The following is a 144,179-nucleotide window of genomic DNA, read 5'->3' as shown; positions in this document are numbered from 1 at the left end:
AGGTACACACATGGCAATATGATTCGCTGCCTCCATTCCCCTGTCACCTATATCTGGCATTTCTCCCCATGTTATCCCTCCCCAACCTCCCTACCCCACACTGTCCCTCCCCTAGTTCCCCGCAACAGACCCCAGTGTGTGATACTCCTCTCCCTGTGTCCATGTATTCTCATTGTTCAACGCCCATCTATGAGTGAGAACATACAGTGCTTGATTTTCTGTTCTTGTGTCAGTTTGCTGAGAATGATGGTTTCCAGATTCATACATGTCCCTACAAAGGACACAAACTCATTGTTTTTAATGGCTGCATAGTATTCCATGGTGTATATGTGCCACATTTTCCTTGTCCAGTCTATCATCTATAGGCATTTGGGTTGGTTCCAGGTCTTTGCTATTGTAAATAGTACCACAGTGAACATACATGTGCATGTGTCTTTATAACAGAATGATTTATAATCCTTTGGATATATACCTAGGAATGGGATTGCTGGGTCAAATGGAATTTCTATTTCTAGATCCTTGAGGAATTGCCACACTGTCTTCCATAGTGGTTGAACTAATTTACACTCCCACCAACAGTGTAAAAGTGTTCCTATTTCTTCACATCCTCTCCAGCATCTGTTGTTCCAGATTTCTTAATGATCACCATTCTAACAGGAATGAGATGGTATCTCAATGTGGTTTTGATTTCCATTTCTCTAATGACCAGTGATGATGAGCATTTTTTCATATGTTTGTTTACGTCATATATGTCTTCTTTTGAAAAGTGTCTGTTCATATCCTTTGCCCACTTTTGAATGGGTTTGTTTGTTTGTTTCTTGTAAATCTGTTTTAGTTCTTTGTAGATTGTAGATATTAGCCCAATTACCTCAGATGGGTAGATTGGAAAAATTTTTGCCCATTCTGTTGGTTTCTGGTTCACTCTAATGATTGTTTCTTTTGCTTTACAGAAGCTCTGGAGTTTAATTAGATCCCATTTGTCTATTTTGGCTTTTGTTGCCAATGCTTTTGGTGTTTTAGTCATGAAGTCCTTGCCTGTGCCTATGTCCTGAATGGTTTTGCCTTGGTTTTCTTCTAGAGTTTTTATGGTGTTAGGTCTTACATTTAAGTCTTTAATCCATCTGGAGTTAATTTTAGTGTAAGGTGTCAGGAAGTGGTCCAGTCTCTGCTTTCTGCACATGGCTAGCCAGTTTTCCCAACATCATTTATTAAACAGGGAATCCTTTCCCCATTGCTTGCTCTTGTCAGGTTTGTCAAAGATTAGATGGTTTTAGATGTGTGGCATTTCCTCTGAGGCCTCTGTTCTGTTTCACTGGTCTATATCTCTGTTTTGGTACCAGTACCATGCTGTTTTGAATACTGTAGGCTTGTAGGATAGTTTGAAGTCAGGTAGCGTGATACCTCCAGCTTTGTTCTTTTTGCTTAGGATTGTCTTGGCTATGCAGGCTCTCTTTTGGTTGCATATGAAATTTAAGGTGGTTTTTTTCCAGTTCTGCGAAGAGGGTCATAGGTAGCTTGATGGGGATAGCGTTGAATCTATAAACTACTTTGGGCAGTATGGCCATTTTCACAATATTGATTCTTCCCAACCATGAGCATGGAATGTTTTTGTATCTGTTTGTATCTCTTTTATTTAATATTTCTTGTTTAAAAATGAGTATTGGTAGTTTTTGTTCTTTAATTAAAAACAGTTTCTCTCCAACCCCTAATTTTAATGAATGTGCAATATTCTTATTTCGGGATGGAGTGTAGGTTTAGTGATCTTGACATACTGGCCAGCTTTCAAACTAATTAAAAGCCTCATGAATATTAAATATTGAAAATTCATCAGTTTCCAAATATTCAACATTGTACACTAAACTCTGTAATAAAGTTAATATTGTTGCAACTTCAGCCATCTATTTGGATTACACGTTAGTTGACAGAATTGGATGGCTTTTTGTGAGCTCAGAATTAAGGAACTGTAATTTATTCAGAGAAAGTTGAAATCTGATGAAAAATGTGTTTTCTATTTTCTTCTCCATATCTGTAGTTTAAAGCTTACTCATTATTCAGTTTGCCTTTTTTTCTACCAGTTCCCTGCTACAGTGTCACTTGGGTTTTTATCCAATGGTATCTTAATGCATCTTCCATTCTTTCATTCATTATGTTTTTAGTATGCATTTGTGTTGCCCTTATCTTATTCCAGAGTTGTGCCATGCCTTGGATACATCCAGGGAGTAAAAGAAAGCAGAAAATAGAGCCTCAGTCTTCAAGGATTTTATAATCCAGTGGAGGTGATAACCACATTCAAAACAAAGAACAAAATTTCACAAGTATTGTATACTCTTAAATCCCTAACACTGTAACTAGCAGATATTAATATATTAATCATTCAGTAAGGTGAATGAATGTTGGATAATCCTACTTATTACCCTATGATATTACCCTATGGTCTGACTCTGTGTCCCCACTCAAATCTCATCTTGAATTATAATATAAATTGTAATCCTCATGTGTTGGAGGACGAACCTCATGGGAGGTGATTAGATTATGCTGGGGGGTGATCCCCCCATGATGTTTTCATGATACTGAGATCTCAAGAGGTCTAATTTTTTTTTTTTTTTTTTTGAGATGGAGTCTTGCTCTGTTGCCCAGGCTGGAGTGCAGTGATCTTGGCTCAGTGCAACCTCCACCTCCTGCACCAGGCTCCCAAGTGGCTGGGACTACAGGTGTCTGCCACCATGCCCAGCTACTTTGTTTTTTTTGTTTTTTGGGTTTTTTTTGTTTTGTTTTGTATTTTAAGTAGAGATGGGTTTCACTGTCAGTTAACCAGAATGGTCTTGATCTCTTGACCTCGTGCTCTGCCCGCCTTGGCCTCCCAAAGTACTGGAATTACAGGCATGAGCCACTGCACCAGGCCAAGATCTGATGGTTTCCTAGAGGGCTTCTCCCCCTTTGCTCTGCACTCATTTGCTCTCCTGCCACCCTGTGAAGAGGTACCTTTCTCAATGATTGTAAGTTCCCTTAGACCTCCCCACCCATACAGAACTGTGAGTCAGTTAAACCTCTTTTCCTTTTAAATTACTCAGTCTTGGGCCATTCTTTATAGCAATGCAAGAATGGACTAATAACACCCTAGAAAATCTTGCTTTTTAAATGAATAAAACATGTCGGAAGAAAAACACATCCTAGGCATTTTGATGATAGAAATATAAGTTTTACAGGCTGTTATGAGAGAGTTGAGCTAAAATTTTGTAAAAATGGTGACATAATGGTCTCTGTTACTATGTCAACCTGCTGTGTAGGACCTTTATCAGTCTTAAAACAAAATGGTTTCCCTAAGAGCAATTTATTCAGATGAGAGTTTGGGATTTTCGGTTTCTTCTTTGGTATGCATGAGTGTGCTCATTTATTGTTTTGCTCAGAGACCACACTGTGTTCCAAGTGTTCTTTGTATTAATAAACACCAAGCTGATGATTCTTCTATTATTTTTGTAACCTGATTAGACAACACTTAATATTAACTATTCTCGACTCACATTAATACATAGAATTTGCAAATTAGTCAACTATGATTTGCAAATTGAAGTTAATTAGAAAGTCCTAATACAGCACCTCCTAAAAAGGCCAAAACACTTTGCATAGAAATAGCCAATTTAGAAGTCACAATTTTCCAATTGCCTTTTGGCAAACAATTATTTCTTTGAGCTATCCTCAGGATTGAGGTGAAGGGATACAAATTCACAAAATTAGTGAGGACTTAGAAACTGAATGTAAGTCCTTCTTTTTCTAAGCATTTGGGACTGAGCTACCATTCTATTAAGAAGCTCATATTTGTCCAGTGGAAAAATTTAATAATTTAAGAAACTACAATAGCTTATCATTGAAAAGAAAGATGATTTAGGGAAGAGTTTAAGAAATTATAAGTTCATAATAATCTGTTGAGATCTTAATGTTATTAGTGGTCTTTATTCTTCCTTTTCATGGAATTTTAGAGTACTAAATAAAGCAAAAAGTAATTTATGACAATAATATGCTTATAACTGACTCAAATTTATTTAAAATATAGGATAGCATAATTATAAAAAGATGACTAAAATAATTAAGTGGAATTAATTAGAAATCAGAAAATACTATAATACAATTTACCACATTAATTTATGATACAACCCTTTTGGTATGTGCCAAAAAGAATGATACAATTCACACACTGAGCCTCAGAAATTAAAAGAGAGCTCTCCAGAAATTAAAAATAAAAGACAAATGTCTCAAAAATTCTCAGAAATTCTCAAAACTTAAAAAAAAAAACGCCTGCTTAATATTATATAGACCACCAGATTATCCTACATCAAAGAGCATATGTGATATAGAAATTTTATACTCTATTTCCATGAAGTTTGCAATAACAAGTCATGTATATTTCTAAGAGTAAAGAAGAGAATAGTCGATGTGGAGCCATAAGTTCTAGGGAAGAGCAATAAGGCACACAAATGTTTTTAAAAGCAGAAAAATTAGAATATAGGGACACATTTCATAATTTGCACAGCATATAATTATCTGGTTTGGAAATTTCATATAATTAGCAAAGTATTAACAGATAAGCTATTACAAAACTAAGATAAATTTGGCAAAGTTTACAGATATGTGATTAATTTACAAATAGACCTAGCACTAACATCCTAAAAAACGCATTAGAAAGTAGATAACCAAAAGCCACTAAAATAGCTAGAAGTTGACTTGATGGATCATGCATTAGAAATTTATGGGGAAAATTAAACTTCTCTTAAAAATATGATAAATAAGGGCAATTGTATTCATAATTAATTTCTTTTCCAAGAAAATTTCTGCAGTGTTTTTCTAGGGAAGTTGAAAAATGATCTTCATATTCATATCCTACAATTTATGTTTTTCTGCAATCTGCATCTTAAAATACTTAAGAATATCTGAAAAATAAGGCCAAAAGAGGTAAAATGCCTCTACCAAATATTGATACATAAAATGCTGTGGGGGAAACACAGTGTATAGTAAATTACAGAAGCAGACAAATAAGGTAATGGGATGGAATGGAAATTCTAAAAAAAGAGACCATGCATGGATGAGGACTTGGTCTGTGAACTGAACGGCAGCCCAAGACAGTGAGGAAATGACAAGTCCCAAGGTAGATCCTAGAGGGAAACTAGCTCAGCAAAGCAAACTTTAATCTTGAATCTCTGCATCATACCTGTTCAAAGTAACTCTCAATAAATTAGTGACTAAAACATTACATATAAAACTGAAACTAAGAGGAGAATGTTTTTAAAAATACAACTTTATAACCGTTGCGTAGAAGTAAATTTCTTAGCCTTAAAAAAAAATCTTAGAACGTAGGTGAACACATCACTGGAGTTAAAAACAGCAAAATTAAGAATTTCTTTTCAACAATAGGCTTTGTGTACAAAGTTAAGATGGGGATAATGGACTGGAAGAAGATATTTATAATAATGGATATCAACCATCAATTAATATCTAGCATCTATTAGGAGCACTGTCAATCAATAAAAGTTGCCAAAAAACCCCATTGAAAGAAGTCGTGATGTCTGGGATGTAAGTGGAGAGATCATCAACTGCAATAGTAATCAGAGAGCAAAACCAAAAATAACGAGACACCCACATGATTAAAAAAGAAAAACCAGAAAGCCAAAAAGTAAGAAGTGGTGGTGTGGATTTTGAGGAAGAGAAGAGTTCCTGCGTTGCTAATTGTTATTAAGATGAAAGGATTAGAGTAAGCCCTGGTCCAGTATGACTGGTGTCTATAAAAAGTTGGAAATTTGGAAACAGACACCATCATGGAAGGAAAATGACCTGAAGACACAGGGAGAAGCTGGACGTGTGACTAGACTGATGCATCTCCAAGCCAAAAAATGCCAAGAATTGCCAGCTAACAGCAGAGGCTGGGATGAGACACGGGAGGATTCTCTCCCGAAGGCCTGGGGACCGTGGCCTGGCTAACACCTTAAACTTGTATGTCTAGCATTCAGGACTGTGAGGCGACAAATTTCTGTTGTTTAAACCACCCAGTTTTTGGTATTTTGTTATGGCAGTCTGAGGAAAATATGTATCTTTTTATTTTTTTAGTTCTTTTTTAAAGATAGAGTTTCACCATGATGGCCAAGCTGGTCTTGAACTCCTGACCTCAGGTGATCACCCACCTCAGCCTCGCAAAGTGCTAGGATTACAGGCGTGAGCCACCACGCCTGGCCTGAAAATATGTATTTTTATTTAAACACGTGAATATTTTGGAGAGTAGTTTACAGTGTCATTATGTGTGTACCTCAATAACATGGAAATCCCACCTATGAGGACAACACCAGAATGTGTCTTTTTTTAAAAAAATTAAGTTCTGGGGGACATGGGCAAGGATGTACAGGTTTGTAACAAAGGTAAACGCATGCTGTGGTGGTTTGCTGCACCTGTCAACGCATCACCTAGATATTAAGCCCAGCATGCATTAGGTATTTTTCCTAATGCTGTCCCTCCCTCACCCCCACCAGGCCCCAGTGTGTGTTGTTCCCATCCCTGTGTCCATGTGTTCTCATTGTCCAACTCCCACTTATAAGTGAGGACATGCAGTGTTTGGTTTTCTGTTCTTGTGGATAATGGCTTCCAGCTTCATCCATATCCCTGCAAAGCGTATGATCTCATTGCTTTCATGGCCGCATAGTATTTTAACAGAAATTTTGTGTAGTTTGCTTTTGTTAAACAATCTACACATAAGTTCCTTCATAATTGGAAAGTTGAGAGGTAGAAGAGCACAGTCGGTCACCATTTTAAATCGCTCATTACACTGAGTGACGTTCCTCTCCTGAAGCCTCAGATGATAGTCAATGACGCCTGATTTAATTAGGCCACCTCCTAATATGGGAAGTATTTCTTTGTCTGAATCAACATTTAAAGAGATTAAATAGCAGTATATCTGGAATGGACCCAAAAGCTTATTCTAGAAGAGAAAAAAGTGTAATCTACTTGACATTCTGTCCTAGGTTTTCCCAGGCGAAACTCATCTCAAAAGGATCTCTGGAATCATTACATATTAAATGTGTAAGCTCCTTTAGAGATTTTAGTTTAATCTGCATTCACCATTTAAGAAAACAGAAAGGTCATTTATTAATGCAAACCAGCTTGTTGGAGAAAAGAGAAAACTGCCTCTTCCTTTGTTAATAACACTTGTGGCCGGGCACGGTGGCTCACGCCTGTAATCCCAACACTTTGGGAGGCCGAAGCAGGCAGATCATGAGGTCAAGAGATCGAGACCATCCTGGCCAACATGGTGAAACCCCGTCTCTACTAATATACAAAAAATTAGCTGGGCGTGGTGGTGCACACCTGTAGTCCCAGATGCTCTGAAGGCTGAGGCAGGAGAATCACTTGAACTGGGACAGTGGAGATTGCAGTGAGCCGAGATCACACCACTGTGCTCCAGCTAGGTGACAGAGCAAGACTGTTTCAAAAACTAAAAAATAAAGAAATAAAGCTTGTGATTTTGCTGTGGTATCATTGTCACCCAAAGTAGTAAGTATCTTAATCTGTTGGGCAGTAACCTTCAAAGTTTGGTAAGTTTAAACACTTTTATTAGGCTTTCACCAAACATATCTCTGACTTTTACCATATATATTAAGTAACCATCTAATTTATCACTCAAACCAGGGCACTGTTGAGAGTAAAAGTAGATGGTTAACTGAACCCAATACCAAACCAACAGAGGAAGAAACTAGAACTTTGTCCAACCAGGACATGTTTGCCTTCCATCTTTAAGTTAACATTGGTTGTACAGATAAAATCAGCAATTCATAATGCTAAAGGCCAGGTATGAGGGCAAGACAAAAAAAGAGGGGTTTTAACTTTCAAAAAGATTTTTCATTTATTTTTTGTAAGTAATTAAATTGTTAGCTCATGTTAGAAATCAGACATTAAGAAGGATTTAGGGAGGCTTACAGTGAGCATTTTGAAGACGTTTCTTTCATAGCTCTGTCAGTGTGAGCGCAGCCTACATGGAATAGATGTTTTGATTGTTGGAAGAAACAGTTCAACGTGGTGCCTCACTCAAGGGCAGAACTGAGTCCTGCCCTTGCTCACCAATAAATTTAAAAAATTCTCTACTAAAACCAAACCCTTCCACTAGGTATCCAGTTACGCATTGAACGTCAAATTAATGCAGCTTTTAAAGTTTTCTTATGACAGACATTATAACTGACTTTCAAAATCACCCCGTGAAACGTGCCTCACTCTGGCCTTGTGGTTAACATCAATATTTTTTTAATGTTTCTACTGTTCCTACCAGTCTGTTTACCTTTTGTGAACCATGATTCCATCCACAAAAGGAAGGAGAAACTCATCTCCCACACCAAATTCATCTTTCTGATTTCTTTGTAAAAACATGATGATTACTATTTGGATCAAAATGGTACCAGATCTGTAAATTTGATTTTTTTCATTGGATTTTGTACTTTGTTACTATAGAGAGTTAGGAAAATATTGATAACTGATGATCGCTATTAACCAGTTAGTTTTGATGAAGTGCCCTTGGTGGTTTCCATGCTGCATGCATGCATAGGTTTTCTTGGGTAGTAAATTGTCTTTAAGTTACCCTGCCTTCCTTCTTTCCTGGAATTAAAAGCTATAAGGTATTTTGTTTAGCAAAATTGTGGGGCCCTGGAGAAAATCGGAATAGATATCCTGAAGTTTGAGTGAGTAACTCTCTCTTAAACACACAAAATAGGATTGGACACTCTGCTTTGAGTCTTCAGTATGAAAAATGAGTCCTTCTCTAAATGTATGGAGAGGAAGGAGCTTTGAGTCTTCAGTATGAAAAATGAGTCCTTCTCTAAATGTATGGAGAGGAAGGAGCGAGTTTCTTTCCTTCCGTCTGTGTGAGTCAGATGTTTGTGTGTCTGCATCATTTCTGGCAGCTCTTGTTACAGTGGTGTGCTATCATTTTGGCATAAATTATTCTAAAAATCTTTTGGTCATTCATACTTTTAAACAGCCAGTGTACCTATCACTAGGACCCAGACTCCCTAAACAGGTCCAGGATGTGGGGAAATGGCTCAGCTAAGGCTGCAAAGGATGTAGACTGGGCGGACAGCAGGATCTCTTTCATTTAGAAGCCATTTAGAGCAGTAGCATTCACCACACATAGTCTCCGCTTGCCTTTACGGATATCTTCATGTTATAATACAAGAGAATAATATCCACAATGAGAACAAAGAGTACATTTTTAAAATAATTTGGACAACAGATAAAAGGCTGGTACTATTGCATGTAGAGAGCTTTCCATCAAAGTTACTAATAAAAAATAATTTGACCTTTAAATTGTGAATCTTCAGTTATGCAACAGACATATTCACCCACAAAATCTAGCCCCAATCTATCTTTCCTAGAGGAAGGAATCTTATATAATTTAAATCTGGGGTACCAAAATGTAATTTTAATATGGTAAAGAAGATCTTTAATTCTAATGAGTCCTTTGAATGATGCAAAAATAGTCATCTTTAAAATTTTTTATATCAGATTTTCTATTTTTAATTTTGAATATAGTTTAATGTGGATTACTAAATAAATACGAGTAAATAAGATACAGGTAAGCAAAACCAAGGAAACCAATTCAATGTTCATTTCAACAACCAATTATGACAACTTAATTCCTATGAGGTGTATCATATCCGACTTACTTCAGAATGCACACACATTTATGTTTTTAAGGAAATTTCTGAAGGGACCTTTTAAGGAAATTACCGAAGGGACTTTACAGGAATTACCATACTTAACTTTTTTGGTAACCATACTTTCTTACTTATCATTTTCATTATATTATTAATTTGTGGAGAGGATTTTAAAAAAATTGTTGTATCTTTACGCTTTAAGAAGATAGTTTTGCAAGTTATACACGTCTTTGCACATAAGTGCCAGTCACATTTGTAGTTTTTATGGAGCTCCAGGAAGTTGTAGGACATTCATGCTTGAAAGCAATTCTTCCAGGTCAACTGTGCTTGTGAAATTATTTCTGGTTGAGGCTCATGAAGCATGGTTGGTGGCCGAAGACCCAAATCCAGCATTGAAAATCATGATCACACTTGTTTCTGACATAAGCTGCTTATTGTAATTTTTGCTTCGATGCTAGAAGATCTTTGTGGCTGGACACTTCCTTTACTGTTTGAAATTGAAGGATGGCCCACCTTTGGGTGGTACTCACATGGCATTCTTTCTCAGCCACTCTCCAGTTGTAACTGAGAAGCTCTGTTCCTGTGCAGTCACTGAAGCTTTGTCAAATCTTAGTCCAAGAGGTGCCTTCACTTGGATTGTCCTTTGCACTTACAGTTAATTTCTGAAAAATGTACATCGCTCTTTGATATTGATACTATCAATATTGATGCATATCACAAAATGTAAAATAATGATCAAGAATTATGCGTCTCAATAGGTTGGTGTAGCTCTTGACTAATGCACGTTGTCAGATTTGATGGACTACACATTACAATTGTAGCTACTTAAAAAGATATCATCGGCCGGGCGCGGTGGCTCAAGCCTGTAATCCCAGCACTTTGGGAGGCCAAGGCGGGTGGATCACAAGGTCAAGAGATCGAGACCATCCTGGTCAACATGGTGAAACCCCGTCTCTACTAAAAATACAAAAAATTAGCTGGGCATGGTGGCGCGTGCCTGTAATCCCAGCTACTCAGGAGGCTGAGGCAGGAGAATTGCCTGAACCCAGGAGGTGGAGGTTGCGGTGAGCCGAGATCGCGCCATTGCACTCCAGCCTGGGTAAAAGAGCGAAACTCCGTCTCAAAAAAAAAAAAAAAAAAAAAAAAAAGTCATCACTTTTAAAATTGTTTCAAATATGTAGCTGAACCAAAGGTATATATCACTCAAATTTAATCATTCCAGAGACTGATATGAAGATAGCTTAATATCTAAAACTTCACGAAAGATGTCTTTTTAAAATGCAGTTAAAGTATATATAGATTGATTAATTCTCATTTTTGTTTCTGTTTTGATTTAATATTTACAGCTAGTCACTTAGCCTTTAAAAGATGTTTAAGTCAGGAAATTCTATTACTGTTCAAATTTAATGATGCATTTTTTGATAATTAGTATATTAAAATAATTTATACATTTTCAAGGGAAATTAGGGTTGTTTGCACATATTTTTAAAAATTATGGTGGAATACAACAGATATATTGTAGTAAATGTCTATTTTAGAATTCTAAGTATTTAATAGAATGTTGGACAAACAGATCCAATTACATTATGAGAAAATCTAAATGTCAGTATTCTTCTAATAAATTGTAGCTTTTTAAGTCAAATATTATTTGAAATAGGTGGAACATTTATAAAAAAAATAGTTTTACTTGGTTTAGGAGTTTTTATTGCTGACGTTTTGTGAGAATCAGATTTGAAGTGTGCAAAACATCACATTTAATGAGCTCCATGAGACATCCAAATTATTGGTTCTCATTGCAGCTTATTGAAATCAATGCATTACTCAAAATTTACATGTCTATATTTACAGAATCTAAAGATTAAATATGACAGAATCATTTTATTCCTATAATGAATAAATTTGCAAGTAAATCGACCTAAGAAGACAGGTGCCACTGACATTCTTCTGAAAATATTGGACATGTTTGTGAACAAGTTAAGCACTAAGGTACATTCATTTTGTTTATTGGTAGGATGGGGTATGTCTTTGTTTGTGGGTGCATGGATGTGTTGGATACATACATGTGCTAGACAAAATTAACATAAGGGCTAAAATAAAAATCAGCTCATTTTCCTTCTGTTAAAAGTGGTGTATTGGGCCATCTGGTGATTCATGCTTGTGATCCCAGCACTTTGGGAGGCTGAGGCAAAAAGATTGCTTGAGGTCAAGAGTTCCAAACCAGCCTAAGACCTCCATCTCTACCAATTTTTTTTTTTAATTAGCCAGATGTGGGGGTGCACACCTATAGTTTTCATTACTTTGGAAGCTGAGGGAGGAGAATTGTCTGAGTCCAGGAGCTCAAGACTGGAGTGAGCTGTGTTCACACCAGTGCACTCCAACCTGGAGACACAGCAAAACCTTATCTCTAAAAAACACAAAAAGTGATACATGGGATGGATAACACTTTTATTATTCTATTAAGAATATTTGAATAGATAGAAAACAGGAAAAATAAGTACATATATAAGCACATGTATTCTTTATTTGCTTCATAAATTTAGCCAATATATATGTTATTGATGCTTACATGTCATATATTAGACAGTGCAGATAAAAAAATAAGTAAAATTCTTTGACTTTGATAAACATATGATTGGTAGGGAAGGTTATTGAGGATATACATAAAATTAATTGTGGCAGGTGCTAAGATAATGTTCTGTGAAAAGTGGGGTGGGACAAAGGTGGGAGCCAGCATTCCTACTAAGCTGTCTTCACAGGGCACCAAGGTCTTTATCCAACTAATGCTCCACATAAATATATTTCAGTCAAGAAATAACAAAAGCTAAGTATCGTGGGCAGGAGACACACATAGGGCAGAAAGCTGTATAAACTTCCTGGTGGTTTGAAGTTATGATTCAGATGTATACATTGGTTAGGTATTTCATTCATACAACCAAAAAAGGGCTTATTTGTTTTGCTTTTGTGGCAATGAGCCTGGGAGCATCAGTTGCTGGAGTTAGTTTGGAAGCGTGAGCTCCTGGGTTTGGGGCTCTTGGAGCTCTCCTGGACTTTGTCCCGTGAGCACAAGATAGCTGGTGAGCATTTCTCTCTCTACAGACTTTGCCTTAACAAAATATTCTTGAAGATAAATTCAATCACACTAGAGGATGAAGGCTGCTAAATATTCTAAGCATTTTTATTTAATTGAGGAGTAATTATTTGTGTGGGTTATCCTAGCGTGGATGCTAGTACACTTCTAGAGCATTATGGAAGCCATGATAAGGAAAATCTAACAGAATGAGCAAAGAGAGAGAGAGGAGAGAGAGAGATTTACTTGCTTGCCTCAGCCCAATACGATTCTCAAGTGTAGAAGAAGGCTTTGAAAAAGTGAGGGCTTACGTTTTACCAGTTAGTCTTGTTTTTCACAGGCAAAAATGTTTGGAATTATTTCTTTAAATAAACTTTTAAATGTTAGAACAGTTGTGGATTTTCAACAATGTTACAGATAATACAGAGAGTTCCCAGGTACTCCCCACCTAGTTTTTCCTAACACTAACATTTTATATTGGTATGGCATATTTGTTCCAATGAATAGTCCAATAATAATACACCGTTTTCGACTGAAGTCCATACTTAGTCATTGCTTCACTCACACCTTCCGTTGTAGAATTTCACCCAAAGCATCACACTGCACTTAGGTGCCCCATCTCCTCAGGGACGTCTCACTGGTGGCATGTTCTCAGACTTTGACCTTTTTGATGACATCACCCATTTGAGAATAATTGATCTGATACGTTGTAGAAATCCATCAAATTGAGATTTGTTTGATGTTTTCCTCATCAGAGACTGCAGTTGCAGTCACTTGGGAAGAAAATCACAGAGGTAAACTGCCACCTTTATCTCCTTAAATCAAAGGTACATATTACGAATTATTACTTACCAATGCTGACGTTGACCTTGGCCACCTAGCCACCACAGCACTATTTGTCAGTTCTTTCTACTGTAAAGTTTCTCTTCCCCCATTTCTATACCATTCTGTTGGGAGAAAATTAGCATGTGCAGCTTAAATGTTCATTAGTGGAGAGACATGCTTCATCTCATCGAGGAAAGAATATCTACAAAAGTTACTTGGAATCTTCATTAGTTTTTCTGGTTTCAAATATTAATTAATTGGGTTATTTATTTATACCTGTATGGACTCCTGGATATATGTTTTACACGTTAAGTTATAGTCCTACTATTTTATATCTTTAGTTGTTCAAACTGTGCTTCCCTGACTACTGGAAGTCCTTGCCACCCATCCCTGTGTCCCTTTGACTTACCACTGGCACTGTGTGTGTGTTTGCTGAGCAATTGCCTCCTTTCTGGCACTGCAAGACACTCAAGACTCATCTTAGGAATTTCCTTCAGTCCCAGAGCCAGACAATTCTGCAAGGAACCCTGGTTCTATTGGAGTCTGATATTAGAAAACAAGACCTGGTCATTAAGTTTACTCTTTATATATGTGTGTGTATATACACACATACACACACACACACTCTCTCTCTCTCTATATATATATATATAAAGTACATATCTATAAAGTGTATACATATATAAAGTATATATCTATATCTATATATACTTTAAGTTCTGGGGTACATGTGCAGAATGTGCAGGTTTGTTACATAAGTATACAGGTGCCATAGTGATTGACTACATCCATCACCCTGTCATCTATGTTAAATAATTCTCCTGATGTTATCCCTCCCCTAGCCCCCACCCCTTGACAGGCCCTGGTGTGTGATATGATGCTTCCCTCTCTGTGTCCCTGTGTTCTCATTGTTCAGCTCCCACTTACGAGTGAGAACACATGGCATTTGGTTTTCTGTTCTTGTGTTACTTTGCTGAGAATAATGGTTTCCAACTTCATCCATGTCCCTGCAAAGGACATGAACTCATCCTTTTTTATGGCTGCATAGTATTCCATGGTGTATATGTGCCACATGTTCTTTATTGAGTCTATCATTGATGGGCATTTGGGTTGGTTCCAAGTCTTTGCTATTGTGAACAGTGCCGCAGTAAACTTACATGTGCATGTGTTTTTATTATTGAATGATTTACAATTATTTGGGTATATACCCAGTAATGGGATTGCTGGTCAAATGGTATTTCTATTTCTAGATCCTTGAGGAATCACCACACTGTCCTCCACAGTGGTTGAACTAATTTATACTCCCACTAACAGTGGAAAAGTGTTCCTATTTCTCCACATCCTCTCCAGCCTCTGTTGTTTCCTGACATTTTAATGATCGCCATTCTAACTGGCTTGAGATAGTATCCCATTGCAGTTTTGATTTACATTTCTCTAATGACTAGTGATGATGAGCATTTTTTCATATGTTTGTTGGCTGCATAAATGTCACCTTTTGAGAACTGTCTGTTTATATCCTTTGCCCACTTTTTGATGGGGTTGTTTTTTTTCCCTGTAAATTTAAGTTCTTTGTAAATTTTGGATATTAGCCCTTTGTCAGATGGGTAGACTGCAAAATTTTTCTCCCATTCTGTAGGTTGCTTGTTCACTCTGATGATAGTTTCTTTTGGTGTGCAGAAGCTCTTGAGTTTAGTTAGATCCCATTTGTCTATTTTGGCTTTTGTTGCCATTGCTTTTGGTGTTTTAGTCATGAAGTCTTTGCCCATGCCTTTGTCCTGAATGGTATTGCCTAGACTTTCTAGGGATTTTATGTTTTTAGGTCGTATGTTGAAATCTTTAATCCATCTTGAGTTAATTTTTGTGTAAGGAAGGGATCCAATTTCAGCTTTCTGCATAAGTATACTCATTTTTAATAGAGGGTTATCGATTGTAGGCTCCCAGCTTCTAGAAAAGGAACAACATATATATACAACTTTTGTTTTTTGAAATGAAGTTGTACTCTCGTTGCCCAGGCTGGAGTGCAATGGCACAATCTCGGCTTGCCTCAGTGTTCCCCTCCCGGGTTCAAGCCATTCTCCTGCCTCAGCCTCCTGAGTATCAGGGATTACAGGCATGTGAAAACATGATATACAACCTTTTTATATATACTTATTTATAAAAATTTCCATGTATAATCATCTGTATCTATACAAGTAAGTTTCTACTGATGAGTTTGTACTGAGGTCTCCAACTCTGATACATGATTACATGGATCATTTTAGCCTCTCCTTTATCTGTGAACTCACACACTGAAAGTGAGGAGGCTGATTCCTATTTTCCACATGCATTTAATTAGTAATTCAGTACCAGTATATATGTATAGAAATATTGGAATTGTAAACTCTAGCCATGTAGGAAATCACTTTGCCAACGATCACAAGGGTGTTTATGTACAGTTCATTTTGCTTTAAGTCTTACCAGACTCCGCACATTTCCAAAGTTAATGTAGGTCGGCACCTTTTCTCTCACTGCCTTCGTCACATCGTTACATACATTTGTAATAGAGACAGATTTTCTTGTTACATTCTGCCTTCCTTTCTAGGATCCTCTTAACTTCTAATATTTTTAAATTTTTCATATGTTAAGATCAACTGTGCGCTAAAAAGAAATACAGGTTTTAACAATTGTATAACGCCATCTGTCCATGATTGCAGTTATCATGTAGAATTTCACTGCCTTAAAGAACCCCCATACGTAAACACATACGTAGCCCTCCTCACCTCTTCCAGTCCCGTGAAAACTGCTGATCTTTTTATCCCTTTAACATTTTGAGCGTGTCACATAGTTGGAATCATATAGTAATGCAGCCTTTTTGGTTTGACTTATTTTAATTGGCAATGTGACTGAAGATGCGATATATGTGTTTTCATGGCTTGATAGCTCGCTTTTTATTACTAGATAGTAGTGTCTTTTCTAAATGTACAGGAGTTTGTAAGTTCATTGACCAATTGAGGGATATATTGATTGTTTATTTTTCTTAATGATTCTGTTTAAAACTGCTAGAAACATCTGCATGCATGCAAGTTTTGTGTGTACATAGGTTTTCAAATCTATTGAATAAGTCCCTAGGAGCTTGAAGGCTGGTGTGAATGGCAAGGCTATGTTTAGCGTTTTAAAAAATCACCAAACTGCCTTCCAATGTGACTGTACCATGCTAGAAATAAATGAGAGTTTCTATTGCTCTACATCCTGGCCAATAAGGGATATTGTCAATATTTTCTATTTTAGACATTTTAATAGGTGTGCAGAGATGTATCCTTATCTCAAATTTGCAATTCCCTGATAAAAGATATTGACCATTGTCTCATGATTATCTGCCAGCTATATATCTTCTTCAATGAAGTGTCTGTTAAGATTTTTCCCATTTTTAAAATGAGTAGTTTTTTTAATTAAATTTTAAGCATTGTATATTTTAGACGTAAGTCCAGTATTATATATTTGCCTTGTAAATCTTTTCTCTCAGTCTATGGCTTGATTTTCATTTTTGAAACGCTGTGATTTACTGATCAGATGTTTTAATTAACCACCAATTATTAATTTTTCCTTTCGTATATCATGCTTCCAAACCCAAGGGCATCTACATTTCCTCTTATTTTTTTATACATATTTTATACTTCTTTGCTTTACATTCAGGCCATCATCCACTTTGAGTTAATTTGTGTAAAAGCTTTATAGTCAATTTGTATTTTTTGGCATATAGAAGTACAATTGTTCCTGCATCATTTGTTGAAAAATATCCTTTTTAAATACTGTATTGCCTTTTGTTCATTATCAAAGAGAAGTGAACCCACCTGATTCTATTCGTATGAGTGTCTTTATGAACTCTTTATTTGATATGCATATATTCTTTCTCCAAGACTGGTGAAAGAGATGGTGCAGAATTGGTGTCATCTTTTTTCCTTAAGTGTATGATAGAATTCACCGGTTAAATCATACGGGTATGTTTCTGTTTTGAAGAATGTAAATAATTATTGTTTCCATTTTTGCATAGATAAAGACTGATTGAATGATCTGATATATCTTGAGTTTTGGCAGTTTGTGTGTTTCAAGGAATTGGTGTTTCACCTATATGATTATGTTTGAGGGTATAGAGTTGTTCACAATATTCCCTTATGACCCTTTTATTATCCATGAGACTAGTAGCAATGTCCCTCTTTCGTTTCTAATATTACTTATTTGTGTCTTTCTCTTTTTTCCTGGTGATCTTGGATACAGATTTATCAATTTTATTGATCTTTGTTAAAAAAAAGAGCTTTTTAATTTTTCTGTATTTTTTTGTTTTCAGTTTTCTTAATTTTTCTCCCAGTATTTACTATTTCTTTTCTTATATTTGCTTCAACTTAAATTTATGTTCTTTTTCTAGTTTTCTAAGATAGTATTTATCGATCGATTATAGATGTTTTTTAATCCACACATTTAATGCTATAAATTTCTCTAAGTGGTGTTTGTGCTGAATCCAACAAATTTTGATATGTCGTATTTTCATTTCAGTTATGCAAAAATATTTTTAAGCCATAATTGAAGCTGTATCAGTTACTTGGTAGGCTGAGATAGGAGGATTGCTTGAGCCCTGGAGTTTAAGTTCAGCCTGGACTTGAGACTTCTTGAATTCATGTGTCAGATAGAAATGTGTTGTTTAATCTCTAAATGTTTTGGATTTTCCTGCTATCTTTCTGTTACTAATTACTAGTCTGATTCTACTGTGTTGTAAGAAAATACTTTGATGATTTTTGTCAATTTAAAATTTTTAGAATATGTTTTATGACTCAGAACATGGAATATATTAGTGAATGCTCCTTAAAAGCTTGAGAACAATATGAATTCTATCTGGTTTTGGATGGAGTATTCTCTAAATGTCAATTAGATCAAGTCAATGAATAGTCCTGCTCAGGTCGATTTTATGCTTACTGAGGTTTTGGCCTCTTCTGTCTATCAGTTACTGGAGGCACAGCATTGATGCCTCCAAGTATAACAGTGGATTTTTCTATTTTCTCTTTCAGTTATTTTAGTTTTGCCTCATGTATTTTGATGCTTTTATGTTAGGTACATTAAATATTTAGAGTTGTTATGTCTTCTTACAGAATTGACCCCTTTATCACTATGTTATGCCTCTCTCTATCCCTGATAATTTAACTTATTCCAAACTTCTCTTGGAGTGAAGATACTTCAGCTACTCCAGTTTTAAATTAGTAATTGTTAGTATGGTCTGTCTTTCTCTCTCTGTTTACTTCTAACCTATCTTTGTTTTTCTATTTAAAACAGATTTCTTTGAGGCAAAATATAACAGAGTCTTGTGTTTTCATCCATTTAGAACATCTTAATCCATTGGTTAATTTAGGAAATTTCTATTGAAAGTGACCATTGATATAGTTGAATTGATATCTACCATGTTTGTAACTATTTTCTATTCATTCCTTTTTTTTGTTTTGTTTTACTTAGTCCCCCCTTTTTCTGTTTTCTTTTATTTTAACTGAACACTACATATCTTTCTATTTTATATTATTGTATGATGTCATATATACTTGTTTATTGTTTTCTCAGCAGTTGCCTTAGAGTTTGTGATATACTTATTTTTACTAATCTATGTCCACTTTCAAATGTCACTAGACCTCTTGGCAGGTAGTGCAGGTGCTGTCTTACAGAGCAGTCCCAGTTTTTTCTTTCTGTACCCTGTGGTATTGTTGTCATTCGTTTCATTATTCATCTGCTACAATCACATAATTGCTATATATATATATATAATATAATATATATCACACAATCTGCTATATATAATCACACAATCTGCTATAATCACACAATTGCTACTATTACTACCTTAAACAAATGCTTATCTTTTGATAAAGTAATAATTTTTTTAAAAAAAAGATTATATTCACTTTTATATTCCTTCGGCAATAATCTTCTTTTATGAAGATATGAATTTCCGAAGGATATCCTTGTCCCTTAAAAACTTCATAAAAGTTTTCTGACAGGGCAGGTCTGCTGGGCATCAATTCTCTCAGTTTTTGTTTGTCAGAGAAACTATTTTTTTCTTCACTTTTGAATGAAACTGTCACTGAATTTAAACTTATAAGTTAACGTTTTTGTTTTTACTTTCAATACATAAAATATTTTACTGCTCTTTTGTTTCAAAATTTCTATCACAAAACCCAACCTAGTGATGAGGACATTAAATACTTTTTTCTTAATTAGTTTATTTCAGTGATTTCCATTTGTTTATTTGTTTCTAAGAGTCTCAATTTCTCTATTTATATTTCTCACCTACTCTTACACATTTCCTTATCATTACAGTCCTTAACATACTAATCACTGTTATTTTAAATTACCTGCTGGATAATAGAAAAATCTGTCATCTCTACATATGGTTCTAAAATTTGCCTTGTCTCTTCAGACTGTGTTTTTCACGCGTTTCTTTTTTAACCGTACTTTGCAATTTTTTTTCTGCAAACTGAATATGATGAACCAGAGAGTAGAAACTGTGGTAAACATGTAATTCAGGTGAGGTTTTGCTTATTTTACTAGGAGCTTGGCTGTTTAATATTTGCTGCAGCTGTAAATACCCACTGCTTCAGCTTTCTCCAGTTTCATTTCTAGTTCCCATGTTGTCTTTGGCCTTTGCTTAGAACTCTTCCTCAGAAAGAGTCTTCATCTTTCAGCCCTTACAGTTGTAAGCCAGATACTATCCTGCAGCCCTAATGGTTTGTCATGAGCAATGTGGGGAAGTGTGGGGAAGGGGAGCATTCTGTGATCCTGTGATTAAATCTTAGGCTGGAGGTGGGCCAGTGTCTCTGGGTTCTGATGTTCAAACATGGTTATTAGCTTCTTTTAGGAAAGTTAAAGAGAAATGAAAGGGAATTAATGAATGCCCTTTTCCCAGTTGGGGTAAGTCCCTGGTGAAGTCTTCTCCCCTGATTGGTGGGCCTTTACCATAGAGAATGTGCTAAGTGTACATCACAAAGGTTATTCTTCTATTTGCTCTATCAGAGGCAAGAGAGGCTCCATCTTGAATCTTCACCATGAGAACTTGATGAGTTTCCCAGGAGTAAGGACCACAAATGTGTGGACACTGCTCAGATGTCTGTCCCCAGGAGATTTTCAGTCTCATGCACCTCTAGCAGTTCAACCAATTTACTATTCAGTGTTCTGACCAGTGTATGGCCCCAGGGTTTCTCCTCCAGGTTACACATGTCAGCTGTGGCTCTCTGGAGCCACCCATCTGTCCATATTTTGGAGTAGTGGTATTCCCTACAAACTGAGTTTTCAAATGGATCCAAGAACGTATCTCCAACTTGGTCTTGCTGTAAGAATAAGAATGATGACTTCTAAGCCTTTTGCATGCCAGAGCTAAACCTGAAAGTCCTTAATTGGATTTATTTTTAAAGGAATTCGAAGAATATTATGTTGTGTACCATGATAACCCACCTAAAATTTGGAATGACAGATAAATACAAACAGTCACAGCTGAGGTGCTTCATGATCCAGATACCATTATTGTTCATGGTAGTGTCTTATTGTCCTATTAGTAATAAAAGAATAAAGAAATATCCGACCATAATTGTTGACTAGATCATTTTTGTTTGTTGATTCTCCCTCATGTATTTTGTGGATCCATTGCTAGGTCAGTATGCACTTATTGTTGTTATGTCTGTCTAATATACTGACTCAAGACTCTCTGCATTAGTCTGTTCTCATGCTACTACTAAAGACATACCTGAGACTAAAGAATTTAAAGAAAAAGAGGTTTAATAGCCTCACAGTTCCACATGGCTGGGAATGCCTCACAATCATGGCAGAGAACAAAAGTCACATCTTACATGGTGGCAGGCAAGAGAGTGTTAAGGCAAACTCCCCTTTAGGAAACCATCAGATAACATGAAACTTACTATCACGAGAACAACATGGAAAAATCCGACTCTTATGATGCGGTTACCTTCCATCGGGTCCCTCCCATGACCCATAGGGATTATTACAATTGAAGCTGAGATTTGGGTAGGGACACAGAGAGAAACTGTCACTCTCTAATATACTAAGTTTGGTGGCATCACCGTTTTATACTCCCTGCCCGTTCTCTGAAGGCACATAAATTCCAGAGGGTTGCTCTTCAGTGTACGTCCCTGGTCCAGGAGCATCCACATAACCTGGGAGTAGAGTTACCAATTTTAGCAAATAAAAACACAGGACACGAGGATAATTTTAAATTTCAGATATACATGGAAGAAGGTTGTGTATTTTTCACTGGATATCTGATATTCAAATTCACCTGGGTGTCCTATATGTTTTCTGTCGGCTCCACTTGGGTGCATTTCAGAGATGCAGAATCAGAGACCCCACCTCAGATCTATTGAATTAGACTCTGCATTTTAATGAGAACTTCTAGTAATTTGTATGCATATAAAGTTCAAGAAGTCTTCTAGTGGTCCATTTTATGTTAGGGCAGAAAGTTCAAGTGAAGTCTTACAATGTGTGCCTGGAGGAAATGGAAGCTCTTAAAGAGAAACTGACCGTGGTCACTGGTCACTACTCATTTCTGCAGTCCTCCAAGTAAACCAGCTACTGGGTTTCCAAATATCACGTTTCATCAAAACAATTTCCAAGTTAATTGTAGCTCTTGGCATTAATAAGTGTTAAGAAATAGCAATAATTTAAAAATGTTATTTGTATCCTATTTAAGTGTTCTTTTTATGCACACAAAAAAACTGTTTTGCCGAAGCCATGAGGGAATTTTTAAGCCTCTAGAAACTGGAAACATATATTGGGTTGTTGCTTCATCACCATCACCCCTCACCCTAAACTTACATCCCATCAGGCTCTTATTTCCCTAATGATCACATTGTTTACTCTAAGTGCAGTTTATTAATTATATCAGCTAACTCACATAATATATCTGCACTAGAAGTTTACCTGTAAATTAATTAAAAGCTTTATTTTTTGGAGTAATAGGGATAATCCAATATATAATTCATGATGTGACTCCATGTAGAGTCATTTCTCAGTCTCTGTGGGGATTGGTTTCAGGATCTCCCACAGATAGCAAGCTTCAAAATGCCCAAGTCCCGAACATAAAAGTGTGGAACATTTGTATATGATCTATATGCATTCTCTAGTATACTATAAATTATCTCTAGATTGCTTATAATACATAATACAATATAAAAGCTATGCAAGTAGTTACTATGCTGTATTAGGGAATAATGACAAGAAAATAGTCTGTGCATATTCAGTGCAGACCCAGTCATTCTTATTTTTCCCAAATATGTTTTATCCATCCTTGTTTGAATCTTTAGAAGCAGAACCCTTGGGCGTGAAGGGCTGAGTGTAGAGGTATGGGTATATTTGTGTGTGTGTGTATAACCTAAAATGTAATTCTAAATATCAGAATCCTTAAGAAAACGTTTTATTTTTGTTTTTGTTTTTAAAACCCTGGGGATGTTTGTGTTTTTAAAACCCTGTGATAATTTTTCCTGCAAGCATCGGCTCAAAATTCTGCAGAGAGTGAGGTAGCTGTGGGGATGGCTCCCAGCCTCACTGCTACCACCCAGGGTGACCGGCTCCTCACTTTCACTCTGCAAGCCTCTGTGTTTTCATCTTTAAAATGGGAATAGCATCTCACTCACTTTTCCAATGTTATCACTTGATTCCGAGGTGAAACCTTGTACATTCAAGCAGTACTCAGTTTTCAGAGCTGTGATGACAGCCTTTAAAGTACCCTGTCATTTTTCATTGATCTTAGCCATTTATTCATAAACATTTGGATGTTTATGAAGACTTAAATTCTTCTGAGAAGAGCAGTTCATATATTATTTGAATGTTTTCATAATAAAATAGAATTTTACTTCCATATGGAGTCAAGGGCAAGAGTTGGTACTTATTATTAAGGAATCAAAAATAAAAGCAATCAGAATGGCAGGACAATGGTAGCTGTGTGGAAAAGACAGATTTAGGAAAGAAATTGTGCAGGGCCCAAGCTAAGCCCTGGAGTTCACCTCTTTCATCTAATACAGGAAGTGGAGCTGACACAAAATAGTCACACCTATTTCCAGTATCAAGAAAGAATTTACATGCATATTTAACACTGTAGATATAGGTAAGCATTAATTGACTAATTCACTCCAGGTTTATTCAGAAAGTGTCTTCGAAGTTATTTAGTCATTGCATGAATGGTTAAACAATTTCAGGCAGGTTTTCTTTATCTTATATAACTTTTCTTAATCTTCCTAAAAAGTTTTGTAATTTTTAAGCTATTATGCTGTTTATTTTTTGAGTTGTATCATTTTAACTTTAAGAAAAACACTGGGATAACCTGGCTAGAGTGAGTATTCATTTCCTTTTCTTTTTTTAATGGACTGGTAAACACAGGAACTGTCAGGTAACTAGTAAATATTTCTCAGGTGATACTGTGTTTTTTCATAAATCACTTTTTAAAAAATTGCTAAAATTTTTAAAAGAGCTTTTAAGTCCACAGAAAAATTAAATGGAAAGTATAGAGGGTTATCATACACACTCCCTTCCTCTTCACATAGCTTCCCCAATAATTAGCACCTTGCATCAGCGTGGTACATTTTTTGCAGCTCATGAATCAATATTGGCATGTTGTTATGAACTGACATCATTTACATTAGCATACATTACTTCTGTTGTACAGTTCTATGAGTTTTGAAAAACGCATAATGTCATGTATCCACTCTTACAGTATAAATAACACAGAGTAGTTTCAATGCAGAGTGATAATTCTAGTTAAACTAGAATTTTTTTTGCAATTGATACCTCAGTGGCAAAAACTGTACCACACTGATGCAAGTTGCTAATCATGGGGAAGCCCTTGTACCCTACCTATGGACCCCTTTTTTCCTCCCTCCCTCCCTGCTAACTCCTAGAAACCACTCATCTGTATACTGTTTCTATCAGTTTGCCTTTTCTAGAATGTCATATAGTTGGAATCATATAGTATATGGCCTTTTCATGCTGGCTTCTTTACCTAGATATATCCATTGGAAATTTCTCCCTATCTTTTTGTGGCTTGATATCTCATTTTATCTCAGTGAATAATATTCCGTTGTATTCATGTACCACAATTTATTCATCCACTGAAAGTAGTGATATGCAGATAGCAAATAAGCATATGAAAGATGCTCAATAATATATATCAATACTGAATTGCAAATTAAAACACAAATGTGATATCACTACATATATACTAGAATGTCTATAATCTAGAGTGTCTAGAATGAAAACACGAAGTCTAGCAAGAATGTAGATCCACAGGCACACTCACTTATTTGCAACATAGTACTCTACTCTAGGAGACCATTTGGCTATTTCTTACAAAACTGAACATTCTCTTTCCATACTTTAATAGTTACTCAAATGAGTTGAAAACATGTCCACACGAAAACCTCTACATGGATGTTTATAGAAGCTTTATTCAAAATTCTCCAAAGTTGGAATCATCCAAAATGTTCTTCTATTTCTTCTTGTGTGGTAGATTGTGTCTTTGAGTAATTGGTTTATCTCTTCCAAGTTATTACGTTAGCGGGCACAGAGTCATCCATAATATTTAGTGTCCATGGGATCAGCAGTGACAAATCTCTTTCATGTATGGATGCTGGGTTTTGAAGGATTTCAGATTCTTGCTTTGGCCAGATTTAAGTCTTCTCCAGAAACTCACCTTGACATCAATATTTACCTGTTTTTTGTTCATATAGCCTCTGATGTACTTTACATGTTATTAATATGTGTGATTATACATATTTTTATTATAAGGGCTTCTTATTCATGAGTAGAAAGCTGCTAGGACAAAACTGATTTCTCTGTCATGAAGTTATCAAGGAGTCAAGCCTTTATAAGCTTGCGCATTAGAAATAGTTTGAACTATTTCCTGATTATTTGGAAGTAATTTTTTCCTTAGTCATGCTACATATCACCATAAAGATCTTTATTTTTGTGTATTACTTAAATAATGGAACCATGCTGTAACCTTGAAACCAATACTCAAGTTGATCGACTGAAAACATCAGAAGAGATAAAAGACCCAAGATGGAGAAACTACATATACCAAGATAATTTACTTTTGCTGGTAGCCAGGCCTATATCTGGCTGTTACATATAGAAGGCAAGAATCATAATTTCCTCTATGTTGCACTGACCCCTGGCATGGTCAGTTGACATTAGCCAGCCTGCCTTATGGGGTCCCCAGGGCTGCTCTGGATGGGTTTATAAATAGAGTCAGGCACACTGATTGAGGCGGCAACCAGCACTTGGGAGACAGTGGACTATATTGATTTCTTCCACCCTTTCAAGGGCAGTGATTTATTTCAACTAAGGAAGCAGAAGCTCTAGGTATTAGGTTCCCTTTCCTGACTGTAGGGCCTCAGTCACCAGGATTAGCCAAGGGCTCACTGTGTTTCATCCACTTGCATGGGTCACATATCACACCAGGTCAGATTAATGGATTGATGTTCGAGTGAAGCCAGTGCTTCTGTGGGCTCAGGACCACGGAATCTACCAGTCTCGCCCATCATGCACCGGCCAGAAGAAGCAACTTGATAAAGTGACAGACTCGTGCATCAATTCACATCAATAATTAAACATGATTCTAAATAAGTAAACAGGGCATCAACAAGCTATAAAGAGTAACCAGATGAAAAGGTGGAAGAGGTCGGACCTACAGAAGAGGAAAGCAGCAGTGACTCACAAGAGAACTTAAGACATGGCCAGTCAAAGTGAAGGAGCCAGCCTTCTGGGAAAATGGTCACCTGTCCTGAGTGTTGCTCAGCAGTGAAATGCAGTGAGCTATAGGAAAAAAAAAAAAAAGTGACCCAGGAATGGGGTTATTCATCTGCAATAATGTTCTTCACAGCACTGCACATAAAAGCAAAATAACATATGTTTCCAACAGTATAGTGTTGATTATATAAGCCATACTATACCTGTATGACATTGATTTTTTTAAAATGACATAACCATATGTGTAATAATAGGAAGCGAAGTTCCCCATAAAATTTTAGGTGAACAGAATGAAATTACCTAACAAAATGTAATCAAGATTGTAACTGATTTTTATTTCTGTCATTTTGCTTATCTGTCTCTTTTAAAGCATCTACAGTGATCATGTCCAACTTATGCAATAGCAAAAATGCAATAAAATTGTTACTGCAGAAAAGGGAACACTGGCCCTAGCTACATAGTGATCCTCCTGACTCTCGGGAAGCCGCCCTGTGGAGTGATCCTGTTCACTGTCTGGTGGCAGTGGGCCAGGAGAGAAGAGATGATGAAAATGAAGGCAGTGAGTACCCAGTGCTACTTTGGGAGTTTGTTCACGAGAGAGAGGAATCAGGAGGCCAGGGGCCAGAGACAGATGCAAAGTTAAGGAAGGATTTTATTGCTTAAATGGAAGTGTGGCAAATGATTTCTAAAACAATAGAAAGTTTGCAAATGAGAGACAAAGATTGAATATACCAGTGAAAATAGATAGGGATGAACAATGTCATATTAGTCAGGGTTCTACAGACAAACAGAACCAAATAGAATCTATTGGTCTATTGATATATCTATTTGTCTGTCTGACTGTCTATCTGAAGACTCATTTATTGAGGGAATTGGCTCATGCAATTATGGAGGCTGGGAGAAGTTCTGCAATGTGCACTCTGCAAGCTCTGGAGGTCCAGGAAAGCCAGCGGTGCAAGTTGGAGGTTTGACTAGGTGCACAGATGTCCCAACTCAAGAATAGGAAGTACATTTCCCAGGCTTTAGTGCAGTGACATGATCTCAGCTCACTGCAACCTACGCCTCTGAGGTTCAAGTGATTTTTCTGCCTCAGCCTCCTGAGTAGCTGTGATTACAGGTGTGCGCCACTACACCCAGCTAATTTTTGTATGTTTGGTAGAGACTCAGTTTCACCGCATTGGCCAGGCTGGTCTTGAACTCCTGACCTCAGGTGATCTGCCTGCCTCGGCCCCCGATGTGCTTAGATTACAGGCATAAGCCTCTGTGCTCGGCCCTTTCTCTACATTTTTGTTCTACTCAGGCCCTCAAGGGACTGGATGATGCTCACTCACACTGGTGAGGGTGGATCATATTCTCTCACTTTACTGATTCAAACGCTAATCTCTTCTGGACACATGCAGAAATCATTTTACCAGCAGTCTGGATATCCCTTAGCCTAGTCAGATTGACATAACATTAACCATTGCACATGTTATTCCTGATGAAGTAAGGGTAGTTGGATTTCAAAGCACTGCTGCAAATCAATGTTACAGGAAGAATTAGCTCCTCTATTGCAATAGGAGAGGACGCGTAGATTCAGGAAGAATTCAGATTATTGGGAAGGTAGGTTATTCTTTCTGATGAGTTCTAAACTATTGTTTAAGTAAAAGGCTGGGTTCATCTTCTGAGGTTGACTGGAGGTCAGGAGGCCAGGGGTATGAGGAGAGAAATCATCATTTGGAGTAGGACTTTTGAGGCACCAGAGAGTATGTTGACCTGAGGAATGGAGAGGATTGTGCTGTTCTGGTGCTGAAAGGCCTAGGGTTAGTGCTTAAGGTTTTATAATGAAAGCGTCTACCGTATGGATTAGTCATCTATGGAAGTGATGGGCTGCTAGGATTCAGGCTTCCCACCCCACAAAAAAAGATAATTGGGTTCCATTTTTACCTTTTAAAATCATCAGTAGGCTTCCCAGGGGGAGTTGCTATTTAAATGGGATCAGTAAGTATACCACCGGGAGTTTCTGTTCAATAGATAGAAATTTTCAGTTACACAGAATGATTTCATTCTAGAAATATGCTATATGACACTGTGCCTATGGTGATAATGCTGTATTATGGAATTAAAAATGTTTAAGAGAGTAGACTTCACATGAAATGTTCTTGTCATAACTTAAAAAAATAAAATGAGATAAAGTTTACTGAATGTTTAGGTAAGTTCCAGGCACACTTCAATAAGACATGCAATAATGCAGTAAAGATTTTTATCCCTGAGCTAGTGTACACACACACACACACACACACACACACACACACACACACCATTACCATAAACATTTAAATATTAATAAAATAATATACCTGTATGCTTATGTTTTATAAAGTATTGATTTCAGTATTTTCAGAATTAGCATCTGACTATGCTATGCTTAGTATTTATTACATTGTTTCAAATCCCTGTTTCCCCAGTTGTAACATTATCTGATTCTTATTTTTGTGTCCTTTCATTTTATCTCATTTCTATTTCTAGAAGTTTATACATTGTTTCAAATAATTTTAATTGTTCATCAATTTAGCTGATAGTTTTCTCTGATTTTCATATTTATTTATTGCTACTTTAATATTTTCTTCATCCCATTTTGTTTTAGATTGTTGGTTTTAACTTAAATTCTTGTAATGAATTCTTTTGGATGAATCCTTATTTTTTAAATTTTTTTTTTAGTTTGAAAATTGAAATTATCTAAGTGTATAATGTTATCTTGTAGTTATTTTTGATAATAAGTCTAAATACCCCATCAATAAACATGTTAATTTGTGTGCACAGTTTTTAAGTGACCGAATATTCATTCATACGAGTGTTATTAGATAAGGTGTTACGCATTTACATTCTGATTAGGATCCATTGTAACTGATGGCAGAAGCAAATTTATACAAGTCCGCAGCAACATCAATTCTTTCCTTCCCAAAAGAAAGAATTTGACCAACGAGCATGAGGCAGCGAGAGAGACAGAGGCAAGTTTTAGAGCAGGAGTGGAAGTTTATTAAAAAGTTTTAGAGCAGGAATGAAAGTCAAATACACTTGGAAGGGGGCCAAATATGTGACTGAGGGATTCACGTGCGTGGTTTGGCCTTTAACTTGGGGGTTTTATACGCCGGCATGCTTCTGGGCGTTGCATCCCTTCTCTCATTCTACCTTTGAGGTGGTTGTCCGTATGTGCAGCGGCCTGCCAGCACTTGGGAACGGCTGCATATGGAGTGTTGACTGAAGCTGTGCACATGCTCACATGAAGCTTTGTTCTCTAACCCATCCAGTGGCCCCAGAGGAAGATCATACACCACTTCAACTCTGCCATTTTGCCTCTTCCTGCACATGCTTGAGCCCACTCACCTAACTCCCAAAATCTCATCGGGAAGCTGCTGATCATCAGCCTCAGGTGTTTTCTATCTGTTGGGAGGCGGCCTTTCCGTAGCGCCAGATGTGACCGAGTATTATTTTAGCGAGACAGTTTAATAACCACCTGATCATCACCTGACTGATGGTTGTCTGACGTTCCTGGTGGTTGCGGGGGCTTGTCTACCGTACTTATATCTGCCTAGCTACCAAGTATAACAGTAGCAAGGAGAGACAAGCCTGCACTAGAACATTATATTTTATAATGGAAATTGCCCAGTGTATTAAATATCAGGAAAATCAACGAATTAATGCTTTGTAGAAGTTTATAATGCCAGTGTTTAATTTAAATGTTAAACATGTACTTAACATTATTATTTTTTCCACTGTGTTCCTGTAGGTGGCTATTTCCATTTTCTAGTTCTAAAGTAAGATTTACTTAAAACCCATTCAGATCTATCGGTTGTACGGGACCTACTCCTTCCCAGTCCTACCCTTGCAACAATTTTGTAATCAAGCTGTTTTGTTCTCTATTATTACCTTGAATTTGATGCATTATGAGACTTAGAATGAGAAGAAATCAATTAGCATCAGCAAATAACATTTCTTTTACATTTTTTTCTAGCGTAATTGCCTTTCGAGGCTATAGTTATAAAAGTTGCTTTTCTCTATGTCTTATGCATCAAATGCTGAACTATAATATAATTTTACAACCTGTTTCTATTGACAGATGTCAATGCTATCCTTCAACACTTCTGTTTTACTTTTTCTAATCGATTATATCATCTATTAGAATTGCATGCAGGGGGCCTGTAAATGGTGAGAATGTCAGCTTTTAAATGTAGCATTCCACTTGTGGGTGTGTGAATGAAACCTCGGCAGTTCAAGTTTGAGAGATAATTATTTCCCTTTTAAAAGTTCAGATTCCATTAAACAATAAGAAAACAAAATGACAGAAATATTTTCTAAAATGTTGATCACTGTTATTTTTCAAACATTTCCTTTATTTCTATCTTTCCAAAAAAAAAAAAAGCCCTGAGCGTGGGTAACGTGGACGGCACGATCATAGTTCAATAAAATAGTTTTACAATAGAATGTTTAATTGTACAGGACATGCTAATTCCTTCATAACAAAACAAAAACATCTCATGGTAATAAATTTAGTGTCCTATTGAAATAAAACCAGAGGTTAAAAAGCAAAACAAAATAGTTTTTACATGTACTGATAAGGTCTGATTAAAACCACTGTAAATAATGTATTTTACTATTAACAAATAATGGGATGCATTTAATTCTGATATCAACTCTGTCAAATCACAATTTTCACCACCTCACAGACTAAGTGATTCTGTTACCTGTTTGTATTTCTGCTGATGTGGCAAATCCAAGTTACTAAGTACTCATTATGATTGGGACAGGTGCAAAGTGACTTATAGAGTTCCTTGTCCTACTTAAAATTAAGTCCTTTACAAATCATACGTTGCCTGAACTGAATGTGATAGTTAAAATTCTCTAAAAAGACCTTGTAGACAGTAAGACCACATTGTTACATGTCACAAGAATAAAATGAGCTGATTCAAGTAAAAGTGCTGGCCACAGCAAGCAGGTGCCAGGATGTGCTGCCCACAGCGGCAGAATCCCCGAAAGGCAAGCTGTAGAACATGCTCAGGACAACTTGGACACACTGCACCTGCAAAAGCAAGGAAGGGAGGGCAGGCTCTGCAAGAGGGAGAAAAATATTCCTGGGTCCACCACTCGGGTTGGAATCCAGTGCAACTCAGAAAGGATCCCCATGAGTTAGTTCATGTTTTGTGAAACTAGGTGGTTTTGAATTTTTATATCTCAAGGAAACCTTGAAGTACATCATATCTAAAAAGATAAAATGAATTATTCAGGTTAGTAAAGTGCTTAAAACATTGCTTCTGAAACACGCTGAGAACACAGTCTTTGCCGAAAACGAACAGGCCATGAGTCCATTTCCAAGTTACAGCAAAGTGAGACAGGTGCACTCCTCATTGTGAAAGGTGTAGATGAAGATGCAGCAGAGAAGTGTCATCGTAAGGACGTGGTGAAAATGCTTTGGAAAGTATTCTGCTGCTGCTTCTCATCAGTACACGAGGTATGCATAATCTTAGAATGTCCCAAATGCAGATTTTTTTTAAGTCAATATTTCTGAGTGTTTATTATGTGCTAGGAGTTACAGTAAGTATTTTACAGGTAAAATCTCATTAATCCGAATAAAAATTTTGCAGAGTACTTATTATAATTTAGTTTTCACAGATGAGAATAAATGAGCCCCAGAATAGTTAACAAATATAAACAGTTTGCAAATGAAGGAGCTACAAATGTATAAAAGTGGCCTCATTAAGTTATGACTCCACTACCAGATCCCAAAGATGGGACCATCCCATGCCATCGGGAACTGGACATTGCCCTTTCATATCTAGAAGCCTTCCTGATGAGATGCTTCAGCTTTCGTGAATTCTGCACCCAGGGTTGCTGTATTGTTGGTAAAAGACAGACTTGCCATTACTTTAAAGAGAAGGTTGATTTGAAGAGGATGATTGGTCATCCCTGGGAGCTCACACGTCTTCTGTATGGACAAATCTTGGATTGGATTTCTTTATTTGGTGGCCTGGCAACCTGTGATAATAGGAATAGTTCAAGGCATTAACTAGTCTCTAGGGCTGGAATAGTACAGCAGACTTACACCAGAAGCAATATACTACATGGTTGAAATATTTATTAAATAATTGATTCTATAAGATATATGTATATATAAAATGTATACTTATTAATTTATATATATATGCAATGTTTACTTTTAGAATCTAAATTTCTTACCACTTGACTAGAATCCACCACAGTTTTAATAAATTTCTTTTTCTATTATCTGAGAAAATTAAGACCTGCAAGGGCAGGATCACGGGGGCCAGTTTTTACTTCAGTACATTTCAGAGGTAAATGCATACACCTGCCTCCCAACCACGCACACACATACACTTTCTCAGAAAAACAAATTTAACAAAACTAAATGTCTAATAAAATAAGATACCATAAAAATTAGTTATATTCACCAAACAGACTGAGTCTGAAGCCTAATAAGAAACACATGTGTCAGAGTTTTTAGGAGCGGGAATCATGATCCACTCTAGCTAGATTAAGCAGAAGAGGAATATATTGAAGGATATTGGAAGTCTGTGGGAGAGTGAGAGAATCAGGCTTGGAGGCCACAGAGACAGGAAGGAAAGCAATGGAGAGGTTGTGCGGTGCCCCTGACCACGTGCCTCTGCCCCTCGACAGTCATGGCACAAGTCAACTTCAAGCTCTGAAATCTGTTTCTGGGGGTTCTGCTGCTGCTGTTTTGAAAAGCTGCGATTCCTCACTGTGATTTACTTGCTCACTGGAGGAGATCGTGAGTGGCATCTCTTTTCTCATGCTACTCTCTTCCAAATGAAAATATCACGTGGGAGCACTTAATTCAGCACCACAACACATCACTGTGTCTCAACTCCAAATGAGTTTCTCACTTCTACTTTGGCCAAGCAGGAGGTATAAAGTGAGATATTTCCCGGAGAAATCCTACCAGAGTTCTGCCACTCTAACACATCACTTCAGGAGGGCAATATAGCACGATGCCTTCCAAAAGGTGCTCTAACGCCAGTCCTGACGGTCAGTTGGCTAACACCTTTGGCCGCTATTTTCCAAAGATGTTTTGTCACCCATTAAATTAGAGCCATTGAGAATAAGGAGAAATATTTCTCTTTCTTCAATTAGTGATACAGAATTACTTGATATCTCTACCTTCCACACCCAAATTAACATCTTCATAAAACAGTATATAAAATAGTACAGTATTTTTTTTCTGCTTAAGATACAAGTATCTAGACTTTTGTAAATGGCTGTGAAATGAAATGGTCATGTAAATTCTGCATGGGTAAAATAATTTAAAAATGGCTTTTAAGAAGTTAGTCTTTAGAGACATGAGAAAGGACCCATAGCAAAAGAAGTTACACACACACACACACACACACACACACACACACGTATATATATGAATGAGGAGAAAAGCCTCTGGAATATAAAAGGACCATCCTGGCAGAGAGAAGTGAAGGAGGACTGAGATACAAATCTCAGTATAAGCACTGCTCCAATAACCACTGACAACCAGATTATTATGCTTACAGAAGGGAGACCTCATAGGCTTTGAAACCCCTATGAGAAATAAAAAACAACAAAATCTTAAAAGATCTACCATACATAATATCTATACATTTTCTGGTTTTTAAGTAAACTCTGCTTGAAATTCATGCCCACGTTATATGGTAGGCTTGAAGAGTTAGAGGACAGACTTGAAGGCTCTTGGAGACAGAGGTGAACTTACTCTGTCCACATTCTTAATTAACTGCCAAATTATATAAAGCTGAGATTTTCAGGGTGCGTAGCTGTATTAGTTCATTTTCAGATTGCTATGAAGAAATATCCAAGACTGGTAATTTATAAAGAAAAAGAGGCTTAATGGACTCACAGTTTCACAAGGCTGGGGAGGCCTCACAATCGTGGCACAAGGTGAAGGAGGAGCAAAGTCATGTCCTACATGGCAGCAGACAAGAGAACTTGTGCTGGGGAACTGCCCTGTGTAAAACCTTCAGATCTCATGAGACTTACTTACTATCACAAGAGCAGCATGAGAAAAACCTGCCCTCAAGATTCAGTTGCCTCCCACTGGGTCTCTACCATGACACATGGACACATGGGGATTATGGGAGCTATAATGCAAGATGAGATTTGTGTGGTGACAAGCCAAACCATATCACTTGCTGAAAAAAGTCTAATAAAACAGCTGTGGAATCACATATAAATAGGAAAACTACTAGCACCTGCATATCATAGGGAAGAAAACTTTGCAGTATCATTCCAGACAGGTAAACTACCCACTAGAATAAAAATAACAAAAATGTCAGGAGAAACATCAGATTATTATTGACAGAGTAATGCATTATTGACAATGTGCACTGCTTGATTTCAACTACAAATTACTATTCAAGATGGAAAATGTGGCCCACATTTAGGAAAAGAAGGCCATTGATGGAAACTGAGAAGGTTGTCATGTAGGACTTAGCAAATGAAAACTTCAAAGCAACAACTATACATATATATATATATATATATATTATAAATTTTAAGAAGTTCCAAAATTAAAGAAAATATTGTATTAATAAATCCAACAAGATTCAACAGACAAATGGAGATGAAAACTATAACTGAAATAAAAATTCAATAGATGAGATCATTAGTAATTAGAGATGAGAAAAAACATAATTACTGAAGTTGAAGGAATATTAATAGAAATTACCCAACACAAAAAAAGGAGAGAGAGAGAGAAACAGAAAAAAGAGAAAGAGCATATGTGTGAGTTTGGGTGTGCTGGGGTTATTTCATATCTCAGAAACTCATGGATGCATGAGATAATACTAGTAAGACTCATACAAATACTTGAAATTCCAGAGGGAAATAAGATTAAAAATTATCAGAGAATCTTGAAGGAATAGTAGCTTAAAACTTTCCAAAGGATATGGAAAATGTTAATTTAAAACTCAAGAAATTCAATAGAATCTAACCAACAAATATACACAAAAATTATTCTTAGATGTATCAAATTCACACATAAAATCTCCAAACCATTCAGAGAAAAATCATGTGTTATGTACAAGAAAACAGTGGTAGGAATAGTGGTTGACATTTCACCAGAAGTTGTGAAAGTCAATGACACATTCAAAGTGCTAATAGGAAAAGACAAAAAGACCTCTCAGAGAAAGTTTCTACCCAGTGAAATTGTACCTCTAATTGAATGTATTTTTACATGAAGGAAAACACAAACTTTTTTTTTCGTACTTTGGGCTCTGGGGTACATGTGCACATCCTGCATCCTGCAGGATTGTTGCATAGGTGCATCCATGCCATGGTGGTTTGCTGTGTGCATCCCCCTCCACCGTCACCTACATCAGGCATTTCTCCCAGTGTTATCCCTCCCCATCCTCCCTGCCCCCGCCGTCTCTCCCCTCCCCTCCCCTCTAACACCTCACCTAGCTCATTGAGTGTTGTCCCCTTCCCTGTGCTCAAGTGTTGTCATTGTTCATCACGTATGAGTGAAAACATGCAGTATTTGGTTTTCTGTTCTTGTGACAGTTTGCTGAGAATGATGGTTTCCAGATTCATCTATGTCTCTACAAAAGACATGAATTTGCCGTATTTTATGGCTGCATAGTATTCCATGCTGTATATGTGCCACATTTTCTTTGTCCAGTCTATCATCAATGGCCATTTGGATTGGTTCCAGGGCTTTACTATCGTAAACAGCGCTACAACAAACATACGTGTGCATTTGTCTTTATGATAGAATGACTTATAATCCTTTGGGTATATACCCAGTAATGGGATTGCTGGGTCAAATGGAATTTCTATTTCTAGACCCTTGAGGAATCGCCACACTGTCTGCCATAATGGTTGAACTAATTTATACTCCCACCAACAGTGTAAAAGTGTTCCTTTTTCTCCACATCCTCTCCAGCATCTGTTGTCTCCAATGTCTATTCATATCTTTTGCCCACTTTTGAATGGGTTTGTTTGTTTTTTTCTTGTAAATCTGCTTTAGTTCTTTGTAGATTCTGGATATTAGCCCTTTGTCAGATGGGTAGATTGCAAAAGTTTCTTCCCATTCTGTTGGTTGCCAGTTCAGTCTAATGATTGTTTCTTTTGCTGTGTAGAAGCTCTGATGTTTAATTAGATCCCATTTGTCTATTTTGGCTTTTGTTGCCAATGCTTTTGGTATTTTAGTCATGAAGTCCTTGCTTGTGCCTATGTCCTGAATGCTTTGCTTAGGTTTTCTTCTAGGGCTTTTATGGTGTTAGGTCATGTGTTTAAATCTTTAATCCATCTGGAATTTAATTTTTGTATAAGGTGTAAGGAAGGGGTCCAGTTTCAGCTTCCTGCATATGGCTAGCCAGTTTTCCCAAAACCATGTATTCAAAATTTTTTTACTAAGCACACCTACAAAATGGTAAGGACTAAAGAAAATTTCTAAGCTGAAGAGAAATGATTTCCACAGGAAATATAAAGAATATTGGAAATGCTAAAAATAGTACTCAATAGGTAACTGTCTCTCGTCTCTTTAGGTGTATACATTTATATAGAATCACACATAATCTACATATTATATAGTATATATAATATATATATACTTACAGTAAATATATACACACACTTACTGCATATATATACCCTTTATATATACCCCATATATATATGAACTATATATATCCACATATTCTTTTTTACCTTTATTTCTTTGTAAATCACATGAATGTTTAAAACAAAGTATAACACTATAATAACATTATAAATATAAAATAGACATACTATGTATGACAACAATGACGTTAAAGATGGGAGAAAATAAAAATACAGCATTGCATATTGTCTATAGTTTACCTAATGTAATTCCATATTATTTCAAAGACATTGAAAGATATATAAATCTTTGTAATCTCTACAACAAGCACAAAACAATGCAAATATATAATTTCAAAGGTAATCAAATAATTACAGTGCAAATAAGGCAAGATGAGGGAAACAGATAAAAAAATAAGGCAAAATAAATGTTTAACAAACGGCAAATTGGAAAAGGCTACGTAAAACCATATTGATACTCATTTTGAATAAAAAGTAGCTAAACACTCTGATCAAAAGTCAGGATTTTCAGACTAAATAAAAAAGCAAGAGCCAGTCTTATGATGTACGGAAGAGATAAACTTTAAATACACACAAATAGATTGAAAGTAAAACGAGAAGTAAATACAGGTTGTATTTGCCATATGAATAGCTAACAATATAGACATCAAGGAAAGGAGAGTTGTTAGAGGAGAAACATAGAGTCCATGGTAATAAATTAGCAAATACATCAAAAAGATCAGATAATTAAAAATGTACATGTGACTAAAGTAACATATTTAAATTATTTATAAAGCTGGGAAAATTTAAAAGTGATCCAGACAGTATGAATAAAATAAATTTGCTGTGAATCTTAAAAATTCAAGAAACGTAATCTAGATAAGTGATTCTGGTTTAACGGAAAAATTTGAAATGAATATAGCAAAAATAATCATGTACTCTTCTACCTATACCAAATATACATATAACAGAATTAAGTCTAAATCAATTGTAGGATGTATTAGTCGCCTACAGTTGCCAAACAGATGACTACAATCTGAGTGGCTTAAAACAACATTAATTTATTCTCTCACAGTTAAAGAGGCCAGGAGTCACACATATTGTCTGCAATTTTGCCTCCACCTGGAAGTTCCTTGGGAAACCATTTATATCTCTCATGGCTTCCAGTAGCTGCCAGCAATCCCAGAGGTCCTTGGCTTGTAGATGAACCACTCTAATTTCTCCCTCCAACTTCTCATCACATTTTCCATGTCTCTGTGTGCCCTTTTCTATCTCAGAGGACACTCTGATCAGATTTAGGGCTAACCCTCATCCAATAGCATCCCACATTGATCTTTACCTGAATTAAATCTGCAAAGACTATTTCCAAATAAGATTACAATCTGAAGTCCAGGTGTATGTAAAATTTGGAAAATACTAAATATTTAAGCCTACAAACCTGGCAGAAAAAAGGAGATAAGACAAAATCATTTTGACTCTGAGGTAGGCAACGTTTTCCTAGACATAGAGTAACAACCATGAAAGGAAAAATTGAAAAAGAAACACTAATAATCCTTGTAATACAGTATTAAAAAATAAAAACGCCTGGGCACAGTGGCTCATGCTGGTAAATCCAACACTTTGGCAGAATGAGGTGGAAGGATTATTTGAGACCAGGAGTTTTAGATCAGCCTGGACAACACAGTGAGATTCAACTCTATAAAAATGTTTAAAAATTAGCTGGGTGTGGTGGCATGTGCCTGTAGTCCCAGCTAATTGAGAGGCTGAGGTGGGAGGATTATTTGATCCCAGGAGGCTGCACTGAGCCATGATGGCACCACTGCCTTCCAGCATGGGCCACAAAACATCTCAAAAAACAATTAAAAATAAATTTAAAAAAGGAAAGCCACAAACTGGAAGTACATGTTGAAAATATACATTTCTAAAATCTATTTGAATCCAGACCGTGTTTAAAATTAGTACAACTCAGCAATAAAAGGGCAAACATCCAGTGTTTAAAAGTGAGTAAAAAGATTTGAATCTTTTACAAGAAAAGGTATACAGCTGGCCTGTGGGTACATAAAAAGTTTTTTAAATTTAATTATCAAAAAAATGTAAGTTAAAATCACAACTGGATAATGTAATACTAGAATGGTTAAAATGAGAATGTCTGAAAATATGAAATGATGGTTAGAATTTGAAGGAAGTGGACCTGTAATGCTCTTTGAATGAGAATGCGGAATAATATAATCAACATGTACCATTTGAGAGTTTCTCAAAGTGTTAAACTTACATCTACTCTTTGGCCCAACAACTCCATTCTTAGATATTCAGCAAAGGTAAAGTGAATCCTGGTTTTACCAAAAATTAGATGTAAATGTTCCTAGTGGTTTTATTCACAATAGGAAAAAACTGGAAACAGGAAAAACCCAAATAGGCATAAATAAGTATATGAATAAACAATATGAGTTATTTCCCAATAGAATACTAGTCAGCAATAAACTGAAAAAATTATTGTGCAAAAACAGGGATACACTTCAGATCCATCTTGCTTAGTGAAAGCCAGATCATACCACCTGTAAGCATGATTTTTATAACAAATTCTAGAAAACGAAATCTAATCTGTGGCATCACTGAGTGGATCAGTGGTTCCTGTGGCTGGAGCTGATGGCAGGAAGGGGCTGCAGTGAAGCACTAGCAAAGTTTGGAGGGGGATGGAAACGTCCTGTATTCTAATTGTGTTCATGGTTTCACAGTTATATATTCTGTGGATTTTACACTTTAAATTGAGGAATTGTATGCAATTAGACCTCAAAAGTATAGTTAACTAAATGAGTGTTTTTATTTATGCCAGGGGATAGCATGGTTTCAAAAGAATATTTTTCTTGCCCTTAATTTCTAATGCTTGTATGCAAAGGCAACTATTATAGAATAAATGAATGAGTATTGGAGTTTAACTTCTCCTTTTTTCTTTCTTTCTCATTTGCATTGCTACTAATATCAATAACAATGATTACAAGTTCTAATCGTTTTTATTATCTTTTGTCATAATAGCAGTTTAATTTCAGAAATGTGTCCAGCAACAATTACTGGCATGTATAAATGAAAGAGCTTCCTACTGAGTGTTCAGAAGTGGGAAAATACGATTGTATTTTTTGATCTTCAGAAGTTATGGGAATCTGAAATTTGGCCTGTCGTTTGTTGGATTATGTATTTCAAGCAGAATCTAAACATTTGCCTTGCTTATGTGGGCTTTTGTGTTTCTTTTTGTACCTTTTTCTTTTGTTCTTTTTCTCGTCTTACACAAAGGAAAGGTGTACGATGTTATCAGTCTCTTCCAAGACTAACCTGGAGGTCAGTGGCTCAGTTTCTATCCATAAGGCTGAAAATACCAAACACATTAATTTATTCTTTGTTTTTATCAGAGAATCAGTACTTTTATAGGGTCCTTACTATATTTGATGGTACATAATCAGGTGAGAGTAAATGATTACATGTGTTTTGCTCATAGTGAAACTGGACCTCTGATGATATCATAATCAAGTTGCATTGATGTTTGCCTTATTGCAGAAAATGTAAGTCCTTTATCGGATACATGTTTAAAATCTATCAGAGATGAAACTTTGTGTCTTTTGTAAGTATCAACTCAGGGATGTTTGTGTTTGAGATGGTGAAATAAACAGGGAGATATTACATTCCTAAGTAACTGGGGACCTTTCAAGGCTAAGGAACAAAACACAAGCAGGCTTCTGGAAGGAGGTGTGGCGGGAAGTCATTGGCAATCTAAGACTTTTTTAGAAGGGATAAGAGAATGCATTTTAAGTGTTCTCACCACACACACATATGCACACATACACACACAAAGAAAAATTAACAAGAGAATGTTAACTACGTAAGGTGAGGGATATGTTAATTTGCTTGATTGGTGTAGTCGTCTCACAGTGTACAAGTATATCAGAACACGAAGTTGTATACTTTAAACATACACAATTAGTTGTCAATCACAACTCAATACGACTGAAGAAAAAAAGATGATGCTCGTGAGAGACAAAAACACACATGGAAGAAAACCCCTGCCATCTTTTTAATGCCGATCTAAACCTGGTTGACCCAGCCTATCCCAGGTAGTGGAGTTCTTTCTATCAAACTCTAACAACTTACAGATGAGGACACTGGGACCTGGTAACTTTAAATACCCCAAGAAAGGATTCACTGGAAAGGCTCAGAGGAAATGCAAAATTTCCTCACCTTTATTTTGGTGATGGCTCTTTGTAATAAACAACCCATAATCCTTTCTTTTATTTGTGAACAACACATAAAATTTACCAACCTAAGCATTTTTGTATGGACTGTTAACATTATAGTGTTAACTACATTCACACTGTTGTGCAAAAGATGTCTTGAACTATTTTATTTCGCACATCTGAAACTTGATACCCACTTTCCCCTCCCTTCAGCTCCTAGCAACTACCATTCTACTTCCTCTGACTTTAACTACCTTAGAAACTGCTTTTGCAGTGACTGTCTCTCAAGACCTAACAATTTATACAAAAGTTTCTTTGCTGCTGAACTTTGTATCGTTAGAGATTAAGATGCTTCTTAATAGCCTCTTTGCTCATACTTCGATGATTTTCTTAAAATGTCAATAAGTCAAAATTTACAAATGTGAAAATGTCTGCTGATATCACAAAATTTCTTTTCTAGAATTCAATGAAGTACATATTTATAGAATAACTCCTCTGTGCCAAGCCCTGTGTGAAGTGCTGTGCAGGCCACAGTAATGATTAGCCCTACTGGAAGTGGTTTGCCATGTGGTTGAGAAAATGATTCTGTAAATAATTAATTTCGGGTTGAGATTGTTGCACTCCGGATACAGGGAACTGAATTGTAAGGAGGGAGAGGAGACACTGTTTTCAAGGTGGCCAAGGAAAAGAACATGGAGGAATTGCAACTGGATAGAGCTGAAGATTTCCAAACTTAATGACAAGGAGTATTTCCAAATTTGAACCCTTCGAGTTTTGTCCTCAGAGAACCAAATTACCGTTTGTGAATTACATCCCAACCCTTGATGTGGCTCCACTGATAAAAGTTTTCTTAATGGCCAGTGGTGATGCTCACACTATCCATTCACATTTAATTGAGCCAAGATAAGTCAAATGGCCAAACCAACAATGGTGAAGGAAGGTATCAACTTCCCTCCTGGAGGGCAGTCAGATACTTGTTGAAAATAGTTTTGGGTCCTTGAGGAATCACCACACTGTCTTCCACAATGGTTGAACTAATTTACACTCCCACCAATAGTGTAAAAGTTTCCTATTTCTCTACATCCTCTCCAGCATCTGTTGTCTTCAGATTTTTTAATGATCGCCATTCTCTCTGGTGCGCGTTGGTATTTCAATGTGGTTTTGATTTGCATTTCTCTAATGACCAGTGATGATGAGCATTTTTTCATAGGCAGGTGTTGAACAATGAGAACACATGGGCACCAGGAGAGGAACGTCACACACTAGGGTCTTTTGGGGGGTGGGGGGCTAGGGGAGGGATAACATTGGGAGAAATGCCTGATGTAGGTGATGGGGGAATGGAGAAAGCAAACCACCATGGCATGTGCGTACCTATGCAACAATCCTGCAAGATCTGTATATGTACCCCAGAACTTAAAGTACAAGAAAGAAAGAAAGAAAAAAATAAAAATAGTTTGGGGTATATGTAATAAGCTCTGGCCAGCTACTATTTGGTTTTTGGACTTTTTTAAATACAAATAATATTAAGAGACACAGTATGTCCTGTGTTATAGTATCACCAAATTCAAATAAATAGTAGTTTCAAAAGATAAAGTATTTAATAGACACTCCTTGAGTAGAATATTCACAAAACAATCTCCTGGTAAATCAAACCTAGTGGAAGAGGTCAGCATATGACCTCTTGCAGGTCAGTGTCTATAAGAGGATGAAGGCTCAGAAAGTCTGTGATGAATGAATAACTGCAAATAGTGCATTCCATTTTTTTACCAGATTACTTTAAATTATGTTAGCAGTGACTCCAATTACAAAGCCCTCTTAGCGCTTTCAAACTTGAAAAAAGTTACAAAAACCAGACACATGGAATTAATGGAGCGGACTGGGCCGTATGAGAGGGTCCTGCCTTTTGCTGATTTTACTGGGGAGTGAGTCTTTTCTTTCTAACTTAATGTCATCTCAGCAAGTAGTTCAAAGTTGGTTGGGCTATTTTCCAGCGTCATCGCACAGAGATAGGTGAAAGATGTGCATTGCAGCAGATCCATTCATAGATAATTAGAAGCTGGATGACTATAGGCCTCTAGACTAAATAAATAAATATGCTCTTTCATCAACTCCAAGACATTTTTCAGACACACACTGTACGCCAGTGTTCTTTGAAAATAAATCATGTGTTCCTAGCCATTGGAAAATAATTAGCCATGTACTAGTTAAGTGGTATGAAAACCTGAAAATAGAAAAATCAATAAATAATGAGAGGCAGTTAAGCTAGCTTTGCTGCAGAGTAAATTCGTGTCTCTTTTCCAAATAGACAGGGCCCATTGGGTTTATTGTCTGCAAATCTGCATCCTCCTAGGATAAGTTCACCGTTGTAGTCTGTTCATTATTTAGGGATGTTGAATATACATCAATAATCATTTTACATCTAAAAATGGTTGTGGTTTTTATATTTTTCTCTTTTGTTTTTCCTTTTGCTTCTCATTCCTTTGCCAATAATGCACAAAACATCAACAACGTGTTTTGATAGTTTAAGGCTTCATGTTGTTCAGCTCATTGTTTTGTTCCTAGATAGTAAATATTTTATTATAATTGCCATATAGAAGATTTGAGGCCATTTATAAAATATAAACCTTGAAAACAGGAGTGGGAGTTTCATTAACATTTTTGGTCCCCTTTACCTACAAAATACTATGATTCTTCATTCTTGGAAGAAAATGTATTCTTTAGTTGTGTATATAATTAATTTACTTTTATTTTCTGTCTCTCCTCTTTTTTTCCCGTCTATTTTTTATCCCTGTATATCCAACAAGGGTTCTGAGGTGGTTGCCATTAATGCATACATTAACAAAGGAACAAAAACTAACCTTCGCCCACGTTTGAATGGGTTTGTTTGTTTTTTTCTTGTAAATCTGTTTGAGTTCTTTGTAGATTCTGGATATTAGCCCTTTGTCAGTTGGGTAGATTGCAAAAATTTATTCCCATTCTGCTGGTTGCTAGTTCACTCTAATGATTGTTTCCTTTCCTGGACAGAAGCTCTTCGGTTTAATTAGATCCTATATGTCTATTTTGGCTTTTGTTGCCAATGCTTTTGGTGTTTTAGTCGTGAAGTCCTTGCCTATGCCTATGTCCTAGATGGTTTTGCCTAGGTTTTCTTCTAAGGTTTTTATGGTGTTAGGTCTTATGTTTAAGTCTTTAATTCATTTAGAGTTGATTTTAGTGTAAGGGGTCAGGAAAGGGTCCACATGTTCTCACTCATAGGTGGGTGTTAAAGAATGAGAGCATATGGACACAGGAAGGGGAGTATCACACACTAAGGTCTGTTGTTGGGGGTGGCTAGGGGAAGGATATCATGGGGAGAAATGCCAGATATAGGTGATGGGGGGATGGAGGCAGCAAACCACCTGACATGTAAGTACCTATGCAACAATCATGCATGATCTGCACATGTACCCCAGAACGTAAAGCACAATGAAAAATAAAAGGCACAAAATAAATACAGTCCATACGAAATCGTTGAGATGCATTCTATTTGCAAATTAATCAACATTATGGCCCTGCAGGTGTAGAAGCAGACTAGCAGGCCATCTGGTTTCCTGAGAAGCATTAGGCAGAGGCTGAGAGCCCAACTTACCAAGATTGATCCACCCTGAGAAATTAAGAATTTAATTAAATTATGCCGGGTGCGGTGGATCATGCCCATAATTCTAGCACTTTGGGAGGCCAAGGCAGGCAGATCACTTGAGGCCAAGAGTTCCACACAAGCCTGGCCAACACTGTGAAACCCCATCTTTACTAAAAATACAAAAATTACCCGAACGTTAACCCAGGAGGCAGAGGTTGCAGCAAGCCAAGATTGTGCCACTGCACTTGAGTATTGGTGACATCCAGTGAGACTCAAAAAACAAAATGACTATTACTGGGCTATTTGTGACATTTTTCTTGCATTTACCCAGTTAATAAGGAGTTCACCACAAGTAGGTAAAATAATTAGGAAAAACTACAGATCTGTTAGAGGATGAAAGTGATAGAGAAATCAACAAAGTAATATATTAATGATGGCCTTTAAATTTAGTTCAGAACATGTCTTAGTGCCTTTGAAATGCTACCATAGACTGGGTGGCTTATAAACAACAGAACTGGATTTCTCATAGTCCTGGAAGGATTGGGTTGCCAGCATGGTCGGGTTCTGGAAGGACCCTCTACGGGTTGCGGAGAGCAGCCATTCCTTGCATCCTCGCATGGAAAAAAAAGTGACCGGGGAACTCTCTGGGGTCCCTTTTATAAGGGCACTAATCCCAATCACAAGGCTCCAGCTTCATGGCCTAATCACCCCGCAAAGGCCCTACCTCTTCATACCTTCACCTGGGAAATTAGGAATTCAGCCTATAAATTTGGAGAACAGAAACACTGAGTCATAACAGAACCTAAGGACCACAGGATGAAACATGGCTTCTCTGTGATAAGATTTGCATCCACAAGAAATTCATACTCATCATTCCTCAGAGAAAACTGAGCTACACCTGCCACTTGAGTCTGAAAGAGGTGTCTCAAGTTGCCCTTCTAGAGGCACCAAGCAGGTTCTTCAGATTGCTTATGACGATGCCTAGGGATGCTGGATGCTTTCTCTAGGATACCAAGCAAGGATGGCTTTAAGAGAATGAAGTTTGTGAAACTTAAATTTCATAGGTCTTCTTTCCAAAACTCAGTTTGGCTGAACAAATGCCTATAATTTAATCCAGAAGAATTACTTTTCTTAAAAAGTTAAAGCCTTAAGAACACATGAAATATAAAATCAATTTTTATAAAAGTAGGATGGAATGATCAATAAAGGCTTTAAAGCATAAAAATACATTAGGATAAAATGATATAAGCTAAATGGAAAAGAATTACAAATTCAATAAGGAAATGTAGCAATCTATAATTTCTTTAAAGAAGAGGTTGTTCCTGTTTTTAAAATGGAAACTGGTGACTTTCAAATTGCTGTGGTATTTAGATTTTAGTGGATATGTTCACAAATGATGTAATTGTTTTATTATAAAACATCAATATTTGTCATGTCAGCAATTATACTCTGTAATTATTTCAGTAAATTAGAAATCTTTCAGATTCATATTAAAAGGTGTGAATGGATGTGTCATTTTTTAGTTCTGTTACAGAACAGATGTAAAAGTAACTATGTTCTGATGGCCTTTGTTATGGAAAACTGCTCAGATATATCCAGTAATAACTGTCATGGCTGGTGAGAGAGAGAGAGCCATGAGGAGAGAATGGTGCCAGCTGGCTGGAATAAGTATGTACACCTCCAAGGTACAGCATGTGAGGTTAAAACCTCAACCTGCAGAGCTGCATCACCCAGCAGCCACATGTGGATATCTGCATGTAAACAAATGAATCCAAAGTTAAACATTCAGTTCTGCGGCCACATTAGCTGACTCAAGGGCTCACTGGCCATAGCTCAGTGTGCCTCATGGCTCCCCCATCTGACAGCACAGAGAGAATATTTCTGTCACTGCAGACAGTTTTATGGGATGGAGCTAATCTTGAGGAATGAGTGGATTGCATGAAGATCACTTTTCTCAGTTGGTCTTGACCTCAGCATTAGGCAACAGCAGACATCTATTTTTCCTTGACAAGGGTCTATGTAGTACGGCACAGTAGGACTCTGTGTCACACGCCTGGGGATGATACACATTATGTTCAGATAATGCAAACATATGGAAGGTTGATGAGCTTTAAGGAGAATCCTAAAAAAAAATATTTGAGGAGATTTTATATACTTTTTTATCATCAAAGTGTGCTTTATTACAGTGAAAGTTTAAATATGACCAACAATACTGAAAATAATGTAAATGGCATTTATAGCCTTGGTCAAATGTTCAAAATTGAACTTTACATTAGGCCTTATCTTTATAGAATGGAATATTTCTGAACATATCACTTTTCCTCTTAGAATCAGAAAAACTCAACCATTAAAGTTCAACATTCGTACTATATTATTCACTTTTCACAATTTAAAAAAAAAGTGATGCTGGTTATTGTATATCAGACATTCAGTCAGCTCATCTAAATAAATAATTCTGTGGTTTGTTATTTAATCATTTTCCTCGATTAAATTTTGTCTCAGGTTAAAGGTGGTACAATGTATTCTAATCGGACACAAATTGTACTAATCTATTCTTAGAGAAATTTTTAAAAACTTTCCACAAGCTGTTATGAAAATTAGCTATTTCTTAATATTTAGCAATAAACCTCTCATTTTGAAAGGCACAAATGAGTTTAATTAATTTGTTGAATGTATTAACAATGATTAGAATAAAAAGCTTTTATAAGTCAGACAAATGTAAATCCAAATAGTTGTTAGATTAATAAATTTGAATAATTAGAAATATTGTTGAGAATATAAAATATAGAAAATTGATACAGGAAAAGCATTTGATGCACTCTACAGAAAAACTATAATTGACTTGTGGTGAGATAAATACCTAGTTGCATTTATCCCAAAGGAGGGTTATTGATTGAAGTTATTAAGGTCGGTATTTTTCTCAAGTGAAAAATAAATCTTGATTGTTTCATTGAGTCAGAATGCCAATACATGTTTTATTATAAAAACACTAAAAATGATCTATAGTCATATGTTAATGCGGTCTGACAATGATTTTTATGGGAACCACAATTTATCTTACTACAGTTTTTTAAAAACTAGAACCTATCAAGATAAGAAGCACATAACTTGTCATGGTCCCTGTAAGTGCACTGTTGTTTGTTCTTCCTTTCCTTTTTCCTTTTTATATGTTTCTAGTAGAGCTATGCTCTCCCACACCTCTGTTTGAACTCTTGTTTGGTTGGTTGGGTTTTTTGTTTTTTTTTTTTTTTTTGGCTTTGAGAGCGGGTCTCATTCTGTCAACAGGGTGGAGTGCAGTTGTGCGATCTTGGCTCACCGCAACCTCCAGGTCCTTAGTTCCAGAAATTCTCCTGCCTCAGCTTCCTGAGTAGCTGAGATTACAGGTGTCTGCCACCACACCTGGCTAATTTTTTGTATTTTAGTAGAGATGAGGTTTCACCATGTTGCCCAGGCTGGTCTCGAACTCCTGAGCTCAGGCAATGCGCCTGCCTTGGTCTCCCAAAGTGCTGAGATTACAGGTGTGAGCCACCATGCCTGGCCCAGCTATTTTATTTACTTCTTTAGACAGAATCTTGGTGTTTCACCCAGGCTGGAGTGCAGTGCCACAATCTCGGCTCACTGCAACTTCTACCTCCGGGGTTCAAGTGATTCTCCTGCCTCAGCCTTCCAAGTAGCTGAGATTACAGGCACCCACCACCACGCCTGGCTAATGTTTGTACTTTTAGTAGAGATGGAGTTTCACCATGTTGGCCAGGCTGGTCTCAAACTCCTGACCTCAGATAATCCACCCACCTCATCCTCCCAAAGTGCTCAGATTACAGGTGTGAGCCACTGCACCTGGCCCTTTTTAGCTATTCTTAAATCCTCCCTTCCCTCCCCTCTAGTACACCCCATACCTTAATCTATTAAGAATGAAGAGGACTTCATTCTCCATGCAATTCTTATAATAGCATTCGCTTTCTTGAGATATTTTTGTGGCTGCTCTCTGCTTATAGAATAAAGACAAATGTCATCAATTAAAATATGAATAAGAAAAAATGCATATTCATTGAGAAGTTATTTTATGCCAGTTTCTGTTCTAACTGCTTCAGATATGCTAATTCCATGTTATCTCATTTGGTCCTCACAATGACCTTTGATGCAGGTGTGATGACTAGTCCCTTTTTACATATAAAGGAAGTAAGGAACCTGTGCTGGGATGCAGTGCAGTAAGCATTCCTGACTCCCATGAGCTCATCTTCTGCTTGTCCCTCCTGCTTGTTGCTGCCTCCACCGACGGCCCTCCTTCAACCCACTGCTATGGCTTTGTGGGAGTTTCTAAGTTCCTTAATCCAGCGCGATGTAGAGAAAAAGAAAATAAGTCTGGTTTCGGATGAGTTGGCATGGTCTGCTGGTATCCCCTGAAAGTGAATGTTTGTGTTGTTGTAATTCTTCTCAGTAACTTGAAGACTGGGGTAAAAGGGAAACCCTCTCCCTGGCAGAATTCTGAACTACGTTTTTCATCATACTGTCTCAAACAGTGCCCGGGGGTACGGACAATAGTGTAAACCAGGGCCCTGTGCTCGAAGTCTTGGGAGAGGCAAGATCATAAGATTGTTAACAGGGGGACTTCAAACAGTAAAGGTCAGATGCCCTTCAGAATGAGCCCAGAGAGCAGCGTGACCTACCTGTTCGAACCTTCTGAACCTTTGCTGCTTTTAGCAATGATGTCCTCTGTCTTAGAAATTCCTCGGTTCCAGGCACAATTGGACTGCTGGTCACTCTGCTGGAGGATGAGAACACTCTCCCATATGAGTACTCGTGAGTGGCTGCCTGCATGGAGGATGCTTTCAGGGGAGATAGATGCTGTGTCTGTCAGATGACAGCTGCCCTACTCCACCCCGTACCAGTGTTTCTCCGTGGGATCATGAACAAAGCAGGCTTGCAAGGCTGCTGGGGCTTGGCCTGAGCTCAGTAATGAGACTTCCACAAACAGGACAGCTGCTGTCACTGCAGAGAGCCTTGTTTCCCAGTGAGAAAACCGATGTCCAGGTTCCAGTGTGGTGCCACACTTCAGGGGGCTGTTGGCTCACAGGTGATACCAGGCCATTCTGGAACAGAAGCACCATTCTTCTCTCCCCGAAATAACCCTGGGTTGTGAATTTAAACTGGCTTTCTCTTTCTGCCAGCATCAGCTCCTGTACATCTTCTGAATTCCTCATTGCTGTCCTGGGAACCTAAACACCATGGCACTTACTCTTCCAGAGGAAGTTGACATCACACGGCAGAGCTGTGGCTATGGGACATGCAGCCCTGGCATCCCCCAGGAGCCTGTGCCTCATCAGGTCGGGATTCCGCCCTGCAGGACCTTGTACCTGGGATCTTCCTTACTGAGCCTGACACAGATCAGAACCAAGTGATGCCAGCCAGAGATTCCTTCGCTGCCTCCAGTGGTGGATGGAAGAGTTGGAGGGTGACAGGCTGGCATGCAGCGCTAAGTGGCCAGGACAGCGGGTGCCTGCAGCATCGTGGGTGGCTCACAGCCCTGCCTGAGACAGGCATTGCTGGGCTTTGCCTCCATGGGTCCAACCCAAGCCTGCTTCTCCAGCCTTCCTCACAAGTCCTGAATACCCTCACAGAATATTTCTCTTCTGCTTAATTTAGCCAGACTAACTTATTTTATTTGAACCATCAGTACTGACTGTACAGAAGCGAGTGTCTCCGTTCAGCTTTCAGATGGCCATTCCACTCACTCAGAATGGAATAGGTCTACAGCTTTTCTAACAAACAGGGCCTCAAGCCCAGCCCTGATGCAAACGCAATCATTGCCCTATTATTGTCTGTTCTATTGGCTCCACTTCTTTTTTTTCTTTTTTCTTGTTTTAAAATTTATTTATTGTACTTTAAGTTCTAGGGTACATGTGCAGAACATGCGGGTTGTTACATAGTTATACACCTGCCATGGTTGTTTGCTGCGTCCATCGCTCCATCATCTACATTAGGTATTTGTCCTAATGCTCTCCCTCCCCTATACCCCCACCCCCTACTATTCCTTCCTACCCCCCGACCCCGCAGGCCCCAGTGTGTGATGTTTCCCTTCCTGTTTTCATGTGTTCTCGTTGTTCAACACCCACTTAGGAGTGAGAACATGTGGCATTTGGTTTTCTGTTCTTGTTAGTTTGCCAAGAATGATGGTTTCCAGCTTCATCCATGTCCCTGCAAAGGACATGAACTCATCCTTTTTTATGGCTGCATAGTATTCCATGGTGTATATGTGCCAGATTTTCTTTGTCCAGTCTATCATTGATGGGCATTTGGGTTGGTTCCAAGTCTTTGCTATTGTGAACAGCGCCACATAAACATACGTGTGCATGTGTCTTTGTAACAGAATGATTTATGATCTTTATAGATTTGAAGATGTCATCTGTCCATAACTTCTGAGTGTTCTCATTTATAATTCCTAAGTGTTGCTTTGATTATACGTGGTTGTTGTGAAAACTAGCTAATGGTGAATTTGTTTAGCTGTTGTGTGCAACGTCCCTAAGTAGAGCCATATGTAATACCGGATACAGAACTGGCAACTCCTCTGAAGATTCCTGGCTCTGCCTAATCCCTAAAGCAGGTTCTATACACCATGCTGTCATCATCTTTGCTACCGAGTTTCTTAAATGCACTCTGCAGGGTGTTAGTGTGGCACATCTTGTTACAACGTCCTAACAGGAAAATGAACTTAGAGTTCCAGCTTATTAAATATGGGTCCTTCAAGAGACATGTAAGTGATAACAGTGTAAAGAAACTCCAGCCCAAAGCCTGCATAGGCTTTTGAATGAACCTCCACTATTTGGAGTTGTAAGTGTCTATGGGTTAGAAGCAATTTAAAATGTATACCCTTTAATTACTGTTCTATCCACCTGGTAATAACCCCCATATTAACCATTTTCAATATCTCTTGCTGCTTTCTGGCTAGAAAAAGAGGCTGGAAACACTCTTTAGACACACAGTCCTAAGTGGCTTATTACTGATGGAGTTCACAGTAGTTGATCATTGAAGTGCTTAATAGTGCTGTTCAACACAGTCATCAATGGAGTTCTGTTTTTCTCCCTATAATTGGTAAATTATTCATTTCGAAGAATTTTTGTATTTTTTAAATAATTAAGAGTTTTTTTGCTTAATGCATACGTAGAAACATGTAAGCAAACTATTTGGCTCAGATGCCCATGAATTTTTGCATACGTCCTTCCCATGACAATATCTAATTGCTTCTTGGATATGCATAAATATTCATTTAAAAAGTTGCCCACTGGCTTTTTAGAATGTGTATTGTCTTGTTTATGAAAAACTGCTTTCTTATGTCTGAGTTGAATTTTTTGTTAATTTTTATTTACACCATTTTACACTACCATTGATCAGTCTTTAACAGGGATTCTTTCAGAAGAATTGCCAGCTCACAACGTCTATTTATTTGTCTGAATTACTGTGCTGTTTCCAGACTGTTTCTTCATTTCTAGCAGTTCATTGCAGCCTTCATTGTTTTTTTCTTGTGGGGGAAAGAAAATGCCTTCATTACCTACTGGGTGGTTTATTCCAGCATATAAATATCGTTTAGATGGTGCACCAGAACGTGTTATTGCCCATCTCAATATTAACTTTCTCTTCTTTCTCCTTCCCCTAATTTTAGTTTGACTCATGAGTGCATGGAATTAAGTCTTTGTTTTCTAGCTCTCACTGCAGTTAGTTGATGATCTGGTGACTTAGAGACAAGAGTCTATACCTGTATACATTGAATTAAACTTGAAAAAAATCTTTCCGACGCATACTTTGCCCCTTTTCATCATTTCCCCATTGGCCTTCCTGGAATGAGTAACAAAGCGGGCAGGCTGGGAGATCTGGTGTAAGGGCTGGCACACTAGCAGTCATTCTTGACTAAGAACAAGGTCTTGCCCTACGGATGTCAGAGTGGTGAGCAAAAGGCTCAGGACCTTAAACATCTTCCTACGTCTTCCATGTAATACACAGGAAGCCGATTTTCACAGTCTACTTATATGGGCAAGAAAAAATGTGTCATTTTTGTGGGTTGTCTGTCCCATGCAGCTGAGTCTTAGATGGTAAATAGATACATTTGCTAGTTTTTCTTGAATCAATGAAACAATAACAACATTGGATTTTATCTTATCTAATTCCACATGCAATATTTCAAACCTTTCTGCTGTAACATCTGCTAGAAGGAGCATCAGACAGTTTCAACATCTTCTGTTGTGCAGACACTCCATCTCCCTGCTCATCGAATCAGTTTAAATATCTCCTTTTAAGATGAAACAGAATTCAGGTAATTCATCTGATCAAAAGCAGATATTTGAGAATGAAAGATAGCTATTTCATCTTCATCAATATGGTTCTCCAAGCTGAAAAGTTAAAACAATTTTAACTCAATTTCTTCTACCATCATAGCTACTAATATCTAGATTACAGTTGTTCACATCTATTTTCCTATGTGGCTGCCACAACTGAAAATGATTTTCTAGTTCAAGTCTGATGGGAGCCAAGTAGTGGCCTTTCTCTCACTATCACATTGTCATGTGCCATTGTGTTGGATTATAAAGCCTCTCCAACTTCCTGAAGCAGGTGTTCCTGACAAAAGTGAATGAGTGATAATATACACCCAGGTCTTCTTCACTTTATGAAAAATTGCTCTCTGGTTGCCATCCGCCCCTGGCTTGTGGTGGGTGTGAGTTATGTATTTCCCTACCTGGTCATGAGTGGCTCTTCTCTAATGCTCTTCATCACCTCTTCTTACCTCTCTTGTTCACGCTTACTTTTCTGATTGAGTTGCCAAACACTTCTATGTTCATTTATTTGTTTGTATTTGTTTGTTTTTTCTTTTTTGAGATGAAGTCTTGTTCTGTCGCCCGGGCTGGACTTCAGTGGTGCTATCTCAGCTCACTGCAACCTCCACCACCCGGTTTAAGCTATTCTCTTCCTTCAGCCTCCCAAGTAGCTGGGATTGCAGGCGTGCACCACCATGCCTGGCTAATTTTTGTATTTTTCATAGGGATGGGGTTTTTACCATGTCAGCCAGACTGGTCTCAAACTCCTGACCTCAAGTGATCCGCCCACCTCGGCCTCCCAAAGTGCTGGGATTACAGGCATGAGCCCTTGTGCACAGCCTGCTGTGTTCATTTAAAGGCACAGTGGATTATGTTTCAATATTTAAAATATTTTAATTTTTAATGGTCACAGCTTATCTTTTTTTCTCTGATAGTTTCCTTCCTGGGGAATGGTGTGTGTCAAAATGGTGGTGTTCCTTGGGAGCTCATACATTAAGTGGCCATGTCCTGGACCACCATAAAATATTAGATGCATGAAATTGACTTAGAAGGGAGGGCACCTGGTACAGCTGTCATATTTGGCAGACAAAGAACTAAGGCCCGAGAGATGAAGTGATAAAAGTCACATGTGGTGTCAGAAAGAGATTCAAAGTAGATTAAAGGCCCCTAATCTTTGTTCTGTATTCTGTATAACCTCTGGTGTGGCTCATTCCACACTGAATTAGAGGGCAACTAGTGGCTCCTCCCACCTGATCCTTCAGTCAACCCAATTATCTTTTCCAAAATCTAGTCTATGTCCTGAGACGGACTTTACACATGCATTTGAGATTTTTAAAGAAGACTTTCACTGAAAAATCACTTGTTTGACAAAATAAGGATCCAAGTGAAATTCCCAGGAAAATAATTTTTCATGTAAAAGGAGTGCAGGACACTAAAGACAAATTAGACTTTGCCAATCACTGAGATGAATCAGAGGACTGTTTGGAACTGCCAAGAAGGAAGGAAAATGCTTCTGTACATTTGTATGTGTGAGGAGGGAGTTGCAAAGAGAAAATCTAGAGCTGTGCTGTGGCTACTAAATGGACACGCAAGTGTGACCAGCACCTCGTGCACGTCTCTGCCTTGGAAGCTGGAACAGATCAGTGACAGCCTGCACTTCCAGGCTGTGGACCATCAAAACAAACATGGGCCTGCTCCAGCCTTATCTTTGCTAACGGGTTTCTTTTTTTTTTTTTTTTTTTCTTTTAATAGCAGGGAGAGTCCACCTGTGGTCTGGACAGGGACAGACAGAAATTTCTGGAAAGGGAGCTTTGCCATCACTACCACTGGAAGACTACTTAAGACATCTCAGCAAAATCTTATACTCTGTTCTTGAATTTGAGAGACAAAGGCTAGGCAATAAAAATATACATGTAAATACTACAATAAACAAGTGTATAGATGGACAATAGACAATAATGGAACAGACAAGCATTTGGAGTTGAGAACTACTGGGAACCATTACTAAATAATATCCCAGACCAGGCATGGTGGCTCATGCCTATAATCCCAGCACTTTGGGAGGCTGAGGTGGGTAGATCATTAGGTCAGAAGTTCGAGAGCAGCCTGGCCAACATGGTGAAACTCTGTCTGTAATAAAAATACAAAAATTAGCTGGGCGTGGTGGTGTGTGCCTGTAATCCCAGCTACTTGGGAGGCTGAGGCAGGAGAATGGCTTGAACCCGGCAGGCGGAGGTTGCAGTGAGCTGAGACTGTGCTCCTGTACTCCAGCCTGGGTTACAGAACAAGACTCTGTCTCAAAAAAAAAAAAATAATATCCCAAGAAAGAACATGGTTTGAGGCTGAAAAAAACTTGCTTCTGAAGTGACCTACTGTCTTCATGTTTTCATGCTGTTCACAGGGACCTCCTGGACTGGAGAGATTCCCCTCTTGTACTGAAGTGACGCAGTCTTACCATTCTGCGTGGATTTGGCAGGTAGGAAAGGCCCATAGATGCTGTCCTAGCACGTGTCTGGAATCCCCCAGCAGGGGATTCCGGGGCTTTCTCCCCTCCCAGCCTCTGAATCCTCGGCAGTAGAGGTCGCATTTAGTCATCACCTCCTCCCAGTGTCTAACTCAGCCTGACACATAGCAGGCACTGATACGTTAGGTTTTCTTAATTAATTAAACTCAGTAGATGATTATACATTTATTAATTAAAAGCTGTAATAAGTTGGTTGGGCATGGTGGCTCATGCCTTTAATCCCAGCACTTTGGGAGGCTGAGGCGGGCAGATCACGAGATCAGGAGTTCAAGGCCAGACTGGCCAATATTGTGAAACCCCATCTCTACTAAATATACAAAAATTAGCCAGGCGTGCTGGTGTGCGTCTGTAATCCCAGCTACTCAGGAGGCTGAGACAGGAGAATCACTTGAACCTGGGAAGCAGAGGTTGCAGTGAGCCAAGGTTGCGCCACTGCACTCCAGCCTAAGCAACAGGGTGAGACTCCATCTCAAAAAAGTTGAAAGTTATAATATTTAATGAATTCCTTTTATTTTCAACACAAAAAAAACAATGATGCTTATAAAGAACCTGTGAAGAATATGAGTATTGGGGGCCAGGATAAAGGAAGTTCTGGAGAGGAGGTTTGTGCTTCCCTGCAGGAGTCTTGCCCCTGCTGCAAACAGGTTCCCATGAGGGCTCCATGCAGTGCTGGCACGTGCTGGGTCTGGGGTTGGGATGGCCGGGAGCCTTCCTCCAGCCTGTTGCTGCCATGGAGCTGGGACCATCACCTCCATGCCTGTCAGCCAGATCACTGGGTGCACCCACTGCTCTGTACCCATGCCAGCCCCTGCCCAGGCTTGGGGAGGGAGGGGAAGTTGGGTGGGACTCAAGGTCCACAGGGTCAGGGAACCATCAGCTGAGAAAAGTTTAGAAGAGGAGATAGAGTTGTGGCTACAGATGGGATCACATAGAAACCGAGACCCCAAGTCTCCCTGCACTCTGCATTGTCCCATCCGATTTCACTTACAAAACAAAATTCAAAGATCAAAATATTAAGGATTCAGGACTGCAACCACAGATCATCAATCCCTAAGTGCAGAATCCTTCAGAGCCTGGGGCCCTCCAGACTGCCCTGGTCCCACCCCCATGAAGCTGGGCCTTGATCTGGTGTGATCTGGATTGCTGACAGGACTAGCCTGGCTTTGGAAAACCCTTAAAGGCTGCACCTCCAAGCCCACATGTTCAGGAACATCCTGAGGGTCCACAGTGAGCAACCTCCCCATGGGGAGAAGCCCCCCTGTACTGTGCATGGAGCAGCAGAGCCTGAGAGGAAGAGGAGCACCTGCCTGAACCTCAGCCCAGGTGACACCTCCTTGTTCTGGAACCACCTGCACCCTGCACATCTTTCATGATCTAACTGAGCTGGGAAAACATTCACATGGTGACTGACACGGAACTTAGCATCCATCTTGAGAAATGAGTGCTTAAGACAGATAAAATTACGTTAGAAAAATAAAGAAAAGAGGCATTTCTTGAAGATGACTGTTGTCGAGCACCTTCATAAGAGTTACCGCTGAGAATCCACCTGCTTCTGGAGTTTGCAAACTCTCAGAGTCAGAATTTCAAGGCTCCCTCTCCCGACTCTTGGCTGTTGTCCAATGCTGTAGGCACAGTGCACTGGAACATTTATAATCCATTTAGGTTTGTAAATTTTCATCTGGTCCCAGACAGACTGGGGACACACCCAAATCCATAGATGAATTTTGGCTAGGGTGCATATTATAACAGAAGCACTGACAGAGCATGAAGAGATAAAAGAACATGTCTAGTATTAAGTAGCCTTAAAATATTTTTTCTTATTTCATTTTTTTAAACAAAAGAGAAACTCTATTCCCAGTTAAATTACCCAGTAAAAGTAAAGTTTAACACAGTTAAAACACAGAGTTATGAAATTATGAATGATGTCATTCACATGTCCAACTCTGATCTTTCTGACAACGTATCATCACGGCTCGGGTATTTCCACATACTCTAGTACTTTTGATTGCTTACATTTTACAGGAGAATTCTACCTGGAAGAAAATAATGCCAGAATATAGATCGCTTTAAAGAAGCATAATTTTGCTCTTTCAAATTTCTTAAAGAAATTATGAGAAATTTTATAATAAAATCTTTATATGCATAACAAGAAATAAGCAGATAAAATGCAAAGACTGTTTCAGAAGTAGGAGGATATGTCTCTGAGATAAATTTGCTGAGTTGTGCTTTTTAAAATGAGCTTCAGTTCATCCCAGAAACTTCCCTGTTTTGTCTGCTGCTTTCTGTCATCCCCTCAATTCCTCCCCCCACCTGATTTCCCCCTCCTCCCATGCTGTTCTTGGTGAAGATTTTTCAGCAAATCTCCTGATACGTCTAAATTCATACATTGCCCTGTTCTTTCATCATCCTCTCTCTTCTCTGACAATACAATTTATTACTGTTTTGTAGAAGAAAGAGAGATATTGCCCATCTACTCGAGGATTTGGTGTAAACTGTAAAGAGATGTAGGGATTCCTTTTTAAAAAGTCTAGCAGGATCCAGTACAGTTCTTCAGGAAGGTAAAGCGTAGGTGAGGAAGAAGATGAAGGTGAATTAGTAAAGTAATGAAATGTACCCGGCATGCATTGGTAAAGTGTAGGTGAGGAATAAGATACAGGTGAATTAATAAAGTAATGAAATGTACCCGGTGTGCATTGGTAAAGGGTAGGTGAGGAAGAAGATGCAGGTGAATTAATAAAGTAATGAAAGGTACCCGGAGTGCATTGGTAAAGTGTAGGTGAGGAAGAAGATACAGGTGAGTTAATAAAGTAATGAAATGTACCCGGCATGCATTGGTAAAGGGTAGGTGAGGAAGAAGATGCAGGTGAATTAATAAAGTAATGAAATGTACCTGGTGTGTGTTGGTCCAGCTAAGCCACTCTTGTCCCGTTTGCAAACTTGAGTCAGGCTAGGCAGTCTTCTTTTTCTATCAGACCTAACTTGGAAGTACATCATGTAGGAGAAATAAATCAGCAATTAAGATTCATCTGCATTCCCAGCTCTTCTTCCTCCTGTCTCTGTCTCTCTATCTCTCTGTCTGTCTCTCTCTCACCCACACACACAGAGAACAAAGACAGCCAGTATGTTCACATTCAGTCTCATGACAGTGTTTGATTTGGTCTTCTCTCCTTTGTTACTCATTTTCTTTTTTTTTTTCCTCCCCAGACAGAGTCTTTCTCTGTCACCGAGGCTGAAGTGCAGTGGTCCGATCTGCAATTTCCATCTCCCTGATTCAAGCGACTCTCCTGCCTCAGCCTCCTGAGTAGCTGGGATTACTGGTGCATACCACCATGCCCAGCTAATTTTTTGTATTTGTAGTAGAGGCGGGGTTTCACCATGCTGGCCAGGCTGCTGTTGAACTCCTAACCTCGTGATTTGCCTGCCTCAGCCTCCCAAAGTTCTGAGATTACAGGCGTGAGCCACCGTGTCTGGCCATTATTCATTTTCTATTATTCAGTTCTTTCACTTTCAGAGGTATGCATGTGAAAGATTATGACCTTATCTGTCCAGTCTTGTCTGGAAGTAAAATGTTATATGTAAATGCATTTTCAGAATGAGAGTTATTCTTAATAGGAAGTTCCTTGATGTTACCATTATGGATAGAAACCTTGCTGATATACACCACCCATCCTTCTACAAAAGTATATACCAAACGCGGTGTCTCTCCTTCTCTCTGCCTCTGGTGTCTTTATGGCCCATGATTATGGTACCTAACTGCATGTGCAGATCACTGCAGAAGTTATTAAAGTGTCTAGGATGACTTGTGCCTACATTGAAAGGCCCCCAAATGATGAATTTTTTAAAAGCACCTCTGTCTATAGTTTTACAGTATTTGGTCTCCTATGCTGCATACCTCATTTATAATTGCTCATAGTGATCTCCATGCCCCATATGCATTCAACTTTTAACTGTTTTCTTTCAGGATTCCATAGGCTTAGAAATAAAATGACCCAAATGTTTGCAATTCTATTTAAATAGATTTTTGATGTTATTCTCTTGAAAATAAAGTAGGACAGCAGATGGACTGTAGTGTGAGGTGGTTTTACTGCTGGTTTTATTGTTGTTGTTAAGCTACTCTTTTTCTACTTCTTTCATTTCTTGAATCAATAGAATTGTTTGACTTCCAGGAGGTCAGCTTGTTTTTAAGTGTATTTTTTATCATCACTAAAAAGAGTAGATTAGATTTGATAGAATCATTCCAAAAGTTCCTGACATGTGAAAAGTGTATAACTCTAAATTAGATGTACATATGCATATAAATAAGAGTTTGAAGATGATAGGGAACATAATACAAAGCTAAATATGAATTTTTAGTCTAATGATATAGTAAGTGTAATGATATAAACAAAATTATGGAAACAGACGATATTTATAGTCATGTATTAGATAATTATTCCCCCCTTGTTATGAATATACTGAATCACATTTTTCATAAAACAAATATTCTATCAGAAGGATATTTAATTGATTCTCTTTTCCAGCAAATGCATAAAATATATATATGTATAAGTATGTTGTTCGAAATGTGTTGTATTAACTAGCTGAGTGTTGGCTAATATAGCCCAAATTTTTTCTAGAGAGTGTGGAAATGACAGTGTTTAAGATATTTTAAGCCATTTGATGTAGGTTAGATCTTACGGGGTTTTTTTTGGTGCAGTTGTTTTTGTTATCAGCAAATAATTCTTTGTCAGTGTCATATCTTGATGAAAGTTCAAATTGTCTGATGATGGCAGATAGTAAAATGTGTATATTAAAAGAATTGATCTGCACTATTTATGATGGCAGGAATCTAGCTATACTCTTTGTAATGAGGTTTTTTGAACCACAAGTCAGAACACACATTCAAATCTTCATGAGTTCATTTGACTGTGAGAATGCTCTTAAGAATTTTATTTTCAGAAACATAGGGAGTATGGTTTCAGAAATGAATATCATATGCAACATGAGTGCATTTCCACTGAAACAAAGAATCAGAAGACTTCCAGCGATGCTACTCTTCCATTGTGACCCAGTTTCCATAGAGAACGTGACACAATCATTGAGAAAAGGCAAGCAAAATGACTGGCACCAATTTTGTGAACTGATGTTGTAGATGAATAACTGTTACCTCAAAACTAGGGGAAACATGTTAAAATATACAGATTTTTCTGCTTGATAGATTTCCGCATGAACTGTTGCAAAGTTGGCACCAATTGGCAATGACCCAACAAGAGGTAGTAAACAAAAAAACCTAAAAAAAAAACAAAATTATGTTTTCCAAATGGCTTGTCTTGCTCTCTGTCTCCTGGAATCTTTGCTTGAATTTTCACAGCTAATCATTGGTAGGCATATGTTGCCTGTGAGTCTTTATCTTGCAGCAATGAGGCTTGGAGCCAAATTGACAGTGACTGCATTTTAAGTATCTATCAGCTCAAGAGTTTACAAATACACAAAGGTTTTTTCAGAGAGATTGACCATATGAAACCACAGTCTTCTGAAGTATAGCTGCCTTTATTAATTCAGATTCATTGAGTGCCTATTGTGAAGCCAGAGCCTGAAGTTTGGCCAGTGCTATGATAGGAATGCAGGAAAATTATACAGATATTCTGCTTTATTTTCCAGCATCTGATAGTTTAATTAAGCGTGCATACAGCTGTAAAGCACAGTACAATGCATTAAGTACAATAAAAGTTATGAAAACAGCGGGATAAACTAATTGAGATGAGGGAGTGAGCTAGCTGGAAATAGCAGGTCATGATTTATTAATGAGGTGGCATCTGAACTGGGTGTTTAAACATCTCATCTAGGTATTGACTACAGATACAATTCAGAGAGTGATGTGAGTGAAAGCATACACAGCAATGTAAACTATAGGATAATTATTTTAAAAACATTGAGAGAAGTTAAATTTGAATGAAGGACAGACAAATTAAGAACCAAAATGCGGATATAGTTGATCGTGTTGGGTTAGATTATAAGATTTAAAAGATATTATAAATAATTGTTTATTTTTAAATAGAATGACACCTGAATAGATGCAGGAAAGATGAGTAGATAAAAAGAGAGTCAATCATTTGGAGATTATTATTTTCTTTAATAAATCTGGGGGTTGTTTTTATCTAATATTCACATCTGATTTAATGATAAATAACTGTGGCTGTTTTATGTAATGTTTATTGCAACCAGTCACATAGAGACTATTATTATACTCTTTGTCTGGATGAGGCAGCCAAGGCTTAGGGAAGCTCAGAAACCCATAAGGGCACCTGGCTGATAACTAATGGATGGTATTCAAATGCCTTCATTCTACCCGTAGTCTGGGGCTTTAACAACAATAACGGTCTACCTCTCAGTAAGTCGTAGTATAAAATTAGTGATACAAGGCCAGGTGTGGTGGCTTTCTCTTGTAATCCCAGCACTTTGGCAGGCTGAGACTGGAGGATCACTCGAGCCCGGGAATTGGAGACCAACCTGAGCAACAGAGCGAGACCCGATCTCTATAACAACAAAATAGCCTGGTGTACTGGCATGTGCCTGTAGTCCCAGCTTTTGGGAGGCTGAAGTAGGAGCATTGTTTGAGCTCAGGAGGTGAAAGCTGCAGTGAGCTAAAAAAAAAAAAAAAAAAAATTAATCATACAGCAGCAATACTTAGTACACAGAATCCCATGGGAAATTAGAGTCCTGAGTCAACTACAGATTCAAACCAGACATTCCCTCTACTTGAATATTTCTAGTCCTGGAAATCTCATTGGTTGTTGTAGCTAATCACTTTTTAAAGCAAACTTTTAATTTATAACAATTTGGCAATAGTGTTTAACATTTTCGTTACTTTCTGGCATCACAAAACACCCAAGGGTTATCTTGTATATTTTCCATGTCAGTCTTAGAATTGTCCATTACTTCAAGAAGATTTGGCTCCTTTAATTGAGAATGGTATTAGAGACCAAGATCTGCTTGATAAGTGTGCTCATTGCTCCTGGACAAAGCTCTGATTGTTCCGGGCACTCTGTTGACAGCGGGAAAATATACTGATGTAGACTATCCCATGCATAGACATATATCTGTAAATACTGTTAATGTAAACATCAGTATCTATATGAAGCTACAAATGAGATCTTATTAATTGTTCAGTTCTGATACACATGCATAGTGGCATCACTATGCCTCAGATTGATCATGGTGTTACACAAGTCATCTTTCTACTGGCCTTGCATGGTATACACATACTTAGTGGTATCACTAAGAGAAGGAGGCCTTCCATTTTCTGGTATCACTATGCATGTATATCAGAATTGAACAATTAATATGAACTCAATTGTTAATATTATGAAATTAATTGTTAACATTAATATAAAATTTTAACCTGTACCCCATAGGAAACAAATTTACCAAAGTAGGGTGCTTTTGTTAACTTCCTTTTACCTTAGGTCTTACAGATTTCATTCATTTCCAAAGCCTCTTAGTTGTCATTTCCCCCAACCCCTTGCAGTAGGAGTATTCATATATTTGCAACACATTTAAATTGTTTTGTCACCTTCTGCGTTTTCTCCCAGTATACCTGCTAATGTTTTGAAATACGTAGATGCCTAAAAATCCCCCTTTCATTTTCTGCACCTGTATTATTTAGAGAAATCTTTCCATTGGTTTTCTTAGACTAATTGAACACATTTCTTTATTGTTTAAAACCACTGGATGTATTTATGTTCTCTAATGTTGCACACTATTTTTTTCGTCTTATATATAGTAATTCAATTATTTTTTGAAAATAGCTTATACATATTCCTAACTTCTCTATGGAAGGTCAAAGGGAAGGAGGCCTAATTTTAGTACTTCTTCTAGTATGATAGATTCCCAATGTTCTGTTGAAATAGCCTCCTTTTTTGCCAATAATATGTTTAATATGCCTCAAATTGATCATGGAGTTACAAAAGTCACCTTTCTAGTGGCCTTGCTTATCAACATCTTTCCTTAACATGAATATGTTTCAATTTGATATATATATGTTTCAATTTGATTTTTTATAGTCAACATCATTATTATTACATGAGATTTTTCCAGGTTTTGACCCAGTTTCTTTTGCTATTTTTTTAAAGTAATATAATCCCTCTTCACTTTGTCTCTATCACATGAAAGTTAGTTTCTTACATATACAATTTATTATTGTATTGGTTAATACTGTTAATTCTCTTCCCCTTCTACTTCTCCATAGTATCTGAAATGCCAGGTTAAGATTTTTTTTAGACTTAATTCAGCATGAATGGAGAATTTAGGAAATACTATGAATAGAAGATGGTTGATGCAGAATGTGTGCTTTTGAGAGACTAATCTGACATCTGCTATGCAAGATGAATGAGTTCATTCATTCAGCAAATGCTTATTGGGCATCCATAAAGTGCCAGATACTGCTATGCAGACTGGACTACAGCAGTAAGTAAAACAGATAAAGCAGACTATCTCCCCTCTCTCATAAAGCTTATTACATTCTAATGAGGAAATACAGCAGGTGTAGGGACAATAAAAAATATAAACACATAACATGCCTAGTGGGAATAGATTTTATTAAGAAAATTAAGCAGCATAGAGATGGCTAGAAATTGATACCTACTCTGTATAGGATAGTCATAGGCTGTCTAACAAGCTAGCATTTTAACAAAGGCTAAAATGAAATGCATGAAAATATGAGGAGAAAGAAGGTTTCAGTTTAAGAAAACAGCATGTACAAAGCTTCCCCAATGGGAGTGCAAATTAGACTGAGAGACACAGGCCAATGTTGTCAGAGTAAACATGATATCAGAGGGAGAGTTCATGGTACCATCAGGAGGGTCGGCCAGGCCAGGTAATACCATCGCAGTTCGAAGATGGGAAACCTGCAGAAGAGTTTGAACAGAAGATTGACATGGCTTGACTTAATTTTTAAAAGAAGAATCGTAGTTAATTGGTAGCAAATAGACTGAAGGATGCAGAAAAGAAGCAGCAGGGGTCCAGTTAAACTCTACTGGAACAGTCCCCCTGTAACAGGAAGTATGCATGTGGAATAGACGGAATAGTAACGACAGATGTGAGGATAATTGGTTGTAGCGTATATTTTCTTTAAAGATGGAGCCAATAGGATTGGCTGGTGAAATGTGGTTGGAATTTCAGGGAATTTGAGAATCATGAATGACTCCAAAGTTTTTGGCATGAGGAAGCAACCATTCACGGTGGCAAACAAGATGAAGGAAGAGCCATGCAGTGGAGGAACACAGCGTAAATCAATGATCTGATTTTAAATATGTTAAATCTAAATTGCCCATTGGATTCCCAAGTGGAAATATTGAATAGGAAACTATACATGTTAGTCAAGAGTTCAGGGGAGATTTGGACAGTTAGAGATTGAAATGTGGGCTTTAATAGTGCACACACAGAGGCTGGGCACAGTAACTCACACCTGTAATCCAGCACTTGGGGAAGCTAAGGCAGGTGGATCACCTGAGGCCAGGAGTTCAAGACCATCCTGGCCAAAATGTTGAAACCCCATCTCTACTAAAAATAGACAAATTAGCCAGGCGTGGTGACATGTGCCTGTAATCCCAGCTACTCAGAAGGCTGAGACAGGAGAATCACTTGAACCTGGAAGGTGGAGGTTGCAGTAAGCCGAGATCACACCATAGCAGTCCAGCCTGGGCAACAGAGTGAGACTCCATCTCAAAAAAAAAAAAAAAAAATTGCACACATGATAGATAAAACAATAGAATCAAGCTGTAGTGAGTGACGGTTGATGAGACAGTTCAGCATCTTGAGGCCTGTTACACAGAATGTATACAAATTGAGAAGAAGATAGGACTCCAAGAAAGAAAACAGAGAAGGTGAAGCCAGTGAGGCAGGGGAAGAACAAGGAAAGAGAAGTTCCCAGGGGGTAGAGGAAGATGGGGTTTAATGAAGGTGGGAGTCAGTTGCATCAGATGCTGTGGAGAGGTTGAGTCAGAGGACACTGGGAACTGGCTGATGTGAGTGGGCCAAAGAGAGAAAGAGGGGAGAGGGAGTAAAGCTTTCAAGTATAAATGACTCCTTCAGGAAGCTTTTCTATAAATAAAGAGGAGTAAATAAATAGAATAGTAATTAAGGGTAGCCATGAGTAAATTATTTTTAATGGTGTTTGTTTGCTGAGAAAATGATTTAGTAAAAATGGAAACAATAGTGATGTATTATGGACAGGTAGCCTGCAGCAGGGAGGTAACTGAGGCAGGCAGGAACATGATTTAGCACACAAGACCATGAATGGGTGTCTTTAGAGAGTGTTCAGGTGGGTCAGACGAGGCAGGGAGGAGGCATATGGATGGATAAATCCTGAATTGGGTTGTAGCAAAGTAAAGGCTTATGGATTCTACAGTTGAGATTTTTCTACATAGCTGTGAAGTATTCTTTTCTTTTCTTTTTTTGAGATGGAGTCTTGCTCTGTCACCCAGGTTGGAGTGCAGTGGTACAATCTTAGCTCACTGCAACCTCCACCTCCCTAGTTCAAGCAATTCTCCTGCCTTAGGCTCCTGAGTAGCTGGGATTACAGGCATGCGCCACCATACCCGGCTAATTTTTATATTTTTAGTTGAGACAGGGTTTCACCATGTTGGTCAGGCTGGGACTGTTAGATTTTCCTCCCACCTCTACACTAAGGGTACAGTGTCCCATTCCCTTTGGAATTATGGTTGTCTTGGACATTGCGAGGGAGTATCAATATGGGATAATCCAAAGTGACTGAACTGCATCTGTTGGAGTGGGCAGTAGCATTCCTGCTGCGTGATCACAGGGGAAAATGCCGACTCACCTGTGGCATCTCTCCTGCTCCCTACAAGGAAGATCTGCTACCATAACCTCAAATGCAGGGAATGGTATATTTCATTTTACTGCAAGCTGATGATAATTCAACTCCCATATGGCCAGGAATAAATTATTTTTAATGGTGCATGTTTGCCTTAATTAGTAAGAAAGGGAAAAAATAGTGATGCATCATTGAAAGGTAGCAGTGCAGCAGGAAAGTAATTGAGGCAGGAGGGAATGTGCTTCAGCTCACAAGAGGATGGATGGGATGTCTTTGGTGCCAGTATCAACCTCTTCAATGATTTTTGGGCAATCAGGCAAAGCCCTTCGTGTTCATTCTGTGCAATAATCCTCCATGTGGCTCTTCCTATGTGGTGGGCCTTCTCCTTTTTGGGATCTGTTCCCTGAGATACGCTTCCCAGATTGCAGCCTCCAACTGGTAACTCCTCTCACTTCCTCTAGCTGTCTCGGGTTTTGTCTCCATTCTCATCACTACTACCCAGTATGACATGTAAAATCTTCTCTCTTTTTCCAGAGAACATTGTGGCTGGGGTAAGCGTGTCATTTAAAGACCCAGCTAGAACTTTTTTTTTTAAATAAAGGAGACCACTATTAATAATTACACTGGTACAAAGCAGAGTTGGGATTGCCCTGGACTAACTAGAAAGATGTGCTTCTCCTGTTTGTGGCCCTTTATTATACAAAAAGCAGAAAGGAAATGATCTGCCACTTCTAATAGGCATTGATGGTAAAGAATTGTACCCTCTTCTCTTAATACAAAAATGACAATAAAGAGACAGCAAATACTTTTGCTTCTGTTAAGACTAGCAATGTATTCCTATCCTGCCCTGTATATATGTTAGCACCACTTAAGAGTAAGATTTACCTGTGGATGACACATGTGGAATAAATAAGTAAGCAAAGAAAATTCCATTATTCTTAAATCATTGGGATGATTAACAGTAACATTTTTAGAAACAGTGCGGTCAGAAACAAGTTTTATTGGGTGGGAGGCAATGAGTATGGCTTTCAAGTTCTGGTGTTGTCCAGTTGAAAGTGTTGGACTGGATATTGAGAGGGAGGTGTGTCAGTCATTTCGGCTACTATAACAAAATACATAAACTGGTGGCTTATTGTATTAGCTGCTGATAAAGACATATCTGAAACTGGAATGAAAAGTGGTTTAATTGGACTTACAATTCCACATGGCTAGGGAGGCCTCAGAATCCTGGTGGGAGGAGAAAGGCACCTCTTCCATGATGGCAGCAAGAAAAAAGAGGAAGCAAAAGGGGAAAACCCTGACATGCCCATCAGATCTCATGAGACTTATTCACTATTAGGAGAATAGCATGGGAAAGACCGGCCCCCATGATTCAGATACCTCCCCCTGGGTCCCTCCCGTAACCTGTGGGAATTCTGGGAGATACAATTCAAGTTGAGATTTGGGAGGGGACACAGCCAAACCATATCACTTATAAGCAACAGAAATGTATTTCTCATAGTTGTGGAGGCTGGGAAGTCAAAAATCAAGGTGCCAGCAGATTCCATGCCTGCTCATGCCCCAGTCTCTGGTTCATAAGTGACCATCTTCTCACTGTGTCTCCTACGGCTTAAAGGACCAGTTATCTATCAGAGTGTCTTGTACATGGGCACTGCTTTCATTTATGAGGGCTACACCTTCATGCCTCATCACCTCTCAAATAACCTGCATCCAAATACCAACACATTGAGAATTTAAGCTTCAACATACACATTTTGGGGAGACACAAAAAAATTAGTCAATAGACATGGGCAAAAACGGAGATATAATTTGTGAATTTTTGTTTAAAGACAGAGTAGGAGATGAGATATAGATGCGAAAAAAAAATATTGAGTGATGCTCTTATGTACAGTACAAACGAAGGAAGAGCTAAGAACAGTGAAAAGAAACTATAGTCTGTTATGTAGGGTGCAAAAAAAGCCAAATCCGGAGAAATCTTGCAACTTTTCCCTGTTCTATCCTTGACACCACCATCTCCTAAACAGCAGTATCAAAAAGAATCAAGATTGCTAATCAGAGACATCTGGTTGAACCGTAAGTGAGAGAAGCAATGTGGAAAAATTGCAGATAAATTCAAATATGGCAGAGATTCACATATTATTAGGTTAGTGCAGGCGTAATTGTAGCTGTTACTGTTAGACAATGGGAAAAGAGCATTGAGCTTGAGAGCTGGATTCTTTTTTTGTTAAAAATGAGACTTGGTAAAGATGCTTTCAATTTTATATCTGTAAGATGGAAATAATAATTTTTGTGCAGATTGTATCCTGGAGCTGGTAAATCATTTAAAGTATTATAAAGAACGTGTTTTATGATGAAAACGTTATGAAACTCTATAATATGACAGAGAAATATTACACTGCAGAGGAATAAAAAAGGCAGATGTTGCTGTCAGCTTCCTTAGCTTTAAAAGTCATAGGTTTGTGTGATGTTTTTAATAAGAAAAACAAACAAAGATGAGAGAAATGTAGCAGCGGGGTGTCCCAAAGAGGCTTCCTCTTCTGCCATCGATGTTTTCCCCGACCTGCCCAGGTCCTTGGCCTCTCATATCCCAGGAATGGGAAAGAGGTCCTGGAGGCACAGTGTGCTTACCATTCGGACCCACACAGTTTAGCAGAGAGTGATTTATTAGCCAGAGAGAGAGAAAGAGAGAGAGGGAGATAGAGAGAGGGAGAGAGAAGGAGAGAGAGGCCCAGGCTGCCATGGGAGGAGATTCAAGGGAGGAATCCGCACAGGTAAGGGGAAGTGGGATTTTAACCCGAGTTATTCCTGCCCCATTTGTGTTCTCGTCCAATGAGAGGAGTCCTTTAAAACGTCCTCTGGAGTGATTGATCTTTGACTCGGATACTGGATTGGCTGCTAGTTCCACAACAGAGGCCCTTCCTCCTAGAGCGTTTCCAGGCTTTTTGAACAAAGCAGCACCCCTGGAATTTCTACCTAGCCCCCAGTAGGAAAGTCAGACAAAGAACTTTACCTTCTGCATGGGGACGTGGATGGAGGCCTGGTGCTGGAAAATTCCTGCCTTTGAAACCACCCCGCTTGTGGACTTGATTTTCCTTATACAGTCTCTTAGTAATATGGGGTTTGGAATGGAATGAAATTAGATGTTGCTCTTGGTTGTTCCATTGCTTTGTTTAGAAATATTGGACAAGTGGAAAAAACTCTGTGATGCAGTCTCCTCACCTGTAAAGGGCTCTCATGGGATGGAGAAAAGAATTATTTAATGGGAATTCAGGCGAGGTGCAGAGGCTGTTAGGATGGTTATGTGCACTGTGGTGAGAAGAAGGATGGACTGCTTTAGAATATGGAGAAAGAAAAAGCCACGTGGCTTTCTGATTTATTTATAGCTATTCTTGCCCAATTTACCAGGATATAAAAGAGAAGAGACTTCTACAATGAAGATTTTTTTTCTTTTCTTATTTATTTATTTATTTTGAGACAGAGTCTCCCTGTGTTGCCCAGTCTAGAGTGCAGTGATGCAATCTCAACTCACTGCAATCTCAGTCTTCCAAGTTCAAGCAATTCTCCTGCCTCAGACTCCCGAGTAGCTGAGATTGCAGGTGTCCACCACCATGTCCAGCTAATTTTTGAACTTTTAGTAAAGACAGTGTTTTACCATGTTGACCAGGCTGGTCTCAAACTCCTGACCTCAGGTGATCTGCCTGCCTCAGCCTTCCAAAGTGCTGGGATTACAGGCATGAGCCAGTGCACCGGGCCTACAGTAAAGTTTGGAAAGTTTCTCTACTGCTAAAATGTGATCAACAAAATTGAAAAGACAGAAGAAATTCAAAAAGTATGTGAAATATTGAAGGCAAAAAACTCTTTCTGAGCCCTGTCCTCAGGGGTGTGAGGCACACTGGCATCAAATCTCCTTCGAGGTTTCAGAAGGCACCATGGAGAGGCACCATCACTGGGATGTGTCAATGATCACAGCACCCGGGAAAAAAATGACTGTGATTTGAAAGGAAACAGAAGCTTGAGATTTTCATATGTAAATATTCAACATAGAGTCCTGATCACACAGCTTTCAGGGCTAAAGCTGCTTTCTAATGAGAGCACTGAGGGATCACTTACCTTCTTGAGTCTGTGTGTCACTTTTCTCAAGTCAAAAACAAATCAATTTTATTCTACCTCCATATTTTTAAGTCCACTATGTAATATTGTTTAAATTATAATTTTCATTTGTCATGATAAATTTGTACCAATTCATTATTTTGACTGTTAGAAAAGCCAGAATTTCATAAAACAGTTGGAAATGGTCAATTTAGCTTATATAACCTGCTCAAAATTGTTGCTGTCAATTTTTCAATGTATATATCTAAAATTTTTATTATAAAGCAATTCAAATAGAAAAATATATCAAATAAGGTAACAGACATACATGTACTCTATCAGGTTTGAACACACATTATGTTGATCTGTTTCACATCTTTTCTAAAAAATAAAATCATAGATAAAATTTTTTCTTATTCTTTCATTTTGGAATTTGCTTTTTAAAAACAGTTAGATGCTCTTTGTTATATATACATATATTTGGTGAAAGTATTACCAAAATGTAGTTAACACGCCATAGGCTTCACCTAGGTGTCACTCTGTTTTGTTTTGTTCTGTTTTGTGGTGAGACCATTTAAGCAAATTACATCTTTAATAAGCGAGATAATGAGCAGGAGAATGCCCATCCCCCGAGGGAGGTAGTTCTGGAAGGAAATTTCTGCATGTCTTGGACAGCGGAATCTACGAGGGAAACGGAGAACACTGACTTTCCAGTGCTCCTTCGTATGGTGCCATTTGTTGAATATTGCAGTCTCAGTAACACAAAACTCACTTCTGGGCTGAAACCCAACAGTTCGACCATGGGCAGTGTGTTCTCACAACTTACTGCCTCTGTTGGTCACTCAGGTTGTCGGTGTTTGCAGATTGTTCCTTACAGTAACTAACAGAGCATCCTCCATGACGAGTTAAAGCTCCTCTCAGCCCACACTCTCTTAAGGTCAGAACAAGTTTCCGTCCCACTGAGGCCACTGAGAAGGTACAGCCCAGTATGTGAGCCTCAGCCTGAAGGATGAGCCCCCTTCGCTTCCAGCTCATCGACCTCAGCCTCTCCCGGCCCTTCGTCAACTTACCTTGTGATGGTGAATGCCAGGGTAGCAGAGGCCTGGGGATCCCTGCCCCTGACAAAGGCACAGGCAGAGTTGGGAGGAGGCAGGCTGAGTATTGGTGGGTGTCTAAGATCAGTTAGTTCTTTGGTCTTTCTTTTTTATATATATATTTTATTTTATTGTATTGTATTTTAGATTGGGGGGTACATGTGAAGAACATGCAAGATTGTTGCATAGGTACACACATGGCAGTGCGATTTGCTGCCTTCCTCCCCTTCACCTATATCTGGTATTTCTCCCCATGATATCTCTCCCCAACACCCCACCCCCCGCTGTCCCTCCCCTATTTCCCCCCAACAGACCCCAGTGTGTAGTGCTCCCCTCCTTGTGTCCATGTGTTCTCATTGTTCAACACCCGCCTATGAGTGAGAACATGCAGTGTTTGATTTTCTGTTCTTGTGTCACTTCGCTGAGAATGGTGGTTTCCAGGTTCATCCGTGTCCCTACAAAGGACGCGAACTCATCGTTTTTGTTGGCTGCATAATATTCCATAGTGTATATGTGCCACATTTTCCCTGTCCAGTCTATCATCGATGGGCATTTAGGTTGGTTCCAGGTCTTTGCTATTGTAAACTGTGCTGCAAAGAACATTCGTGTGCATGTGTCCTTATAGTAGAACGATTTATAATCTTTTGGATATATACCCAGTAATGGGATTGCTGGATCAAATGGAATTTGTATTTCTAGGTCCTTGAGGAATTGCCACACTGTTTTCCACAGTGGTTGAACTAATTTACACTCCCACCAACAGTGTAAAAGTGTTCCTATTTCTCCACATCCTCTCCAGCATCTGTTGTCTCCAGATTTTTTAATGATCACCATTCTAACTGGCATGAGATGGTATCTCAATGTAGTTTTGATTTGCATTTCTCTAATGACCAGTGATGATGAGCATTTTTTCATATGTTTGTTGGCCTCATGTATGTCTTCTTTTGTAAAGTGTCTGTTCATATCTTTGATCTTTCAAGAGCAAAGGCTGAATTGGGGATTGAAACTTGGCAAGAACATCCCCAGAGCTGACCTCACACCTGGCATTTTTATCACTCGTTTCTTCCTGTTTTCTTCTGAGCTGTTGATTATTATTTACCACCATTGCCTGACCTTCAGCTTCTTCAGTTTCACTGTCGTCTGACCCCCACCTGTGTTATTTATGTTTCTACTGTGAGCTCCAACACAGCAGGCATCTCGATGCTTGACTCTGGTGTGCCCGTGATTTCTGGTGTTTGGCAGGTAGTAGATGCTCAGCCATTTATAAGAGACGAGGTGGGGGGAACAAAAATGGGTGAGGAGGAAGTAAGGGAGAAAAGAACAAAGTACAGAAGTGTTCTCAGGAATTCTTGTATTGCTATAAAAAATATTTGAGGCTGATCATTTATGAAGAAAGAGGTCTAACTGGTTCAAGTTCTGCGGGCTGTATGGGAAGCATGGCACCAACACCTGCTCAGCTTCTGGTGAGGCCTCGGGGAGCTTCTGACCATGGCATAAAGCAAAGCAGGGGCAAGACAGAGAAGGAGAACATCCCACACACTTGTAAACAGCCACGTCTCATAAGAACTCACCTACTGTCCTGAGGACAGCACCAAGCTATTTATGAGGGATTTGCTCCCATGATCCAGACACCTCCCACCAGTCCCCACCTCGAACATGGGGGATCACCCTTCAATGTGAGATTTGGAGGAGACATCCAAACCAGATCATGAAATAACAGAAATAAGAGGAAGAAAACAAATAGGCCTTGTTCAGAGAATACTTGACACAGTCACCATTCATAGAGTGGTTTCTAGTATTTCCATATTCTTGCAAATAGTTTCACTCAGCATTAAAGTGTGAGAACCAGATTAAGATGTGAGATGGGCACAGTGGCTCATGCCTGTAATCCCAGCACTTTGGGAGGCTGAGGCAGGAGGATCATGAAGTCAGGAGATCAAGACCAGCCTGGCCAACATGGTGAAACCCTGTCTCTAATAAAAATACAAAAATTTGCTGGAGTGGTGGTGCACATCTGTAGTCTCAGCTACTCAGGAGGATGAGGCAAGAGAATCGCTTGAATAATCTGGGAGGCAGAGGTTGCAGTGAGCCGATTGCACCACTGCATTCCAGCCTGGGAGACTCTTGTCTCAAAAAAAAAAAAAAAAAAAAAAAAAGATGTGCATTTAATTATTTCTAGAAACCAAAGGTAGGAGCAGGAATAAACACTACTCAAATATTTTTAGCAGACAATCCAAAATATACCTCTCAGTGTGTATTACAGGGATTTTTTTCACCTTCACATTTTGACATCAGTTGGCTATGGAAGTTTGCATGGCTAGACTGGACTGCTTATGATTTTGGGTAAAGAAGAAAGGCTTGAGGATTGCTTTGAGGCTGCAGTAATTATATCTGCCTGATATGGTTTGGATCTGTATCTATGTCCAAATCTCATGTGAAATTGTAACCCCGGTATTGGAGGTGGGGCCTGGTGGGAGGTAATTAGATCATAGGGGATCTCCTCTTTGGGGCTGTTCTCATAATAGTGAGTGATTTCTCACAACATCTAGTTGCAAGACAAACCTGCTTCCCTTTTACCTTCCTCCATAATTGTAAGTTTCCTGAGACTTCCCCAGCCATGCTTCCTGTACAGCCTGGGGAACCGTGAGCCAATTAAACTTCTCTTCTTCATAATTTACCCAGTTCCAGGTATTTCTTTATAGCAGTGTGAAAATGGACTAATACACTGCTCTAGAAAGCCATGCTTCATTGCCTCTGGCTAAGTGGAGACACCCTTTGCTGGTTTGTGAATCACTTCTGTTAGCCAGCTGCGGGCCGGGAAGATAAGACAGTTGAGTTAGCTCAGTGCAGATGCATTTCTAGTGTGGGAAGTAAAATGAGCTGCATGCTCCAAGTTGGTTTGGTATAGAAGCTGCTTGCTTCAAGTTGATATAGTATTCATATGTACGTGCTGAGGATGTAGTAGCACTTCATATGTAAAATCTTTGCAAAACTTTCCCATAATAAGCAAGAGCCACAGAATTAGATTAATTGTTCAATAAGTTATTAGGTGCTTACGGGAAACTCTCATAGCATAAGACAAAACGCCATTATTATAATATTAATATTATAGGGTAGTGAGGTGGATTTATTTTGAATACCACCGTAACTCCATAGGTACCTACATGAGTAGGTAATCTATCTTGCAAATTAGATATAAACATTTAGTTTCTAATTTATTTGTCTGAAAGTCCAGGAGAGGACTTAAAACAGTGCCATAATTTCTGTTGATAACTCCCAAATCGGCTAAATTCAGTAACTGATTAACTTTGCATTAGCAGTTTGAAAAATGGGCCACTAACCAATTCTGTAGGAATGAGGTAGGCTATTCATTAAAAGTTACAAATTGAAATTCCTTTAATATGTCTTATGAACAAGGATTCTTGGAAAAGAAAAAAAGGATTTGAATGATCGGAAAATATCATGATGGTACTGTGTTTAGCAGCTTTTCAGATGATCACCAGTTTCTATGGACAATAAGAAGTTAAAGAACAGAGGAAAAAGAATATATTTTCAAAAAGATTATACTGTATCTCAAAACCTGAGAAACACCATTTAAAGCAGCATAGTGTGTGTTTGCAGGGGCAAGGCCTGTGTTTGATTATTAGTGAGTAAACCTTCCTGGATCTCGATTTTCCGATACATATAATGGATATCCTATATGCTGCATGTTTATCGCAAAGGTTTTCTGAGCAAAGAGACTGTCATAATGGATAAGCATTATTGAGAAAACTACAGGACATTTCCATTTATAAGCGGCTAGATGCCTAATCAAAGATCAGCTATATCCAATTTACTGGCTCTTGGTTTTGTTAGCATTAAAATTAAGATGTACGAATAAATTATCTTTAATGCCATCCCAGCTCTAAAATTACATGATGCCGCTAGTTTTAAACGATGGACCCGTTTGCCAGAACTGATGATTAACTGGTGCTTCAGAAAATCTTCAGCCTTCTTAAACTTTACATTTTAGAAAAGCTTAATGCTTACATGTTTTTCTAATTGGTCTTTGAGTGATTTAAAGCAATAATAGAAAAAATAAAGGTTAAAAAAGTCTTTGCCATAAGATTTTTCTAAAGAATGTTTCTTCCTCCCTTCTCTTTTTATACTTCTGTATTTAAGATTAATGTAAACTACATGTGTAATAATTCTCATCAAATTTCAAATACTCCTTTGTTAATATTGCTTAAATTTCTATAGAAAAGTAGAATGCACTCAACATTCATGACTTTAAGGAGAGTCCAAGCCCCCCACTGAGTTGCTAATGATGAGTGATGAGGGGTTTTGATTAGTGTCCTGGACTTGTCTTTATGTTTCTGCCATGAGCTACCTCACCCCAGGCAAACCAGGCAAACCACTTTGCAGTTAGTTTGCACCTTAAACTCCTTTGCAAGAATTCATTCTAAAGAAATCTTTGTGAAATAGGTCAGACTTTGTAGTCCCACCTCATAGAAAAATTAAATGCCCATGGGATGCATTTCCCCTGAGGTTCACACTTTCAGTGGAAATCAGAACCAAAAATAAAGCATAAAATGAATGATCTGCATCCAAACCGAAGGTCAAGAGTGCCTAACTGGACAAAGGGGACCGCCCAAATCCCAAGTGCTGACAGCCAGTTTTACCGTCAAGCCCCAGCAAAGTACTGTCAGGAGAAGCAAAGTGTCATAAAACGATCATTGCAGCAGGTTTTGTTTTGTTTTTGTTTTTGTTTTTACTTTAGTTTTCAGAGGCAGTCTCGTTCTGTCACCAGGCTGGAGTGCAGCGGCACAATCTCAACTCACTGCAATCTCTACCTCCTGGGTTCAAGCGATGCTCCTGCCTCAGCTTCCTGAGTAGCTGGGACTATAGATGTGCACCATCATGCCCAGCTAATTTTTGTATTTTTAGTAGGGACAGGGTTTCATTATGTTGGTGGCCAGGATGATCTCAATCTCTTGACCTCGTGATCCTCCCTCCTCGGTCTCCCAAAGTCCTGGGATTACAGGTGTGAGCCACCGCACTTGGCTGCAACAGGTTTTTAAGAATGTTCTCTTTATCTTGTGTCCACTTTTTCTACAAATTAATTTAATTTTGATTAGAACAAAGTAAAATATACTAATACATAGTGTTTAATAAGCAAGACCGTGAATTATTTTTATCCTTCTCGTCAACTTACATCCCCATGACCTTTTATTGCAGTCTACTAGAAAAAAATACAGTAATTCTGTGATATATTTTCTTGAAGTAAGACCAAGCTTTCAGATACCTACTTTATTTTTTCTCAAAAGCAACAATAGAATGCTTTGCTTGTGTTACTGATTCTTACAGCTATCTGGCAAATAAGGTGATTTACATGTCAGTTGATGCTTCAGTACTTTTTAAATTTTTTTATTTTGCCTATTTGGCATATAACAGTTCTGATGAATTTGCCATAAATTAGATAGTGAAGGAATAAGGGCATTTAGCTTATCAATACCTCGGATTTTAACAGATTTTCAAAAAAATTACAGAGATAGACTTAAAATTGATTTTCTGTTTTCAGAGAAAGGAAGAGAAAAAGGAAAAGGAAAGATAAATGTGGAAGGTATTATAAACTATAATTTCAAGCCTATAATCTGTGACAACATACAGTTTAAATACCTGTGTGATAACCATCTAGCTTAGTGTTCATAAAATGATAGAATGAGTTTAACAGAAAGAGACAAATTAATTTCCATTATTAGAAGAGCTTGCCCACTTCAGAGAGAGATAACTCAAAGCAACAGCATGGGCAGTTAAATGTGTGTCAGAAGCGAAGAAGGAAATGTAGTATCTCCTGAAATTAATAGTCTGGGCTGCCTAACAGGGAATATTATCATAATACAGAATAAATGAAAAACAGGGGCCCAACAGATTCACCACCTTCTTGGTGATCAAAGTGTCTCAGTGCAGTGACTCCACATGATGTTTAACACATGAGTAAGATCTTGAGGGGAAAAGGAAGTATTCAGAAAACGGTGGTTTCATATGAGTTACGAAGGCAGCCTTATTCACGTAAATGATTTGTGTAATTCACCTTCTGAGAATAAAGTTACCTAATCACTTGGAGTACCCTGGTTCTTACTTATATCATGCCTGTCATGCCAGTGCTTCAGAGGAAAAAAAAATGGAAGTTTTTAAACAACTAGAGTGTTGAGAAGTAATATTTTTAAACATACTGAAAGTGAGACATCCTGACAATGAAATATAATTCAGTACTGAAAGGAAATAATCTATCAAGCCACAAACAAACATAACAAGAAACTTGAATATATATAAGAGGCCAGTAGGAAAGACTGCATACTATGTGATTCCAATTTTATGACGTTCTGGAAAAGGCAAAACTATGGGGACAGGAAGAAGACCATGTTTGCCAGGGGTAGAGTGAGGGGAGGGATGAATAGGTGGAGGATATTTAGGGCAGTGAAATACCCTGTGTGAAATTACAATGGTGGATACATGTCATAAATTTGTCAAAACTCATTGAAAAGTCCAATACCAAGAGGAAACCCTACAGTAAACTGTGAATTTCAGATGACAAAGAAGTGTCAAAGTAGATGATTGTGCCAAATGCATGGCTGTAGGGGGAATGAGGCTATGGGGAGGCTGTGATTGGGGGCGGTCTGGGGGCATATGGTAACTCTCCGTACTTTCAATTTTGCTGTGAACTTAAAGCATACGTTTATATTTTGTCTATTTTTATTTTATATTTTTCACATGTATTTGAAGCTCACAAATAGATACACATATAGACATAGATGTAGATATAAAAATATAGCCATCCAAGCCTCATTGTTATTTACTTTATGTTATTTAAGACATTAGCAGTTCTATAGTTTAGCACATCCTCAAAAGTATGATTATTTCTTAGGCCCTCAATCACATGTTTAGTAGACTCTGCTCGATGAGAAAATAATTAGAAAGGTTCTGCAAAAATAAAACATACCCTATGAGTTGTATGATTGCAAAAAGCATCTACTATTTTAAAACACTGCTTTAATAGTTCAGAATTCATCCATTTGTTGTATTTATTGAAAACTTACAACGTGCCTTGTACTGTTTTTATCACGAATGATCTTGAAGTGACCTGAAGAGAATAAAACCTGTGCTTTCCTGGACCATTCATTCAGCCTGGGCTGTTAGATAAGGTGCAAAATAGTAAAACATATACTAAGCTGGATTGCAGTAAATGCTCTGGAGGAAAATAAAGAACAGTAAAGGGATAGGGAGTGCTGTGGTTAGTAGGCATAAGTTTAAATAAGGCGGTCGTGAAAGGCACCACTGAGGAAGCTGTATTTATGTGAAAAGAGAAAAGCGGATAGCGAGCAAGCGATTGGATATGGATGTGGGTGAAGAACGGTCCCAGCAGTAAATACAGGCAATGCAGACTCTCGAAGATAAGGGTTTGCAGACCAGCAAGAAAGTCGGTGCAGCTGAGCAAAGTGAGTGAGTTAGATATTGTCAGACACAAGGTGAAAAGGTGGCGGATGAGCTTTGTAGCTACCACAGTTGCTGATCGCTGTTGTTGGAAGAGTTTTGACTTTTACACAGAATGAGATAGGAAGCCACTGAAAAATTTTGAATAGGACTGAGTAACATAGTCTAGTTAATATTTTTAAGGGCCGGAAGCAGTGGCTCAAGCCTGTAATCCCAGCACTTTGGGAGGCCGAGGCGGGTGAATCACGAGGTCGAGAGATCGAGACCATCCTGGTCAACATGGTGAAACCCCGTCTCTACTAAAAATACAAAAAAAAATTTATATATATATATATATATATACTCATTCTGAAGAACATGCATTTTTAAATTTCTTTATTTTGACCTATTCACATCTTTGAATGTGAAAGTTGTCTCTTGAAGGAAATATGTAGTAGGATATTTATTTTTAATTTGTTCCATAGCCTTTGCATCTTCTGTGGGGTGTTCTATTTATTAATACTTGATCTGCTGATCTGGTTGGAATTATGCCTACAGTTTTGCTATTTGAATTACATATCTTATGTCATTTTTGTTCTTCTCTTCTTCATTTGTATTTTCATATGTTATACAGATATGTTTTAGTATCACTTTACTTCCTTGGTGGCTTCCTTTAATCATGTCACTTTTTTACTTGCTTTAGTGGTTGCTCTAGGGATTGCGATGTAAATGTGTAAGTTATCAAAATCTACCACAGGTCAATATTGACAAGATGTCAGCTCTTTTCTACTTCATCTGCAGATTCAGTGCAATCCTAGTCAAAATATCAGTGAGTTATTTTGTGGATATTGGCAAGACAACCTGATTTTAAAGTCTGTATGGAGAGGCAAAAGGCTGAGGATAACCAACACAATATTGTAGAAGAACAAAGCTGGGGAATTATGCTGCCCAACTTCACGACATATTATAAAGCTATGGTAATCAGGATAGTGTGGTTAGGGTGAAAGAATGGACTTAGACAAATAGATCAATGGACAGATTAGAGAGCTCAGAAAGAAAACCACATAAATATAGTCAACTGATCTTTGACACAGGACCAAGGACATACAATAGAGAAAAAAAATCATCTTTTCAATAAATGGTGCTAGAACAACTGGACATCCACATATGAAAGGGTGAGTCTACACGCCTCACACCCTTCACAAAAATTAAGTCAAACTATAGACCTAAATGTAAAATGTGAAACTTTAAAAATCCCTAGACAAAAGCATAGTAGAACCTTTGGGTCTCCATTGTTTCTGATGAAAAGTCAGCTGTTACTCTTATTCCTGTTTATCTTTAGGTCATAATAATTTTTATCTTGCCATTTTTAGTAACTTTATCTTTCAGCAATTAGACTATGATGTATCTAGATTTAACACTCTTTTTGTTAGTTTTATTTGAGGCTCATTGACCTTCAAGATATGCAATTGCTTTTTATTCAAATATGTGACTTTCCAGTCAGCATTTCTTTGAGTATGTATTCTTCCTCATTCTGTTTCTCCTCCCCTTCAAAAATTATTTCATATTTTTTTATTTTATGGGTATATAATAGATGCCTATATGTATGAAGTGCATTAAGTATTTTGATACAGGCATACAATAAGTAAAAATCACATTAGGGTAAAGGGGGTATCCATCACATCAGGCATTTTTCATTTCTTTGTGTTAAAATCTTCCAGTTATATTCTTTTAGTTATTTTTAAATTTATAATAAATTATTATTTACTGTAATCACCCTGTTGCACTATGAAATACTAAACCTTATTTATACTATATAATTATGTTTTTGTACTCATTGACTTTTCCCACTCTTCCCACCCCTCATTACCCTTCCCAGCCTCTGGTAATCATCCTTCTCTCTCTATCTCCATCAGTTCAATTGTCTTAAGTTTTAGATCCCACAAATGAGTGAGAACATGCAAAGTGTGTCTTTCTATGCCCAGCGTGTTTTATTTAACACAGTTTCCTTCAGTTTCATCTATTTTCTTGCAAATGACTGGACCTAATTTTTTAAATAGCTGAATAGTACCCCATTGTCTATATGTACCATATTTTCTTTATCTATTCATCCGTCGATGGATACTTAGATTGTTTTCAAATCTTGGGTATTGTGAATAGTGCTGCAGTGAACTTGGGAATGCAAATATCTCTTCAACATTCTGATTTCATTTCCTTTGGATAAATACCCAGTAGTAGAATTGTTGGATCTTGTGGTAGTTCAATTTGTAGTTTTTAAGGATGCTCCAGAAAGACTGCACCAATTTACATCCCCAGCAACAGTGTATAAGGGTTCCCTTTTTCTCCATGTCTTCACCAGCATTCAATATTGCCTTTCTTTTGAATAAAAGCAATGTTTACTGGGAAGAGATGATATATTATGATAGTTTTGATTTACAATTAGATGGGTAGTTCGTACATATTTTCTTCCATTCTGTAGGTGATCTCTTCACTTTGTCAGTTGTGTCCTTTGCTGTACAGAAGCTTTTGAATTTGATATGATCCAAATTGTCCATTTTTGCTTTGATTGTCTGTGCTATTGGGATATTACTCAAGAAACCTTTGCGAAGCATCATGGCCTGTAATGACATCACTTTGAGAGGCTGGGGTGGGCAGATCACCAGGAGCCCAGCCTTGCCAACATGCCAAAACCCCATCTCTACTAAAAATACAAAAATTAGCCAGGTGTGGTGGCCTGTGCCTATAATCCCAGCTACTTGGGAGACTGAGGCAGGAGAATCACTTGAGTCTGGGAGGTGGAGATTGCAGTGAGCTGAGATTGTGCCACTGCACTCCAGACTGGGTGACAGAACAAAACTGTATCTCAAAGAGAAAAGAAATCTTTGTCCATACCAGTGGCCTGAGAGCTTCCCCAAGCTTTTATTTTAGTACTTTCATAGTTTGAAGTCCTACATTTAAGTTGTTAATCCACTTTGATTTGATTTTTTATATGGAGAGAGATAAGGGTCTAGTTTTATCCTTTTGCAAGTGAGTATCTGGTTTTCCTAACACCATTTATTGAAGAGACTCTCCTTTCCCCCAGTGTATGTCTTTGGCACGTTTGTCAAAAATGAGTTCATTGTAGGTATATGGGTTTATTTCTAGATTCTCTGTTCTGTTCCATGGGTCCATGTGTCTGATTTTATGCTAATACCTTGCTGTTTTGGTTATTATACTCTGCAGCATAATTTGAAGTCAGGTAGTGTAATTCTTTTTGGTCAGGATGGCTTTGGCTAGTATAGGTCTTTGTGGTTTCATATAAATGTTTGGATTTTTTTTTCTACTTCTGTAAGGATGTCATTGATATTTTGACTGGAATTGTGTTAAATCTGTAGACTTTTCTGGGTAGTATTGACATTTTAACAATATTGATTCTTCCAATGCATAGACATGAAATATCGTTCGATTTTTATGTCCTCTTTAATTTCTTGCATCAATGTTTTATAGTTTTCATTGTAGAGATTTTTCAGTTTTTGGGTTAGGTTAATTCTTAGGTATCTTACTTTATTTTTAGCTGTCATAAATAGGATACATTTGATTTCTTTTTTCAGATTATTTGCTGTTGGGATACAGAAATGCTACTGATTTTTGCATGGCGATTTTGTATCCTGCAAATCTACTATATTTGTTTATCAGTTCTAATAGGTTTTCTTTTTGGTGAAATCTCTACATTTTTCCAAATATAATATCACATCATCTGCCAAAAAAAAAAAATGTGATTTATTCCGTTTTGATTCAGATGCACTTTACGTCTTTCTCTTGACTGATTGCTCTACCTAGGACTTCCAATACTATGTAGAATAACCGTGGTGAAAGTTGGTATCCTTGTTTTATTCTGGATTTTAGAGAAAAGGTTTTAATTTTCCCTTTCGTTATAATACTAGCTGTGGATCTGTCATATATGGCTTTTATTGTGTTTAAGTATCTTCCTTGTACCATTTTTGAGTGTTTTTATCATGAAGGGATGTTAGATTTTATCAAATGCTTTTTCAGCATCAACTGAAATGATTTTATGGCTTTTGACCTTTATAAGGTTGATATAATGTTTTGCATTGATTGATTTGCATATGCTGAACCGTTCTTGCATCACTGGAATAAATCCCACTTGGTCATGATGAATCGTCTTTTTAATGCAATGTTGAAGTCAGTTTGCTAGTATTTTGTTGAGAATTTTTGCATCAGTATTCATCAGGAATATGGTCTGCAGTTTTCTTGATATGTCTTTTTTTGGTTTGCAGATCAGGATAATAGCATAGTCTCATAGCATGAGTTTGGAAATATTTCCTCCTCCTTTACTTTTTAAAATTGTTTGAGTAAGATTGCTGTTAGTTCTTTAAATGTGTGGCAGACTTTAGCAGTGAAGCCACTGGGTCCCAGACTTTTCTTTGCTGGAGACTTATGGATTTTATCTCATTACATGTTATTGGTCTATTGAGACTGTGGAGTTCTTCATGATTCAATCTTGGTAGGTTGTATGTGTCTAGAAATTTATTCATTTATTTAGGTTTTCCAATTTATTGGCATATAGTTGTTAATTGTAGTTCCCAATGTCCCTTTAACTTTTCGCAGTACCAGTAATAATGTCCATTTCTTCATCTCTGATTTTATTTAATTGAGTCTTCTTTCTTTTTATACTAGTCTGGCTAAAGGTTTGCCAGTTTGTTTAACTTTTCAAAAAACAACTTTTTGTTTTATTAACAAAACAAAAATATATAGTGCATATATATTTATAATTGTGATATCCTCTATCTCAGTTGACCCCTTTATCATTATATAATGACCTTGTTGGTTTCTTTTTATAATTTTTCTCTTGAAGACAATTTTGTTATAAGTATAGCTACTCCTGCTTTTTTTGTTTCTATTTGCATGGAATATTTTCTTTGATCTCTTTATTTTCTGACTACTTGTGTATATTTATAGGTGAAATGTGTTTCTTGCAGATGACATATAATTGGGTTTTGTATTTTTTTAATACATTCAGCCACTCTGTATCTTTTGATCAGAGAGTTTAATCCATTTACATTCAATGTTGTTATTGCTAAGCAAATGTTATTTATCAATAATATTTTTTATTATCTGCTTTCTGGCTGTTCTGTGGTCTTCTCTCTCTTTCTTCTTTCTTTTCTTGTCTTCCCTTCTATGAAGGTGGTTTGCTCTGGTAGTATGTTTTCATTTACTGCTTTTTATTTTTTTCAGTTACTGTTGTAGGTTTTAAATTTGAGGTTACTATGAGGCTTGCAAATAACATCTTAGAATCCATTATTTTAAACTGATGACAACTTAACACTGATTGTAAAAACAAATAAACTAATGAAGAAGCAAAGAGAGAATTAATAAAAGTTCTACATTTTAACTTCATTCTTCTAGCTGTTTAAATTTGTGTTCTTTTTGAATCTCATATTGTCTAGCTCTTGAGAAATTATTTTTAATATGTTCATTATTTAGTCTTTCTACTCAAGATATGAGTACTGTACACACCACAATTGCAGTGTTACAATACTCTGTGTTTGTCTGTGTACTTACTTTTACCAGCGAGTTTTATACCATCAGATGACTTCTGAATTTTACTTTGGAAAGTCATGGGTTTATATTCCCAACTCAAATAGTTTACCATATCTAACAACAAATCTTATCCTAGGCAAATTTACATCTATAATCAATGGAGCTGGGCATGGCAGCGCCTCTGACTCTCACCATTCTTAAGACTTTTCTTTGGCCTAACATGTGGCCTTACTGAAAAATCTTGTCATTCTTTCAAAAATAAGTGCTTCTCAATTTGAGTCTTCCTCTGGTTGATTTCCAGAGCCATGGAATTGTTGTTTTTGATCTTTGTTTTTCTGATGTAGTGCTTTATGAGAATTATTTCATAGAAGGTGGTAGAGACATAGGAATATAATGTCTATGATAGAAGGATGAAGTTAAAGTAATGATTTATGTTAGTCATTAGTAAATCAAAGGTATATATTCAATGACTAGTAATAACACTGAAAGTAAGAAAATAAATTACAAACACAAGCTTGTTGTGGCATAATTTAAAAAAATGTTTGATTAGTAAGAAAGGAGAGAAGAACAATGAGTAGTTGGGATGAAAAGTAAACATTAAAGTGTTTATAATGTGTACTATGCCAGTGATAGAAATAGAATAGGCATTTGATTTAAAAGACAGATATTGTCTAAATGCTATTTAATAAACAGAATACTAAAATCAGAAGATAACATACATCACTGAGGTAAAAAGTTGATTCTTTGAAAACTTTAATAAAAATCAGTCAACCCTAGCAACATTGATAAAGAGATGAAACATAAGATAATATTTATGATTTAACAGTAGACTATAAAAAAAACCTACAATTTTTGCAGACATTTAAAAAATTAGAGGATATCAAGCTAAATAATTTTGAATTTAAATATAAAATAGACAAATTCCTGGAAAAAAACATACTATTACAAACACAAAAAGAAATAGAAAAATCTGAACAGTTCTACATTTATTCAAGATCTTGAAACTATATTAAAAACTTCCCACAAAGAAATCTGCAGGACCAGATGGCTTTACTAGTGAGTTCGTCCAAATGTTTAAGAAGGAAATAACAACATTCTTTTCCATACCGCTCTACAGAAATTACAGCAAAAAAAGTTGGGGAGACGTTTTCAACTTCTTTTATGAAACAACATATCTCTGAACATGATAATATGATAAAGACATGACAAGGTAGGAAAACTGGAAGCTATAAACCAGTTATTCTCATGAAAATGATTTTAAAATCAAAAATAATAATAGCAAATTGAATTTACCAGCATATAAAGAGGATGCCAAATCATAATCATGTGAGCTTATTTCTAAAAGCATTTATTTATTTTTTTTTTAACACTTGGTAATCACTTGATACAAATTTTCTCATTAAATAAATAAAAAAGCAAAATTTAACGTCATCTCAGGGATGCCAAAAAAGCATATGAGAAAGTCAACAGCTAGCAACTATAAATACATTGACAAGCTAGGAGGCAAAGGAGACTCCCTTAATCTAGTAAGGTTTATTGAACAAAAGCAACCAAAATTACGATAGTATGTAAAACAATTAATTATAAATTATTAAAAATGTTTCTTCTGAGGTCTGGACTGAAACACAAATGTCTCCTCCTACCATTTCTATCCAGCATTGCATGACAGTCCCAGCCAGAAAAATAAAGCATGAAAAAAAATGAAATTATAGTGATTTGAAAGTAAGAACTGAGAATATGATTTTTAGAAAATATCAAACAATATACAATCTAAAAAGATTGAAATTATACATTTAGCACAAACCTAATATAAAGTCAGCAAAAATGTTAATTGTATTTCTATGTAGTAATAGTAAACAGTTAGAAAATAAAATTTTAAACTAATACTATTTACAATATACCATAAAACACTAAGTACCTGTGATACTTCTAACAAATATGTGCAGATCCTGTAAGTAGACAATTATAAAACACAATGAACATGGATTAAAGAAAGCCTCCAAAAAAAAAACTTCTTTGATTGGAAGACTCAATATGAACAGAGCTTCACTTAATATGCAAAGTTCTGCACATATGGATCAAAACATTTGATGTCACTTTAATGAAAAGGTAGTTTGCCTATTTGTTTGTTTATATTTATTCATTTATTGTCATTGGCATACAGACTCTAAAATTCATATGTGTACTTAAAGGGTCAGAGTAACTAACATAACTTAAACGGAATACCAAAATTAGAGGATTTATGGTACCAAATATCAAGACTTATAGGTAGAATCGTTAAAACCACTGAGAATTAATTCGGTATTCAACAGATAGAACAGAATCAGAAGCACAGAAACAAACTCCCAAATGTTCTATAATTTGACTTATGACAATGATTGTACTGCAGTCCAATGCAGAAAGGACATTTTTATAACAAATGATGCTAGACCAATTGGATATCCATTATCAAAAATCTTGACACATCAAATTATACATAAAACTTTATTCATTTCCAAATATTTTATGAAATTAGCATTGACACAGATTTCCTAAACAGAATTTAAGAGAAGGACTAACCTAAAGAGAACTACCTATAAATTACACTAAAGTGATACTTTTTATCATAAAAAGATTTTATTAAGAGAGTGAAAATTCAGTCCACAGAATGGAAGGTGAGATTAGTAATTCTTATACAAAAAAAAAAAAAAAACCACTCAGAATATATAAAGAATTCCTCCTGCAGACCCCTATTAGCAACAGATCACCTAATAGAAGTATAGGCAGAATAAGATTTACAAGGAGCCAACACATTCATAAAAATGCTGACTTTCTAAATTATTAGAGTCAGAGAAATTAAGATCCACCAGAGTGGCCAAAAATAAAATACTGAACATATCAGGTGTTGATGAGTATGAGAAGCAGCTACTGGTAGAAGATAAATTAGCACAACCATTTTGGAAAATTCTTGTAGTTTCTACAAAAGCTGAAACTATGTCCATCTTCTAGACCAACATTCTACTTCTAGAATATACTCAAACGAACTTGCTTTATGTATCTGGGTGCTCCTGCATTGGGAGCATATATATTTAGGATAGTTAGCTCTTCTTGATACATTGATTCTTTTACCATTATGTAATGCTCTTCTTTGTCTCTTTTGATCTTTGTTGGTTTAAAGTCTGTTTTATCTGAGACTAGTATTGCTACCCCTGCTTTTTCTCAAAGGAAAAGCATATATTTATTCACCAAAGGATATTATACATTGCCTGTAACAAAACAATTCAGAGTAGCCTAAAACTAGAAAGAAAGAAAAGTTGACTTAGTCATTCCACAATGTGTGTGTATATCAAAATGGTATTTCAAACACCATAAATGTATATAATTTTATTTGTCAGTTAAAAAAATAAATTACAAAGTGGTTCATATAGATGAATAGATTTTGGAGTAGTCATAAAATAGAATATATCTCTCAACGAGAAAAAAATTAACTTCCTTATAATTGAACAACGTCAATAAATCTCAGGCACAATTTCGTTCTAAGGAATCCAAATATAAGAGTAGACATTTTAGATTCTATTTATCCAGGATTGAAACCTTATTTTTTAAAAAGGTTTACCATTAGAGACAAATTAGCACACTCACTACTTTGTGGAGATACTGGCCCGAACACCACCTGCTCTGGGAAGCTGGTAACACGTTATTTCTTCCTCTGGATTACTTTCACACAAGGGTGTTTACCTGGCAAAATCCATCAAGTCAAAATATGTTATATTCAATATAAAATTTACTTTAAAAAGTTTACTATGGCTACTGAGTTGGCAGAGAGGTGAAAGTAGAGGATGAGAGGCTTTCCAGTAAATCAGGTGAAAATGAAGACAGCTTGGACTAGGGCTGTGTGCTGGAGGCGGTCGGAGAGCTTCAGATCTAGCACTCCTGCTGATGGGTTGGCAGAGAAACAGAAGTCAAAAATGGCTCTAGTGTTTGGCCTGAGCAGCTTGCAGGATGAAGTTCCTTCTTTTCAGATGGTGAAGGCTGTAGGACAAACAGGTTTTGAGTATCAGAGAGTTGGGTTGTAGATAGGTTGTTTAGGAGACCTGTCTTGAAAATCCAAGTGCAGATGTTGTACACACAGCTGGGTGTGCCAACCTGGAGTTCCAGAGTGCATCAAATGATGTTGGCCAGTCAAAAATGATGTGGATTGGAGACTGACCCTGCGCTTTAGAAAGCATCTGTTACTGATGATGTTAACAGGAGCGTTTTTTTTTTTTCTTTTTTTTTTTTTCTGTTTCAAGTGGTAGAGGTGAAAGCCAGATGGCTATAAATTTAACAGAGACTGGGAGGAGAGAAATTGCAGATGGATAAGTACAGACGTCTCTGTTGAGGAGCTTTGCCACAAAGGAGAGAAGTCAAATGCAGAGATGCAGGTCAAGTCACCGCCTTTTGTTGATTTTTTAGGATAAGGGAAATCACAGCATGTCATTTCTTCTAGGCCTTCTCAGCAGACAATTATAAAATACTCAAATGCATACTAACTCATTCATACACGTACACCTGTTTTCTGCATCATCTTTCTGTGTGTATGCATGCATTTGTGTATATATGCATATCTTGTGAGGACAGGCTCAGTAAGATTCTACACCGGTACCCCACGGTTCATTCCAGTATCTCCCCTTTTCTTAATTGCAAACATTGTCTCACCATAACAAACCCAGTTATTATTATCTACAATATGTTTATTTCTTGAGCTTTACAACAAATATACTTTGAGAATTCTTTTCCCATATCTCTGGGAGAAGCAGATTATCTACTAGATTACATTCTTAAGGTAAAACCATCTTTAGCTTTACAATATCCAGTCAAGGTATCATTTTCCAAAATTAGCCACCCCTTTCAGTGAACTCGTGTTATTCTTCAGACAGATTCACTTGCTAATCTTAACACGTTATTTTTGGCTCAGCTTGCATGCCAGTTGCTTTTAGTTCTGTGTTTAATTCTGGGTATATGAAGGATATGTGGAACTACGAAAAGTCAGAGCTACAAGAAAAGAGAGAGATGCATCCCTCCCTCTTCATCCCTACTCCTCACTCTCATTTCTACGCATACCTCTGCCCATGCCTTTTCCTCCTACACACTGTTGGTAATTGGTCCCCACACTTTCTTATGTATACTTCCTGCATTTATTTTTGTATAAATGACCAAATAAATGTATGTTTTTATATCTCCTTTTTACATAAAGGATGGCATCCTGTAACTACTCTTTTGTGCTTTGCTTGTTGTATTTAACATTATGTCCTGGAAAAATCACGTCATATCAGTTTACAAAGATTTTTATTTTAAACAGCTGAAAAGTGTGCCATTTTGTAGAAGCACTTCAGTTTCTTCACTCATAAATTATTAATTGCTCAAATATTCTCTCATATATAGAAATCAAGGTTGTTTCCAGTATTTTGTAATTCTGAACAATGCTGCAAAATATAATCATGTGCATTCGTATTTCTGTATTATTGGTGCTGTAGCTTTAGGGTGGATTATTAGAGGTAGGATTGCTAAGTCAAACGGTAAGTGCAGATGTAGGTAGTTGTTTTTTTGTTTGGTTGGGTTCCTTTATGAATCTGCAAGTTTTTCCTCCAGATGGGTTGAAGCAATTTGTATTCTCATCAATAATGTTTGAGAATGCCTGCTTCCTGACAGCCTCACAAGCAGAATGTATTGTTTAAGTTTCAAAAATTCGTATCAGTCTAATCGGTAGAAATTATATCTCACTGGTGTTTTAACTTGTATTTCTCTAAAAATGAGAAGTACAAATGAATATTCGTTGGTATGTTTGAAGGACATTTTAATCTCTGTTTTTGTGACTTATTGTTCGCTGCAGTTTTCCATTTCTCCAATGGGTCTTTCTTTAGTCCTTTACCCTATAATGTTTAAGAGTTCTTCCTAGATTGGGGGTATTAACCCTTTGCCTGTGATATATGTGGAGACTATTTCCTCCCAGAGTGAAAGTTGGCTTTTGCTTGTGCTTATGATGTTTCTATGATGCATTTATTTTATGTTGTGGTAAGAACACTTATGAGACCTACCCTTTTAGCGTGTTTTTAAGTGTAAAATATAGTATTGCCAACTACAGGTACAATGTTGGACAGCAGACCTTTAGAACTTAATTCACTTTACTGGACTGAAACTTTATTCTCCTTGATTACCAGCTTCTCATTTTCCCCCTTCTATATCCCCTGACAACCACCATGTCACTCTTTGATTTTATGAATTTGACTATTTTAGATATCTCATATAAGTGGAATCATGCTGTATTTGCCTTTCTGGCTTATTTCACTTATCATAATTTCTTCAAGGCTCATCCATGGTGTTGCATATTACAGAATTTCCTTATTTCTTAAGACTGAATATTATTCCATCAAGAATCCTCAAAAATTAAAAATAGAGCTATCAGATGATCTAGCAATCCCAGTTCTGGTATTTATCCAAAATAATTTAAATCAAGATCTTGAAGAAATGTCATCACGCCCATGTTCATTGCAGCGCTATTCAAAATAGCCAAAAGGGGAAGCAAACTAAATGTCTATCAACAGATAAACAGATGAAGAAAATGTGGTGTATATATAGAATGGAATGCTTTTTTTATTTTCCAAAAAGTGAAATAAGTTCTTAAAGTCATGCATTTTTTAAAAAGAAATTTTTGTGTAGCTAAATTTTTCCATTTTTTATCAGCTATAGATTATTATTTATTGTTAGAAAGTCATCTCCTACACCAATGTTAAGGATAAATTGATTCATGTTATTTTCTAGTGGTTGTTTAGCTTTGATTTTTACATTATATCCCTTATTTACTTGGAGTTTGTTCTTGTTTATGGCGTGAGGTATGATGTAATACTATATTTTTGCAGATGACTATCCACCTGTCCAAACACTGTGCATAGAAGAATCCATCTTTTCTGCTGTGATTTGAGATAACATTTGGCCATATTCTGTTTCCCTAAGTATTTGGGTCTAATTCTGGAGTTTGTCTTCCATTCTACTTGTATATTTGTCTAGTCATGAATCAGTGCCATGATATTTAAATAATGGAGACTTTAAAATATGTTTGACTCTCTGACAGGATTGGTTCTCACTCATAGTTTTCTTTTTCTTTTTTTTTTTTTTTTGTACATCTAGCTATTCTTTCATGTTTGTTTTTCCATACGAACTTTTGCAACAAATTATCTAACTTCGTAAAATAACTTATAGGTAGTTTTATTGGGATTGCTTTGAAATTAATTGAACTTACAGAAAACTGACATCTTTATAATGTTGAACCCTTTTCTCCTAGAATGAAGGATATCTTTCCATGTCTTCACATCTCTTGTCTTTCAAGAATTATTTTTATATTTATCTTATAAAATATTTTTTCTATTTCTTGTTAAGTTTATTTCTCGATTCTACTCATCTTTGTTGCTACTTTAAATATTTATTTTCTCTCCCATCATGTTCTCTGTATGCATTTATTTATATGAGGGCTGTTGAGTTTTGTATGTCAATTTTATAGTCTGATATTTCACTGAACTACCTTAGTGTTTTGTAAGTTTTATTATATATTCTTTGGTATTTTCTAGATATACCATCATATCATCTGTAATACAGGTAGCTGTATGCTTTCTTTACACATTCTTATGTTTCTGATTGGCTTATTTTATTCAATTGTACTGGCTAATACCTTCAGTATCACATTGAATCATCTTGGCAACACAGGGCATGCTTGTCTTATTTCAGATCTTAGTTGTGATTCTAATGGTGTTTTTTCTCCAGTAAATAAGATAGTAGCTTTAAGAATAAGATATAAAAATATACATACCCACACAAACATAAATCTACAGCAAATACACACAGTGCTGTACATACAGTAAGTATATGAAGCACAGAGTATGTACATGTGCATACATATCTACATCTACATAGAATTATACATATATTGTTAAGAAACTGTTCTACAATTTCTGTTTTCCTAGTGTTTTATCATAAATAAGTGTTAAGTTTTGGCAAAAAGACCTCTACATAACTCTGGAGATGATGATATATTTTTTCTTAGATTTATTGATATTACATACATATTACTGAATTTCTAATATTGAACTGAACTTGCATTTCTGAAATGCAAGTTGGTAATGGAGTATTGTTTTTTCATAGTGATGATGGATTTGAATGGCTAAGGTTATGCTTACAATTATTGCACTGATATTTATAAAAGATATTGGTCTGTACCTTCATTTCTTTGTACTGGCTTCATCTGGTTTAGACTTCAGTATAATATTTGCCTCATAAAAATAAGTTACAAAGGTTTCCTTCTCTTTTATTGCTCTAGAGTAACGTTAGTCATTGGGAATATTTGTATTTTAGGATTTGGTAGAAATCCTCTTTGAAATTCTATAGGTCTTGCTTTCTCCTTTCTTTATAGTTTCCTCTATTTCTTCCATGGAAATTGGTCTATGTAAGCTCCCCAACTTTCTAACTTTCCAGGAACCTGTCATCAAGCAATATATAAAGTTAATTTGCATAAGTCATCAAAGTAGTCTCATGATTTTTGTAATGTCTTCATTTTCATTAGTAATTTCTGCCTTGTCATTTCTTATTTTGTACGTTTGCCTTTTCTCCTTTTATAGTGATACAATTAGGTAGTGGTCTGACTATTTTGCTGTTTTTTCAATTGTAATGTTTAAATTCATTTATTAGATTTGCTGTTTTCCTAATGCCTTCTTCATTTATTTGCGTGGTTATTTTTATAATGTAATTCCTTATGTTTTCTGTTTAATGTGTCACTCTTTTTACTATTTGATTGAGGTGAGAATTTAATCCTACTTTTAGTCTTTCTTTTTTAACTAATAAAAGACTTGAGGTTATATGTTTTCCTTGGATCACTACTTTAAATGCATGTCACAGATTTCAATAAGTATTTCAATGTGTTGGGAAAACTGGCTAGCCATATGCAGAAAGCAGAAACTCGACCCCTTCCTGACACCTTACACTAAAATTGACTCCAGATGGATTAAAGACTTAAACATAAGACGTAACACCATAAAATCACTAGAAGGAAACCTAGGCAAAACCATTCAGGACGTAGGCGTAGGCAAGGACTTCATGACCAAAACACCAAAAGCATTGGCAACAAAAGCCAAAATAGACAAATGGGACCTAATCAAACGCCACAGCTTCTGCACAGCAAAAGAAACAGTCAATAGAGTGAATCGGCAACCAACAGAATGGGAAAAAATTTTTGCAGCCTACCCATCTGACAAAGGGCTGATATCCAGAATTTACAACGAGCTAAAAAAGATTTACAAGAAAAAAACAAACAAGCCCATTCAAAAGTGGGCAAAGGATATGAACAGATACTTTACAAAAGAAGACATACATGAGGCCAACAAACATATGAAAAAATGCTCATCATCACTGGCCATTAGAGAAATGCAAATCAAAACTACATTGAGATACCATCTCACACCAGTTAGAATGGCGATCATTAAAAAATCTGGAGACAACAGATGCTGGAGAGGATGTGGAGAAATAGGAACACTTTTACACTGTTGGTGGGAGTGTAAATTAGTTCAACCATTGTGGAAAACAGTGTGGCGATTCCTCAAGGACCTAGAAATAGAAATTCCATTTGACCCAGCAATCCCATTACTGGGCATATATCCAAAGGATTATAAATCGTTCTACTATAAGGACACATGCACACGAATGTTCATAGCAGCACAATTTACAATAGCAAAGACCTGGAACCAGCCCAAATGCCCATTGATGATAGACTGGACAGGAAAAATGTGGCACATATACACCATGGAATATTATGCAGCCATTAAAAACGAGGAGTTCGCGTCCTTTGTAGGGACATGGATGAACCTGGAAACCATCATTCTCAGCAAACTGACACAAGAACACAAAATCAAACACCACATGTTCTCACTCATAGGCGGGTGTTGAACAAGGAGAACACATGGACACAGGGAGGGGAGCACTATACACGGGGGTCTGTTGTGGGGGAGTGGGGGGGACAGTGGGGGGGTGGGGAGTTGGGGAGGGATAGCATGGGGAGAAATGCCAGATATGGGTGAAGGGGAGGAAGGCAGCAAATCACACTGCCACGTATGCACCTATGCAACAACCTTGCATGTTTTTCACATGTACCCCAAAACCTAAAATGCAATAAAAAAAAAAAAGAAAAAGAAAAAGAAAAAATAGTAAAGCTCACTGCCTGCCAGTGCTTAAAAAAATAATAATAATAAAAAAAATAAGTATTTCGTTTACAGACATCCTTCTATAAAATTTCTGTAATTTTACCAGCCTGGGCAACATAGTGAGACCCCATCTCTACAAAAATAAAAATTAGCCCAGTGTGTTGGTGTGTGACTGTCATCCCAGCTATTTGGGAGGCTGAGATAGGAGGATCGCTTAAGCCTGGGAGGCAAGACTATAGAGATCTGTGATCACACCACTGCACTCCAGCCTGGGTGGCAGAGAGAGACCCTGTCTCAAAAAAAAAAAATTACATAAATGTGTGTGTGTGTGTGTGTGTGTGTGTGTGTGTGTAAATATAGCCTTTCTACCTGTCTTCTAATTCTTTACCCTTTGGAATGTTCATCCATCCAACACACACACACACACACACACACACACACGTGTGTAGTTTTAGCTTGTCATTGTTTTGTATGAAATCCAGAAGTTGTTTCATACTAAGTTTTAAAATTTGCTGTTAGGCTTTCACTGATTTTGGGTAGGATGCCTCAGTTCTCCTTTATCCCAACAGCCTCTGAAGCAAACTCTCTGCTCCCCTTCTAGTCCCTTCAGCCTCTCCTGGAACTTTCTCACACACAGATCAGATCATTTCCTGCCCTTGATGAAATCCTTCAGTGACTTCTCTCAGGCTCTGGGAAGACTCTAGCATGGAATGCACAGCCCTTAGTGACCTGACCTCTGCATGCTTCTCCTAGCCAGCCCTCATCCTTTGCATCTCACTTCTTGTACATCCATTCATACTGATCTACACCTGAGGTGCCAGGCATGCCTTTCTGTCTGCTCAGAATATCTTTAAGGTCTTCACCTTCCTCATCATTTTGTTATTTAGCAAAAATGCTAGAGCCCTTTTCCCAGGCCACATGATATGTTAACATATCTATGGAACCCGAGGTATCCCACATTTACTTCTGTCACAGCCTGATGGTCTATCACCAATTCCCACCATTTCCAGCACGATCAGTTTCTTTCAGAAAAAAAAAAAATTGCATTGCATGCATATTGATAGCCTTGTTTGCTAGCTGAGTTTCTGGCACATAAGAAATGTACATTAATAGTTCTCTGGATAAATCCAAAAACTACCTATGTAAAGTTAGGCCACCACACATTAGAATCTAATTAAGATTAAATAGTCAGAGAAATTTCAGTCTGGAAAATAAATAGTGAAATGTTAGGTAGGTAAGTAGGTGACAAATGAATAGCTAATGAAATTTATACCTTTTCTTTATCCTCTTAAGAATTACCAAAGCAGGATCCAATTCATGAAGCTCACACATATGCCTAAGATACCTGTCAGATAGGCCCAGATGCCTTTATTCATTCCCTGCAAATTATTCTACTCTGCTTCAAATATAGCCTTTCTACCTCTCTTCTAATTCGTTGCCCTTTGGAATGTTCATCCATCCAACCAATCTAATTATCAAAGCTCCACAAGGCATTATCCTAACCACATTTCAAGGCCTGAGAAATTAGCTAGATTAGGTTCACCTTTGGAGGTAATAAAACTAAAAGCTGTGAATATGCATGCTTATATATTCTTGTCAAAAACAACTGAACAGATACATGTTTTTAAATCCTCATTAATTCTGATGCCATACAGGCAAGCCCCAAAGTGGGGCTTAGCCTGTGAGGGTTCTTGGCTTTGGCCAGGAAAGAATTCAAGGGCAAGCCAGTGGTAGAAGGACACAGCCTTATTGAAGTGACAGTGTTACCACTCCGTGACTGCTGCTGCAGAGCAGGGCTGTGTCATAGGCAGATTAGCAGCTCAGAGCAGTTCTGCAGTCATATTTTTACCCACTTTTAATTGCATGTAGATTAAGGAGTTGCTTATGCAGAAATTTCCAGGGAATGGGGTAGTAACTTCTGAGTCATTGGATCATTGTCATGGAAAGGGGAAGTAACTCCTAGGGTTTGCCACGGCAGTGGTAAAGTGGCATGGAGATTGGTGGGTGTGTCTCATGGAGAGCCTTCTCTGCTCCAACCCTGTTTTGATTAGTCCTCAGTTTGGTCCCATGTCTGAGCCCCACCTCCAGAGTTGAGTGCTGCCTCCAACCACAATTCTACATACAGTACACATTCTGGCAACTTATTTGGCTGTGGCATGGTGTTTTCTAGTGACAGAATAGCTAGAACTACTGTTTGAGTACCTAAAATATGGGCAGCTCTCCAAAAGGTTTACGGTAGATGTGGTGAAACTTTGTAGTACCTGTTAAATTGCTGAAGAAGTCTTCCCTAATGATTCAGAAAGCACTTCAAAGTCTGACTGATTCCTCTGAGTTTTTTTAGGTCAGTTTCATTAAAGCAAAATTTGCATTCATTAAGGCACCATTTTTAGGCATACAGTTCTGTGAATTTTGACAAATATACACAGCCATGTACCCATTATGACAACTGGGATATAAAAGTTTCAACTATATTAAAAATTATTCTCTCACTTATTTTAAATAAGTCATCTCTTTCTACCAGCAACCATTGATCTGAACTCTGTCCCTATAATTTGGCATGATTCAAAATGTCATATAAATAAAATTATACAGCATGTGGACCCATGAACTTGGCTTCTATTACTCGGCTGAGGAAGTTTTGAGTTTGAGGAGAGCTTTTCATCAAGAACAGGTGCTGCATTTGGTCTAAAGCTTTTCCTGAATCTAGTAAGGTGGTCGTGTGTGTTTTGTTTTTCAGTGTGCTGGTATGGTGAATGATACTGGCTGATGGTAAAATTTTGAGCTACCCTGCTGCAATGGAGCTTGAGATTTGCCCATGTTACTGCATGTTGATTATTGGTTCTTTGTCATCCTTGAATTTCTGAATGTCCCACATATGTTTAACCACTCATGGCCTGATGGTCATTCGGCAGTATTCAGTTTTTGGCAATTTCAGCTACAGCTGCTATAAACTCTCACCACAGGTCCTTTTGTGCACACATTTGTGTTCATTTTTCTGAGGTACATACATAAGACTGAAATTGCTAAGTCATGCGGCAGATGTATTTTTAACTTTATAAGAAACTACTGAATTATTTTTCAAAGTGACACTACCATTTTGCACTCCTGCAACGAAGTATGAGAGTCCTTACTGTTCCACATCTCTACAACACTCTGTACTTTGGATTTTAATTGGTGTGCAGTAGTAGATTATCTTGGTTTTAATTTGCATTTCCCTAATGATGTTGAGCACCTTTTCATGTACTTCCTCTTTCTCTTCCTTAACGAATATTTGAATATGTTTGCCTATTTTTAAAGAGGACGTTTTCTTTCTTATTGTTGAGTTGTGAAATTGTTTTGCACAGTTCTTGTACAGGCCCTTTATCAGCTACATGTTTTGCAAATATTTTCTCCAGTGTGTTCCTTGTCTTCATTTTGTTAACAGTCTTCCAAAGAGTTAAAGATTTAGTTTTGATAAAGTTAATTCCATCCTTTTTTCTTTATTTTTTATGTGTGTTCTATCCTATCTGAGGAAAGTTTGCCTAATCAGTAGTCACAACCATTCTTTTATGATTTCCTCAAGTTTTATAGATTTGTATTGAGCTCCATGGTCTATTTCACATGAGTTTGGTCATATGGTCTGAGCTCTGGGCTAAGGAGTGTTCACAGATAGCTGTCTAATCCTTGCATTTGCATTTGTTTTAAACACTATGTTCTTCACTGAATGTAATCATTTAACCACATATTTGTGGGTCGATTCTTGCTTGGATTCTGTTCCGTTCCATTAATTGATGTAAATATTCTTTTTACAACAGCACGATGTTTTGGTTATTGTATAGTGTATGTCCTCCAAATTTATTTTCAAAATTATCTTGGCTAAACTAGATCTTTGTCTTTTTAATATGCATTTTAGAATTAGCTTCCTAATGTCTACTAAAAAATTAGAGTAGTTTTGATTAATTGCATTGAATATATAGATAAATCTGGGTAGAAGAGATATCCTTACATAATGAAGTCTTGTGATTCCTGAATATGGTATATGTGTCATTTATTTAGATTTTTGATTTATCTCATTAAGTTTTCATAATTTTCAGCATGAAAATCTTGCAGATATTTTATTAAATTTATCTCTAAGTATGTTATATATTTGAGGCACATGATGGTACTTTGTTTAAATTTTATTTATAATTCACTGTTAGTATGAAGAAATCCAATGAAATATATATATGTATTATATATATTAACCTTGTATCCTGTGTTCTTTTTGGCTCACCTATTAGTGACAGAATATTTCTTTCTTTTTTTTTTTTTTTTTTTCTTTTTACAGGCTTGTAAAAAAGTTTCTAGGCCAGGAACGGTAGCTCATGTCTGTAATCCCAGTGCTTTGGGAGGCCCGGGAGGGTGGATCACTTGAGGTCAGGAGTTTGAGATGAGCCTGGGTAACATACAGAAAACTTGTCTTTACGAAAATACAAAAAATTAGCCAGGAGTGATGGCTCACACCTGTAGTGCCAGCTACTCAAGAGGCTGAGCCACGAGAATCTCTTGAACCTGGGAAGCAGAGGTTACAGTGAGCAGAGATTGTGCTACTACACTGCAGCCTGGGCAACAGAGCAAGACTCTGTAGCCTCAAAAAAAAAAACAAAAAAGTTTCTACACAAGCAGTCATGTCAGCTGCAAATAAAAACAGGCTTATATATGTATATAATTTTATATATAAACCTGTTTTACATATATATATATATATATTCTTCCTTTCCAACCTTTAAATCTTTCTTTCTCTTACTTCATTTCCTTGGTTAGGGCCATGTCTTTTCCATGACCCTAGGATATAGGCATTCAGTCTTTTCTTCATTTGCATATGTGTGTGTGTGTGTGTGTGTGTGTGTGTGTGTGTGTGTGTAGAGAGAGAGAGAGAGAGTACAAGGGCACAAGATTATATATAGTGTGTGTGTGTGTGTATATGCCAAACACCAAGGTGGGTGTGTGTGTGTGTAATTATTTGATGACTTCTTTAAGAGACCTTTTTAGGGTTGAGGAAGTTTTGAGTTTGATGAGAGCTTTTCATCAAGAACAGGTGCTGCATTTGGTCTAAAGCTTTTTCTGAATCTAGTAAGGTGGTCGTGTTAATTTTGTTTTTCAGTGTGCTGGTATGGTGAATGATACTGGCTGATGGTAAAATTTTCAGCTACCCTGCTGCAATGGAGCTTTTCTTCTTGTCTCTTCCCCAGAGCCTTGAATGTGTTATTTCTTACATAGAAGGTCTGGGGATGTGCACAGCCTTGCATTCCTGCTCCCTATCACAGCTGCTGTGAGCTCCTGCACACCTTTGTGGCCTAGGAGAGTCTCAAACCTTCAGACTTGCCCCCATTGTTCTTTTGAGAACCCAGTGGAGGCCCAGGGAAGAGAACCTGCAGGTGATGTAGGAGATTTAATAGACAGGTATTTTCCTGTCAGAGGGGATATCACATTCTTTGCAGCATTCCTAAGGAAAGGGGACTTTATTTCTGAGCTTTTGAAATGGTAAAATTCAGAAATATCTCATTAGGAAAAATGCTTTAAAACCTGCAATATTTTTTACAGTAATTTTTATTGCAAATATTATCTTCAGTTTCCCTTCAATAGTTTACTAGTGGCCTCTTATTAAGACTACCCTTCTGGCTTTAATAAAGCTTTTTATAAAATTGCCTTGCTCACTCTCCAGCTGTTTTTACTTTTTAAATGCTGATATGGTTTGGCTGTGCCCCCAACCAAACCTCACCTGAATTGTAATAATCTCCATGTGTCTCGGGCAGGGCCAGGTGGAGGTGATTGAATCTTGGGGGCGGTTTTCCCCATACTGCTCTCGTGGTACTAAATGGGTCTCAAGAGATCTGATGGTTTTATAAGTGGGAGTTCTCCTGCACAGGCTCTCTTACCTGCTGTGGCTTAAGACGTGACTTTGCTCCTGCTTCGTCTTCTGCCAAGATTGTGGGGCCTTCCCCAGCCATGTGGAACTGTGAGTCGTTAACCCTCTTTTCTTTATAGATTGCCCAGTCTTGGGTATGTCTTTATTAGCAGTGTAAGAACAAGACTAATAAAATTTCTCTCTTTATTAACATGATTAAATATTCCTGAAAGTTTATACAGTCCATGTCGAGATAATTTGGACAGGCATGCTTCTCTGTAGACCTTGTGTGCATTTAATATTCATTTCACACTGTAATGAACTTTCTCCCTCCTTGACGAGTGCCTGTTTTGGCTAAGATTAGAATTGCATGCCGCTTATTGAAGTTTCTTTTTTCTTGTCTCTCTTAACAGCTTTATTGAGATATAATTGACATATGAAATTATACTTATGGTATAAAACTGGATATTTTGATGTACGTATTGTCAAAAGACAAAATTACAACAAATTTAGCTTAAAGATCTGTAGGTTTTATTTGTAGGTCTCGATCACAAATAAATGAATATAGCATAAGGAGGGCAATACCTTAATCTACAAAATAAAATTTGTATTCTCATGAGTTAAGCAAAGAAACCTGGCTTTTTATGCTGAAGGAAGCCAGAATAAGGAATAAAAAGATTGAGGTTTCAAAGTTATTTTGCTCTGGGATTAAAACAGGAAGACCTTTCTTATCATGCAGGTGCAGGTAAACTGGGGTCCCTCCTAAGTAGCTGCTGTAAATCTCCTGTTTGTTTCTGTTTGTTTTGAAAACTGGCCTGGCTCAAAGTTCAGACAAGTTTGCTTGTCTGACACTTAGTGCAAGGGAGTCTGTTGTGCTCTGAGTGGTTTGGTCTGTTTCTGTTGGGGCCTCTTGCAGGATTTCCATCCCAAACAATGGTCTCTCATTTTTGTTTAACAGTGTACACTGTGAAATAATTATCACATTCCAGGTAATTAAATATACCCATCACCTTTAATTAGCATTTGTATGTGTGCATGCATGTGTGTATATGTGCATAGTGAGAAGATTTAAGACTTTGCTCTGAGAAAATGTCAAGTGTAAACAATGTTAACTTGTTCCCATGCTGTACATTAGATCTCTAGAACTTACTCATGCTGCATAACTGAAACTGTATACTCTTTGATCAACCTCTCTTCCCAGCATCTGGTAACTCCCACTATGCCCTCTACTCCCACGAGTTAGACTATTTTAAATTCCACGTATATGTGAGATCATACAGCATTTGTTTTTCTGTGTCTGGCTGATTTCACTTAGAGTAATGTCTTTCAGATTTATCCCTGTTGTCATAAATGAGAGGATATTCTCTCTTATATGACTGAGTAAGATTCCATTGTGTACATATACTGTATTTTGTCTTTTCACCTGCTGAAAGATTGTTTGCTGTGCAGAAGCATTTCAGTTTGATGTAATCCCACCTATCTATTTTGTTTCCATGTCTTAGCTATTGTGAATCATGCTGAGATGAACATGATTTCTTTGACATGCTGATTTAATTTCCTTTGGATGTATACCCAGAAGTGGGATTGTGGATCATCTGGTAGTTCTATTTTTAGTTTTTGGAAGATCCTCCATAGTATTTTTCATAGTTTCTGCACCAATCAACATCCCTACCAACAGTTTATAAGGGTTCTCTCTTCTTAACATCCTCACCAACACTTGCTGTCTTCTGAATTTTTCAGGAGAGCCTTTCTATCAGGTCTGAGTAGGTATCTCAGTGTGGTTTTACTTTGTATTTTCCTAGTGGTTAAAGATGTTGAGCACCGTATTGTATAACTGTTGGTTACTTGAATATCTTGTTTTATAAAGTTTCTATTGAGGCTTTTTTGCCCATCTTTTAATAATATTTTTTTTTCTTATTGAGGTGTATAATTCCTTACATGTTTTGTATATTAATCTCTTATCAGGTATATGAAATACAAACATTTCTCACATTACATAGGATATCTTTCCATTTTGATTGTTTCCTTTGCTACCAAGAAGTACATCAGTTTGATGTAGTTGTGCTTCCTTATTTTTGCTTTTCTTTTTTGTGCTTTTGGAGTCACATCGTGTATGTGTGTGTGTGTGTATATACACACACACACACACACACACACACACACGGCCAAGATCAATGTCAAGAATGTTTTTCCCTGTCTTCTTTTAGGAGTTTTAAGCACTCAAGTATTACATTTAAATCTTTAGTTAATTTTGAGTTGATTTTTGTCATTCTTGTGAGATGAGGATTTATTTCATTTTTTTTTTGCATGTAGATGTCAAGTCTTCTCTACACCATTATTTGAGGAGACAGTCATGCCCCCATTGTGTGTTCTTGGCAAGTTTGTCAAAGATCAGTTGTCTGCTAATGTGTGGGTTTATTTCTGGACTCTAATCTGTTCCGTTAATCTGTATGTTGTTTTTATGTCAGTACCATGCTGTTCGGATTCCTACAGCATTGCAAGAATGTGAAATCCAGTTGGGGAACTTGATACCTCCAGCTTTGTTGTTCTTGCTCAATATTGCTTAGGCTCTTTGGGGTCATTTGGGTTCCACGTAAGTTTTAAGCTGTTAGGGTCCACCTTCTGTGATGTCCTCAATGGCCATGAGGACGATTGAGGTCTTCAGAGGTAAAAGTACTGCGGTTCTCTGAAGAGCAGGTCACCGGGGACCAGGTTGGTTTCCTCCTGGCTAATCCTGAGAGCTTCACCCCTCGTTTTTCCTAGCCAGCTCCAGACGTCTTGGCTGTGCCCATCTTCCATGCAATCTGGGCAGGAAGAAACTAAAGCAGGTTCTTCAAGGACAGCCTGACAGCCAGGGAAGTGGTCACCCCCTCTGCTCTCCTGTGCCCCAGGAGGGGAGCTCACCAGCCCAGTAGAGTCTATGGTGCTGGGCTGGGAGGAGCATGGGATGAAGCCAGCAACATGCAGCCATCATCCCAGCCTCTGTGTATCATTCTTAGATAATTTTGCTCCACTATGCTGCTGCAACTTCTCAACTGGACTCCTGAGCTCGCCTAGAGCTGTTTTTCTTCGTGGATAGCTAACTATATATATATATATAGTTATAGTTTATAGTTATATATATATAGTTATATATAAAATATATATAATTATATATTATATATATATATATATATATTTTTTTTTTTTTTTTCCCTGGGAGGAAGGCTGAGATCTACTCCACCACCTTGCTGATATGTCTCTTGGCTTTTTAACAAGATTTAATTCATTTTTCCTCTTTTTGATGATGATTTCCTAAGTTATTTTAACATTTTTTCAGTTGAAAATGATCTCTTTTTTTACTGAGAAAAAAAATTGATACTTTAAGACTTTTAAAATTTGTTTTTAACTGATAAATGGCTGATACAATTCAAGTCTTATTTTTTGAGACTGTTTAAAAAATTTTTAAATGTTGCTTCTTTGTGCTACACATTTTTACATTACTAACTTTTAATTTTCTTTCATTTAAGTTTTTCTCATAAGTTGTATATTTTATTTGTTGTTAAGAATGGGAGCTCCAGTCCTATTCTCCTGTAGACCTTGGCACTGCCCTAACAGTTCTATAATTTAATATGTCCACTTACAGTGGTTTTGGATCACATCTTTTTAACTATAATCAATTAGTAGCACTCCGTTTCTATGTATATAGGCAAAAAATTTTTGAGGAGAGAAAAATTTCCCTAACTACATTCCTAAAATAAGTGATGTTTTTAATGCACATTGCTATGCAAGGTACGAACCATGAATGCCTTAGCAGCACTAGATAAATGATCTATCTAAAGAACTTGAATATTACTTTTATCCCACATTCATGTAGAATGGCTGAAAAAGAAAATACAAGCATTCAAGAAGCCAGGATTTAAAATAGAAAATGTTGCACAATTGTAAAATCTCTCTTTAAATCAAAACTATTTTTAACATAGACATTTCATTTTTTTCTTAGTTTATGTGAGTTAAGTTCTAATAAGAGAATAAAAAGGAAGTAGGAGAGCTGATGACAGAGGCAAGTATTTCAGAGTACATGCATCAGAAACTCAACTTAACAAGGCAACCAAAAATATGTGTAATACAAAACTGCAGAAAGACCTTCAGACAGTTCCAGTGGCACCACCCAACATTGCTAAAAAATGTTTGATTTTCCACATTTTATCACCTAAATTTCTACCAATGAATACTCTGTACAAACACACACACTCATGAGAGACATTTTGTGTCAATATATGGAAATACACACATTTTGTGCTAAAATATAAAAATACATAAATACATATCATTGATACTATTTTTGTGCCTTTTTAATAAATTCTTTACACCTTATTGGAAATAACCCTACCAAAAAGCAATGAAGCACATTCTACAGGGGAGGTGATAACAGGATATTTGAAGCACTTTCATTGAAAGTTCCCCATGTCGCATGCTGCCTCAGTGAATACTGTCGTCCTGAAGGATCTGAACTGTGAAGTGCTATAGAGACTGAACACTGAATCTAAATCCATAATACATTTCTACAGGCTAGTGGACACCTTCCACTTGTGTAGATCCATTGTACATAGGAGAAATGCCATTTCTAGCTATTGATTTAGTTATATTAATGCAGATCATTAGTAGGTAATTTAATTAAAATAAGCTATTTTTAAATTAAAAGTATATTTTGTAATTTTACAGATGTTCCCACCTATAAAAAGCTGACATTAACCACTTTTGTTACTTTGGGTTAATTTACGAAATACTTATTTCTAGAGGAAAACTATTTCTAAACCACTTATTTTATGATCACAACAATTTCCTTTTCTCCTCTCTCAATCAGTCTACATACAAACACATAAATATTCACTCATGGGTATCAGAAGGCATAGACACCTCCTTCCCTGATTCAGCTGTTCTTTTCAGGGTCAGCAGTCAGAGCCATGAAGGCGGGACTGGAGTAGTCTGAAGTGTTATCAGTAAGTTGAAGGAAGGTGCACTCCAAGGAGCATGGACGGGCTAGAGCAGGGAGCCGAACTTTACATCAGTGCAAGAGCACCCTTATATCATTAGACTCGGGGCTTTAGTCTATAACTGAAGCCGTTAGAAACCAAAAAAAACACGAAACCATGAGAACACACTCAGTCCGTGGGCTGCAAAGGATGCTAAGCTTCAGTGGCTCACTATTACTAGGTGCTGCCCCGGCACAGAAGTGGGAAGGACTGGGTAAAGAGTATAAAACTCCAAGATCACTGTCTCTTTAAATGTGAAAACAAATAATAAAATAGATATGAATTCTAATTTCTATTACACAGAGTGAATATTTATGTTTGTTTTCTTGTCAATATTCCCATGGAATTCTCCTGACAATTGATAATACTATATAACAATTGATAATATCATATATCATCTTCAAGAGGTGACTTCTTGGCTGAGCCTGGTGGCTCATGCCTGTAATTCCAGCACTTTGGGAGGCTGAGGTGGGAGAATCACTTGAACCCAGGAGTTAGAGACCAGCCTGGGCAGCATGGGAAGACCATGTATATGTCCTTGCTTACTTCCTTACTGTATTGATGCTTCTGTATAATCCCCTCTCCTGGATTATGGGTTAGAGCTATGTGTCTTTAGAACAAATAAAATACATCAAAGGTGATGGGTTGTTAGTTCCGTAATTGCATTGCATAAGACTTTAATTTTCATCTTGCTAGAAGACTGTCCCTTGATGGCTTTGATTTACACACACACACACACACACACACACATACACACATAATATATGTAATATAATATATAATGCAATTATATATAATATATAAAATAATTTAGAATATAGACATAATTACATATATTTCTGATTATATATAATATATAAATAATAGTTTCTTACAAATGTATATATTTTATAAGAAAAATAAAAATATAGTTGATTCTGTAACAGACAGGCACACACACAGACATAATGCACACACATATAATCTTTTTCTTTACCGTGTGACTTCTATTATCTTATTTTTAGCTACACTAAGAAGTAAGATGCTAGAAAAGTAGATGTAAAATACATATAAGCCACTAACAGAAGACATTGTGAATATATTTTGTTTTTATAGTTTCATAATAGGGACCAGTTTGGGGATGTGAGAGTAGTACAGGCTGATAGTTCTTTGGAAAGAGATATATAGGTGAGGATCACCAAACTACACATAAAACACGTGAAAGACAAAATGTTCACTAAAGTTAATGATTTAATAACATTGAAAAAAATACTTGAAAAAGAAAACAATTACATAAATGTTGAGACTACAAAGATTATTCAGGTGAGCAAAGTGAAAAACTAATGAAGAAGAGTTTACAAAATGCTCTCAGATGATTTATATATATATATAAATGATTGTGTGTGTATATAGACATGTATATGTCTATATACACACATATACACATGTGTGTATATATATACAGAATATATATACACACATATATATACACATACGTGTGTGTGTGTGTGTGTGTGTGTGTGTGTATATATATATATATATATATATATATATATGAGAAACAGCACCACTCCCCTTTTTCTCAAGGTATTTCTGTGGCATTTTTCCTTCTTCTACTTTAAATTGCTAGACTTGCACTGAAAAAGTCCATTTTTTTTTAACTATTTATCTCTTTCTTGCATGGTATAGTTTGTATATGTGTGATGAGTATTGTGTATATATGGTTGAGTATTATATAGGCATAGAGAGAGTATTATATAGGCATTGAACAACTCTCAATATTTGATGAGAAATCAAAGCTAAAACTAGATTAGTAACAATAAGCACTTTGAAATTGAAGGGATAAAAATATAATCATTCCTTGTCTTTATAATACATACATGTTACAGTTTTAATTAGTGGTGAATACCATTGATAGCAATGTAAAACTACATGATTATTCAATATACAACTTAAATGTATATTTTTAGAATGATTTTTTAAGTGAGATTGTTTTCATTACTACCATTTTCTTAGCTAAGCTTTACATTTAATCTGAAACACGTATCCTAGTAAATCATCTTGATGCTTGGTTCTTAGAGGTCATTTTTACATTACTCAGCTTTTCCTTTTGTGGAAAACAGACTGTACAATGATCCTCACTGTCCTTACTTCCTGTATAATCCCCTCTCCTAGTTTATGGGTTAGATCTGTGCTTCTTTAGAACAAAGAGAATACATCAAAGGTGATGGGTTCTTACTTCCATAGTTGCAATGCATGAGACCTTAAGTTCCATCTTGCCAGAGGACTATCCCTTGATGGCTTTGATAAGACAAGTTGCTAGGCAGAGAAAGCTCATGTGGCGAGCAATTCAGGGCCCCCTCCAGCCGACAGCCAGCTAGAAAATGAAGCCCTTGGTCAAACATTGCAAGAGGAAATGACCTCTTCTAACATTCACTAAGGGAACCTAGAAGCAGGGACTTCCTCAAATCAGCCCACAGATAAAGGACCCCAGCACTGGCTGATGCCGTAATTGCAGGCTCGTCGGATCCTGGAGTGTGTGTGTGTCTTACCTGCAGTGTGTGTGGAGGTATTTTATGTATAAGTACATTTTGTTATTTCTGGAAAATACTCTCAATAACAAGCACAATGTGACATTTCCCTGGAAATTGATAAGAACTGAAAATAGTTAAAGCTAAATTTATAAGCATAAAGATCTGAGCTGAGGCTGTCAGATTAAGAGAAATTATAAAGGATTTTTTTTAAGACAAAAAAGAAATAACTTCTGACTTTATCATTCTGAGAGTAAATTGAGAATAATATTGTATGACATTCTTATAGCTCAGAGCAGCAAGAATCTAGTCTGCTCTTATATCTTTGTGAACACAGCCAAACCACAACATCATTCATTTATTTCAGTGTTTTTATGCTTATTTTAAGAATAAGTTTCTGTAAAAAGATGCTACTTCTGTATCTCTTGGAAAAGTGTAATCTAAGAACTCTAATTACTAGTTATTATGAAATAGCCAGATGGCAGGAAAAACGTTTATCTCAGTCAGAGACTTTATACCTAGGATCAACCGCACAAGTCAATACCGAGAATTGAACTAAGGTCAATTGAACAATTGAATCAAGGAAATGACAAGTTGAAACTTGTTGCTTAACAGAACAGAGTTTTATATTTTCCACTAGTGTCTCACCTCTTTATTCACACCTAACATGCTCACAATCTGCAATGATATTTCTTCATGTTGTCCATTACAAAGGTATTAGAACAGAGAGCTCAGAAAGAGCTCTGAGAACAGAAAACTCAGTTGTCAATTAATAGCTCTTAGGCTCTCACTTAATTTATTTTGTGCATTCATTTAAACTCTTTTGTGAAGATTCCCATCCTAGTTTACCACATTGAGAATTAAGTAAATTAATTTATCCAACTTTCAAAAGCAATAGCAGGAAAGTGTGTTCTTGTTACAGGAACACACCCAGGTGAGCATACAGAGTGGATTGCTGTAGAGACATTCAGAAGTCTTTAGGTGGAGAAATGGCATTAGTAACGGTCTGTAGTTCCTTACAAATTAGTAGACTCTGCCATCATTCATCTTCATTAAGAATGTCTTAAGAATGTGTTTGAGATTCAGATCAGATATCTGTTTGACCCTCATAATCTTTCTAATAACCGTTCCAAGAACTGGGAGGTAAATAATTTTTTTTGAAATTAATTCTCTATAATAGTTTAGCTTTTAATGGCAGATTATTTTAAATTTGTTTATTTTTTCTAAAACTGTATTCTCAGTGATGTGTTTATTTTCTCAGTGTAAGTGTCAAAGGCATGTGAACCAGAGCAACTCCATCTTAAATAGAAGCTGGTTAAAATGAGGCTGAAACCAACTGGGCTGCATTCCCAGATGGTTAAAGCATTTTAAGTCACAGGATGAGATAGGAGGCCAGTATGAAAATATAGGTCATAAAGACCTTGCTGATAAAACAGGTTGCAGTAAAAGAGCTGGCCAAAACCCACCAAAACCAAAATGGCCACGAGAGTGACCTCTGGTCATCCTCACTGCTACATTCCCACCAATGCCATGATAGTTTACAACTGCCAACAGGGCAACGTCAGGAAGTTACCCTATATGGTCTAAAAAGGGGAAGCACGAATAATCCAGACCTTGTTTAGCATATCATCAAGAAATAACCATGAAAATGGGCAACAAGCAGCCGTTGGGGATGCTCTGTCTATGGAGTAGCCATTCTTTTATTCCATTACTTCCTTGATAAACTTGCTTTCACTTTGCACTGCCAACTTGCCCTGAATTCTCTCTTGAGTGAAATCCAAGAACCTTCTCTTGGGATCTGGATTGGGACCTCTGTCATGTAACATAACCATAAAACTAAAACTACAAGTGAACTAACTTTGAAAGAGGAAAAAGACAGTCACTTTAAATGGCTGAACCAACAACACTGGCCAGTATAAAGAATCTGACTATATTTCTATTGTATTTTGATGGGTTACACATCTTGCAAAGTAGAGAAGAAATTAATTTAGTCGTTGCAACCAAAATAGCTGGTAGAATTTCATTCGTGCGTGTGTGCGTGCGTGCGTGTGTGTGTGTCTAAGTCTGAGTAGATTTTAGTGAATATCCACCAAAAATTAGAGCAGTAAGTACCATGGCTGCTGAGAAAAGAAAAATAGAGCAATGAGACAGAGTCATAGGTGTGTCCCACCAGGAATAGGAGGTTCCCCTGCTGGAAAGACAAGCTGCTGACAGAGCTTCTAGAAGCACATGCCACCCTTGCAACATAACAAAAAGCGGACTTGGCAACAAATAAGGAATCTCAAATAGGAAGAGGGGCAGAACTTCAGTAATCACACAAAATGTACAGAAATCCAAGACAATGAAGATGGGATAAAATTAACAAATAGTAGACAAGATACATGACATTTTTTGTATATTTCAAAACAGTGTTCTGAGAAGGAATTTGTAGGTTTCAACACAAAGGGAGGGTCTGTGGCCTAAAGAACACAAAATAATTTTGATAAAGAGATTTATGACAATAGAAATTGAACCCAAAAATGGACTGTGAAGAAAGAAGAAATATCATAAAAATAAATCTTATTTGATAACTCTAACTAAATGCTACAAATGGGACATTTGTAACAGTAAATATAAATGAATTAAATTTGCCTAGTAACAGAAATTTACAGTTTGGATTTAAAATCTATATACTATTTAGAAGTGGCACACTGATTAACACAACACAGAAAGATTGGAAAGAAAATTCAATTCAGGGAAATGCAAATGAAAGCAAATATTAGTATCAACTAAAGGGGAATTTAAAGTGAAAACCATTTATATAGATTAAGAAGAATATTGCTGAGTACTAATAGAAAAATACATCAAGATCACGGGATGATTAGAAACCATATGCAACACATATTGTAGAGGACAGTCAGGCCTGATTTAGTCAAATTAAGTATGTGCACCTTCTATGACACACCAACTAACCCTAACTCACTCTTGACTGCAGAGCTCAGATGATTGCAAATGGGTTCAGATGTCAAGTTTTAAAAGGATGTTTATCCCCATGTCATTCATGCTAATGGAGAGTTAATTACTTTGTCTATCATTGGGTTAATAGAAATTGAAAGTGACAGATGAAAAGCATGAACATCTAGTCAATACTGACAACAAACATTTTATGTGTACATAGTGAAATATGATGCTAAAACCATGAAGCACCATGGAAGAAAAGGGACTAGCCTGACAGCTCTACTGTCATGCCATTTACAGGAATTAAAAATGTGTGAACACCACACAATGCATGCTTTCCAAGATCGTATGTTTCATTTTTATCACATACATATGCAATACTTTAGAGTTTTGCTTGACAGGACTGAGAAATTGGAGTAGGGAGTGGGCATTAATTAACTCATTCATTCATCTACAGAGAAAGCTTCCACAGCCCCATTATAATAGCATTCATAATTTAAAAATGCATGATATGCTCAGCATCCTGCACAAAAAGACAAAAAGAAAGTAGAATGAAGGGGTGAGCTCCACTTGTGCTGTGGAAGAGTAACTTACAGTAAAATAATTTTAACATCTATAAACAACCACAAAGCAAACAAAAATTTCTGAAAAGCACTAGAGAGTGAATAGGAGAAAGTAAATTTTACTTATTGATTTAGTTATTGGAAAAGGGTGGAAAATGGTACAGACTTGAAGGAATTGACCTGCATGAAATGAATTTCCTCTTTTTTCCTCTGTCTTTCTCTGAAAGTATCCATAGTGACAGCATGTCTAGGAAACTGAAAATGCCAACTAGAGGAACTGGGAGAAAACCCAGGACAAATCTGTGGTTCAGTAAATAGCTCACAAAAGTCATATAAAAATTATTATCAAAAATGATCATTATGATAACTATTGGAGTCATGAAAACAGTGAAATACAAATGTACACCTAATGGGTCAAGTAAAATGAGGTTTAAAGTCTGACAATTATGTGTTAAAAAGATGGAATAAAACCATGTGTTGTCATAAAAATATGTATACTCAAGAATATTGTACGGGAGGGAGGCAGGGAAGCACGAGGTAGAGAAGGGTACATTCTTTGTGGTTCCATTTTTGTGAAACCCTAGAAAATGAGAACTCATCTGTGGTGACAAGTAAATGATTTGTTGAGGATTCAGAGGATAGGATCAACTTTTAAATGGAAGGAAAAATCTTTTGGTGATTCAGAAAGGTTCTGATTTTTCATTGTAGAGGTGCTTTCATGGCTGTCTACATTTGTCAAAACTCATCATCTTGTGCACTTTAAATAGTTTCAGTTTATTGTACATAATGACTTTAAACAGTAATCTGAATATATGGAAGACAGACTTGACAGACATATCAAGATTATAGAGAACATCATGGTGAAGGATCTCTGAAAACTTCCTTCAAAAATGAATGATATGTATGAAAAATAAGATGTGTATAGAACAGGAATTATAAATTTAACAAGATATAGTCACCTCTATGCATACTTGCAAATTAAGCATACTAGGTCACAAAGCCCATCTCATTAAATTAAAATGAATTGATGAAGCCTAAATGTGTTTTCTAACACAAAGTAATACAATTAGAAAGAAATGATTTAAATAGCACAAACCACATGTCTTGAAACTTAAATGGACTTCTAATTAAATATTTTAAAATGTTAATGAAAATAGCATGTGTTTTAGAATTGAATGATAATCAAAAGTATAAGTATCCAACTATGGGATGCAGTTAAAATATGTCAAAGGAAATTAACAGATTAAATTTAAAGATCAGGAAAGAAGGTGTGAACATTAAGGACAAAAGTGTTAAAGAATTTAAAAATAACACCTGTTTCAAAACAGATTGAGGGGAGTAAAAATAATAATAAATAAGAGAAACTAACCATATAGAAAACAAGGAGATAATAGCAAAGACCAGTAATTGCAAAAGTCCCTTAGTTCAAAAACTAAGTAGATACACACAAATATCTACAAAACCCGAAAAAAGGAGAAAAAAAAATAAATGAAAGCAAAGAGAACATAAATTCAAAGAAAGTGGAGATGTAAAAATTTAATAATAATTTTCAACAAAAAAATTTGTATAATTTTTAAATAAAAATAAGTGGAGAATTTTGTATAAAATTACCATAATTGATTCATATGGAATCAGTTATACTAACATAATAAAGCTTTGAAATGGTAATTACATTAAGTTTTTTTACTCCGCCAGTCTCAGCTGTAAAAAATAATCAGGTACAGACGGTTTTATATAAACATTTCACTAAAACTTCAATGAAAACCCAATCTTTATGTTTTTTTTTACAAACTGTTAATGGATCCCAAAATAATATGCTTTACTATAAATAACAGGTATTCATAAAATAATGCATTATGAAAAGTAAAATTTCCTCTAAGTAATTTAACACATAAAATGTAATTAAAAGGTAACATCTTCAAGATTAAAAATCATGTTTTCCCCTGTAGATGTCTTTGGTAATATTAATCAGGAATTGATGAGTGTGTGTGTGTATATATATATGTATCTTCACATATGTATCCATATACATATATCTCCATATAGGTATAAACATACATAATATGTATGTACATATTTTTAAGTAGTTGGTTTTCTAACTTGCTTGTTTACCAAAAACCAGAGGGAACATGCATTTAATAGTGAATTTTTTTGAGGTATTTTCATTAAAGACAAAAGTAATGCGGGCATATGATGTCACTATCCCTCCTCAACACTGTGTGAGAAAACCTAGCCAAAAGAATAATACACACACACACAACGCACACATACTCTCAAACACACCTGTATAATGTTTGAAATGACAGATTTGAAAAACCTATTTATTCTCTATTTGATTCTCTACATATTAAATTGAAAATAAATCTTTAAAATACAACTTTTAAAAGCATTTGGTATGATGTTTAGATAAAAAGCAAGAATAAGAAATTTGGTAACATTTTTCTACGTCATACATGACAAAATAAATAAATGGAACTAGACACTTTCATTTACAGTACTGGTTAAAAAAATGGATAACAGTCATAGCACTTATTCTAAAACAATTACATTAGTCTTTATAAAAATGATAGATTATAAAGAGAGCAATCTAATACTTCCATGATACACCAAAGACTTTATCATAAAGAACCCTATAAAACAATCTTTAACTTCAGTATAGTTCCAAGAGAAATTATAAGAATTTTTTTTATAATCTGAAAAAACTCACTTCAAAGTTTATTTAAAACAGTAACAGCCAAAAGAAGAAAAGTCAAATATAAAGAAGAGGGGAATTTACCTAAAACATGAATATATGCATCTACTGAAATTAAACAGTGTGCAACAATGAGTCAAATAATTCAATGAAGGAAATATATAAATCCAGAATATATAGAGATTCTTTTTTACTAACGTGAATATGAACAAGGATGTGTAGAAACAGGAATCCACATATAAAGCTGATAGGTTAAAACACTCCTAAAAAGATATGGAAATACCTATTTTAAAAGGTGTTTCTATTCTGTGATATTACAATGCTTCACAACATAGCCACATGTGAAGAGAAATCATATATAAGTATCTAATTTTAGCTTTGTTTGTAAAGGAAAATGTTGATATATTATGAATCTCCATCAAGAAAATAAATATACAAATTATGAAATAGTTTCATGGCAAAATATTTTGCAACAGCTAAATTCAGTACTGTCTACCTGCATCAATATGGAGAGGTATCTAAGATACAAAATCATGTCTAAAACAAACTATATAACATAAAGGCCCTTGCATAATTATATGTTTATGAAATATGTTTATTTTATATAATGCTACTTTTACATAATTTAATAAACATATACAAAAATTAAATTATATATAACCACACTGTAAATATTAAAATAGGGAAGAAAATATTTCCAAATACATGATAATACATAATAATGAAAGATCCTGTGATCAAAAAGGATTAGCAAAACATTTCGTTGTATTGTTATTATTAAATATATGCTCCAAATGATAAATATTAATAACTGAAATTTACATACTTAATACTGCCAGCCTCTCTTTTAAATGATTTACATGTATCATTTTACTTAATTTCCCAATTTCCACATGTGTATAATAGTATCTTTATGCTCATCTTACAAATGAGAAAACCCAATGAGGAGAGTTAAATAAACAGCCCAAAATCATATGACAAGAAAGTAACAAAAATAAAATATGAATCTAGACACTCTGGTTCCATAGATCATGTTCTAATTTGTACATAAGACAAATCTAAAAATTATAAAAAGTATTTGAATTTAAACACTAAAAAAAAATGCTACAAACAGGAACTTAGGGGTTTCAGCTGAACAATACTTATGAAGCTTTACATCACTTTTTAAATACTTACTTTAGAGGAAAAAATGAAGAATTAAAAATTATTAAAGACTTCCAGCTTCAACTTGGAAATACAGAGTCATTTTTGTGATTAAAATAAGAAAAACCTAGAAAAGTTACAAATTAATGTATTGTCCTGAACCCATCAATGAATCGAGGTCACATGGCAAACCATTAATCCAAAAACCTGTAGAGAGGCAGGTACCTGCAGGGATAAACAGGACTTAAGCAGTTACTTGCTTGGACAGACACTGCTGTATGCCATAAAACCCAGTAGGAAGGTCAGTAATGCAGTAATTTAACAACTTTAACAAATTGCTAAAAAGAGACTATGGGTTAGCAAGAGAATGTGAACCTCCTGGGGACCACAGAGCTGAGGGGTTTCTGAACTTCCTGCAGCTTTTCCTCTTTGGACCTCGCAAGGCTCCAACAGGTAAGATTGGGGCAAACATGGAGAAAGCTGACCCAAGGTATTGATATAGAGGAGAGATCTGATCTGGGATTGGGTGGGGAGAGGCTCCTTATATCTGGAGATCAGGAGGAGAAGTGGGAACAGATCCAAAGTCCCCACCCTCAAGAACTGGGTTCATACGCCTGGCTAAGATAAGGCTTAATCATGGTTGCAAGTTTAATGATTTTCAGACAAAGGAGATATGTCCCAAGACACTCTTCTAAGCATCTTACATGTGTTAATTCACTAAATTCCTAACACAATGTGAACTAGAATCACTCCCATTTTCAGAGGATGACACTTGGTAATAGAACTTTCAGCAAGAAACTTACTGTTTCTGAAATTTCTGAATTTGAAGTTTCTTGCTCAAAGTTCTATTACCAGTAAGCGGAAGAACTGTACATCAAACACATGGAGTGTAACTTAAGACCTGAGATATTGGTGTCTTTAGTACCAAGACGCTGTAATCTACAAAACTCTGGAATCTGGGGGTAAATTGACCATGGGGATAGTCAGATGACAAAGCCCAGATTGTCTGAGATGATTTGCATTGGCCAGCTCTTTTTGCATGCCTTCTTGGTAGACCAGGTGTGCCAGCTTAAATTCAGCTTAAATAGTCACCTATTGAATTAACTCTCATCTTAGAAACCATGTGTTTTATCAGGAAGAGAAACTAAGACTGGTAATGAATAATCCACATGCCTGCTTCCTCTTCTTCTACATTCAGGGATGCACAGGGCTTGTTCTGGACAGCTCCCTTCTACGGGAGATGTTGTGGCTTCTAAAAAATTGACAGATGTCATTGATGCTGAAGACAAAAACAGACCCACCATAACGAGCAGCCCCTCCATACTCAGAATCCCAGGTCATCTCAGACAAGCAGGACATGGCATCTCAATCAAAAATCTGAATCTTCATGCTGGCAAATTATTTGTTTTCTGAGTCATTTGTGTCTCAAATGTTTGTCATTTATTTTTTGAGATGTTTGTTCTGAATATATTTATATGAGGATTCTTACAAAGCTATACAGAATACATTTCCATGTGAAAAATTATTTGTACATCAGGCAAAAATAATTTCTGACAATGAAATTCAAAATAGTGGCTGCATCTGTGGGATACTGACTAGGGATAAGCACAAACCAGTCTGTTCGGCTGTAGAAATAACGCATGTTTTGATGTGAGCGGCCTGAAAATCCACTGACCTGCATGTACATTCTGGAGTTTTGCACATTATAACTTTTCTTTTTCTTTTTTTTTAACATTATAACTTTCTATATGTATGCTAAATTTGATGAAGTAAAAACAAATATTTGGATAAATTACTGTTACTTTTCTTTTTCTTTTTCTTTTTTTTTTTTGAGTCAGAGTCTCGCTCCGTCACCAGGCGCCAGGCTGGAGTGCAGTGGCATAATCTTGGCTTACTGCAACCTCCACTTCCTGGGTTCAAGCAAGTCTCCTGCCTCAGCCTCCTGAGTAGCTGGGATTACAGGCACACGCCACCATGCCCAGCCAATTTTTGTTTAGTAGAGATGGGGTTTCACCACGTTGGCCAGGATGGTCTCGATCTCTTGACCTCGTGATCCGCCCGCCTCGGCCTCCCAAAGTGCTGGAATTACAGGCGTGAGCCACCGCGCCCGGCCTTGTTTTGTTTTTCTTAAGATGTAGCTCTTTCAGTTATAGACAGGATCTTATTACAAGCAGTAACCTGATTCCACCTCATGTCTACTAAATATCCATTTATATATAAACCAGTAAAACTCAATTTCTAATATTAAGTGAAAAGAAGTTTTTCTTTTCCCTTAAATACCTTATTTAGGATAACACTCAGCTGCCGGCTTTTTTTTCAGTAATGCATTTTCCTTTTCTGCTTAGATGCGCCAGTATCATTCATTATCATTAACTAGTGAGTTGATCCAGAGCCTGGGGTAGGTTCACATCCCTGCCACTGGCATTGGTTGAAATCCAGCTCTTAGCAGTTGAAGACTGAATCTTAGAAATGTGCAGAGAGATGTAAAGAAGAGGAAAAGTGAAATGCAATTGTGGTGTGGGAAGCAGAGGGGCAAGGAAAAAAATTAAGTGCAGAGATTGAGCTCAAAGTTGGGTGGAGGGAGAGAGGAAATGGGAATTACTGAAACTCTATTTTTTAGTTTGGTAAGCATTGATCATTAATGTAATATTCTATAATTATTGACCAGGAAATACTAAGATCTTAACAGAGTCTGTCACTTCCTGTTTGTTTGCATCATTTCTCTATCGAGGTGAATAACAAACACAATCTGGAAGAAAAGCATTTGTGGTCAAATCGTATCAACTTGCTGTCATTGAATATACTTTGTCCTACAAAAATGGCAGTATACCTTAAGTCAACATCAGAGAACTTATTTTTGAAGTTTCAGTCAAATACAAAAACATTCTTTTTCTGTTTTCCTTCTTTTGTTGTTACTTTCAAATACCTTCTAAGCATTTCAGAGCCACCTTCCCCTTCATATGATGAATGCCTCCTCTACCCTGGTCTATTTGCTATCCTGAGGCTTTACTCAAAACATTACTGTTAGCAAATTCAAGCTAATGACTCTGACCCTCATTCCAACTCTATGTTCCTTAAATTTCACGTTTTCTTTTGATTCCACCATTTGTTTTTCTGCTTACCAGCCATAAACAGCAAAAGAGAACTACTCCCCTAAACCACATCATAAATATAGTGACTACCCATACAATCTCTGGAAGGGAACTTACTGCTAGCAAATTTCTGTTGTCGCTGTTTTTCCTCCAGTTTTCTTTGGGAATATTTTGTGACACTCAAGTGATACGCCTCTCTTTGCCATATTGCTGGCAACTTCACTTGGCTTTTCCACCTTAAGTCCTTGCGTGCTAACTATACTTCAGCTCTTCAGAATCAATAAATACCATATACTTGTTCTCTTGTACAGCTTGATAACCACTTTTTTTATTATACTTCAAGTTTTGAGGTACATGTGCAGAACATGCAGGTATATCACACAGGTATACATGGGCCATGGTGGTTTGCTGCACCCATCGACCCATTATGTACATTAGGTATTTCTTCTAATGCTATCCCTTACCCTGCTTCCCACCCCACGAAAGGTCATGGTGTGTGATATTCCCCTCCCTGTGTCCATACATTCTCATTGTTCAAGTCCCACCTATGAGTGAGAACATGCATGTATGGTTTTCTGTTCTTGTGTTAGTTTGCTGAGAATGGTGGTTTCCAGCTTCATCCATGTCCCTGCAAAGGACATGAACTCATATTTTTTATGGCTGCATAGTATTCCATGGTATATATGTGCTATGTTTTCTTTATCCAGTCTATCATTGATGGGCATTTGGGTTGGTTCCAGGTCTTTGCTATTGTGAACAGTGCTGCAATAAACATACATGTGCATGTGTCTTCACAGCAGAGTGATTTATAATCCTTTGGGTATATACCCAGTAATGGGATTGCTGGGTCACATGGTATTTCTAGTTCTGATCCTTGAGGAATAGCCACACTGTCTTCCACAGTGGTTGAACTAATTTGCACTCCCACCAACAGTGTAAAAATGTTCGCATTTCTCCACATCCTTTCCAGCATCTGTTGTTTACTGACTTTTTAATGATCACCATTCTAACTGGCGTGAGATGGTATCTCATTTTTTATTTGCATTTCTCTGATTACCAGGGATGATGAGCATTTTTTCATATGTCTGTTGGCTGCATAAATGTCTTCTTTTGAGATGTCTGTTCATATTGTTTGCTTACTTTTCAATGAGGTTTTTTTTTTTCTTGTAAATTTGTTTAAATTCTCTGTAGATTCTGGATATTAGTCCTTTGTCAGATGGATAGATGGCAAAAATTTTGTCCCATTCTGTAGGTTGCCTGTTCACTCTGATGATAGTTCCTTTTGCTGCTCAGAAGCTCTTTAGTTTAATTAGATCCCATTGTCAACTTTGGCTTTTGCTGCCATTGCTTTTCGTGTTTTAGTCATGAAGTCCTTGCCCATACCTACTTCCTGAATGATATTGCCAAGGTTTTCTTCTAAGGTTTCTATGATTTTAAGTCTTACATTTAACTCTTTAATCCATATAGAGTTAATTTTTGTATAAGGTGTAAGAAAGGGATCCAGTTTTCAGCTTTTTGCATATGGCTAGCCAGTTTTCCCAACACCATTTATTAAATAGGGAATCCTTTCTCTATTGCTTGTTTTTGTCAGGTTTGTCAAAGATCATATGGTTGTAGATGTGTGGTGTTACATCTGAGGCCTCTGTTCTGTTCCACTGGTCTATATCTCTGTTTTGGTACCAGTACCATGCTGTTTTGGTTACTGTAGCCTTGTAATATAGTTTGGAGTCAGGTAGTGTGATGTCTCCAGCTTTGTTCTTTTTGCTTAGGATTGTTTTGGCTATGCAGGCTCTTTTTTGGTTCCATAAAAAATTTAAAGTAGTTTTTTTCCAATTCTGTGAAGAAAGTCATTGGTAATTTGATGGAAATAGCATTGAATCTATAAATCATTTTGGGCAGTATGGGCATTTTCACAGTATTGATTATTTCTATCCGTGAGCATGAAATGTTTTTCGATTTATTAGTGTCCTCTCTTATTTCCTTGAGCAATGGTTTGTAGTTCTCCTTGAAGAGGTCCTCCATATCCCTTGTAAGTTGTATTCCTAGGTATTCTATTCTCTTTGTAGCAATTGTGAATGGGAGTTCACTCATGATTTGGTAGAGCCACTTCTTGATAATATTTCTGCTAGAATAAAACTTTTCTAAACCAGAGACAAGTGAGCTAATTACTTCCATGGTCTCTGCTTCTCTTTTAATTGTTGCTTTTCTCTTGTGGTTTCATATAACATTTTATTAAATGAGGAGTCAATTAATTAATTAAATAGAAAGTATTCAATAATTTTTTCTACATGGATCATCTTGCTGGATTGAATCAGCTTCTATGAATTTCAACTATGAAATTCTGTGGGCTGGGTTATGCCAGCACTTTGGGAGACTAAGGCAGGTGGATCACTTGAGGTCAGGAGTTTGAGACCAGCCTTGTCAACATGGTGAAACCCTGTTTCTACTAAAAATACAAACAGCTGGTGTAGTGGTACACCTCTGTAATCCCGGAAACTTAGGAGGCTGAGGCAGGAGAATTGCTTAAGCCCGGAAGGCAGAGGCTCCAGTGAGCCAAGATCGCATGACTGCACTCCAGCCTGGGAGACAGAGAGAGATGCCATCTCAAAAATAAATAAATAAATAAAATAAAATACGAAATCCTATGAATTTAGTTAGTGAAATTTCTTCCATCTGTAAGCAACCCTAAAAATCCCAAGGAAATATTCTAAAAATTCTGCTCAAATCTGTATCCCATCTGAGCCTCAGTCTCCTCATCTGTGTATGAGAGTACCAATATTTTTTTCTTCCTGAACCTCAAGGTGATTGTGAAGGTCAAATTAAATGATACAGGTAACAGTACTTTGAAAACCACGAGTTATGTACAAATGTATTATCATAGTCCAGTGGTCGATTTTGTGTTCAAAATATACAATTTATTTATAAGCTATAATCTTATGTCCAGTTCTAGTTCTTAGCTTAAAACCTAGCAGATTAGACCTTACCAAAGTTACAGTAATTACATTCACAAGTGAAAATACTTTTTCCTGATATTCAATTTCTCCTACGGGGCCCATTTACCCATCACTCATGCTAAACCTCTTCTGGATTTTAGAATCATTTTTAAAAGCCCTAAAAAGCTCTTGTACAAATCATGTAAAACTGTTGTTCTGACAACATAAATGTCCCATGCATCAAAAACCACATTAAAATTATCCAAGCGGCTATGAAAATGCATCCAACATAGGAAGCTTTATTTGTTTGATCAGGACCCCCACAGAAGGCAAAAGCCTGGTGCCCCCCCACCCTCCCAGAGGTGAGCACCTCCCGGCACACTGATGCTAATGAGGCTGGAAAGTTTTCATAATAACAAGAAGCAAGAAGCCAAAGTCTGAGCTATGATCAGGGTACTGCAGAGATGGGGAGAGCAGAGATAATGTTTGTAAGCCCATCAGCTTGCATCTATGCCATTGCTTGTGGATTTTAATTTTAAGGAAACGATCACCTTGTGGGCAACACTTATTTTCATGAAAATTTTCTGTATTACTGATTTCACTATATAAGCCCTTCAATTTTGGCCTAGTCTAATGCTTTATAGGTTTTTCCCCCAACTGAAGTCTCATGACAAAATGGTCATTATACAAACCTTTTAATTTGCTGTGCATATCTAATCATACCCACAATAGGCTTTTTCACATATATGCATGATACTTTTTCATATGTGAGAAAGTATTTAATTTCACCACAAAATCCAGATCAAGGAAAATGTGGCTTCAACATCACTCTGTTTTTCTTACTTTTAGGGCTTGTTCTTGTGATAACATAGATCAATTAAAAACTAGAAAAAAAAACTTTAAAAAAATATGATAGCATAATTCATAAATAATTTGAAGAACTTTAAACACTTTAGGTTGTAATATATTTGCATTGATGAGCAATTCATATACAAACATATCAGCAATAGAAAATATTGGAAATATTTCCTATGTAGTATCAGTTTACTGATTAAAATTCTATTTGGTCTCATTGAACCCGGTACCTCCCCTAGCATAACTTTTGCTATATTCTAATCAGATTGTCCAAGCATAGTTATCTCTATAGCACCTAATACAAAGTATAAGAGAAAATCTTTAACACATGAGGACCCTAGCGTCAGATACGTATAAATATTTAATGATGTATTAAACGTATGAAGAAGTCACACCCAATGTGAGTCTCTTTTGTCAGTTTCCAAGTCTCTTTTCTCTTGATTGTTACTAGAAAGATTTTGCTGTTGTGTTTTCAAAATTCTTTCTCATAACCTGGTGTAGCTGACGTGATCATTGCAATGCTATAATTGAATCTTGTACCAAATGTTTCAGGAAAGTCATGACTACAAGTTTCCCATTGCTATTTCCTTTCCTCCTTTGCAACTGGAGGGCCTGGCATACCTTATATGAATCAATTCTCATACACTGGTGTCAGGGTCACCACTTGTGGGGGGATCTGTCCTCCAGACCCTGACTCAGTGACGGATGAATAAAGTACACTGATACACAGATACCATGCTTTGCCAGTTTGGCTGAGGGTCTATGGCCGCTTACAGACTCCCTGGAGAGTGCTGTAAAGAGATAGAAGCCACCAGCCCCAACCAGCCTGTGAGACTCAAATTTATTCAGGCAAGTTTAATTGGAAAGGCTTGAGTGAACACCACTAGAGGTTGAAGACTAAAGCACAGGTTCCAATGCCCAAAGTGAACATCAGTAGAGGGTAATCTCCCTGGTTGACCTCCCCACCGAGAGGGCAATCCGGCTCAAAGGTTAGTTTCAAGACCACATGAGTGAACAAGTTAGGTACACTCCTTACATTCCTTTATCTTTGCAACCTAATCTCTCTGACTCCTTCAAAGAGACTCTGGTTGCCTTCAGCCAAGAACTATAGAAATAAAACCCTTAGGCCTTCCAGAAGCATTTTAGACTGTATTCTATAACTGTGTCTTATATTTTTCACTTAATATTTTTGCCACCACCCTGAGTGAATTCCCACACACTCACATTTTACTTTGAGAAAGCACTTGAGTGTGCAGGTTCAAGGAAGTGACTGAGAGGGTGTGGAGAAAGAAAGATGTTTCAAAAGCCTCAAGATCTTCCACTGTCATATTTATCAGTTTGAGATGATAGTAAACATATGAGGGACTTTTGAAAAAGTCCTATAATGGCCGGGCACAGTGGCTCATGCCTATAATCCCAGCACTTTGGGAGGCCAAGGCAGGTGGATCACCTGAGGTCCGAGTTTGAGACCAGCCTGACCAACATGGAGAAACCCCATCTCTACTAAAAATGCAAAATGAGCCAGGCATGGTAGCACATGCCTGTAATCCCAGCTACTCAAGAGGCTGAGGCAGGAGAATCACTTGAACTCAGGAGGCGGAGGTTGAGGTCAGCCGAGATCTTGCCATTGCACTCCAGTCTGGACAACAAAAGCAAAACTCTGTCTCAAAAAAAAAAAAAGTCCTGCAATTATGGCTTGGAGACCCACCTCCTCCATCACCTGCAGTGTATCAGAATTTTATCCCAGCACATGACAGCTCCAAGAACACATAAGTAATCTCTTATCTTTTCAGTGTAAAGAAATAAGAGTATCTTCTGATTTGTCCATGTTATAAGGAAAGAAACATACCAGGCACACTCTAGGATGAAAGAAGCAGCTACTCAGAAGAGCCACGGGCGCTGCATTGGAACTCATGGGATGGTCACTGCACATGGAAACAGCACAGCCTCTGCTCAGGCAGCAGCAGCCTCCTGGCTTGCAATTGCACATCCCAGAAATGGCAAAGGTGACCCTAGTACACCTTTATCAAAGAAGGACGAAAGAAAGGAGGGCATGTTTCAGATACTTGTGAGATTTAAGAAACTTTTTTTGGAGATGTTTTCTGCAAGACACTGTAATCTATTGCCAATAATACACCCATATTCCTTTTTTCCTGGATGTTGGCTCTGGGTTCCACACTATAGGAAATACACTGAAAGCATGCTCTACCCTTTAGACTAGTATTTCACTTTGAATGTACCCTTTAGACTAGTATTTCACTAGTGACTGCCATACCTGGTTTTTCTAGTACTGTCCTGGCTTTAGCACTAAAAAAAAAAAAATCTCATGTTCTGGGAAATCCTTCCCTGGGATAAACATAAATACTATATATTCTCATTTATATGTGGGAGCTCAACAAAAATGAGGTAATGAGGTCATAGGAGTGGAGAGTAGAACTGTGGTCTTTAGAGGTTGGGAAGGGTAGGGGGCAGGGGAGAATAGGGAGAGGCTGGTGAACGGATGCAAAGTTATAGCTAGATAGGATAAATAAATTCCAGGTTTCTGTAGCACTATAGGGTAAACACGGTTTATCATAAATATATATTTTGAAGATGATGATTTTCAAAAATCCAGAATAATGGATGTTGAATGTTCACAACACAAAGAAATGATAAATATTCAGCGTGAAAGATATGCTGATTACCCTGATTTGATCATTATACATTGTATACATGAATTAAAATACTGCTCTGTATCCCAGAAATTTGCATAATTATCATCTATCAACTAAAAATAAAAGGAAAAAATATAGTTTCAAATGATCTTCTTGGTATCCATGAAGACTGGTGAATCTGTAGATAGTTTGTATCTTGTTCACCTGAACAATAAACTTTGCTCATCTGTGTGCATATTCAGCAGACAGTGCAAGGGTAAAATTTGGCAAATTCCATTTGGTCTGTAAACTTAAATAAAACAGTGTTAACTGCTCCATAGCCTGCATGCATTTTACACAGTACAGCTAAGAATGTGAGTGATTTGCTCACCTGTGGAAAAATTTTGGTCACATTTCAGTTTTCTCAACATACATAAAAGACTTAATCAGACTTTTTAGTCTTAAAGAAATAGAAGAAGATAACGTTCTCATACTTGTGCCTAGAAGCTGGTTATCAATGTTTCTGGCCATAGTAAAGATGTTAAAGATACCTGCCATAAAATCATATATTAGAAGTACAGGGAAAGAAGACTGTTTTTCTCTAATTTAACAATACATTGAAGATGATGATGGAAAAAGAAAAGAAAATCAGAAATATATATGCTATTTTTCCAAAACTATTTAATGATCTTTGAATATACCATAAGTTGTCTAGAAAAGGAGGAACTCAATCCCCCGGGTTGCTCAATGCTAGCTGTAGGTTGCAAAAAACTCACACGATAAAAAAGTTATTTATTTTTAGCAGAAATAAGACTACATCAGAACTCAAAAATATTTACAAGTAACGGGCAGCCAAATTAAACAGGGAATTCTAGTTTTTTTAAACTAAAATTTTTGGAAACTAACTTCAATTTCATTAATACAGATTAAATCTGTGCTTTCAAACCATTTTCTCAGAGAAAGAGGGGTTTTATTTTGATGACTTCCAATATGCTTTGAAGTGTTTACAAATAACGGATGTTTTACATTTGGATAGTCTGTATGATGGATTTATAGATGCAGATTCTGAATGAAAAACAGCTGTTCTACCAAAACAAGCCCGTATATAGAAACTGAATGAACATTTTTGTAGAGCTGGAAAATAATTCCTCCAAGTCAAAAGTCTGCTGTTGCTATAAATAAATTCCTACATTTTCTAAAAGTTAAAATGATTTTATTGAGAAGATATTTAGCTTGATTTTGCTACATTGGAACACCACCAAGAATCACTGTCATGTGGACTTGGTAAGGGCAAAGTGCAAGTCAAGCTTTCATTTACCTTTGTATTTGACTTTTACATAAAGGAAAAGGAGGATGCCCTAAGTTATGGCAAAAGGAAATAAAAACAGTAACCACATTATAGAAGAGAAATCAATGTTACTGTTATTTTTTTAGTAAGTGCATAAATATTTATTAAATTCTATTTATACTCTTCACTTAAAAATACATAATTTTATGATGTTATTCATTACATAAACAGAACTAAAAACAAAAAAAAACTCATCATTTTCTCAATAGATATGGAAGAGGCTTTCAGTAAAATTGAGAATCCCCTCATGTCAAAAACCTTCAATAAACTAGGCATTGAAGGAACATACTTCAGAATAATAAAAGTCATCTATGACAGACCCACAGCCAACATCACACCAAAAGCTGGAAGCATTCCCCCTTGAAAAGTGGCACAAGGCAAAGATGCCCTCTCTCACCACTCCTATTCAACACAGTACTGTTAAGTCCTGGCCAGAGCAATTAGACAAGACAAAAGGCATCCAAATAGGAAGAGAGAAAGTCAAACTACTCCTGTTTGCAGATGACATGATTCTATATCTAGAACACCCCGGAGTCTTGGCCCAAAAGCTCCTTCAGCTAATAAACAACTTCAAGAAAGTTTCAGAAGGCAAAATTAATGTACAAAAATTGGTAGCATTCCTATAAACCAACAACTTCTAAGCCAAGAGCCAAATAAGGGTCATATTCTTATTCAAATTGGCACAAAAAGAATAAAATACCTAGGAATACAGTTAACCATGGAGGTGAAAGATCTCTACAAGGAGAACTAGAAAACACTGCTAAAGGAAATCAGAGATGACATAAACAAAAGGAAAAACCTTCCATGCTCATGGATAGAATCAATATTGTTAAAATGATGATACTGCCCAAAGTAATTCACAGATTCAGTGCTATCCTTATCAAACTTCCAGTGGCATTCTTCACAGAACTAGGAACAAACTATTTAAAATTCACCTTGAACTGAGAATGAGCCCAAAGAGCCAAAGCAATCCTCAGCAAAAAGAACAAAGCTGGAGTCATCACATGACCAGACTCCAAACTATATTACAGGGCTCCTGGTACAAAAACAAACACATAGACCAATGGAACAAAATAGAGAGCTGAAAAATGAGGCCAAACACCTACAACTATCTGATCTTTGACACATTTGACAAAAACATCAATGGGGAAAAGAATTCCCTATTTAATAAATGGTGCTGGGATAAATGGGCTAGCCATATGCAGAAGGTTGAAACTGGACTCCTTCCTTTCACTACATACAAAAATCAGCGCAAGATGGATTTAAAGACTTAAATGTAAAACCCCAAACTATACAAACCCTGGGAGACAATCCAGGTAATATCATTCTGGACACAGGAATACTTCATGATAAAGATCCCAAAAGCATCCGTGCTCCATCTTTGCTCAGGGATCCACCACTTCCTTTGTCCTTTCTGGGCTATTATTTGAAAACTACTCTTCAATCTTTGATATTCTCACATGATATGTAAAGAAAAACATTAAGGATGCAGAAAGTTATTTGAGGTCAACCAACTCTGGTTTAATATTTCTCCTTAGGAGGGCTGGCTACTAAGTTTAGAAATTTTCTGTTTTGTTGTTTTGGTTTTGGTAACACACATTTCTGAGTCAAAGCACACCATCGATTCTTTGGTGGGAAGCCATGTTGGCTCCTGATTTAAAATGAAAACTTGAGTTTAATTGTAAAATCTTCAAAATATCATCAAAATATCATAGCATTCTACTGTTTCAAAAGATAATTAACTAGAAAATGGCAAAACCTTAAAAATATCCAGGCCACATCTAAAACTTGTAACACTTCCCCTATCTCACACAGTTTCTTTCCTTTTATATATTACATCAGTGTATAAAAGCATCACAGTAGAACACAAATTCTTTCTAAACCATGTACACACAGAAATGGAAAAGGAGTGCTTAAAGCACCCCTTTTTAAAGTATACAACCCAGAATGATAAGAAATTCCTCTTTATTTTTTAACTAAGAAGCTAGACATAAATTGTGATAATTTTAGGTGAATCTGATGTAGATAAAACCTCTGTTTCCTGTAATCTGTTTTAAAGTATTTCTAAATTATTTCTGTAATTAATTGTTACACCTATATAATCCATCTGGTAGCATCCCTGGATGATAGGTTAGAGGGCGTTCACCTGTCACCTGCTTCTGATGCAGACTCATGAGCTGATTGTTTCCACTGAGTTATGTAATGTCATGAATGCCTATACATCAACCTCAAATGCCAGGTGTTTCTCTGATATAAAATTTTTGTTAGCAGCCAGTTTAGTCATCATCCAAACTGACTTTAGAAAAAGAAAAATGCACTTAACCTCTCTGCTAAGAAAAATTTACTTAATTTTTAGTGTTTTTTTAGGTATGAATAAAAACAAAAAATGTACGCCTTTTGGGAAGGATGTGTTTAAATAATAGCATCTTCCTAACCATGGTTCCAAATTGCCATTAGATAACATTGATGCTAATAAATTGAACACAGAGAGAAAAAGAAATGTGTGGTTTGTTTTTGAGAAAGATATTGTGCTTTTTAGGAGGTGGCACCTTTCCCTGATGAATTAAAACTAATTATGCATTTGCTAGTCACAGATTGTGTTGGTCGCTTCAATAATGTGCCTAAAAAATAAGAGACATTTGTGGTATTCCTGGAATCAAATCCATGATGTTTTGTTTTTTTGGGTTTTTTTTTTTTTTTTGAGACATAGTTTCACTCTTGTTCCCCAGGCTAGAGTGCAAGGGTACGCTCTTGGTTCACTGCAACCTCTGCCTCCCAGGTACAAGTGATTCTCCTGCCTCGGCCTCCCCAAGTAGCTGAGGGTTAGAGGCATGCAATACCATGCCCAGCTCATTTTGTATTTTTAGTAGAGATGGAGTTTCGCCATGTTGGCCAGGCTGATGTTGAACTGACCTCAGGTGACCTGCCTGCCTCTGCCTTCCAAAGTGCTGGGATTACAGGTGTGAGCCACTGAACCTGGCTCCGTGATAATGCTTTGTATGCACTGCTTTAGACTGATGGGGATGGTTGGAAACATGAAAGAATGTATTAATTTAGACATGTTATTATTCATAATGCCTTTTGCATTTATTTCTGAAATGTTTAAAGCACTAGATGACATGTAAAGAACTAAGGCTCATGTGTGAAAAACATGTAAATTAGATTTTTTTTAAATTTCATTTATTTACTTTTAGAATTCATAGTACTTTCACATGGTTCAAGACTTGTAAAAATAAAATGCCTTCCTTCCAGTATTCTCATCCATAAAATTCCTTCCCTGAAGGCTACTAACATTAATCAGAGAGACATCTTATCCATGCACTAACAAGTTCACATATATATATTCATGCACATGTAATTTATATGTGCATACATACATTCATATTATATAGTACATAATTACATATGTATTTATATAGTAAATAATATGTATACATAATTTCCCCTGTTTACAGAAATTATAACACTCATTGAATTCTTGCTTGTTTTCAACGAGTAATCTTGGAGATGGTTTCACTGCAGTGTAGAAACGTTCCTCATTCTTCTCTACAGGAGCTTAGTGTGTCCTTGGATGGGTGTCCTCTGTTTATGTAGTCTGGTTTTCAATCTTCTGCTTTTGCAAATAATGCTGCAAAAATTAACCATGTACCCATGTATTTTCTCCATATATTTTCAATGATTTTGCCTAATTGGACACTGTTTTGCACTGTCATCTATAAAATTAGCATATTAATACCCACTTTGCATGTTTTTTGTAAACCTAAAATGTAATATAAAGTGTCTAAAAAGTTTATGGCTAGGAAATACTTAATAAATAGTACTCATTAGCATAATATATACTATGGAGGATATTTTAACAAATTTTTATTTTCTGACATCTGAACATACCTACATCTTTTTTTTTTTTTTTTTTTTTGAGATGGAGTCTCAAAGTTGCCAGGTTGGAGTGCAGTGGCATGATCTCAGCTCACTGCCACCTCTGCCTCCCAGGTTCAAGTGATTCTCCTGCCTTAGCCTCCCTAGTAGCTGGGATTACAAGCACATGCCATCACACCCAGCTAATTTTTATATTTTTAGTGGAGACGGGGCTTCACCATATTGGCCATGATGGTCTCAATCTCTTGACCCCGTGATCCACCCACCTTGGCCTTCCAAAGTGCTGGGATTATAGGCATAAGCCACTGTGCCCAGCCAAACATACCTAAGTCTTTATGAGAAGAATTAATTAAAGCAGAGCTTGAGATTTTTAAGAACCTGAGTCTATTCTGGCCTCCTGTGCTCCTGTGCACTGCCCTGAAGGGTGGAAGCTTTATCCAGGGGATATTTAAGCTGTGATCTAGTGTGCAGGAAAGCCCACTTTAATTTTGTTTATATGGCATCATTAACTTCCAAGTTAATTTGATTCCTGACATTTTATTCCTGTTTTTGAGCCAATTACAGATTTCCTTCATGCACATATGATTCTGAATATTTTGGAAATTAGTGTTTTTGAAGTTAGTCTTTGCTTTTCTGGAAGTGAAGATAGCTGAATGGGAAATAGCAATGAGATCTTTTAAAATTAGAAATACCTTAGAGAAATTTACAATCATCCTCAGATCATGGATATTAATCTGTTAAACCTCTGCTTTCTTTTATTTTCAGTTTGAGTTGATTAAGATGGTACAAGGTTAGTATACATAGAAAGAGATAACCTGTAGAGATAAATTAATTTGGAAACGTTGCTAATACAAAAAATCCTAAAAATCACTAGGAGACAGTATATAACCATTCCTTTTATTGTGAGTTAAAACAAAAGCATAAATGGTTTCATAGTGTTTGATATTTCTAATATTTTTCATACCTTCCTTAATGCTAATTACCAGCGAGTGTAAGAATAAATACAAATTTAAAAAATTAATGTCCCCAGTGCAAAAACTGAAAGACTCCCTCACTGCCTCTTAGAATATTTTTTTCAAAAAGCTGTAATTGCAAGTTCTTTCTCTGCTCATTTGAATTGTAAATATGTAGAAGAGCCTCTTGCCTGTTTTACACCCCAGGAATGCCTTTGTCAAGGACCTGGGTGCTTTTTCTTTAATAATAATTATCAAAAAAAATACAGTCCCTGTTACCCAGTTTCTATAGGAGACTCATTTCTATGAGCACCTGGATCCAAGTTACTTCTGTTTTAAAAATACAAGAAGTTTATTTTTCCTTTCAATAAAGCCAATTTTAGTTTCCACAGAAAGGTAATTACTCCAGTTACCTGATGAATCTAGGATGAACGTTGTGTGATAAAGTGTGCTGTCAAATCCATCATTTATTGTAAGAGTATGTATGTAGTAAGTTTTGCTTACTTGTATAAAGGTTGAGATCTTTCTTTCTTTACACTCTCTTACTGAACTACCTATGATGCACATCACATTCTGGCTTAATATTTACTAAGACAATTTTTTTTTCTTTTTGCAGTGGGTATTTTTGGGGTGAAAGATTTTGTTTTTAATTATATTTGTTCCCACTTTAGTAATTAGAAGTATTAATGTTACACGTAAATTTTAGTGCCACAAAAGAAGTAGCAGTTGAATATTAATTTCCTCAGCAAGGCAATTTACTTTTATAGAAAAGTGTGTCTCACAGATGAAGCAATGGTAAGCACACACCTGGACAAGGGAGGGGAAGGGGTTCTTATTCCTGACTCAGGTAGCCCCTACTGCTGTGCCATTCCCCTATTGGCAGGGGTTGGATTGCACAGGCTAGGCTAATTCTTATTGGCTATTTTAAAGAGAGCAGGGGTACAAGCCAGAGTTAGCAGGGTGGGTAGTTTGGCAGGGAAGGATGGTTACAGAACAGGTCACAACAGGTGACCTGGGTGACTCAGGTCAAAGCAGGTGTCCAGGGGAACAGAACTGGCAGGAAAGTTGTTTATGAAAACTAGAGGCAAGGGGTGCAGAGAAGTAGGAAGTTAAACTTTAAAATGGAGAATTAAAGACGAGAAGAGCTGAACACACTGACGTACTGATTCCTTGAAGAGACACTTGGCTGTTTGCTATATTCCAACAATCCCTCGTCTTGTATTTTTCCGGTGTTTTTCTTTTCAAACTTCCTTAACATGTCTTGGTTTAGTTGTTCTTCTCTCCCTTTGACAGCATCCCTTGTGTAATTAATAAACTGCTGCTGATCATAATAGATGTAATTTATTTCATTTACATTTTTATTAATTGTCACCTACAAATATATTGACTTAAAATCATCTTAGGCTTTAAATTTATTTGGTAACTCCAGTAGTGTTTATATAAACGTGAGATTTAAAGGACTCACGTGAGACACTTCTTTTCTTTGCAATTTTTCTTTCTTTTTTAAATCATATTAATGAATTGGTAGGTTGAAAGGGATGGCCAATGGGACTAGCTGATCTAATTACTTGGCAGAGTCACTGCACTATCACCACACATCTGCTTGGGGATAAACAAAGGCAGACTGTTTGGTAAGCTCTTGAAAAGGCTTGGTTTCCTTGCACCCTGTTAAGTCTTCAAGGGATGTCAACTTTTCCCCCTGCCATGAAAGGCACCAGGTAAAGTTAACATAGGGGGCTGGAGGCCAGATGGCCCTCGGGGGCTGACCTGCAGGCTCTTTAACTCAGGGAACAGCAGTGAAAGACTCTTGCATGACTGATCATCCCAGGCTGTGGGGTTCTGGAATGGAGCTACCATACAGCCCATGCCCAGTCCAAGAGAGGACCACCCACGTGGAAAGGGGACAATCTGGGTCTGCAGCCTGCCTGTCACACAAGCATAACTCGCTCTTGTTTAGTGTGTGCTCAGAATATCTAACCCATTCCAGCCAAGCATTTGTGTCCTGATACCTTGTTTCCATTGCTGTAATTTGTTTTTAAATCTTTAACCTCTACAGTAACTACTTTGGTTTTATCATTGGGTAGATAATGAGGGAAGGTTTGGTTAGAGGAGAACTTAGGAGGGGGAGAATGCGGTGCAGGAGGTGGCAATGAAGTGTGTGCATTTCACAGGATCCTGGGAGGTCCTTCCCTGAGACTTCTGCTCCGATACCACAGAACTGACTTATGAAGGGGCAGAAGTCTGGGAAGCAGAGATGGTGATCTGTGCTGGATTACATTGGTTTAGCTGACAGTGGGGAGGGGTAACTCCTTAAGTAAAATGAATACATGGTTTTAAGAAACTGCAGGTAGTAATTGGGGTGGTCCATCCTTGCTCTTGGGCTGACTTTGGCAGAAAAGCTCTGTTCTAGGTGGACAAGATTTCCAGTTTATACTGGCATCTTTGTCAAACTCTTCTCAAACTAACTTATTCCAGTTAACAGATTTTTTTTATTCTGAGGAGAGTTAGGAAGGGTAAAGGTACTTTTCTGAAATGGAGAGTTGCCTCTGACTTGGCAAGTCTCCACAGGGTATGACAAGGCAAGCATCAGGTGTAATAGGTTCAGGTGCAGTTTACCTGGTTATATTAATAACTAGATGGGCAGCAATAGAGCCAGGAAAGAAGAAGGAGTAACAGAATAGATGAGACAGAGATCGATTTTTCTGAGCTTTAGCTTGGTAGGGTTTTCCCCTGGGATTACGGCCCATGACTCTGGAGGGGGCGGTGCTTTCTTGACTCAGGTGTGATGGGTCCATCCTCTTTGTCCTGTCCGAATTGCATCAGCAGTTAGGAACACTAGGTAACGTCCTTCCCAGGCGGGTTTGAGCTTTTCCTCCTCTCCAACTTTTGTCAAGGAAGTGGTCCCCAGGCTGATACTGGTGTGCTGGAAACTCTCGGGGTGGCACCTGTGGTTGGAGGGGAGAGTGGAAGATAAACCAAGTATATAATTTCTGAGAAACTGATTTTTTGTTTCAAATGTAGGGAGAGCAGTAGTAGAATGTAGATAAGGCAATCCATAAAGCATCTCTTAAGGGGACAGGCCGATATCTTTTTGGGGAGCACTTCAGACTCTTAACAGGGTAATAGGCCTTCCTGCTTTTCCTGATGACAGTGGGTGCCAGGGAGTATGAAATTTCCATGTTACATCTAGTACCCGGACTAATTTCTTAATGCCATGTGCAGTGAAATGATTCCTATTATCTGAATCAGTGTTCTCTATTAATCTAAACTTGGGTTTACTATTTCAACTAATGCCTTGACTACATTATTAGCAGTTGTTCTTAAAAAGGAAATAGCTTCTACCCAATGAGTAAGGTCATCTATTACTAATAAATACTTTAGATGACCAATTGGAGGCATCTCTGTCCAATGAATCTGGATATTTTGGAATGGCCTTAAGCCTGAATTCCTTCACCTAAGGGGCAAGTATTTTATAGTTTGTTTATTAGTTTTCTTAGATACTCAGCAACTGCCTGTAACCTGTTTGGCCAGGGTATAGATTCCTATGCACCCATAAAGTCTCAGGACTGCCTCACACATGGCTTGGGGCCCCAGTGGGTTCCTAAATGCAGTTGGAACCAGATTCCCCTCATAAAGGGTTTGAATAACATTTCTCTCTGGTCTGGCAATATTCATTTTCCTTCTGAATTTCCTTTAACACCTATTTTTATTAGTTTTTTGACCCAAGAAAGCCAAACACCATTTTATATTTGATAATTTTTCCTGTATGATTTTATACCAGACAAGCTAAATTTACCTTTTTGTTAGTGTGTTATTAATGTTAAACTCAATTTTAATAAAACCTTGTAGACATATTTATCCAATTTTAATGTCAGATCATATGGTAAGATTTTTATATACTCTTTTTAGCCCTGTATAATTTTTGATAAAGAGCAGGTTAGTGAAAAACAAAAACAAATCAAACTGTTGTGCTTTTATCTTAATGTCCAGTTCACAGAAAAACTGGATGATACCCCTTTAACTCTAGTCAATGTTTACACACAGAATTTCATTTATGATTAATGTTTTAAAACTTGCTTAAACCATCAAAACAAAATATTTTTGAACTTTTTTAATGTAGGTAAAAATCCACATTCTTATGCCACCTCATAATCCTTTCACCAGAAGTGTATTTTAATTTCCTTACACACCTTGCGCATAAACTTTGTTTTAAATTACACAACATTTCTTGCATAAATTCCCTTTTATAACATTTTTCATGACATTCTTTGACATGACTCAACTTTCTGACTTGTTGTAAACATCTCTTTCTTTAAACAGCCAGATAATTTATTTTAGGACAAGATTTTTACTATGTAAGATCCTTTTTACATAAATTCTCCCTTTCTGTTTTCTCAAAGATAATAACTGTTCTTTTCCAAAGCAAACTTCCGTCAGGTCTATGGACTAGACTGCCTAAAGCCACAAGATTAGAAGTTAGGATAATACATGTTAGTTACACTGTTAACTTTTAGCAAACTTTACTTTTGTTGAAAACCTTGTAAGTTTGGGATTTTGGTTATCCTTTGCTATTAATAAGACCTCGGTCAGTCCAAGTTTTTTTCCAAATGTATATGTCACTTCAGAGGTGTACTTAGAATTGGTATAAATGGAGACGACAGTATCTAAGTACTAAAATTGTCTAAGTTCTTGTTTAGTCTCTGACAGAGGCAAGAATATGCCTTCAATTCATTCAAGCTCAATTTTTCATTTACCTTTGCTAGTTCAATGACTTGTTCGAATATTTGACTAAATAAATTTGAGCTTTTCCTCCTCTCCAACTTTTGATAAGGACATGGTCCCCAGGCTGATATTGGGACCAGAAAAACCCTTAGGGGAAGACTGTCCATCAGTATTGCTATTTTCAAGTGGAGTGAGGGTCTTACCACTCAAAGATAAATAGGCCCCAGCTGTCCTCTACCAACGGACAAGCCCAGAAGGCATATTTTAAATCGATTACTATAAACCACTGGTGATTGCAATAGTATAAAGATTGGGAACAACAGGATTTAGGAAACCCAACATGAAGAAGACCTCCAATTATCAACTATAGGTTTTAAATGTACTCTGGCTTTTAAAGGAATAAGGCACATTGCTTTACTACTTTTTTATCTCTCCCTTCCTCCTCTCGTTCTCTCTCTTTGACTCTCTGTTTTTGTCTGTCTGTCTCTGCCTGCCCCTCCCTCCCTCCCCTCCTCCTCTCTCTCTCTCTCTCTCTCTCTCTCTCTCTCTGAGTTCCTCTGTTTCCTCTGTCAGTCTTTCTCTTAGGACTTTTTTTCTTGGAAGCTCTTCTATAGGTTTACCATTTGATTCTCTATCTTTTGTAATTTCTTGTTAATATCTAGCCAGTAATGAAGTTCTAACACTCCCTGCCCAAGAGGATCCTTGAGACCTAGACCAGCATATTCTCTTATTTGTCCCTTTAATCTGTTTAAAATCTTACGGGCCCTTTATCTTTCCCTTGCTGTATATCAAATGTTTCACTTAAGATTCTGAGTTTGGGTACTGATTTTTAATCCCATTTATTATCAATTCCCTAACGTCCTGCATGTTTTCTCGCTGGCCTGCATTGTTGCTCCACCAGCGGTCCTGGGTGGGAAATTTTTGATTTGCTGTAGGAACGTTTTGACCAGGGTGGGTGGTGTTCGCGTTCCTAGGCTCCCATAGCAGCTCTACAGATTATGCCTCTTTCTTCCCCCAAGGAGAGCGGAGTGAGAAGTTCTAAATACCCTTTTTATATGGCTCTATCTCGCATTGAAGTCCTTTTAGGGAAGGGTACTCAGGCTGGCAGTGAGGGGGTTTTTGGGACCATTCCCAAGAGGTGGGGCATTAAGGAAGGGGACAGCAGGGATAGGAGAAGGGATTGGGACAGCAGCTGCTTTTTCTTGTTTTTGGTCCTTTCATTATTCTTCTAATATGTTAATATTAGGCCTAGGGGATTATTAGGGGGGAATATTATTGTTGCTAGCTTTATCCTTTTTATCCCTTACCTTACTTGGGGTAGTTCCCATCTTTGGGGTAAGCCTCAGTGTCCCTAACCAAAAATGTCTCACCTTTTGGGGTGAGGCTCAATATCCCTTACCAGAAAAGTCTCCACCTTTTGGGGTGAGGTTCAATGTCCCTTGCCCGGAAATGTCTCGCCTTTTGGGGTGAGGCTCAATTTCTCTTACCAGAAATATCTCACCTCATTTGTTTGTTTGTTGTTTTTTTAACTGCCAAGATACCCCGACCAAGGAAAACTTTACCACTCGCCCCGTGGCTTCTCTTACCTTGATATGTCCCAGCCAAGGAATCACCACCCCACCCCCCACCGTGACTTTTCTTACCTTGGTTCCTCAGGAGAAACAAGGAAATACCTTCCTGGCTCCCAGGCATCTCCTTCCTTGGTCTGTGCACAGATTTGTATGGTCGCTGCAGCATGTGAGGATCCTGTACCCCAGGTCACCAGCTGGTCTCTTTCCGTGTTGCTGAGAGTGCGGGTTTATTCCTCACACTGGGTGGGTCCTGAGTCCTCACTCCTGAGGCCACTGCAATGAGGCAGTGGGGGTGTACCTCCTCACAAGAAAGAAACAGAGACACCCCCCAGGAGGGGAATGGGTCCCCGTATGGGTCGCCAATTGTTATATGTAAATTTTTGGTGCCACAAAAGAAGTAGCACTCGAATCTAAATTTTCTCAGCACGGCAATTTATTTCTATAAAAAGGTGCACCTTACAGACGGAGCAATGGCAAGTGCACACCTGGACATCGGAGGTGAAGAGGTTCTTATTCCTGACACAAGTAGCCCCTACTGCTGTGTCATTCCCCTACTGGCTAGGGTTGGACTGCAGAGTCTAAACTAATTCTGACTGGCTATTTTAAAGAGAACAGGAGTATGAGCCGCAGTGGTGGGCTGAGTAGTTTGGTGAGAAGGGCTGTTACGGAACAGGTCAGAGCAGGTGACCAGGGAAACAGATACGAACTACTGATGAAAACTGGTGGGAAAGTTCTTTACTGAAACTGTGGGCAAGCGGGCACAGAGAACCGGGAAGTTAAACTTTAAAATGGAGAATTAAAGAATAGGAGAGCTGAACATACTGACGTACTGATTCTTTGAAGAGAAACTTGGAGTTTACTACATCTAACATTAAGTATTCGTAAAAGGAGTTTACCGTTACCATTACATTTGAAAGTTTTATGGATTTTTTTTTTCAATCCAAAAGCCAATTCTTCAAGTTCATGTTTTTCTAGTTTATGTAAGAAAATCAACTTAATCCTAAAAATCACTGGAAGACAGAGTGTAATCATTCTTTTTATTGTAAGTTAATTCTGAAGACTATACAATGGTTTCATAGTGTTTGGTATTCCCTTAATCAATGAAGAGATTAAAGGGATTGAAGCTTAAGAAGTTCTATTTTTATGTGTAAAAGTTACTTGATTTTCCTCATGATAAATTTTAAGCACCAGATATGTAAGATAAATTATATGCACATTTTAAAACCTTTATTGGTAAATATTCCCCCATTACTTTCTAAACATTTACACCAATTACAAACTTGATACTTATGTATGAGTTTCTATTTCCCTGTAATTTCACTAAAGCTACATAATAATTTTTTAAAGTATATCATTATTTTATTTATATATTTTATTACCTGTATAATTAATTCTTGTTTTCTTTGGGATTGGGCTATTTGTACTTAAGGTACATTATTCTACTTTATATTAATGATTTTGATTTGTTAATATCTTATATAACCATTTTGCACTTATGTTCTAGGAGAGACTGGACTTTCCTTTTTTTAATCCTTATGAATTTCTGATCTCAAGGTTATGCTGTCCACGATAATAAGTCCTCTTTTATGGTATTTGGAAGCATGATCATAAACTTTGCATTATCTCTTTCTCATATGCATGGGAGAATTCACCCTTGACCTATACTCTTACCAGTAACAGTTTACTATAGTCTTTCTATGATGTGCTTATCTATAGAACAATTTATACCTTCTGGCTGCCTACTATATCCTTTTTAATCATTTCTAGGTAAATTAAAAATATTAGTATACTCTGCTCTCAATTTTTCAGCGTGCATTTTATTAAAGTTCCTTTTTTTCTTTGTAAAAATATGCATACAAACAAATGCTGTTATCTTAGGTATACATTTGCCAAGTATTTGCAAACACATATACCTGGACAATCCAAACCCCTATCAAGACATACATCATAACTATCACTTCGGAAAGGTGCCTCTTATCTCTTTTGCGTGAATATCTACCATCACTCTCCAAAACCAACTGCTCTTTTGATGAGTTTTCTGCCACAAATTAGCTTTGCTGTTGGAAAATCATATAGAGACATCCTGCAGAGGGCAGTCTTTTGTGGAAGGATACTTCAGCTTAGCATAATGTTTTGAGCTTCTTCTAGGGTGGCTTTGTTACTGCTACCGTTTTGAATTGTTTCCATTGCATGACTGTATCAGTTTGTCAAGCATTCTCAGACTGATGGACATCTGCAGTGTTACCAGTATTTTTCTATTATGAATAAAGCTGTGAAGATTGTTGTGTAAGTCTCCTTGTGGACTTATGTATTTTATTCATATAATTATGTTTTGGATCTCCCCAGGTATTCCAGAGTTTTGTATGGATTTGAATACTTGCTTGGTATACTGTGACTTAACTCTGGTAATTAGTGGGATCTAGGGGAGGTGTTACCTGTTTTCTGTGTGTTTGAAATGAGCTTTCTTTTTGGCAGTTAGTTGCTAATTGGAGCACTCACCTACGTGTTAATCCTCCCTGGCTATACCTAGTGCTTTAAATTTAGCATAAATGGGCCAGACACCCATTGCCTGACTTAAGCAAAGGATAAATAGCCAGCTACTCTAAATTCCTTTCCAGATAATCACGTGGGAAAGAGCCTGGGTGCCCTCTCTCCTTACCACATCCATTAACCTTTCTTAACTGGAAGTTTTCTGGAACCTCTCTTCTTCCTTTAGGCTTCTCCTACCTATCTTCTGAGCAGTGATAAATTCCCAGTATGTCTTGCTTTGTATCTGATTCCATCCATTAAAAGAATCTAGGGCCTTGTTTTTACTTTGAAGAAATATATTTGGGGACATAATTGCTTATGTTTTACTTCAGTAAGGGAGGTTACAGAAACACAGATGAATATTAATGAACAAGAAGGATATTAATGAACAAGAAGGAAAGTCCCTATTCTATATTTGCGTAAACTTTAAAAAAAGGTGTATTTTTAGTAGGTCCTCCAATTGATAAGCTAAGAGTTGGGCATTCTCCAATCATATGTCTTTAAAATTATTCACCTAAAATGCACTAAAGTATTGTGAGAAGTTATTTTTTTATTGCTTTCCTTTTTGGATAATTGTTTGCTCATTTTTTGTTTGTTTCTTTTGCTTTGATGTTGTTGTTTATAACTGTTCTTTAGTTTTAGTGTCAGAAGAACCATGGGCAGGCATTTTTGAAGAGCAGTTAGCAGTTTTAATCTACCACTCTATTTATTTATTTCCTCAGATATAGTCAGTTTCACATAGAACTCCAAATACATAAATTATACTTTAAGAAAGCAATAAAGATTCCTGTGTTCCCTTGTTACAAACTCGTTACCTTATTACACAATTTTTGTAAGAAGCAGTATATCACAACTGCTACGGAGATGACCCACATATGCTCATAAATATGCAACATATGGGAACAGAATCAGCCTTTTAATAATCTGTGTGTGCTAGAGAGAAACCTTCTTTTACTTCAGCACACACAGGATAACAGTGCTAGAATCTTTAAACGAAATGATGGTAAGGCTGTGCTTTACATGCTGTACTACTGCATTATTTATTTATTGTTTTTTCTTCTCACCCTGTTACTGAAATTACTGCATTCTCCGAAAATGCACCTTCTAAAAACAACGGAATTTCAGAGGGAATTGATGCAGGGCAGGTAAGCCCCCACATTGGGGCTTAGCCTGGGAGGGTTTTCAGCTTCACCCAGGAAAGAATTCCAGGGTAAGTTGGTCGTGTCAGACAGCAATTTGTATTGAAGCAGCAGTGCACAGAAGCATCAGAAGGACTGCTCCTTGCAAAGCAGGGGTACCCCATAGGCAGTGTCCCAGAGGGGCAGCTCAGATGCTGTTCTACACTCATTTATACCAACTTTTCATCATATGCAAATTAAGGGGTAGATTATGTAGGAATATCTAGAAACAGGGTGGTATCTTCCCGGTTGTTAGGTCAGCGCCATCGAAGTGGGTGGTAAGCTCTGGGTGTTGCCACGGCAATGGTAAACACATGGCACAGTGGTGAGCGTGTCTCACGGAGAGGTGCCTTAACTTCTTCCCTGTTTGAGCTAGTCCTCAATCTGGTCTGGCATCAAGCCCTATCTTTAGAGTCAAGGCCCACCTCCTACTTCAAAATCAAGAGAAAAACGAACAAATGTATTAACACGTTCACCATATATATCCGTGACAACTCTCAGGGATGAGTAACTCAACAGCGTAGTTAGAACTTAAGCTGATATAACATCTTAGCAAATGAACAATGCACTTCTGGGAAACATATAAGACAAAGTGAAAAGACAGAGTCTTCAGTATGGTAAGTTGTGGGAAGGCACGTATATGGGGAAGCAAATGGGAGATGAGAGCTGGTCAGGAAAGCCTGTTATGTGGATTCCTCTGATCCGTCTCCAGGCTAAGAGTCTAGAGGGGTCTCCAAGAACTAACTTCTATTCTTTCTGGCAGGGCACTGACACTTTATAAATATATGTTCTTATTTTAGGCAAACAGAGGGAAGACAGACAGCTCTGTGTGTATCTGCTCATTCTCAGTTATCTTCAAAATAATCTCTATGCCAAAGTAGCATATTTTGGGATGACATATTATTCAATCCTTTAACTTGGCCCTACGGGCGTCCAGTGGAATCTCATTAAGTATGTCTCTTGCCTCCTGCTGGTCTCAGGCAAGAAAGTGGGGAGCACAGACATTGGCACCTATGCTCCATTAATCATTGAGGACTCCACTGGGTATAACAGTCCTGCATATTCAGGCTGAACATGTGTAAGTGCAGTTCTTGTGAGTGCCAAATGGGAGGAAGCGAGAGGTTCACTACATGGGGCCATGGCCTGCCCCTGTCCGTTCCACCAGTGCTAAGCTCAGTGAAGCCTGCTGCACTTGGCCAGTGGAGTAGTGACAAGGACAAGGAGAGGCCAAGGGGGTGTGAAGTGCTGCACAGAAGATACTAGATGCACTCTTATTCACAGATCTGAAGAGAAAAATCAGAGTTACCAACTCCATGGGTTGTTGAAAAGGCATTGAAAAGTTTCAAGTGATGATGCTTTTGATAAAAAAATAAAATATCTTACACATGCATATGTATGCACCACTGAAAGCAAGATTTACTATAAATTTAACATATATATACAGCAAAATGGTGGATTTGTAACACTAAAGCCATGAAATAGATAAACTGCCCCAATACCAATAAGATTTTTAATTCTAATAGAAACATCAACAAATGTATTATCAACAACAGAAATAGCACAGAGGCATAATAATTAGAAAGAGATAGATAAAACTATTATTGTTTTTAATGACATGGCTATATTCTGGAAAACACAAAAATAACCAATAATCTAGAAATAGTAAGAGAATACGAAAGATAGTAAATTTGAATATATATATATCAACATGAATATATATGTATAAATATAAATTACATTTACAAACAGTAACACTTTGGAATACATAGTGGGAGAAAAATAGCAATAAAATAAAAACAAATAGAAATATAGTTAATAAAAATCTGAAGGACCTAAGCACATGGAAACAAGTGACTGTCCTTGAATAGGTTTCTCAGCATTTTATTAAATGATGATAATTCTCCTTAGTTGTGTTGATAAATATAAACCATTACAAATAGAAATAGCAATCATTTTATTGCTTGGAACTAGACACGTAGATTCTAAAAGTCATGTGAAATGAAAACAAGTACGTTGCATGCAACATAAAAGTGAACAAAGTTACTATCCTACTGTCTCCTATGATAGTACAGAGTATCATCAAGTCTCTAAACAGTTTGGCACTCTTCCGTGAATACACAGATGAAGCCATGAAACCAAATATACTGAAAAGTATAGGAGTAAACTTGAATAAATACAGTATTTTAGAATGTGGTAAAATTGCTTTCTCAGTAAAGGAAGGGAGAAAGTGAACTTAGTTCGAGCATCTGTATAGCCCTCACCAGTTTCTATTCCTCTTGGTGTCATCATCCCACATTGCTGTGGTACAGTCATCAAAACCAATAAGTCAACATTGGTATATTTCTACTAACTGAACTCCAGACTTGATTTAGATTTCACCAATTTTTCCACTATTATCCTTTCTCTTCCAAAATACAATTCAGGCTACCACATTGCATTGAGTCATCCTGTCTGCTTAGTCTTAACTGGTTTGTAATAGTGTCATTCCTCTTGCTTTTCTTTTTCTTTTTTTTTTTTTTTAACATTTTGGAGGGATACTGGCTAGGTCTATAGAATTTTCCTCCATTCAGTGTGCCTGATGTCTTCCTCATGATGAGTCAGGAGTTTTGCACAGAAGACCTCAGAGCCGAACGCCTTCTGATCATGTTGGGTCAGGTTTACGATTTCTCCATTGTAAAGTCAGTGTTTTCCCTTGCCATAGTCCATTCTTTAAAACTAAGTCATCAAGTATGAGCTACATTCAAAGGAGGGGATTCGAACTCCACCTCCTAGAGGGAGTTGTTGTAACAATATGATTTATAATTCTTTTGTAAGGAAGCGTTGTCTTTTCTTCCACTTATTTATAAATCTTTTATTTATATCAGCAGGAACTTTATTTCATATAATTGGATACTCATCTGACATAGAAAAATAAGACTAAATCAACATGTATACTCCAATTTCATACAAAGATTTAAATGAAAAATGAAA

The sequence above is a fragment of the Aotus nancymaae genome, unplaced genomic scaffold (genome assembly GCF_030222135.1).
Source record: "Aotus nancymaae isolate 86718 unplaced genomic scaffold, 86718_ANA_hifiasm-v0.15.2.pri h1tg000090l, whole genome shotgun sequence".
Classification (NCBI taxonomy): Eukaryota; Metazoa; Chordata; class Mammalia; order Primates; family Aotidae; genus Aotus; species Aotus nancymaae.
The sequence above is the reverse complement of the archived record's forward strand: the minus strand, read 5'-3'. Positions refer to the sequence as shown.